The sequence below is a fragment of the Chanodichthys erythropterus genome, chromosome 4 (assembly GCF_024489055.1).
Source record: "Chanodichthys erythropterus isolate Z2021 chromosome 4, ASM2448905v1, whole genome shotgun sequence".
Lineage (NCBI taxonomy): Eukaryota > Metazoa > Chordata > Actinopteri > Cypriniformes > Xenocyprididae > Chanodichthys > Chanodichthys erythropterus.
In genome coordinates, this window is record NC_090224.1 from 25490178 (window position 1) to 25634356 (window position 144179).

The window sequence follows — 144179 nt, forward strand, 5'->3', positions numbered from 1 at the left end:
TACTTGACTTGTCAAAAAAAAAAAAAAAAGCCTATGGATAATAACCCAGTGAAAATAAAAGTACACTTCCATTATGTACTTAAAGTGCTCTTTTTTTGCCCACTAATTTTGTACTTAATAAAAATCCTTCCTACATTTTAAGAATATCTAAGTGTTCATTGATGTACTTTGTGTATGTAACAAAGCGGGAGTCATGGTAAGATCCAAATGCAAGCTTTATTAAGAATGTCGTACAGGCAGGGTCAATCAGGAGCAGACGAGAACAGCAAGGGACAGGCAGGATCGTAATCAGGGTGCAGGCAATGGTCAGGACAGGCAGATATCATTCACAGAACAGTATACCAGGCAAGGGTCAGGACAGGCAGCAACGGGTCAAAAACAGGAACAGGCAAGATCAATCACAGGCAGACAGAAAACAAGGAAACGCTCAGAATTGTCACAAGGAATCAAGACTTCGCAAACTGGTGGTGTGAGTGTGAGTCCTTTATAGTCCTGTTAATGTACTGCAGCTGGGTGTGGTGATTAGTGAGGAGTGTGTGCATGGCTGTATGTGGCGACAGGTGATTGGTGTGGAGTGAACATGTGACTGGCAGGGAGGATTGTGGGTAATGTAGTCCAGGAACTGACAGAAACAGACGGTGATCGTGACAGTGTACCTTGAGGCACCATGAATGTGAACTATAATGAACTTTTAACACGATCTCTGTATTTTAAAAAAAAATATTTAGTTACCACTTATAGCTTATAGCCACTTATAGCACACTTGAACCCATACTGTAAGTATACTGTGGTAACTAAATACATTTTTTTTTAAAGTACAAAAGTATTCCCTGAAAATAGATCACTTTAAGTATATTATGGAAGACACCCCTAGTGAAAAAAAGTATACTTTATTGTATTTTAAATATATTCCCTTTTTCTATAGTACATTGCAAATATACAAAAAATGTACTCTCTTTAAATATATAAAAAGTATATTAGTATCATATTTTCACAGTACAACTTTTAACACACTTTAAAATAATTGTACTTTAGTATATTTTCTAAAAAAATATGAAGTGAAGTGTAAGTTCAGTTTATTTTTTAAAAGTGTATTTATTTGCACTTTATAAAAATATATTTGAGGTATATTTTAACTGTGTGCTGAAAATGATCATTATAACAATGCACTGAAAGTATATTTAAAAAATACATTATTTAATATCCTGAAGTTGTATTGTATCTAAAGTTAAATTTGTGTATTTTTTAAGTTTACTTATTCATCCTTGGAATTCATTTTATTACTTGTGCTTATTTATTTCAGTATGACTAATGCATTACAAGTCCATTTAAAGGTGCTATAAGCGATGTCACGCATTTTTAGGCCAAAACATTTTTTCTCACATACAGCAAACATCTCCTCACTATCCTCTAGCTGCCTGTCCCCTGAACACACTTTAAAAAACGCGGTCTCTATAGTCGCCACAAGCTCCAAAAACGGCAATAAAAACAAACTGGTGCAGCCTGGACCATGAATCATAATAAACATGCTCCAGCCAATAACCGACAAGAATGATTTTAAAAGCACGTTCATGACTGTTTCAGGAAGCACGTAGGGGAGGGTGAGGAGGAGGAGGAGGAGGAGGAGGAGGAGGAGGAGGGAGGGTCTAACTAGCCTCTGTTTTGTTTGACAACACTTCGAACGTCAACAGGAAGTTACTCCACCCAGGATGTCTTGGAGCACCTTTAACAGATGCGGTTCTTCATGAGTTTCTGCGGTCACTGCCTCTGTGTAAGCGGCCATCAAACACAATAATGAGAAGCTCATCAGAACATGGAATATAATGTGTCATTTGTATTTGTGTATAGAGCAGTGGTCTCAAACTCAATTCCTGGAGGGCCACAGCTCTGCACAGTTTTGATCCAACCCTAATCAAACACACCTGATCCAGCTAATCAAGGTCTTCAGGATTACTAGAAACTTCCAAGCAGGTGTGAGTTGGAGCTAAACGGTGCAGAGCTGTGGCCCTCCAGGAATTGAGTTTGAGACCACTGGTATAGAGGGTCACCATTGGTCCAATAATTTTATTTTCTTTAATGAAAAACATGGTAAGTTTTGCTGAATCTATGTTAAGTTTAAATAAAAACCATGGATTTGTTATTGAAATATATCTCTTTATTAGTGATGTTATTACATTTTATTTATTTTAATGGCCTTGAAAACAAATGCATTTAACTTTGGGAAAATGTGTTAAACTGTATTTAAATAGCACAATTATAATACTGTATTGTGTGAGATTATGTAATTCAAAGTAGTCAACATTTGAAGTGGATCAAAAAAGTTCAGGAAAGTTGTCCTAAGAAGAAGGTTTTAGGACAACTTTGATTAAAGGTTTTGATCCGCTTCACATGTTGACTATATTAAACAAAGTATAAGTAATAAAGTGTATTGTTATTGACTGCAAAGAGTGTAATTTTTATTATTTGGAATAAGCCAAAGGTACTGAGCATACAGTATATACTATTACCTGTAAAATAATATATTCATTGCATATTGCTTGTGTGTTCTGAAGACACTCGTAATTATTTTGTAATGTACTTAAATCACAAATAAAGTGTACTTATAACACAAAGTATACTTATAACACAAATAAAGTATACTTATAACACAAATTAAGTACACTTCAATATCACTAATCAAGCATGTAATAAGTCCCTACACAGGCATATACTAAAAGTGTACTAAGTATACTTGAAGTTGTTCCAATTTCACACAAAAGTACACTAAATATACTTAAAGTGTGCTATTTTGAAACAACTAATTTTGTACTAAGTATATTTTAGTTATAATTAAGTTGTATTAAAATACAACTTTAAGTTAACTAATCATTAACACACTTGACATATACTAATAATTAGTCTTGCTGCAAATATACTTAGCATACTTTTTTTTTCACTAGGGATTTTTTGAATTACCCTTATGAAAAAGAAGTATACTTCAAGTTTATTTGATCAAGTATACTTAAGAAATGTTCAAGTAAAGAAATGTTCAATTGTCCCAATTGAAGTATTGAAGTATGTAAGCGTACTATACTGTAAGTGTAACAGTAGTAAACTTTAAGTACACAACTAGTTCACAACTATGTTTCTCATTTGTACTGCATCTGTACTACAAGTAAACTTATAAGTATACCAGTAGTTTACTACTTTAATACTATTAGTACTTTAATATTTTTAGTACTAAACCACGTGTTTAGTGCAAGTATACTTGTAAGTTTATTTTAAGTGAACATAACATCACACTTATAGTTAACTTTTTTATATTATTTTTGCACAAGTATACTACTATGTTCCTATTTAGGTATTATTTTGTATACTTGAAAAACCTTTTACTGTACTTTAACTTTTTCCATTTTAAAACCATTTTATTCTAGCTTTGTGAAACCTTTTTTATCAACACTTAAATGTGGGTAAGTTTCATTATTTAAAAAAGCAACATTTTAAACAAAAAGCTGAGAAAACCCATGGAATGATGATCAAAACACAGATGGAGTAGATCCATCAACACCTCCAAAGCTCACAGTCCTATAGCTCATCCTGGGTTCAACATTTTATTCAGTAAGGCAGTTTTGATTTATATGCTGTTTAATGTTTGATGATCATTTCATTTAACATTAGACCCTTTTCACAGACTGTGATGATGCGTTTTAACAGTCATCAATATCGTATATCCTGCAAAGTTTTTTAAATGTTCATTTTTTATAAAACATTGGTACATTTATAACACTATACTTATTATTATATTACCTTTGCATCAAATTACAAAAAACTAGTTAACACTGCTGTGAGGGTGTTTCTAATACAGCAGCTATGGGAGTGACAATAAAATGACATCTTTCTCTCTTCCGACTGCCATTATCAATCGCTCTCAATCTTTTTTCTTCTTTTTGATAGTTGTGAAAACACTATTGTGGATTTTTTTTTTTTTTTTTGCTATTTGAGCAAATGCAATCACAAAAAATATATTTAACCCTCTGGAGTGTGAGGCTGATTTGGGGCCTGGAGAAGTTTTGACATGCCCTGACATTTGTGCTTTTTTCAGTTGTTCATAAACATATTAATGGAAAAAGTGTCATTACACTGTATTCAGCACAAACTACGCTACAATAATATGTAAGGAACATGTATGTACATGTTTGTATTTTTGAACGAATAACGTTTATGCGTGGTTATTGAAAAAACAAAAAACTTAAGTCACTGAAATAAAGATAAATAATGAGCTCTTTCAGTCAGATAGGCTGTGAAAAACCCTCTGTTGATCATGTCTCAAGGTCATCATAATGTAAATCAAACATACAGAAAAAACAGCAATACTGTGAAATATTATTACAATTTAAAATAATGGTATTCTATTATTAAAATATAATGCATTTCTATGATACAAACTGTCTGAACAGTTATGTTACCTCTATGGCATTTCATATAGGCTTTTAGCTTAAAAGCATGCACATTTGGAGAAATATTGATGGATTCTCATGTTTATGTCAATTTTCTATACAGAGGAGTATTTATTCATTATTTATTGTCGTCACTGTGAATGCTGGATACTGTCTTTACAATTCATACTTGCAGCCGGAGGGCGCTCTGTACACCTTTAGTCCACAAATGGCAATGCTAAAGAAGAATACGCAATCCAGGAAATAACTGAACTAACAGAGGCCAGAGATCGCTAACTAAGGCTATTCAAAACACTTTTCAAGACAATAAATACACAATTCAGACGATGAATGCATGTATTGACTGAATTTGTGTGTATCGCTGACTCTGTGGGTGTGGCCGCATTAGCGGATAATGAGCTGAATCAAGGACTTCTGACATGGCTCTCTTTTCATACAGATTACATAAACACAGAAGGTTTGTTTTTGATTTGACTTACATGGTTTAAAACCTGACATTTCAACGTTTCTTTAGAACGTCTTTAGAAAGTCTAATTTTTTTGTGATTAGTATTCACTAAGTTACAGTTCATTTTCTGAGAACTATCAGATTGGACTTCGTTCAGAGGGAGACGAGAGATCACGCATCATGTTAGTTTTCTTTATTTTACAAAAAGCACAACATTTTGTTTTTACTCTGAGTGTACACAAATAAAAGAAGATATTCCACAGAATAAAATGGTGTATAGCTCTTAATTGTATGTGCGACATTGACGGAGTATTTTGTGTCTCTTTCACACTGGTTAGGAAAAAAAACGTGATCACGCCGGTGTGACCGTCGACCCGAGGGAGTTAATGTATTCTCTCATTCACCAGAATTTTACCCAACTATGAAGACTTCCGCTTCTGAGAAACACGGTAATGTGAAAAGGGTATTTTGCCCAATAGGGGCTGCAGACTGAGGGGGCGAGTGGAGCTCCACTCAAGGGCGGAAATATGTCACCTCCACTAGTGGAAGTAGATACAGCTATGGCCACTGGGCATGTGCACATCAATATTGCGTCATGTAATTACTGTATTTGCTGTCAGGGGAGCCTGGAAGACCCAGAGGCGAAAGGAGCTTGAAAACAATTTATTAAAGTTCCCACAAAACAAACAGGCGAAGAGAAACAGGTTACGTTGCAGCTGGCGATCAACAGAAACAACAGCTGTGTCCCGAGTCACAAGTCCGCGTCTGTAGTCCCACTGGAGAGAAGCGTGAGCAGTTGGTAAAGTGCTGTACTGACGGATAGCAATGTCCACACCAGACGACCGGCTCTCAGTTCAGCGGAGCGACAGCAGGAATCCAGTCTGGGGTAAGGACTGCGACCGAGACTCAGAAAACAGACTGCTAAGACACACATGAAGAGAGATTTAGCGAGGTTACAAGGAGCAAGTGCTACTCACAAATATCAATTCCCGGACGCAGACAAGGACAAAGAACAGGGAGAAATAAGCAGCACAATTAGCGCGAACACAGAACACGTGCATGCATGAGGGCGCGCGCGTCAGAGGCAAGGGGAAACAGCTGAGACCAATGAAAGATGAAAGAGAGAAGGAAGAGATACCCAAAACAAGAGTAATCAAACCTGACTCATGACAGTACCCCTCCCCCGAGGATCGCCCCCCGGCGCTCCCAAGGAAGAGGACTGGCGAGAGCGAAGGAAATCATCAATGAGCGAGCGGTCCAGGATGTCCCGAGCCGGAATTCTACTCCTCTCCTCAGGAATATAGCCCTCCCAATCAACGAGATACTGATAACCCCGACCCCGGTGGCGCGTGTCCAGCAACCTCCTGACCCTGTAAATAGGAGAACCCTCTATAAGTTCGGGACAGTGGGCAGGGCGGGCGGGAGTGCGAACGACCGGTTTAATACAAGAGACATGGAAGACCGGATGGATGCGCCTCAAGTAAGTGTACTAACGATCTTGGTAACGGAGAACGGTCCAATGAAGCGTGGCGCCAGTTTACGCGACTCGATTCAAAGTGGTAAATCCTTGGTGGATAAAATGGGCTGCTTTAGAAAAGCGATCGACGATTTTAAGGATAAATACAAAGTTCAGTCATGAAACTCGATCTATCGCTGATTGGTTCTTTTAGTACTGCGACACCAACCAATCGAAGGTACTTCCTCATTTACGTGGCTTTATTTATACCGTATCCTAGCTGCGATCAGCATGCCGCACAATATGAGAACTATAATATAATCCCACCTCCTCCCCAGCGTTTTTTGGTCAGCAGCAGAAGCAGCAGCAGCAGCGTAAGCAGATCTCATCCGCCAAAATCAAGCCTATGTACATTCCATGCTCCATGCTAATAAAATGCTGGTTGAATATATTCACTCCGAGAGTTGTCATGATTGAACTGTGTTGCCGTTAGAAGCAGGGAGACCAGTAACGAAATCCATGGCCAGGTGAGACCAAGGGCGAAACGGAATAGGAAGGTGTCTAAGGAGACCGGCGGGCGGGGAATTGTTCGACTTGGTCTGAGCACAAACGGGACGCGCAGAAACAAACCGACGAATGTCATGTGCTCTAGAAGGCCACCAGAATCGTTGGCTTATGAACGCTAGGGTTCCTCTAACCCCTGGATGAATTACCAGTTTAGAGGAATGTCCCCATCCGAGGACGGCAGGCCGCACGGTCGGAGGAACAAACAATCGATTAGGAGGACATTGTTTCAGAATAGAAACACCAGAAAGACTGGACTTGACTTGTCTCTCGATTCCCCAGGAAACACCAGCTACCACGCAATGCTCAGGTAAAATAGGTTCAGTGGAAGAGGCGTCACCAGCAGAAACAAACTGCCGAGAAAGAGCATCAGGTTTAGTATTCTTCAATCCGGGCCGATAGGAAATAGTGAAATCAAAACATCCAAAAAAAGCGCCCAACGAGCCTGACGAGTGTTCAACCGCTTAGCAGACCGGATATACTTGAGATTCCTATGATCCGTCCAGACAATAAACGGAACAGAGGAACCCTCCAACCAGTGACGCCACACGCCCAGAGCCAAACGAATGGCGAGAAGCTCACGGTTTCCGATGTCGTAATTACATTCGGCCGGCAAGAGACGATGCGAGAAGAATGCGCACGGATGAACTTTATTATCAGCAGAAGAGCGCTGGGAAAGAACAGCGCCCACGGCAATATCGGAGACATCGACCTTGACAATAAATTGTTCGGTAGGGACAGGCATGATCAGGACAGGTGCTGAAGTGAACAACTCCTTCAGTTTGTCGAAAGCGCGCCGAGCTTCCTCGGTCCATTCAAATCGTTTCTTAGGCGAAGTGAGAGCCGTTAGTGGCGCGGCAATGAGACTGAAATTAGCAATAAAACTGCGATAAAAAAAAAAAAGCGAACCACAGAAAACGCTGGAGACTAGTGCGAGAATCTGGAGTGGGCCATTCCTTAACCGCGCGTACCTTAGCAGGGTCCATGCTGATGCCGTCAGCAGAGATAATCGAACAAAAAGCTTGTTCTCCAGTAAACGCTGTAAAACACGACAAACGTGCTGAACATGCACCGCCAGAGACGGGGGAAAAATGAGAATGTCATCTAAATAAACAAAAACAAATAAATTTAGCATGTCTCAGGATATCATTAATTAGGGCTTGGAACACAGCCGGTGCGTTGACTAGGCCGAACGGAAGAACCCGATATTGTAACCAAGATAAGTGACCAAGTGGTGTGTTAAACTCCTGACAAATCACCAGGCTCCTCCTGTAACACAGAGACAGAAGCGACGGGAGACAGAGCAGACACAAGACACTGGATATGACAAGACAAAATCCAAGACTGAATGGTTCCGTGAGACCAGTCTATCTGTGGATTATGTTGAACGAGCCAAGGATGACCCAAGACAACAGGGGCGAAGGTAGAACGAAAAATTGAAAAAGAAATTGTCTCTTGATGGTTGCCAGAAATGGTGAGACTCACCGGTGCAGTAACATAACGAATACCAGGCAGCTCACTGCCGTCTAACGCAAACACAGGTGTATGGTCATCGAGTCCCAACAAAAGAATCTTCAGAGTCAATGAAGGCTTTACACGTAGTGGTAGTTCCTGCCCAGCGGAGCACTACGGGCAGAGTGGTCATGGATTTGGCGGGAGGAGAAATGGAAACTATGCTCGACAGTATCCCCCGCTCTACTGGCGAGCGTCCTCTTTTGAATGGCCCACTCCAGATTCTCGCACTAGTCTCCAGCGTTTTCTGTGGTTCGCTTTTTTTTTTTTAATCGCAGTTTTATTGCTAATTTCAGTCTCATTGCCGCGCCACTAACGGCTCTCACTTCGCCTAAGAAACGATTTGAATGGACCGAGGAAGCTCGGCGCGCTTTCGACAAACTGAAGGAGTTGTTCACTTTAGCACCTGTCCTGATCATGCCTGTCCCTACCGAACAATTTATTGTCAAGGTCGATGTCTCCGATATTGCCGTGGGCGCTGTTCTTTCCCAGCGCTCTTCTGCTGATAATAAAGTTCATCCATGCGCATTCTTCTCGCATCGTCTCTTGCCGGCCGAATGTAATTACGACATCGGAAACCGTGAGCTTCTCGCCATTCGTTTGGCTCTGGGCGTGTGGCGTCACTGGTTGGAGGGTTCCTCTGTTCTGTTTATTGTCTGGACGGATCATAGGAATCTCAAGTATATCCGGTCTGCTAAGCGGTTGAACACTCGTCAGGCTCGTTGGGCGCTTTTTTTGGATGTTTTGATTTCACTATTTCCTAGCGCCACCTACAAAATTTCACTTAAGCGCCCTTCGTGCTACGTTTCACGTACAGTTATGAAATTCGGTAGACAGATGTAACAGCCCAATACCTACAAAAAAGCCCCTGGGTGCAAAGTTTGTAAACCCAACAGGAAGTGAGATATTTTGAATTTTCTCTACAAAATTTTGGCAGTTTTTGCCATTTCCACATGTTGTACTTTAACGAACTCCTCCTAGAGCTTTAATCAGATCAACATCATATTTGGTCAGTCTAATCTAAAGGCCTTTGAGACGTTAAATTGCGAAGATCTAGAGTTTTCGATGAAGGGCGTGTTCGTGGCGGCCTGGCAAAGTTCGATGTTTCGCCATGAAACAGGAAGTTGTTGTAACTCGGGCATACAATGTCTGATCTGCCCCAAACTTCACATGTTTTATTAGAGTCCTGACTTGAAGACATCTATATGACAATTTTCAGTTACAGTCATAGCGCCACCTGGGGGCAACAGGAAATTACATGTTTTACACTGTGATTAACTCCTCATAGAGATTAAACCAGATCAACATCATATATGGCCAGTCTAATCTTAAGGCCTTTGAGATGTTAAATTGCAAAGATCTTGAGTTTTCGTTGAAGGGCGTGTCCGTGGTGACCGTCAAAGTCTGATGTTTCGCCATGTAAGGTGAATCACTTTTTTGAGGGCCGAAACATACTCAAAAACTCATGAAACTTTGCAGATGCGTCAGAAGTGGTGAAAATTTACGTCTGATATGGGTTTCAGAATTAAGTGTGGCAAAATGGCTTGATAGCGCCACCTAAATAATTTCAACGAAGTGCCCCTGACACTACGTTTCACATACAGGTATGAAATCTGGTACACACATCTAACAGCCCAATACCTACAAAAAAGTCTCTTGGAGTGAAATCTGAAAACCAACAGGAAGTCAGATATTTTGAATTTTCTTTGCAAAATTTGTGCAGTTTTTGCCATTTCCAGACATTGTACTTTAATGAACTCCTCCTAGAGCTTTAATCAGATAAACATCATATTTTGTCAGTCTAATCTAAAGGCCTTTGAGACGTTAAATTGCGAAGATCTAGAGTTTTCACCAAAGGGCGTGTCCGTGGCGGCCTGGCAAAGTTCGATGTTTAGCCATGAAACAGGAAGTTACAATGTCTGATCTGCCCCAAACTTCACATGTTTTATTCGAGTCCTGGCCTGAAGACATCTTCATGACAATATACAGTTACAGTCATAGCGCCACCTGGGGGCAACAGGAAATTACATGTTTTACACTGTGATTAACTCCTCCTAGAGATTTAATCAGATCAATGTTATTTTTGGTCAGTCTAATCTAAAGGCCTTTGTAATGTTAAATTGCGAAGATCTAGAGTTTTCACCAAAGGGTGTGTCTGTGGCGGCCTGACAAAGTCTGATGTTTCGCCATGAAAAAGGAAGTTGTTGTAACTCAGACAAACAATGTCCGATCTGCCCCAAACTTCACATGTTTTATTAGAGTCCTGGCCTGAGGACATCTTCATAACAATATTCAGTTACAATCATAGCGCCACCTGTAGTCAACAGGAAATTACATGTTTTACACTGTGATTAACTTCTCATAGAGATTTAACCAGATCAACATCAAATGTTATCAGTCATCAAATGTTATCATCTTAATACCTTAGCAATGATAAATATCAAAGATCGTGAGTTTTCGCTGAAGGGCGTTTCCGTGGCGGACTGACAAAGTCTGATGTTTCTCCATGAAAGAGGAAGCTGTTGTAACTCAGGCATACTATGTCTGATCTGCTCCAAACTTCACATGTGTGATAAGAGTCCTGGCCTAAAGACATCTATATGACAATATTCAGTTAGCCATAGCGCCACCTGCTGGCAACAGGAAATGGCATGCTTTACACTGTAATTCACTACCAGATTCACATTTCATTATGCCACGAAGTATGAAACATGCTAGAAACACGTTAAATCATGCATCACTTGGCTGAGTGCTAATTTATGCGATTAACGCCACTAAAGAAACAGGAAGTTGTTGTAACTCAGGCATACAATGTCCAGTCTGCTCCAAACTTCACATGTTCAATAAAAGTCCTGGTTTGAAGACATCAACATAGCAATATTCAGTTACGGTCAAAGCGCCATCTGTTGACAGCAGGAAGTGTGGCATTTCGAAATGACTTTGGCATAATTCTCCTGTACTCACTCGCTTACATGCATGTCGCCCACTGTTCACTGTTTTTCTAAGGCCAACAGGTGGCGGTGAGCCCGGGTTCGAGGGCCCTTTCATCGCTGCTTGCAGCTTTAATTAATCTTTGTTTTTTCTTAGTTTATAAAAATAGTCATTCATTGTTAGTTCACGATAGTGCACAGTGCATTAACCAATGTTAACAAATGAAACCTTATTGTTTGTGATTAGTAAAAATTAAGAGAAAACGGTTATTCATTTTTATGGTAACACTTTACAATAAGTGCAGCCATAATCACACTCTCTCAATATTCAAAGTGCAAATAACACCAAATGTTTATTTGATACAGAGCTAAGAGATGGTTACAACTACACTGCCCAGCCTAAAATAGCTTTCATATTCAGAGATATCTGCATTAATCAGGGAGCCGCTTTCAAATGCGGGGTATTGAAATCGCGTTTGATTGCGCGCTCGTGTTTACTTTTACTTTGGCGATCACGCGTAACTCTGTAAATATGGAGCGGCAGCGACCGTTATCCAAATGAATTAAATGTATTTTATTTAAATACAAAGCAAAATGATAGTGGAGGCGTAATGTAAACGTAGCGGTGGCATATTCTTTCCTAATCATCCTAACACTCTGTCATGGCAACATCACGAGACTACTTTTCTCGTGACACGAGATCTCGTCACACCCCTACCCACAGTACATACAGAGATGGAGAGTGATACGACGCTGACGTTCGGCCGGAGAAATTCGAATACCCACCGTCTGCATGGGTTCAGAAGACTGGGCAGCTTCAAAGGAAACAGGCGCTGGTCCAGGTCGAGGAGGAGATGGGGTTTGCTGGGTACCGCGGGCACGGCGTCGGAGGTCAGAGCGCTTCTCCAAACGAATAGCCAGTTCCAGCAGCTGGTCGAGGGTAAATAAAAAAATAAAAAAAACTTCTCGTGCGTAAATCTCATCCTTAATTTCAGGACACAAACCTTCGAAAAATCGCGCCATCAAGGCCAGCTCATTCCATTCACAAGAAGCTGATAGGGTACGGAATTCAATGGAGAAGTCGGAAACGCTTTCCCTGATGCAGGATAGCTCCCTGACGCAGTATAGCTAACTTTACACTCTGTGGGCTCACTGGCATATCTTGGCGGATTATTCACTCTTGGTTCAGAGGCTTGACCGGGAGGCGGAGAATCAGAGAGCTCATGTCGGAGAAACTGGAACCGATGAGACAAATCCGTCACCTGTCCAGCGAGGTCGACTGCATGTCTGGCCGCGGAGAGCTCCTCCTCATGACGTCCAAGCATTGCTCCCTGCATCTCCACCGCGGAGTGAATCGGAGCCTCCTTTACAGGGTCCATGTGGGTCCGGGAATTCTGTCAGGGGAGCCTGGAAGACCCAGAGGCAAAAGGAGCTTGAAAACAATTTATTAGAGTTCCCACAAAACAAACAGAAACAGTTCTGCCAGGCGAAGAGAAACAGGTACGTTGCAGCTGGCGATCAACAGAAACAACAGCGGTGTCCCGAGTCACAAGTCCGCGTCTGTAGTCCCACTGGAGAGAAGCGCGAGCAGTTGGTAAAGTGCCGTACTGACGGACAGCAATGTCCACGCCAGACGACGGGCTCTCAGTTCAGTGGAGCGACAGCAGGAATCCAGTGTGGGGTAAGGGCTGCGACCGGGACGGGAGCTCAGACTCAGAAAACGTCTCAGGTTACGTATGTAACCATAGTTCCCTGAGAACAGGGAACGAGACTCTGCGTTGCCACGCTTTGGGGGAATGTCACACATGACTCGGTGTCTGAAAATCCAACTATCCAACAACGCCAATGCTCATTGGCCGGCGACAGCCTATGACGTCATAGGGGCGCGACCCGGGTGTATAAAAGCGTGCCCGCGGGAGCAGTCATGATCCATCGTCTTGAAGGGACTGCCCAGCAGGCCGCCTGAAGCATGGCAAAGTAACGCAGAGTCTCGTTCCCTGTTCTCAGGGAACTATGGTTACATACGTAACCTGAGACGTTCCCTTTCGAAGGGAACTCCACTCTGCATTGCCACGCTTTGGGGAACGATATACCAACGCCGCCATGATTAAGGAGAGTGCCTGCCAAAAAATATGGCTGAAACAAAGGTCTCAAAGCAGTTGAACTGCTCAGCAACTCCCCCTCGGGTCACACCAGGCTGTCAGTGACAGCATTCCCTTTGGCCAACAGCCCAAGCTGAACTTCCAAAAGGCTTCTACCTTTCTCTTTAAACAAATAGAGCCTAAAGAAATTGCTAAGGCGTCCGGGACCCACTTTCCCGAAGGAAAAAGTGGTCCCTTTAAGGGAATGTGGCCAAGGAACCAAAGGGAACCTCGGCCAGCCACTCTTGAGGGGAACGGGGTCACCCTCATTGCCACCAGGGAGGCCGACCTGGTCCTCTAAGGGAACAGACTTAGTTCAGGCCAACCCTGTCTGAATACAGAGCCTCTAGAATGCATTCTTGAAGAAGAAAATAGGTAAGAGTGACTGCAGAAAGGCAGAAACCAGCTCAGACCCACGCGTAGAGACGGGCATCCTGGAGAGCAGAACTCAGCTGAATGCTATGAACTCTCATATCGAGGGGAGATAATCCGCTCACCTAGGATCTACCCAGTGCTTAATTAACGCACTGAGGAGGCTGTGCGCTGAAAACCCTGAAAGGGGAGCACAAACCAGCCTGGGGCTGATCCTAAAGATGGGGCCTGATGAAGGCCCAACCACCATAATCAGCTTAGGGAGCTAAGCACTATTACAAACCCAACCCCAAAGGGGAAGCGCAGAGCTCACCTAACAGGTAGACTATGCCAAGAGCACATAATCATGGAGGCCCGGAAGGGACTTACAACATGACAACAGAAGTACACTTCAGAAAACGACCCGTTTTATGGTAAAACGCCCTTCTGAACACCTGTCTAACGTACAGAGACAGATAACTTCCATGGCAGCCAAGGAAAGCTGCACAGTGCTCCTTAATAATCCACCCAACACAATCCGACAAGCAGTGTACTCAGTAAAAAACACTTTTTACTCTTTAAACAAGAGGAGTACAGCATACGCCAACTCGTATTAAGGAAGGCCTGGAAGGCCTACAACCTCAACAAACACGTGGCATCAGCTCGTGTTAGTGTTTAGGTCTCAAGCCAGGTAACCAACCCGCAAAAGAGGGGGTTGAATCTACCACTTGGGCCCCTGGCCAGCGAAAGTGTATATAACTAGTTCTCAGAGAGAAATACACCCAAAACAAACACCAGTGTGTCCAAAAAAGGCGGCCCGCAGGCTTAGCATCCTCCAGGACACATGGCGTAAGTCTCGTGGCCATTTCCAGGAGCCTAAAGATCCAACCTAGGTGCTAGGTGGCTCTTAGCTCAACTAGAATCATCGACTCAGAGAGGCAACAATAGGCTAAACCAAACCTAAGTAAGGTTTCACTACTGTCATCTCATCCTAAGCCGCACAGAAAAACACAACCTGTGCCAACATGTAAACTAAAAAGGAGGCCTGAAGGGGCCTGCCGATTCAATGACACGTGGCTTCAGTTCGTGAATTTCCAGGGAACCAAGCTACAGGGAACCAGCTCTAACCCAATTAACTATGGGAAGCTAACTGCTACCTGTGCTAGGCTACACTTTCCAAACAGGCAAAGTACCCTAAGTTATGTGACTAAAGGGAACCATACACAACCAACATGGCTTAAGGGAGGCTAGTTGAGCCTGCTACCTCAAACAACATGCTGCAGGGCCTGAAGCAGTGTAAATCCAAAACAGTATGTGAGCAGACTGAAATCTATTATACAGCAGTATAAAGTATTGCTAACTAGAAGGAGGCTGAACAGTCTAGCCTACAATCACCGTTATATGCAATATAGCTGATAAACAGATAACTGAAAGGGAGCTGACAGATACTAACTTTTCTCAAAAGTGATCTAGCTACCCTGAGTATGCAATCCAACAGGTGATGCACTCAGTAACCCTGGGGAAAGGATTCACCAACACTTACATAGAGGCCGCTTTTTAAGAAGGCCTACCATAATAAGCGGGTGCCAACCTGTGGCAGCATATCAAGCTCACATACAAAAATGTAGGGTAAACGTCTAGAACTCAAAGGAAACTTTGAAATACATGCTATTTGACAGAGAGAAAAAAATAAATAAAATCATTGCTACAGATTCTCAAATCTGTTCCAAGCCTTAGAGGACAGAGCTAAAATGCTGGCATAGTCAACTCAAACTTGAAAATATCAAGTGGCTCGGAAGAAAATACTTTTTCCTCTCAGCATGAACGTTCTAGATAGTGGGGCCTAGCAATATTAATAGCATAAACTTATCTACGCAAAGATAAGGGCCTACCACCTGAGAAACAGCATCAGGTCTCTAACAAAGCAGTCTAAAACCTAGCTGTTACACTCATAGTTGCACCTACATAAGCAACGGGATAATCTGGGCAAACAAATTCAGCCACTCCCTCAGGAGAAGGCCAAAAACTAAAATACATATAGGAATTATTTATACATACACCATACATACACTTAGTTCTAGCCTGGCCAAACAACATACAGGCCTATTCAAAGAGCTCGAAGACCAGAGATTCCTTCCTCGTTCTTTCAAAGGAGAAGAATGATATCCCCGGTTCCATAAGCCTCACGAACCTTTCACTATCAAGCCAGAAGGCGGGCCTACAGAAAAAGCTTCATCATGGGCCGGCCACCGGCCTGACTGTTCCAAGGTGTTAACCTGAACGTGCACAGATTTTAGATAGGGGATAATGGGCATATGACCTAACAACTCCCTCGGGAGGAGGCCAGAACTAGGAACTATACAATATAATAAGAGATAGTATACATAAGGTTATGTGAATAACACACCTAACCTAGCTCTAGCCTGGCCGCTAAGCTACGGGCCTTCTTACAGGGCCACAAGCCTAGTGAAGCCTGGGCTTCACCTCCAAATCTCATGGATAAGAGAAAGAAAGTGAAGCTCACAAGCAAACAATGTCAGGCGGCCGATTAAGACAGACCAAAACATTTAATATATTAACTGAAGTGACGAGTGCTATCAACTTCAGTCTGCCCATCCCCTAATTTTCTTGACGACATGCTCAGAAACCTATACAGGAAAATTTATTTATTTTAAATGAAAAATATAGACCCTCCTTGCAGCTCAAAAACCAAAAACTCCTAATGCTCCCTTTTTTAACATGAAAGGATGGAATCTAAGGTCCTTTTAAGCCTAAAAGATCCTCTTACTATCAAACAGAAACAGCGGGCTGATAGAAATAATAACTATGGGCCCAGCCATTAGTCTGACCATAAGAAGCATCTGATGATATATGTCCATACATATATACACAAACATGTATATAAGCATACATATATACACACATTATATATATATATATATATATATATATATATATATATATATATATATACATATATATACATATATATATATATATACACAGGAGGTGGACGAAGAAGAGGAGAGGGTAGATATAAATCACCCTATAGCTGGGGAATCGATTACAAACGCAACAGTGTTTACAATTGATCACTATCTCTTCATCCCCCTCCCGCCTGTCTGGGTTCAGATACAAAACTGAATGGCTAGGGGTTTTTCCATGCCTTCCCCATCTCAAACGCGGAGATCAAAAAAGGAATGGAAAGTATGGAAGCTGCCGTATTAATAGACAGAAAGGAATCGCTCGTCGAGCCATCCGCGCGGGGCCCCTTTCCTAACGCGCTCTCCCGGCAGCTGCAGCCCACCGAGAAGCGCGTCCCAAACACACAGCAGCTCGCATACAACCAGCCAGAGGAGCGCTCGCCGCCGGACGCGATGACGTCAAACAGGAACGTCATCGTCCTCCACTCGTTCTCGCCCGCCCCGGGGAAGTTAGAGAGAATAAAACTTTCTCAAAACTTCCCAACGAACTCATCTGTGAGCCTTATGATTGCAGCCACCGTTAAGCCTCAGCACAAACAGGGGCCAGAACCAACAGGCAATGATGCAGACAGCTCTTCCCTCGGGAAGAGTGACAAACGAGAACAGCGTAAACAACAGACAAACACACAGCAGTGCCCTCAAGCACTGTGTATGCGTGCTCCTCTCCAGACAGAAAACGCCCAGAAAAATATGCATATCAAGTGTCAAATTTTTCCCTGGGACACAGATAAACACATTCCATGAACGTTTGCATAGGGTGTGAGGATCTTCCGGGGTCAGAAACCTCGGACAAGGATCTGCACACTTCCTAAAACTTTTGCCCTCAGACATAGTTTTTTCAAAGATTACTCACAGATAAAATGGTGAACAGACAGTGGCAAGACACAGGCAGTCCCTGAAAGACGAAAAGGATCATGACTGCTCCCGCGGGCGCGCTTTTATACATCCGGGTCGCGCCCCTATGACGTCATAGGCTGTCGCCGGCCAATGAGCATTGGCGTTGTTGGATAGTTGGTTTTTCAGACACCGAGTCACGTGTGACGTTCCCCCAAAGTGTGGCAACGCAGAGTGGAGTTCCCTTCGAAAGGGAACAGACTGCTAAGACACACATGAAGAGAGATTTAGCGAGGTTACAAGGAGCAAGTGCTATTCACAAACATCAATTCCCGGACGCCGACAAGGACAAAGAACAGGGAGAAATAAGCAGCGCAATTAGCGTGAAGACACAGAACAGGTGCGTGCACAAGGGCGCGTGCGTCAGAGGCAAGAGGAAACAGCTGAGACCAATGAAAGATGAAAGAGAGAAGGAAAAGACACCCAAAACAAGAGTAATCAAACCTGACTCATGACAGTTGCATTATTGTAAGGGTAGGTTTAGGGTTGGGGTAGGTGTAGACGTTAGTAAAACACAAGTGGAGGTGACATATTTCCTGTTCGAGAATGGAGCTCCACCTCCTGTTGCAAGAGTAATCTCAAAGCCACTGGAAGGCAAGCCTGCAACCTTTAGCCAAAAAAGCGTAACGGCTAATGCTAACGTTCTGCCTCTGGTGGCACGCAGGGAAGGAGACCAGAGGCCGTTTTTTAAATGGATGTCAATCGATGAGAGGCTTCACTATGCTGATTAAACAGCTTTTGTGGGGAAATAGCTTATCATTTAATTAATCGACAGCCTGTTCACTAATCTTCAGCATGTTTTACACAAAACAATACTTTCATTGGGAACTATATATAGATTTTAGCTTGATAAAAGTGTATTTTTTTTTTTTTTTAAGAGAAGGCAGACTAGGGAATATTGCGACAGGCAGGACTCATTTACGGCATTACCAACAGCAAATGTGCCGCATTATTGTTTAACAGATAGAACAGTAGATGTTGTGTAAAAGCCACTGGAAGGCAAGCCTGCAACCTTTAGCCAAAAAAAGCGTAATGGCTAATGCTAAGGCTCCGGCTGTGGAGTTTTGAACGGCAGGCACTGATGTCACTGCCATTATACAATAGGTTGAGAGGTGCTGCACGTGATTAAGTTAGCCGTTACGCTTTCTCCAATGGTAAGAGATACAGACCCTCTCATCTCCCTATAATATACAATCTCTGGTAATCTTCAATGGTTCAGCTTCTTCTTCTCCTGCATTTTGATTCAGAAATTCTACACTCTTTCAGATGATGCATAACAGCGCCCCCTACCGTATAGCCTGAAAATTCAGTCAACGGCAAGGAAAGAGTGAAGAGATCTAGATTTTAAGTAAATTCCTATGTACTACCAGTGGACTAGCCTACACAAAAATTCAGATACTCAGAATTAGGAATATTCTGAAATATCTGTCAGTGTGTCCTTGAACGCCAAGTTCTGAGAGAGCTATTAATTCCATTAATAAATTCTGATTTTGGCCGCCTCTGGAATGGATCAAACCATAGATATTAGCCTACCTGATAACTTCAGGTAAATACGCAGGAAATCTGCGCTCATTCAAGGATGTGCATTTATTTCATGTAGCCTATGGAGAAGGCACGGGCGACTGCAGGATTTCATCTGAAAATCTCCAAAAAGCAACAAAATTGTCAAACATCAATTTAGCGCACTTTCACAGAGGAAAACGGCTACTTGTTCTCTCAATACTGTCTGTTTTACTCAGAAACCGCTTCAGGTGATTCAGTGAGAGAGCAGTCCAAATGAATGCAAGTGAATTCAGACCGTTTTGCAAAGGCGATTTACCAATTCATAATTTAAAACACAATTTAAGCGTCAGAAAATATGAGCAGTTCAGTTGCACAGCTGTTAAACTGAATATACGAAGCGAAGCAAGATTTTTTCTTAAATATCCACAACACAAACAACATATGCTCATCACTACAGCAACAGTACACTCCCCAAGCTGGCATGAGCTAGTGGAAGTGGGGCTAATTTGCATATTCATTGATCCATGTATATTAAATGAGGCAAGGGTGTAGAGTTACATTCAAGCTATTTTAAGGCATAAAGAATTTTTTTCACTTGAATTTTTTTTTTAAATATGTAATTTTGGTGATCAAAGATGACTTTTAAGGGATAAAATAATTGACTACAGGGGGACTTTAAGGCCTAGCCAAGTTTTGAGCTAGGTGTTTGATTTCAGATATCAATACCACTGCTCAAGAAAACATTTGTGTAATATGAGTTTTGACCTAAAGCCTAATTATAAGTCATTTTGTTGGCCATTTAAATAACATTTCACATGTCTTCAGTAGCAAATATTAGAATCAAATGGCTATTCATGTACTGTTATGAAATGAAAGAGCTAATGAACTGGTTTTAAATTTTTAGTTAAATTTATCCTACACCATGCCCTCCAATGAGTTGAGCCTCTATCTGTGTTTGAAAGGATCACCACAGTACTCATTCGTCAAACAACCAGTTAATTGAAAAGAAAAGAAAAAAAAAAAAAAAAGAAGCTGAATGCTGTAATCGGGCATCCGCTCAGAGGGTTTATAGCATGTGTGGCCTGTATCACTTACATCTGTGGTCTCAGTGGGTGGCAGACTGCGCAGGAGTACTGAAGGCGCTCCACAGCCACACAAACAGAGGAAATTTTAGATCCTTGCAGCCCTGAGAGAGTAAACAGCACTGTAGCCATCAAGTACTGGCAGGGTGTCTGGAGAGCCTGCACTTCTGATGTGGATGAACCATTTGTAACTTTGTCATTGTGTTGCACTATGCCAGCATTATTCACAATGGTAATTTGACTTATGATATTGGCAAGCAAAAATACTGGTGGATTTTAAGTGTTTCAAAAATATACATGTACATTATTTTATGTTTTCATCCTGAAATGACAGAAACTTATACAAACAAAAGGTTTGAGTAACATTTTAGAGCATAATGTTGTTGCAGACCTCTGGTCTAATATCTTTTGGTGACACATTTGCAAATTATTGCATAAATCAATGGATTTCTAAGATCTATATAGACAAACAAGATCCTTGAGATTTCTCTGCAATCTTAATCCTATAGATTTTTGTTACCTTGCTCTTTGACCTCCTAGTCCTTGTTATTTAATCCCTGCCTAAGAACATACTGACAGACATGACAACATGCACAAAAAGCCTGGTCTATCTATCTATCTATCTATCTATCTATCTATCTATCTATCTATCTATCTATCTATCTATCTATCTATCTATCTATCTATCTATCTATCTATCTATCTATCTATCTATCTATCTATCTATCTATCTATCTATCTATCTATCTATCTATCTATCTATCTATCAAACAACAATTTGGATCTTTTAACTGAAAACAGATTTCAGAAGAGAAAAAAAGCAGGGGGAGATGAGTTTCCAGTTGCAGGATATGTCTAGTTAAAGCCAAGCACATGGAAAAACACAGTAATCAAAAACAGAGCCCTAATGAGTTTTCTAACTGACCAATGGCTGATGGTTGTTAAGATAAATGTATGACAGGTATTTGCTTGGTAGTGCCAAAAAGTTCTCCACAGAGTGTTAGTGCTTAGCAAGTTAGTCCAGATGTGAAGAACCTGAAGAATCTAAATTACCTAAATTAAAACTGACATATGCATTTTATTCAAAGAAACAAGCAAGAGTTTTTTCAAACTCATCTTTGTATTTTTAATAGAATTTGCAACTTGCAAAATCATTAAGTACACATGAAAATGAACAGCAAACATCGACTTGTTTTAATTGTCATTAAAGAGGTGTTTGAGAACATGATTTCCCTTTTTAGGTCAGTCTGTCTTGGAGGACTCTAGGTAGTGCACCACCTGAATGCATGATCGGTTCAAAGCGTCAGCAAATGTACGATAAAAATACAATAAATACTGTACATCACATGCCAACACAGAAATACTGTTCTTGCCATTAATGCAACAATGACCATATAGGAAGCAATCTCTTCACAACAGCAACACCAGAAACATGGATAACAATGCTTCATCACGCAAATATACATTTCAATAAATGTTAAATAAAGTGCCAGCCGTAGCATGTGCATATTCAGTCTGCATACTCTTATGAATAATATTTCAAAATAGAGGTCTGGAGCAAGTATTAAGTAGTTCCCCTGCAACAGTTTCCAAAAACATCAGCATTAAAAACAGCAAATGCATATTCGCAGAAAAGCTAAACTGCAAAACTTTACATAAGCATATTAAGTATCACATTATAATATTTGCTTTACATTTGCCGGCTCATTCCCTTTCTGAAATATTGACACTATTAAAGAACTAATTGACCATTGATTGTTATGGAAAGATTTCCCCTGAGTTGGCAGTGAAATTTTGCCCATTCACTTTCAAACATCCCCATAAGTCTAGAGCAGAGGTTCTCATTTATAAATACAGTGGGGTACAAAGTTCTGAGACCACACTGAATATATGGGATTTAAAATCTATTAGGATTAAATGTTGATATATAAAAACAAATAATAATATTTTAATAATATGAATTAAGATGAATAATAAGAAAAAAATTATTTTATATACTATTTGTAGGGTAATCAAATAACCAAATTACATTGACCACATGAGCAACTCTTTTGTACAAAGGGTCAGACTGAAGCACATAAGATGCTCTTTGGAACATTCTCAAATCATGCAGGATAACATGATCATCAGGATTTGCACACATGTGGAACTCATGTCAGCTTGAGTTCTGCTGTCATTCAAACAAAAGGGACAAACCAAAATACAAATTAATTCTGAAACTCATGTTAGTTTTTCAATTCAACTTTCATTCAAATTGTTATTCTGATAATATAAGTAGTAATAAAACTGCATTAAATTTGAAAAAAAAAAAAACAAAAAAAAAAACTTTTCACTAGCAGTGTCAGACTTTTGCACCCCACTGTATGTGATTGCAGCAGCAGTAACAACTGTTTGTACAACAAAAATGCTGTATTGATCCTTCCTTAAATTTTCCACAATATTCCAAACAAAATAAAAGCTAGAGGCCTTGTGAACACAGTAAAGGCAATGCGTCCCACAACACAAGACTGACTCTATACTGCATAATTATGCGGCTGGCTGGTGTTTTTTATTTTATTTTATTTTTTAATGGGATTAAGCACCACAGCAGGACGGTGAGTCAGAGGACGGATAGTAATTTGGTGATTTAATATTCTCTGGCCTCCTCCAATTCATTCATGAAAATATCCTGTTGGGGGTTCTCCGTGCAATGCAGGCCATTATTGGGTGGGCGGACTGCATGAAACCTGCTCCAGTCTCCTTTGCACAGTATCCAAGGCACTACATCCACCTTGAAATGCAGCTCTGGAGAGAACTCTGTGCTTATTAGGTTGGGGGTACCTGCCCCCTTGCCCCTTGTAATTAGATGCTTGTTGTCATCATAGCAACAGTGCTGGGCAGCCAGGGTGGTGCCATCTTTTGATAGGCCAGAACGCAAGCAGGAACGTGCCGAGGGCTTGTAGATGTCCAGCCGTTCTTTTGGGCTGCTAGCATCCCTCCATTGGAAGGTTCGGTCATGCTCGGCATCCAGCAGACTTACTATATTGTTGGAGGCATCTGAAGGATAGGTGCACGGGCAGCTGGGTAATTCAGTCAATACCTGCTGCAGGTAACGCTGAAGAAACTCACTTTTACAATTCAACCACTTCTCACAGCTGTCAACATCTGCAGAACAACCAAACCCATTATATATTAGTTAAATCAACTGTAGCATAGTGTCATTTGCTTAATAGTAGATTAAAATGTTATGTGATAGTTTTCTGTATTAGATTATAAAGATTTACATGTTCTGATGTGAGGAACTGTGTGCAAAGTTCATATAGACAATATATTGCAAAAAGTATTAAAGGTGCCCTACAATCTTAACATAACACTGACTGTTACTTAACAGTCGGGATCATTAATATGTACGCCCCCAATATTTGCATATGCCAGCTCATGTTCAAGGCATTAGACAAGGGCATGACGTCTGGATGTGCACTGCTGAATCATCAGACTAGGTAAGCAAGCAAAGACAATAGCGAAAAATGGCAGATGGAGCAATAATAACTGACATGATCCATGATTACATGATATTTTTAGTGATATTTGTAAATTGTCTTTCTAAATGTTTCATTAGCATGTTGCTAATGTACTGTTAAATGTGGTTAAAGTTACCATCGTTTCTTACTGTATTCATGGAGACAAGACTGTCGTTATTTTCATTTTTAAACACTTGCAGTCTGTATAATTCATAAACACAACTTCATTCTTTATAAATCTCTCCAACAGTGTGTAATGTTAGCTTTAGCCACGGAGCACCATCAAACTCATTCAGAATCAAATGTAAGCATCCAAATAAATACCATACTTACGTGATTAGACATGCTGCATGATGAACACTTTGTAAAGATCCATTTTGAGGGTTATATTAGCTGTGATTAGCTGAATTTTGTTTATGCTGTTTAAGGCAGTTGCAAGCTCGGGGGCGGGGAGCACAATAATTTAAAAGGGCCACGGCCTGAATAAGCACATATTTAATTATGCCCCAAAATAGACAGTTAAAAAATGAATAAAAACAATCTATGGGGTATTTTGAGCTGAAACTTCACAGACACATTCAGGGGACATCTTCTTGTGAAAGAACGTTCTAGGGCACCTTTAACTTACAAGAAACTGTCTTATATTGTTTAACACAGTTCACGTATTTATCTAATTTTACATCGCAACTGCTTAATTCAGGTTTGTCTTCATTCTAAAGACAAATATTAAATACACACACAACAATCCAAATACCAAAAAATGGCATAATAGCAATGGTTTCTCAGTTTATTTATAAATCCAATCCAAATGGGACTTATTTCCCATCTTGGTATGCCAGAATTTAATTATCATTCAGTCTGAACTGCAAACATGAAATATCACCTAAAAACAAAATAAACTGTTAATTTGTAACCAACTGGTGTTAAAGGATTAGTTCTCTTTCATATGAAAATTAGCCTAACCTAGCCATCCTAGGTGTATACGACTTTCTTGTTCCTGATGAACATAATCGAAAAAATATTAATAAATATCCTGACAGATCCAGCCTTTATAATGGCAGGGATGGGGTTCAATGAGTATGAGCTAAAGAAAAAGCTTCAATCCACATCCATCCATCATAAATATGTGCTCCACATGGCTCGGGAGTGTTAATAAAGGCCTTCTGAACCGATGCGTTTGTGTAAAAAAAAAAATCCATATTTAAACAAGTTATGAAGTCAAGTACCGAGCTTCCAGACTGCCTTCCGTATTCAACATACGCAGAAAGTGTAAAACTCTTGCAGTTCACAAATCTTATGCTATGTCACGCGCCTTCCCCATTCAACTCAAGGAAAAGGCTTAACTGACACAATGCAAGTTTACACTTTCTTCTTAACCTGTATACGGAAGGCAGTTTGGCAATAGTTCGATATTTAACTTGATAACTTGTTAAATATGGATATTTTTTTACACAAATGCAACGTTTCACTTCAGAAGGCCTTTATTAACACTCCGGACCCATGTGGAGCACATATTTATGATGGGTGCATGTGGATGGAAGCACTTTCTTCAGCTCATACTCATTGAACCCTATCACTGCCATTATAAAGCTCTGATGCGTCAGGATATTTATTAATATTTATGCAATGATGTTCATCAGAAAGAAGAAAGTCATATATATACCTAGGATGGCTTGAGGGTGAGTAAAGCATGGGCTATTTTTCATTTCAAAGTGAACTAATCCTTTAAGGTGATTTATTGGGGATGTGTGGCAGTGTTGCCAAGTCTGGGTCTTTTCCTTGGAATTGGGCTACTTTTACACCATTGGCATGGATTGTTATTGTAGTCCGTAGGTTGAACCGATAACAACCCCCCCTCAGAATTCACTTTTTACCCCCCAGAATGTGATTTTTACCTCCCGGAACAAGGTTTTTACCTACTGGAACTAACCCCCACCCCAGAACACGACTGAGCAAGTTTTGGCCATGATTGGGCAGGTTTTGAATAGCAGTTGGGCTGGTTTTGTTATGCAAACCTGGCGACCTTGACATGTAGAGTCAGTTCCCCCACTCCACAGGTGTACACATTCCATTAACATTTGACAATCAGTGCTATGTTAAAATTTAAAAATAATCAAGTTATTTTTAAAAAATATTTTGCCTGAAAAATGTATTTGTGCAATATTTATTAAAAATAAATGTCAATAGATTGTTATTCATAATTAAACTTACCAGTGCCAAAGGGTTCTGTACCATTCTCCATCTCAAATGGAAAGACATGTGCCACACTGTTCCAATCATCTGAAAAAAATCAGTATTAGCACAACATTACATAAAAACAGTTTGAATTAAAAATTGAAAACAGACAAATTTTTGAGTACTGAAGTAACCTGGGCATGGAACCGGGTCACAGCTTCGGGACTCAGTGGATGTGCAGAAATCTCCACATGAACGTGAGCGGGTCTGGTTGCCATGGCCACAAGTGACACTACAGGGACTCCATGCGCTCCACTCTTCCACTTTTTCTTCTAAGAGGAAAAGACTAATGATTTTAAATATTTATTTGTGGTTTTGGCTAAGAAAAGCACCCCTATTGTTTTTATAGGTTCTGAATGAAACCCCTAACCCCTAACTTAAGTACTTTTCAAAAGATCTTAATGCAGAAAGTAAATGGAGTAAAAGTGACCACTTAGCAGTTGAAATGGCCTAGCAATCACTCCAGCAATGTCTTAACAATAGTCCCAGCAAATGTATAGCAAAACACTAACAGCCACTTGCTACTCAAACATACCTCCCCAAGAACACCATAGCACAGTATCATCCTGGAAACCACCAACAACAACACTCTAACACCATGATGGCAACTTTTCCACAGACAAACACCTGTAAGCTGAGTAAGTAAGCCTAATATAGCCTCCAAAAAAGGAAAACAGACCTCAAATGGTTGATTAGCTTTTAGCTTTGGGGGAGATCTCAAAACACTCTTCAAAACTCTTCACCAAAAACAGACTGCAGATAATGAATTAAAACAAACACAATGACTTCTTCCTTCTTCTGTAATAAAGACTATAGATTAGAGGCTAGCTTGTTTAAACATTTAACTTGAATTTGGGTAGGGTGCCAATGATATTGCACAGTGATGGCACCCTGATTACAGGCAGACTAAGAAATGATGAAAAGGAGGCGTAGGCTCAGCAACTATTCTAGTTGGCTTTGTAGAAGTGCCAAATTGCGAAACCCACAATAGCCACAGGCCTAGCCTTATATCAGAGGTTAATCAAAGCAGGAATTGCCACTAAATCCAGAGAGTCAAGATTTGGATGTTTAGCATTAGCAGTTACCCCTGCTAGAAGATGTCGGAATCGAGAACATTTTTAACGGGCTATTATATTGAGTCTGTTTAGGACCCCAAAGTGATTCCTTTGGCAGAAAGTACTTGGCAGAAGGGTACTCTATTCAGTTATATTAAATATATTTTGTCCAAATGTAGGGCCTCGTGCAGCAGCTGAGCAACTGTCATTGTGATCAATGGGAATTCTAACAGATAGCCTTCTCCAATGACAAGATCGTTTCTTCATAACACTGAATGTTTTATGAAAATCTGGTCTAGATTGAGGCAATCTTAATCGCAATCACAATGTCTTTCCTTGACCCCTCCAATTAAATCCCCATTCCATTTTATCCTTGTATCCAGTGAAACAAGACTGTGCAGCTACAGCGCAAAGTGCGCAATTCTCACCATGAAACAGATATGTCCTAGAGAGAAAAAAACAAACAAAAAAGCAACAGAGGCATAATGTTATGCATGGCCTTGAAAAGCCTAGGATTCTTGAACAAGCTTAAAAGACCCAGCCGCTCTGGGCTGGATGGGGGTGGAGGGGGGATGCAGGGTCTGGGGCCCAACCCGCGGGACATAAAAAGTAAACGGATGACCCCTCTCACTCTGTGTTCCCGATCTGCGCTCTAATTGAACACAAGCATGGGCTTATTTGTTCAAGAGAATGTACTCACGCTGCCATTAGTGAGCGGATCGGGCTCCTCTTCAAACAGCCGTCTTCTCCGCAGAGTGGGACCAGTGTCTACTTCAAAGGTCCGACACTCACAAATACCCCGTTGCTGGCTGAAAGTTTAGCCCTTACCAGCTTGCTCTACTCTTCCTCCCCAATATCTACATCTCTCTTTCTCTTCAACTATGCTCCAAATCACCTTTACGTGACTTCTGGCAATACAGCTTCCTTAAATTCTTCTATTCCTCTGGCCTGACACCATCATCATCTGCTTAAAGTTCTGATTGTGCAAACACTGGTCTTGCTTAAAAACAGCTGCTTTATTCTCCATTCCAGTTTTAGTCAAATACTCTTTTTTAGTTCAAATACTCTTACTTCTAAAGGCTCAAGACCTGTGTATAGAAACAGCTAATACTGTATGTAAGAGATCACTCACCATAATAGCTTTGAGTCCATGGGCTTTCCCAATTGCCATCTGTCTTGTCCAGACCAATAGGGAGGGGCTCCCCACTGTCATATTCCAGTGTGTAGTCATCCTCTTCCTCCACTGCTTGGCCAGTACCATCATCGCCGGAATCTGCATCCGTGTAGCCCCAAAATAAAGGCCAGAAAAGCTTCTTTCCACCCAGCCATTCTACAGTAGAGGAGGGAGAAGATGTGGGCCAGTCATTGCTCCATTCTTTAACCAGGTCCATCTCAACTTCCATAGGAGGGTCATCCAACACCTCGATGGTCACCTACAACCAAGGATGCAAAGTACACAGAGATTAAAAGCATTGAATCAAAATAGGACTGAACATTGGGAGTTATTTTTAGAACTTAAAACACACACCTAATGAAGGCAACAAAGACAAATCCTGTATGAGTAATGTCATGCTTCTAGTCTGGAGAACAATCAGTGGCAGCAGTTTCAGTGGTGAGTCACTGATCGAGTCTCTTGATTTGAGCTCAATATCAAATCAAGCAGAATTACTTCCTCCTCATCTCAAGACCTATATTACACTTAATTACATCCTATAAGGAGTGATGACTCACTATGGATGCTGATGAATCCACTTTGGATTAGACAGGATTAGACATTAGCCTCAGAGAAGAGAAACCCAGTAATGGCTTATTATATCCGGCCTTGCATATTATGACTTGCCCCACTCAATCACCAAAAGTTTTGGAAGAGGAACTCACTAGCATCATATAAAGCATTTCACAGAGATGACTACCATCCCTTGCATGCTCTCACCTGAATGTTTGGGTTTTGGGAGCCAATGTCAGCATTTGCCAGGTCTGGAAAGTTTTTCAGGTCTAGAACAAAGGGTTTTGATTCTTCCTCAGGCTCAGGCTGTGGTAGGACACCTATAGAGCGATGCTGGAGCCACCTGTGTTGGTAGGAATGCGAATCTTCCAAATCACTCTGGACCTGGTTCTGCTGGTGCAGGAGATCATGGTCATTGCTAATGACCCTCAAAGATGTCTGTGGATGTGTCTGATGAAAAATAAACACAACATGCAACAATAAGTGCTAATTGCAACTGCATTGCAGCATTTTGGAACATCTATAGTGACCTTCACTTGAAAAAAACATTTTAGTTACTGTTATATTTCCTCAGAGAAGTCATTCATATGGTGACAGAGTTGACAACGACTTTGCCCCATGATTAGAGGGCAGAGTGAAAATGAACACATGTGATGAAAAGCTTATAATTAGTCAACTTGTACCCAATTTTCACTGTGATGCTGCTGATTCTCTTGGCCAGCCTCGCTGGGGGACCTGTCAATCTTTCTCAGAACCAGTCAGAGTTTCTACTGATTAAACAGCCTATCACAGACTTTTTCTTTTCCTTTAAAATTTTGAGAACATATTCTAACATCCAAATCAGTTTTATTAAAGGATTAGTTCACTTTCAAATAAAAATTTCCTGATAATTTACTCACCCCCATGTCATCCATGATGTTCATGTCTTTCTTTCTTCAGTTGAAAAGAAATTAAGGTTTTTGATGAAAACATTCCAGAATTATTCTCCTTATAGTGGACTTCAATGGCCTCCAAATGGTTGAAGGTGAAAATTACAGTTTCAGGGCAGCTTCAAAGGGCTTTAAACGATACCAGACGAGGAATAAGGGTCTTATCTAGCAAAACGATTGGTCATTTTAGAAAAAAATACAACTGTATATGCTTTATAAACACAAATGATCGCCTTGCACATGCTTCTGCTTTCCGTATTCTTCAAAAAGCTTATACTGTAAGTCCTACACCTTCCCTATTATACTTAGGGAAAAAAACGGAACTGGTGCCACGTTCGTTTCGTTGAATAGTTGAATAGGGAAGGTGTAAGTGTAAGGGTCAGTAAATTATCAATTTTATTTGAAAGTGGACTAATCCTTTAAGATACTTCAGATATGACTTTTGTATGTTAAATAGTTTTTTTTTTTTTTTACAAGAACCAGGTGTCCATTATCTGACCGTCTGTTGTGAAATGCCATCAAACTCATTCTTTGCTCATGGATGGGAGGTAAAGAGGTGCTGATGTTGGTTTTACAGGTTCATACTCTGTGGAAAATATGTAACAGGGGTTTTGGATGCCCATTGGATGCTGTTACTATCACTGTGTGACTGTGTCTTTGGCCTTTGTGGTGCATCTTACGCTATTTGAACACTTGTATGTCACAATTAACATTGTAAAAATCAATTACAATAACATTTAGGTCTACTCCTGTTGAGTCAAAATGTTTTATTTAGGCTACAAAATGTGGTTTAGCATTTTAACCAAATGGTTACATATTAGTTCTGAGCATGAATGCAATGGTGAATCAGAGGTGTCCAACGTCTAATTTCTAGAGACGCAGGGGTATTTGATCTTCTGTGTAAGAATTATTCTCAATGTTACCTAGTCTTTTCTTCCTGGAAGTCTCAACAAGAGGGGCCAGGTGAAAGAGTAGTTGCTGTTATTCAATAAAGACTAACAAGGACTCAGACTCAGACTGAGCGTTTAATTTCCTAAGTGTTCAGAATGGAAACCTAATCTCTCCTTACATCCTTAGTCTGCCTGAGGCCATCTCTTGTCTTTCTCTGTATTGTTAATTCATTGTAAAATTGTCGGTGGAATGTGGCCTGTGCTGCCAGTGGGCTTTCTCACCATCACGAACATATGGCATGAATTCCAGAACCCGAAACAAAGCCTTATGCGCTAGCAAAAGACAACGCATTACACACACAGCCCCTATTGAGCTCTCTGGTGAGACACATGGACACGATCAGCTCACACACTTTATGTTGGGGCATTTGGGAAAGCAGTCGGCAGTACAGCCTAGATTTATGTGACCTCCAATATCAAAGTCCCAGAACTGCGCCATTTCCAAACCAGTGAAGAAAAACAATAAACTAAGACCCCCCATTCCTTTTCCATTTGACGACCCCTGCCCCACATGTAAAAACAAAAGAGACATTTAGTAATACAAAACTGAGTAGCAGGACCTTTCTTGGAGAGGTTAGACATGACCCCCTTGTGCACACTCAAAAGATCAAGGAGACCAGAATGCAGGAAATTCCACATTAACACAGAAGAGGGGCTAAAAAAACAATTTAGGAGCTGAACTATGACCCCGTGAGAGATTGAAACTTGTTTTTTGACAAGTATTATGTAAGGCAGTACTGCTCTACTGTATGGAGCCTCTCTCCATTCTGGTCCCTATTTCATGGTGACATAATGGAAAAAAAGGGGCATTGAATATATTGGTCTATAAGCAGCAAAACAACAAAAAAAGTTGCACTACTCTTACACTCAGTTTTGGCAGACCTTAAGATAAAGGTCTCGTCAGATTGTTCCAAAGCATCTTTACAGAGTCACTATAGATTTGTATTAGCTGAGCAAGATGCAACACTCACCTCTAGGGTGGTTATGAGTCAAGGCCCTTCCTTCAACCAAGATATTCATGATATATGTCACATTTACACAACGACCCCTGGCAAATGAGCATTCAATAATGTAAACGGATCATTCAAAAAGCACATGGAGATAATTTTAAATGGTCAACCATTTTACGATGTTGTAGTAGAGTAACATATACATATATATATATATATATATATATATATATATATATATATATATATATATATATATATATATATATATATATATATATATATATATATATATATTAGGGCAGAAATCGTGTTCATGGATGAGACTATTAATGTTACTGTAGTATGAAGCAGAGCAGGACTGCGTGCTGTGTGTGCAATTGTATTTCTACAAAATAAAACCAAAAAAAACAGAGGGTAACGCGGGTATGTATTGATAAGCGACGCACAGACCCGTCCCGAGTCCTGGTTAAAGTCGCATATTTCTCTAAACATTCTTGGAAGCACTTGGTATAATGTAAGTACACAAGTCAACAAAATATATAACATTGTTCTAGTGGTTTTTGGATATTTTAATCCAAAAATGTTACATATTGTGCCTTTAACTGAAATACTGTTACATAGATTCTGAGAGCATAGTTATATCCCCAGCATACTGTCTATTCAGTTAATTTATCTGGAAATGACTGTGCATTATACATCATTAATGCTTAAAGTCGGCATGTAATGGATGTTGTCTTAGTCTTTTCTTCCCTATTATGATGTATATATGAGTGAAACAGCTTCTCGAACAGGAAAATATTTAGGGCGGGACTTGATTTTGTCCCTTGGGAATTGATTGGATTGGATCATGGTTTGCTATTAGTGGATCTCATTTGAGTGACAGGTTGTCCCATCATCAGAGAAGAGTCATTGCAAGAGGGAGGGGAAGTTAATTTGATGAAAGATTATGATTATATATATAATACCGCAATATTGTATTAAAAAAAAAAAAAAACAGAATTGACAATTTCATTGTGACTTGAAATGAAAATAACTTGCACTGTTTGGTCTGTTTGTGTGTTTGGGTCTTCCAGACTGACTTCTATATTCCATGGTGCATAACAGTTTCTTCAACTATGGGCACTTTTGTCTCTGTGAAACTCTCTTAAAACACACTTTTCACAATAATTTGTTTATTTATCTATTAACAATCTCCAACTGGATGTACATCATAGGACAAATCTGTCATTCTCTTCTGAATTGCCATTTTTCTGAATCAACAAATGTTAGTTCCACTGTGTTCTATTAAGTTTATAAATGAGTAGTTGGAATAAAATGGCTTGACTCATTTGTCACACTATGATTATATTATATCATTTTGTGTATATCCAAATACACACAAATAACATTTTCAAACATTCTAAAACTTAAAGCTGCAGCTTGTTTGGAAATGATGCACAATAACAATATTCTATTCACAAGAAATATTTTCACTTATTTTTTTTTTTTTTATATATTATATCTTTGATAACCAAGGACACATTTCAATCTTTATATATATATATATATATATATATATATATATATATATATATATATATATATATATATATATATATATATATATTATATATATATATGTAATGTAGCCTAATTCATATTTCATATCAGACATTTTATATTTAAGACTGAAATCTAAGTCATGACACAAGAGTAAAACAATAAAATGTAGGCTACACAAAATTAAATGAGAAAGGAATGATTTTAAATTAACCACTGTAACATAAGTCGCTGTTGTTGAAGAACAACCCTAAAATAAGATCAGTGATTTAGATCCACTTGTACTCACCTCTGCAGAGACGCCGTGTCTAGATCTCGTGTGATGTCTCACAGGGAAGCTGATCGCGTGTTCTATCCAGACAGCCAGCAGCACACTTAAAAGCACCCATAAACTTTTACGCGACCTTAGCATTTTTGCACAGTTGCGTATCTGTCCACTAAATACAGCTAAAATATTCTCAGTCTTAAATATGCAATCGTTGCTTAGGAAGCTCTGTGAATTTCCCTCCTGACAAATGTCTTCTTCAATGCGCTGTTCGTCATCTTCATCCAAACTTCATTAAAACCCGCACAGGTATGAACATTTTATATATTCAGACAGATAACCCTCACCTGTTCATTCCTTCAAAAATACATCAAATGTGACTCGAAACGTCTTGTTGCACTGTTGTCCGCCCATATGGACTGATCGTCTCTCAGTTTAAGTAGCAACTGCAGGTCTCACTGAAGCGCTGCGTGCTCTTCAGTCCGCACCAGTGCATCCTTATTACAAAAGTTTGTATTCTCTTATCCTATAAGATGTCAGAGTAAAAATTACTATGTTAAATGGTAGAAACCAAAATAAAAAGATCACAGTTGAGCTGTAAAGTTGTGTGCGCAAGGCAGCAGTGATACAACCGCAGGATGGTCTGATCTCGAAAGGGGTCAACAGGGGAGGAGAATAATTTTCTCCCATGTTGAGTGACAGAGCCAGTGATGATCTGACAGGTGTGTGCGAGTACGAGGATTAATTTCCGCTCAGGTGAAAATGAAAGTGTTTGTGCCCCATTCAGTAAGAATGCCTTTTAAATTCCAATTAATTTCCTAAGTTCGAACTGAATTTAAATGGAGGTAGCAAACAGGATGTAAAATGCATATTTGAATTTAAGAAAGTAGAGTTTGAATTAAATTAAATTTAAAGTTAAAAAAAAAGTAGTTCAGCTCATGATTCAGCATGACTCAGCATAACATTTTATTTCAATGGTCCACTTTAAGCATTCTGCTAACTATAAATAACTTTGCAACTGCCATTGTCAACTAACTCTCATACTATTAGTAGACTTTCTGCTGAATATCTGCTAACACTTTATTTTTAATGTTCCCCAACAGACATATACTGACTATAAGTAACTTATCTAACTTATCTACCCCGAACATTAACACCTAATCTATAACCTTGTAATACTTGTAATGAGAGTTAGTTGACAGTTGCAAAGTTACTTATAGTTAGCAGAATGTCTAAAGTGGACCATATATTTGTATTGTGACATATTTATGGTTTATGTATTATATTTTTTATAAAGCAAAGTTATTCATACATTCGTACAGTAATAAAGTAGGCTATAACTAAATAAAATACTGAGAATCACCCTTGAAAATATTGAGTAAGCCTATTTATTTTTTTTCTGCATCTTTTTTTTTTGTATGTTCTCATAAAATTCAGTGAAATCTTGCTGAAAAGCAACATATTTTTAGAAAACAAGAGTCAATTTCTTTTCAATATTGCTGTCAACATGAAAAAAAGAAAAAAAAAATTATGCGTAAAATTATTAATGAAGTGGGACAGAGGCTTTTAATGTTGATAACTGGATCATCAAAAAGAAAGCTAGTAATAGGAGCCAGGGCAAGCTTTAAGCTTAATTCTTTTTTCAATCAACCCTTTGATGTGGCTATGTTTCACAAAAAAAAAAAAAAAAAAAAAAAAAAACTTGATGCACCTCTTGATGGAAATAGCATCACAACATTTATTTCCATCAAGAGGTGCATCAATTTTTCATTAAGATCTTGTATTGACAATGCAAGAGGTGGGCACTCTGTAAAGTCTACGCCAGCATATCCCAAAGACTTTCAATGAAATTAAGGTCTGGACTCAGAGGTGTCAGTTTATGTGTGAAAATTATTCTTCATGCTTTCTCCTAACCATTCTTTCACAATTTGAGCCTGATGAATCTTGACATTGTCATCCTCAAATATGGCTATGATGTGTCTTCCTACATGCATGGATAAGAAATGAAACACTACATCAATTAGGGTTAATAAAACTATTACCAAACATGTAACATGCTAGTATTTGCCTCTTAAGCATTTGCCTACTTAAATCCAAATATCAATATTTAGTTTAGTTTTTTTGGGCTGGGAAGTGTATATCTATGGTTTATGGTGTATTGTAATTGTTTACTATGCATAATCCAGTCTTATGAACACAGTGCCTTATTTTGTGTCAATACTAATTAGAATTATTACGGTTCTTCACAGTACATGATTGTGATTGGTCAGTTGCAGCATTTTGTGATCAAATATTTCTGCATACTGACTACTAAATTGTACAATTTACCACTGTCCCAGGCAACTAGTTTTCTAGCTGTGCTTTTATCATCTTTCATAACATTCTGCACTCTTTGTTCTCTCATAATGACATAATTTAAATGCAACTAAACTTCACATAACATACTTTATACCTTACAGAACTGTACACAGTCTCAATCTGAACCAGTAAAACATTTATCTTTGTTTTTAATAAAAACCATAAAAGCAAAGATCTTTCTGCTAATTTTAAGATGATAATTACTCTGGATTCTGACAAAAAAAAAAACTTTTTTTTAACTGTTCAAGATATGTTTTTTAATTAGCTTCAGAAACAAATGATCAGTAACTTTCAATGAATGACAGTTTTTTGCATGAACGAGTCTGACAATGATAGCATGTATATTTGATGAAAAATACAACTCAAAATGGATAAGAAACAAACAGAAAAACTTGGAATGCCCTTTGGTTTCACAGTCGCAGTTCGGTGGCATTACTTGCATTTATAGAGGCTGCTTATAGTGCATATGCCAACGTCATACCTGCATCTCTTAACAGTCATCAGTAGCTCTGAGGTCATATAGTCCCACTTACATACATCTGCATTCAGAGACATATTTAGAGCTGCCTTTCCGATTAAGAACAAGACTTCAGAACACAAAAAGGGAATGGAAAAAACACCCATAAATATTAAGGTGAAAAAAAAAAATTAAAAAATGTACATCCGACAGGCGTTCATAAGCCACATCATCATACATACAGACTAGACAAAGCTCTTCATATATCAGTGACCCGTATTTAGAACTCTTGTTAGAAGAACACAAGACAGGTTTAAATAATAGATTATATAAAATAGATTACTTTAACTCTTCATGTTAAAATAGCAACTCAAAATCAACATGAACATCTTTTCACTGCTGTCTGTTAACAACAGACAATGAAATGTTGAATGAACAATGTCAGCCTATTTCTGTTGGCTTAATGAAGATTTCTTTTTGAAATGCCCTGGCTAAGATATCAAGCAGTAATCGCAAGAAATACAAACCGTAACATATTCAAGTAAGACATTAAGGCACTTTCCACAAATAGAGTACAAATAGTGGCCAGAAACTCTTTAAAAAACAAAAACAAAACAAAAAAACACTTTTTTTTTTTTTTTTTTAACAGATGGTCAGTGAAAGGCAGTTTTTAAGCCTATTACCAAAATTTGGAATATGTCTAAATACAGTTTAATATTCAAATTTTTATACATACATACACACTTATATATATATATATATATATATATATATATATATATATATATATATATATATATATATATATATACATAAAAAATCTCTCTAGAAGCTATGAAGCCCCACACAAATTGTGGGGAAAAAATATGTAAATTGTGTCTACAAATTAACAATTTGTTCCCATGTCAGCACATTTTACTATTTCGTTCCCAGTAAATCATGCAAATAATATAATAAATTGTTCTCTGTTTTTACTAAATCGTGGCCATGTTATATGTTAAAAATATGTTCCAAAAATATGTTCTCAATAATTGGTTAAATCAAAACTAGGTAGCAAATTAGGATGATACAGATGAGGGACACGAAACTGTACCCTATTTGTAGAAAGTACCACAACTCAAATTAAGATAAAACATAGTTTTCAATAATAGAAAGCTTTGATAAAAACTAAACAGAAAATGTTAGTATTCCTCTGTATAAGTTCATTAAGACATCGCTAACTCACCTATGCAATGAAATTAGCATTTTGAAAAAGATTATGATTTGGAGACCTAAAAGACCAAAGTTAGTATGATTAATATGATAAATGCAGATACACTGCAATGTATTAATAAATATGTGTCAATATTTTTATAGATATATTTATATGGATATGAATAGTCACATTCTTATCTACTGTTTAGCTATAATAAATTCTCTCCTTCTGAAGTAGATTTCTCATGTTTATATACAATTTTAAAGCTTATTTCTCATTAAATGATGACAGTTGATGTAGAAAAACACCTCATACATAAAAGGTGTCATTTCTGTGTGTGTGTGTGGGTCGCTGTTTTTCTGTACACTGCAAAAATCATTTTCATAATCAGGATTTCTGTCTTGTTTTCTAGCATTATAGTTAAATTTTCCTTTTCTTAAAGTTTAATTTAAAATCAAAACTTTTCAGATAATATACATGTCTCGAATTAAGTTTAAGTTTAAAAATCTTAATTTTTTCTTGACACAGGAAAAAAAAAAAACCCAATATGCCAATGGAGAACACTCAATTGGCATACTGTTTTTTTTTTTTTTTTTTTTTTTTTTTGTGTAAAACAAATTTTGTAAGATTTTTACTTTATATTTATTAACAAAGCATCATTTGCAAATACAGTAAAAAATATATATAAATTATCTAACTTTAATTCTGAGTAAAATCTTTAAATCAAGTAATATCTACTTGTTTTAGATATTTTTAATGGAAAACAAGACAAAAATGCTGATTTTCTTTTTAATAAAATATGAGAAAATGATTTTGTATACTCTGATGAGTTTTTATACTGTGTTGAAGTTTGATCAAAATGCTAATGCACATATATGTTAGTCCCGACACCAAAGCATTCACTTTTTATCCTGGGTCATTTCTGATGCTGAACACAGGGACGTCAAGTTTCATTGCACAATGAAATGAATATTCTTTACTGAACCCAGAGGTAAGACTTGAAATTTGGTCAATTAGTGGGCTTCAATGAGTGTCCACTGAAATTAATCAACATGAAAATGCTGAATAAGTTAGACATGAAACAGACAAACAGGAAAAATATGTGGCTCTGGGGTGGAAGAAAGACACAATCAGACCATCGTGAGAAAGTGCTAGTCCTGGTGGCTCTCCAGATATGAAAAACAGTCAGTTCCTTCACTCCCGGGCCCGTTTTTTCTTGAGTATTTCAGCTGGAGAAGATCTCCAACTTCACTGATGGCATTTAAAGCCTGAGAGAGTAAAGAAGAGACACTGGGGTTATTAACACTTGAATAAATGTTTGGTATGGAAGGTTTGATAAAACATGATGAGTAACTGCTAAAAGGTGACAGAATGTTTATTTTTGGGGTAAATTATTCCTTTAATGTTTATGTACTCTAGTGGACTGTGAGGTGAGTCAGAGTTTCACAGATGAATGATTTGCGATCTTTGCTGCTTCACGTGGTTTGAAAACATTAGCAATGGAGTTGAATAAGTACAGATCTTGGATAAAGTGCCTTCATGTGGAGTGTTTTTGTTGACAAATTATTTTCATCAGTTTTTGTCAACAACATTTTTTTCCTGACGAAAATGAGACGATAACTAAATAAAAACCAGTTTTTGATGACAAAAAAAAAAAAAAAAAAAAAATATATATATATATATATATATTTACCTTTTCGTCAATGAATAAGAACAAAACAGAAATGTTAGGGAGGAACGATTTGGGAAGAGATTCAATCACAATGAATTGGTGTGGTACGGAGGTTAGATGGGCACATTTGAATGAACGTACTGATCTATCCGGTGGCTTAAAGGTGCCCTAGAACTTTTTTTTTAAAAGATGTAATAAGTCAAAGGGCCCCCTGAATGTGTCTGTGAAGTTTCAGCTCAAAATACCCCATAGATTTTTTTAAATTCATTTTTTTAACTGCCTATTTTGGGGCATAGAAATGAGACAATTCAGGGTGTGTGGCCCTTTAAATCTGGTGCTCCATGCCCCAAGAGCTCAAACAACATAACAACAACTTAAACAACATAAAAAAAATTCAAACAGTTAATATAACCCTCAAAATGGATCTTTACGAAGTGTTCGTCATGCAGCACGTCTAATCGCGTAAGTACAGTGTTAATTTTGATGTTTAAATTGATTCTGAATGAGTTTGAGGCTATATGCTCCGTGGCTAATGGCTAATGCTACACTGTTGGAGAGATTTATAAAGAATGAAGTTGTGTTTATGCATTATACAGACTACAAGTGTTTAAAAATGAAAATAGCGACGGCTAAGAAACGATGGTAACTTTAACCACATTTAACAGTACGTTAGCAACATGCTAACAAAACATTTGGAAAGACAATTTACAAATATCACTAAAAACATCATGATATCAATGATTATGTCAGTTATTATTGCTTCATCTGCCATTTTCCGCTATTGTTCTTGCTTGCTTACCTAGTCTGTTGATTCAGCTCTGCACAGATCCAGACGTTAATACTGGCTGCCCTTGTCTAATGCCTTTCATAATGTTGGGAACATGGGCTGGCATATGCAAATATTGGGGGTGTATACCCCGACTGTTATGTAACAGTCGGTGTTATGTTGAGATTCGCCTGTTTTTCGGAGGTCTTTTAAACAAATGAGATTTATATAAGAAGGAGGAAACATTGGAGTTTGAGACTCACTGTATGTCATTTCCATGTACTGAACTCTTGTTATTCAACTATGCTGAGGTAAATTCAATTTTTGAATCTAGGGCACCTTTAACATACACTTGCTGCATGTCTTATAAAACATTTAAAAATGTTGACATCTGTGAGAAAGAGAAAAACAGACATATGGATAAGTTAAGTAATGTGATGTCAAGGAACAAAAAGACCATTTGTAAACCGTGTGGAGTGAAAATCTCTGGGAAAACAAAGAAAGTTGCAATACAATACAGGGCTCAACAATAAAGAACTGCATAATGGCCCTTGGACATTTGAAGAAATTGACAAAAAAGTTTATCATGCATTTTCACGTGTTTTGCAAATTTAAACATTAAAGCGATTCAAGCACAAGACATGAAAGAGAACTGTGCATACACAGAAAGCCGACTCTGACAGCGTACAAGTGCTGAATTGTGTTCTCTTTTGCATCTTATCGCGCTTGAGGACAAATACACACGTTATGGCGAGTATTCATAACAGTCGGTTATGTCTTAAGTGAACGTAAACAGTTGGGAGAAAATCAAATGTGTGTCACTGGAATCCATGCATTAGTTCTTAAAGTGACAGTAGCCTAATAAACCTGCTGCTGTCTGTGCCCTTAATGTTAATTCAAACAAAAGAAATAGAGAAAATCACTAACTGCTCTTGACTGAGTAACTTCAGAAGCTTTAATAAGGGCTTATACGAGAAAGACTGCACTGTTATTTTACATTTGATTACTTTATTCAATTTCTGTAGGAAGTATTTCTTACCTGAATACTACTGTTAGACCTGACAAACTTTAAGCATTTTATTCATATTTAAGTTTATTTCTATTATATTCTAGTTCTATTATATTTATTTATTTGTTCTTATTTTTGTTTATTTACTGACAGTTAGATTTTATTTGACAATCTTTAGCTGACTAAAACTAAAACAATTCAGATGTCTAAAATATGACAACTAAATGGCAAACTAAATCAAAATTTTTCAAAATTAACACCGTTTATGAGAGCCAATACATAAAGTTAAGAACTAGTTTGTAAGTTAAAAAAGAAAGCCAACAAGAAGGGTATTTTCATCTTTTGCATGTTCTCTTCTTTCCATTTGCCTAACACAAACAGACTGATGCATCACATTGATGCAATATAAAGAAACCAATCAAGAACATCTCAGGATATTAACTTATCCCAAAATCAAAATAAAAAACAAAACAAGAAATTATATTAAAGAAAATTAAGACTTTTTTTGTCATTATTTTTGCAATTATTATTTTATTAGTGTTCACGTGATACTCACTGTGTCGAGCATCTCTCTCGTGTGGGCGGCAGAAACACAGAAGCGTGCTCGGGATTCAATGATGGGTGTGGCGGGGAACCCAACCACCACTGTCCCAATGTTCCTCTTCAGCATCTCCCGCCCAAATGCTCTGAAAAGCATACATGCAAAATAAACTAATTAAAACACACACACACACACACACACACAGAGCATAAAATTGCATCCTGTAAAGATGGAATCAAGTAGAAATTATTAAAAAAAAAAAATCATTTAAAAAAACTGTTTCATCTTCTAGCTAGCATCTTATCAAATACAATAGCCATGATTCAGTTGAACAAAGTGACACTGACCCGATTTTAGCTGGCATGTAAAGCATCAAGGGTACAACAGGGGAGTCATTGTTCCCATAGATGATAAAGCCCATCTCATGTAATCTCCTGCGAAAGTAGGTTGTGTTTTCTGACAACTGACAAAGTCTTTCCTGACCTGCATAAAAAAAGAAAATACAAAAAATTATCACTGTTGAAACCCAGCTTCTGACCTTTTCCAAGACATTGTGTCCTTGCTATTTATTCATTAATGATGCTTGGTTGGCTGAGTGCTTACTATTGCTCATACTTCATATCATAAGTAAATTTCAGTGTGTAACTCATCCCACACTTTTTGTAGCATGGACATGAATAATAGCTCAAATTGAGCGGCTTGTTAAGAGAGAGCGAGCTGTGCCCTTACATTTGTAAGTCACCTGGCCAAAAAAAAAAAAAAAAAAAGCAGGGCTTTTGACATTTTTATTGCATCATTCATACATTATTCATATCCAACAGGAACGATGAAAAGCTAAATTGCAAGCATGCTACCTCCACAAGTTCCATACCAGCACATGGCAAATGAAAATGGGGAGGCTGTTTTATCAGAAGCCAAAGGAATTCAAATCCACTTTGAACACTGCAGAATGATCCTCTGGGGAGAGGTAGAGATATACTCTCCAGTATTAGTTTTCACTTGTTTGACATTCCATTCATTGTGAGGGGCTCCTGTAAAAGGAAAGCTCTCTCACAATATTCAGGATTGAGAATATTGGTAGAGGCTTGAAGAGAAAACTGTTCAACTCAACCTACAGCAGCTACAAGGAAATGGGTGAATTTGATTTCAGCAAGTACAACATGTTCCTTGATCAACATCTTTTTTTGATCCTGGAACAACATTCCAATCAACCAATCAGAAATGAGGGACAAGTTTATAGCTTATGTCGAGTTTAGGCTTACAACCAGGGTTAGGTGCTTCTACATCAAAGTTATTAACCAATTATTTCCCTCTGATTTAAGGGATAAGTTATGGGTAGGGTTCGGTTTAAGGCTAGGGATATGATTAGGATTAAATTTGCACACAGGAATGATGTTCCAGGATCAACAAAATATGTTGATCCAGGAACATGTATTACTTGGCAAAATAACAGTGACAGAGTTAGTCTGAAGCTTTTTAAATTCAGAATCTTATGAATTATTTCTGTTGCTCGTAAATTTTAGAAATATATACTTAGTCTTGATCCTAAACCACAATGGAACAACTGTTTCAACAGTATTCAAAAGGTATTTTATTAGTAAATTAAGTTCCATTCTTCCAGTAGAAGCTGACGTGTAAAGTTAAAATCACCATGTAATCAAAATACTTTTCGGTAACACTTTATTTTACAGTGCCGTAGTTACACATTACTACATGTATGGTAATTAGAGTAAATTATGCATAATTACAAGTAACTAACCCTAAACCAAACCCTAACTGTAACTCTATAGTAAGTACATGTAGTTAATTAATAGTACTCAGTACTTATTTAAAGGTGCCCTAGAACCAGTTTTTACAGTTACAAGGTGTACCCTGAATGTCTGTGAAGTTTCAGCTCAAAGTACCCCATAGATTCGTTTTAATTCATTTTTTTACCTGCCTATTTTGGGGCATCATTAACTATGCACCGGTTCAGTGTTTGGCCCCTTTAAATTGCGCGCTCCCTCCCCCACCCCAATTCACAAATATCACTAAAAATATCATGTAATCATGCATCATGTCAGTTATTATCGCTCCATCTGCCATTTTTCGCTATTGTTCTTGCTTGCTTACCTTGTCTGGTGATTCAGCTGTGCATAGATCCAGACATTAATGCTGCCTGCCCTTGTCTAATGCCATGAACATGAGCTGGCATATGCAAATATTGGCGGCGTACATATTAATGATCCCGACTGTTACATAACAGTCGGTGTTATGTTGAGATTCGCCTGTTTTTCGGAGGTCTTTTAAACAAATGAGATTTATATAAGGAGGAGGAAGCAATGGAGTTTGAAACTCAATGTATGTCTTTTCCATGTACTGAACTCTTGTTATTCAACTATGCCAAGGTAAATTCAATTTTTGATTCTAGGGCACCTTTAAGTAATTACAATGTAACTACGGCACTGAATAAAGTGTAACCTATTTTTCTTTTTTTCATGAAATGTTGCAGTATTTATTACAAATCAAATAAAATGTACCCTTGTAATCTTTAATCAAAAAACATGAATGTGCTCTGCAACAACATCTTTTCTTGACACGAGCACTGGGTAATAAAGTTTACATTTACAGTCAATCCACTCCACCAGCCACCCATTTTACTCACCATAAAAGACCATCATAATTTTTGTTTCATGTTGACTTTAAAAGTTGTTCTCTATGGTTGCACGGTGATATGATGAACAGGTTTTACTACAGGGCTGCACAATTAATTGGAAAAATTCTCAATCTTATATCTCAATTACAGCTGCCGTGATTACCTAATCATTAGGGGTGTATTGAGATCTCATGCCACAATATTAAAATGTGACAAGATTTCTTGTCAAGGTGAAAAGCTGTCTCGTGATATTGCCATGACAGAGTGTGAGGGTGAAATTAGGATAGAATATGCCACCGCATATTCACATTATACCATTTACATTATGCCTCCACTGTCATTTTGTTCTTTTTAAAAAAATAAATAAAAATCATTTAATTCAGTTGGATAACGGTCGCTTCAATCCTATTTAGCACGAGCTGCAGAGTCGTACGTAGTGCAGCAGGAATCACTGATCATGTGACTAGAGTAAATGACGAGATGACTGACCTAACCATGGCGGAGGATTTGTTGCACAACAGAACCTAAACGTCTGACAAATTTCTTATCTTGTAGAATGCGTGCTCGGCACTGTCACTCCCTATTCATAGAATGCGCAATGGCGAAAGTGCTAGTAAGACGCGAGCATGCATTGAAACGCGGATCCCTAATGCATGCAAATATCTCCCAATATGAAAGCTACCTTAGCTCTCTATCATGCTTGAAGAAAATTTTGGTCTCTATTTGCACTTTGAATATTTAGAGAGTACTTTGATTGGTTGCAATTATTATTTGTTTTTATTTCTATGATCAAGTTGTGGAAAGGACTTCAGTTAGGAGAAGCTCATAAATCATGTTCTAAAGAATAATATTGTTGTCTTTTACTGCATATGATATTTCATATTTGGAAAGTAGAACTGAAATGACATTCATTACAAGATGATTAGTTAAAACATTTCAAATGCACCTGCAAACTATTTTTATAGTCCCGTATTTCGTCACTGAAGATTTCTTAAAAATACTGTGTAAAAATCTTGTCTCAATTTCGTCTGGTGAGCTAGTCATTTAACTGCATAATTCATTATGCAGTTTCGTAAGCTTCATTGATAACAGGAGTTTTGAAGTGATTGACAGCTTTAGTGATTATGAAGTTAGCACTCTTTCCTAACTTTCTGTTTATAATCAATAAAAGAAAGAAAAATGCACTATCATTTTATTAGTATGTGTGTTCCCTGGGAATTGAACCCATGTCTTTGGTGTTACTATTGCTGTGATCTATAGAAATCAGCTGAAGACGAGTTGTTTCTTCAAGGTTCTCTGCTGAGAACCTCATAAATCTTTCTCTCTACATAAATATATCATAAGTCCTCTCCAATACATTTAAGAACAATACTAAGTCTTCAAGGTCTATTAGCATCCATTATCCCACAGAGAGGAAAGCTCACCTCTCTTTCTCTCACATTAAAGCCTCTCAAGGGCTTGAAGAGTTTCCAGATGCGGTGTGTGTGCATTTTTGGGGTATAAATGTTGTTATCCAAACGAACGCCCTGCTAAATCAATCAGGGGTGAAACTGAGTTTGCTACCTCAAACTGTCAGCAGAGATGAAGTTAGCATGTGTAGCCAAGCGCAGATTCATCGAGTTTACTTTTCCTAAACAAACCCAAAACTCAAAAAGTTTGTGTGACTGCTGATAATTAGCACTTTTCAACAGTGGAAATTTTCATGCAGTTCTAGGAATTCAAGTAAATTGATGCAACTCATTGGGCATTTCAATGTTTTTGCGTTCTCTCAGAAAAGCTCCACATATCGTCCACCCTTGAAACTTTGTGTTCGCTTGCAAAGAGCTTTTGACTGGTTCATCTCTTATGATTGTGCCAATATAATATACAAACAGCTAATATTTACAGCTGTTTGAGGATTATTTTATGACACCAAAGTCTCTTTTTTACTTTACGGTAGGTTACCGAAAGGCTTAATTTGTAGCCTAATGTCTTGTAGCCTTTGTAGCCTAATTTATTACTTTAAAAGTTAAACTAATCAAGAGCAAAACAATTATATCATACACACACACACACACACACACACACACACACATATACATATATATATATATATATATATATATATATATATATGAAGAGTTCAGATGCAAAAGCCTCTAAGGTGTCGTCTGAAATTTTCTTCTAAAATGAGCATTTTTATCAAGCTTGTATGTTTAGGTTCAGTAATTTCACTTTAATGTCAATTAATAGGTCATTTTCATTGCCATTAAAGTGAATTAACTGAACATAAACATACGAGCTTGATAAAAATGCTCATTAAAGTTTTATTTCATTTTAGTTCCTGAAATCCACCCTTCTGATGGGATCAGTATAATCCAAATTTTTTGGATCAAAGGTATCCCAAGCTTACTAAAAAGTTTTAAAAAGCAACACAACTGATGATTTTATCCAGATCAAAATCAAGATTGGATTTTGTGATCTAATCTGATTTCAGAACCCTTTTTTTCTTTTGAACAACCCATTTTCAAGATTTGATCCAATCTGATAGCCGAAATCCGATCAGATTACCTTTACTTACTGGGCCCAGCCAATTCATTTGTTCCACTAGTACTTTTTGTATGCTCTTAACATGTGAATATTTTGTTAACCATTTGTTCACACATGCCTTATATTATAAATAACCACAACTCTTTAAATCCAATATAACAAACACTGTTGCATGATGTACTTTGGCTCACATGCTGTTCACCTGTGTACATTCTTGTGTTTTTCTGTATATTACAAAACAAACCATACTCTGTGAGCCTAAAAAAAGTACCAGAATGATAAAATGGACACAAAAATTATTTTTTATTTTAATTTATTTAATGTTGTAAAAATGTTATAATTACTATCATTTTGTTTTAAATCTTTTTAATATTTTATCTTGAACTTAGATCTGGCATGCAATTAGTTGGATGTGAACCAGTTAAAAGTAGTTTCTAACAATTGCATCCCTTAATGCATGAAAAAATATGAGATGAGAGGAAAAATTAATTTTAATGGTTTTGCGCTCTATTAAGAAACATTGCGTTCACTCTCAAAATGTTTGTGTTCTTTGCAAATGAGCACAAAGTTTCTTGGGGGAAGAGAAAACTTTTGTGAGATAATGCAAAAGCATTAAAATATATAATTTTTCTCCCAATGCATATTTTTCCCCCCCCATCGCCTCCATAGCAGTCTGATTGTTTAAAGGAAATTGAAAAAGAAAGAGGATGTTTGTTTGTTTATGTGGTTTTCTTTCTCTTTAAATAAAAACACTTAAAGTGACCCACATTGATTCTTCTACCTGTTGTACTTTACATAGCTAGTATGAAATGTAATCACATTTGGAGCACTGTTACTACAGATATGGTAATCTGAAAAGGTGTGCATCTGGACAAACCAGCACCAAAAAAAGATGGATTACCAGATTCTGGATAGCAAAACATAGGATTTCCACATCTAGAATATTCTGATCCAGATTAAACTTTTTTAAACAACAGGGCCCTGGTTACATAATTGGACACTGAATTTTTCAACAGTGTTAAGTGAGTTAATGCTGCCATCTTGTGGCTCTTTTTTTTTTTTACATTATAAACTGTTTAAATGTACAATTACACCATTACTATTACTACAATATTAGGTATTACCCTACACATATTATCTTGAAGGAAAGCCACACAAAGATTATTCCAACCAAGTAATATTTATTAGAACTGATCTACAATAAAATTGTAAACTCACCTAATGTGGTGCCATCCTCTCCCATAATGCACTTCATAGAAGTGATAATCTGCTGGGTGACTGGTGGGGACATTGAGGTAGCATAAACTGCACTGTGAGAGTGTAAACGGAGGTAATCGATCAGCTCCTATAAACAAACAAATACAAAAGTGTGAGAATTATTCATTACACCCTTTATAAACTTTGGAATTTGAAATGACAGCTAAATTGGCAACAAACCTTCTTTCCTCCGATGTATCCTCCAGCAGCACCAAAGCTCTTGGTGAAAGTGCCCATCATGATGTCAACGTCAGATGGATCCAGGCCAAAGTAGTCCACCACACCTCTGCCTCTTGGTCCTAGTGCCCCAATACTGTGGGCCTCATCCAGGTAAAGGTAAGCTTTGTACTTTTTCTTTAGGGCAATGACCTCAGGAAGTCGCACAATTGAGCCCTCCATGCTAAAAAGAAGAATGCAGGTCCAATATTAATGTATACTCATTGATAGTTATTGCAATATGTGAAAAAGTCTTTATGATTTTTGTGGTTTTGAGCTATTTGATAGCCAGGAAGTATACAATATTTTGAAGTATACTCTTATTTACATTTCAACTTTATTTTATATTGTCCCAGTAAATATATCATTATTATTATTGCTTGCCTCTAGGAGTTCTTTGATTGTAATGGCCTTCCTCTAAACCAGAAAAAGGTATGCAAACCAGTCTCCCTTTACATATGCTTTGCAAAAACCACATCAGTTTACTGCTAAATTCTGAAAAGACGAGTATACAGAGTGAATGGATGCAAAAGACTTCTGCTGTACCTGTAAATTCCCTCAACAAGGATGAGGATCTTCTTCCAGGGCCGGTGTGTTCGAGGTTGGCCATGCACAATAGCATCCCGGAGCAACTTCTCCAGACTTTGCATATCTGAAATGAATGGTTAAAAATGAGTATTTATGACCATGCATCTCAACCTGCAGATGCTGTTCTTTTAGCAAGCAGTTTACAAAACAAAGTAAGGCATCATTTTATTGCTTTTTTTCCCTCAGAAGTTCACTTATTGCAAAATGCCTATTCACAGGTACATTTATCACCTACAAATAATTTTTTCCGCAACCAAAAGTGTTCAGTAATGAGTAGGGCTGTCAACTTTAGTCGTTTAGTCGACTAATTGGTCAATGCCATTTTGGTCGACTGACATGCTCATTGGTCGACCAGTTTTTTTTTTTTTTTTTTACCAATAAAGAAATTTTCATTGATTTACTCCTTGATATTTATTCCTTTTATTAGGAGTTATATATTACTGTATTCTAAATATAATTAGCCTTTGTTTTATACCAAACTTTAATTTATGCTATTTTATAACGGCGCCGTAGTTAAGCGCATCACGTGAACACTCGGGAACCGCACCTGTGGCTGGCTGCACTGCTGCTTCGCGCTCAGTAAGGAATATAGGTAGTTTTGCTGTATTCATTCAGTTAGAACGCTACTTGTTTTGGGCTTTAGTCGAAAAAATGTCCAAGAAATGTAAATCTTTTGTTTGGCTGCATTTTACAAAAAAAGACGACAAGACTGTGGAGTGCAAGCTATGCAGCCTAAAGCTAACTTACCATAGCTCAACGACCAATATGACCGATCACCTAAAAGCGGTAAGCGAGATATAAATGTGTCAGACAGCTTTGCTATGTCTAATGTCGAAAAGTTTATATATTTTATTGGTTATGTACTAGGCGCATCCACAGGCCATGCCACAGGCGTTTGTGTTTGTTTTAAAACGCCTAGATCGTTTGGACAAAAGTTAACCCATAGCTTTGAAAGTAAAGAAGAATATACAGCCTGTATAATCGAGAGCTTTTGTTAGGATTTTTCATTATTTGGCAGTTTTAGCAGTTATATTTTTTGTAGCGTGTGGTGTGGTCAGGTGCGCGTTTTTCGTTGTTTTATAAATGCTCTATTAAAATTGTTTAATAAATGTTCAATCAAAAAAGACATTGCGTCTGTTTTTTTTTTTTTTTTTTTTTTTAAGTCGACTGATCGTTGCGCAGGACAGGACTTTGGTCGACTAAGCATTTCTTTGGTTGACTACAGCCCTAGTAATGAGAGAGTGCCCACTGTGAATTCACATTGGTCCACAATCCTGTATATTATTAAACATCAAATACTGTCTAATTTGGCTCTAATTTTTTTGGATAGCATTTTTACTTTCAGTGTTGACAAAAAATTAGCAAGAACTTACTGTTGTGTTTGAATACACGGATGGTAGAGCCAGAGAGACGAGCACCCAGAACCAGAGAGGTATGATTGAGCTCATCACTTAAGACCAGACAGCCCTAAAACACACAAACACACACATTCATTTGAATGAAAAGCAAGAATGCACATTAAATAATACTAAAGTAGTTGGCTGAAGTCCACAAAGCTGAGTTGAAGAGATAAAAAGAAACATTTCACATGACCATTTTTCACCCTTTTTTGACTCAAATGATGGTGCACTGGAATTCTTCAGAAGGATATGAAGAATTGCAGGTGCTACACACAACCGTTAGCAGCACAAGGTATGACATACTTAAAGGTACACTATGTAACTTTTTTGTTCAAAATTCACAACATTCAATACATTATCAATCCTTTATCCAAAACATTTTTGTTACCCTGATTCACTATGGTAAGCCCATTATAAGTGTTTATATTTTAGACCAGACAGGATAGATTTTGCGAGAAATTGGAAGAAAGTGGAGATGGTGTTTTGATTACTCAACAGGTTAGTAAGGTATTTTATTGAACAGATAAATTATTATATGTAGCTCTCGGCTAATGGAGCTAATGGAGTTCATTAAGCATTGTCTATTGTCTTGTGAAGCACCATTTGATTATGGTTGTTGTAAAGCTGTGCTGGAATTTATTTTCAAGGAAGTACCGTATCTATTAATGGGTGTAGCTGCAGTAAAGTCAGCTTGAGATCCTTTTCAACTAAACTGGTTATATCTCTTAAGCCTAGTAGTGAATGTTTTATGAGGAGTAGGATAATCTCTCTCTCTCTTTTTTTTTTAGTTTAGAGAAAGATCCATATTCATCCGCACAGCTGAAGCACAACCAAAACAATGTTCTACAACAAAATGCATGCAGTTTTGTTTAACAGTTTTTAACAGGGCCAAAACAAACCAAACCTTTAATCTTATTAGTTCTTCTGGTGTTTAGGAATAATGGTATCTGTACTTCCTCATTACTTTACAATGACAAGACGAGTCAAGTTTCTGAACAAAGAATAAGCGTCACTGACATGTAATCGTGGACAGTCATGTGTTAATATATTCAGGTTTCTAACAAGAAATTGCAAAATTTCAGTGTTACAACAATAAATGGCCCTTTTGGAAGTTTTGCGTTCTGAAAATTACTGAATGTTTTTAAAGTTCTTCAAGCTCTTATGTATATTGCCTTACGTTTAGTCCAAAGGAAATTGCTTATTTGATTAGTGACCCAGAAATAGAGCTGAACCTTCTTTATATTTATATATATATATATATATATATATATATATATATATATATATATATATATATATATATATATATATATATATATATATATATATATATATATATATATATATATATATATATATATATATATATATATATACACACACATATACATACACACACACACACACATCATAATGATACTCTTCAATGATTTTCAAATATAGGATTCAAAATATATTAAAGTAGTTCTTATCATGATTTAACAGGATTTCCAGATGGGGAAAAATGTTGTTTAATGTTGTATTTGGCAGGACAAGTTGGAATGTTAATCAAATGTTTTGTGAATGAAACCAGGAATGTGTGTACACATTCTAAAGCATAAAGGCCTTCAATAACATGTTATATGACAAATTACCAGTGTGTGCCAAAGAAATCTGTCATGGAACAGATATGGTCACTGGGAGTATCTCAATAAAAGAACAAAAACAGAATGGCCGAACCCCATTGTTCCTTCCCACCCTACTTTGTTTGATGTGAAAAGGAGATTTTTAGCATTCCATTTGATTTAATGTTGGAGCTTATAGTAAAACCCTTACTTTTCCTGTGAGTGCAGGAATATTCATGGAGTTTGTAGCAAAGCCCATTCCAAACACCATGGATGACTCCACCCCTAAAAACCTGGCCACCAGCTTCTCCAGCTCATCATGCTTGTCAAGATTTCCTGCAAAAGATTAAAAAAAAAAATAGCTCAATAATGCAACAATTAAAACACAAACCACTAAAACAGCTCTATTATTATAAAGATTCATTATGCAGACATCATAATCCACTGGATTCTAAACTCCCAGTCCACACAAGCCATTTATGATAAATGTAAAAAAAAAATGTTGTTGTTATTTAAACATACATTTGGTCAGAAATTAGTACAGATTAGACTAAGAATAGGCATTTTGAGTAATTTTGTAGTTAAAGGGATAGTTCACACAAAAATTAAAATTCTATTTACTCACCCTCAAGTTGTTCCAAAGAAGATATTTTGAAGAATATTGGTCACCAAACAGTTGATGGGCGCAAATGACTTTCATAGTATTTTTTTTCCTTACTATGGAAGTCAGTGTGGCCCATAAATTGTTTGGTTACCCATCTTCTTCAAAATATCTTCTTTTGTGTTCAGCAGAAGAAAGAAATTCATACAGGTTTGGAACAACATGAGGGTGAGTAGATGACAGAATTTTTGGGTGAACTATCCCTATTTATTTGTTAAATGTAAATATATTTGTTAAATGTTTTTAAGTCAACTTAGCATCATGTTTTTAAAAGAAAAAAAAAAGTGATGAAAATCAGCTTCTTAGCATTCTGTCACCAAAGAAGTTGCAGGGACACGATGATAAAGGTCTGATAAGAAATAAAAGTCTTTCATAGTGCTGCACATTTCTTTTCCACCATTTCACCATAAAAGCATATCCTTATTCCATGGGATGAATGGCTCTAACAAGAACTGAATATATGATTAAGTATTCCAAGGGTCAGTGAGAGGGTAGAAAATTATCATGTCAACGTAAATTAAAGAACAAATTCGTAATCCTATAAGAGGACCAAGTATATGGTCCTTTAAAATTGATCAATCTATTTAAACCTACCCAAAAAGTGTCAGACCATTATTTGTCCCTTATTATACCAGAGAAGTAATGGCTATAAAGATTAAGAGAGATTTATTACCTATCTCCTGCCTGGTGCTGCTCACCCCCACGCCATATTTCACAGTGCACTCCGAAGCAGCATCAGCACATGTGCCGGAATTCTCAGCAAAGCCCAGGTAGTTATACGAGCCCATATTAATAACATCCTTCAGAACCTTCCCTGTGTGTCTGCAGGAAAGAACATGGAATAACCTGAACATCTGAAAAATACAAATTAATTGTAATACTAATAAAAATGACAGACATCACCTTTAATGGTGCAGTAAGCTATTTCTGAGAAACAATGTTGATACCTGAAATCAACCCAAACAAACACACCCCTCCCTTCATTGCCCCCAAATGTGGATGTCACTTTATCATAGCTAAAGCGAACCAAAATAATGCTTCATGAAAAATAAAGTGAAGAAACAGAATTGTTTCCAAACAACACACAGACGATGCAACTCACAGACACAGTGGCGCAGTAATACTGATGTAATGTGATCACAGGTGTATGTTTGTGATTTACAATGGCTTCGAACACAGCTCAACCATAATAATCAAGGACCGGAATGATCCGCTTTATAAAAAGAACATACAGAACACAAGAGTATATACGGTTGTGGTCAAAATTATTGGCACCTTTGGTAAATATGATCAAAGATGACTGTAAAAATAAATCAGCATTATTTATCCTTTTGATCTTTAATTAATACAATTAGCAAAAATCTAACCTTTCATTGAAGGAAAAGAATGTGAAAGAAAGTGGGGAAGAAGAAGAAAAAAAAAAAAGAAAAAAAAAAAATCACATTAGGAAATAAATGTTTTTGACCAAAACACGTTGGCCACAATTATTGGTACCTTTTTATTCAATACTTTTTGCAACCTCCTTTTGCCAAGATAACAGCTCTGAGTCTTCACCTATAATGCCTGATGAGTTTGGAGAACACCTGACAAGAGATCAGAGACCATTCCTTCATGCAGAATCTCTCCAGATCCATCAGATTCCCAGCTCCATGTTGGTGCTTCTTCTCTTCAATTCACTCCACTCATTTTCTTTAGGGTTCAAGTCAGGGGACTGGGATGGCCATGGCAGAAGCTTAATTTTGTACTCAGTGACACATTTTTGTGTTGGTATTGATGTTTGTTTTGGATCATTGTCCTGATGGAAGATTCAACCAAGGTACATTATTGGATTTCTAGCAGAAGTGGTCAGGTTTTGATTTTTTATCTGTTGGTATTTGACAGAATCCATAATACCATGTATCTGAACAAGATGTCCAGGACCTCCAGCAGAAAAATAGGCCCACAACATTAAAGATCCAGCAGTATATTTAACCGTGGGCATGGGCTACTTTTATCCATGTGTGCACCAAACCCATCTGGTGGGTTTGCTGGCAAAAAGCTCCTTTTTTAGTTTCATCTGACCATAGAAGCAGGTCCCGTTTGAAGTTAGTCGTGTCTGACAACTGAATATGCTAGAGATTGTTTCTGGATGAGAGCAGAGGATATTTCTTGAAACCCTCCAGAATAACTTGTGGGGATGTAGGTGCAGTTTGATTATTATTTTTTTTTTTTAGGATTTCTGAGACATAAAGGTACAATATGTAAAACTTTTGCAGTAAAATATCCAAAAACTACTAGGCTAGTGTTATATATTTTGTCCAGCTGATTACAAACAATATCTCTAATGTTTTCAACTACTTGTAAATCATGAGAAAATTCCCATTCTAAACAGTGACACGGGGCAGTGCAGTCACCTGTCAATGACGTCAGTTACCTTTGTTACCGCCTTTACTGACGTAGAAACCACATGACAACAGTGCCGTGGACAAATGCGGAAGTAGTGTCTAGTGTCCAGCAAACCACTAGCTTGCTTCAAGCAGTTTCTTATTTACTTCTTGCACGTTTTATGGTGGATTGTGTTACTTATTTATGGAACATAATTACTGTTTACCATCTGCCGCTGGTTCTGTCGACAAGGACAGCTCCCGTAAAATCATGACCGGAAAAGCGGAAGCGGCACCGGCGACTGTGTCATAATAAAAGTCCCGCTGCTCGTGAGGCGTGTGTTGATCAATCGCTCCAACTCCTCGTTCAGCTCCCGCAACACTCGGCCCTGCTCTGCTTCATACTACAGTAATGTTAATAATCGCATCCACGAACATGAGTTCTTCCAGACACCAATCCCTATTCTTTTGCACCGTCCGTTGAGATGTAGACCACGTCCCAAGTTTCCGCTCTAAAACTTGGCGTCATCAAACTACGCCTTTGTTTTGAATAGGCTTCTAGCGACCTCTAGCGGAAAAAAAATATCACAAATTGTACCTTTAAGACTCAACTAATCTCTGCAATTCTCCAGTTGTGATCCTTGGAGAGTCTTTGGTCACTCAAACTTTCCTCCTCACCGCACATTAGGACAATTTAGACACACGTCCTCTTCCAGGCAGATTTGTAACATCTTTAGTTGACTGGAACTTCTTAATTATTGCCCTGATGTTGGAAATAGGGCTTTCAATGCTATATAATGCTTTAGCTATTTTCTTACACTTTCTATTTTGTGAAGCTCAACAATATTTTTCTGCACATCAGAACTATATTCTTTGGTTTTACTCATTGTAAAAGATGATTAAGGGAATTTGGCCTTTGTGTGTCCTCATATTTATACTTCTGTGGAACAGGAAGTCATGGCTGGACAATTTCATGCTCCTAGTCACCCTGGTGCGCTAAAAAACTTAAATATGAATGGGAATATACTTCAGATATATCTCAGATATGAGGTATTTTACACATAATAATTTCTAGGGGTGGCAATAATTGTCGCCAACGTGCATTGGAGAAAAACATTTATTTCATAATGTGAGTTACCCCCCAAAATTGTTTTACTTCAATGAAAGCTTAGAATTTTGTGAATTTTTTGAGTAAAAGATCAAAAGGATAAACGATGCACATTTATTTTCACAGCTGTCTTTGCTCATATTTACCAAGGGTGCCAATAATTCTGTTTTTATACTCATTTGTATCTTTTTATGTAATTTTCTACACGTTCTGTGTTGCTTTTATAAGTTAAAAGTGAACGGTCTCCATCTTTAATGTCAAGGCACGATGTTGTGAAGCGGTCATTTCCAATGCCTTTGGTTTGGTAAAATAACACTTGTCGAATTTGTAGTGGTCAGATGAAGTCTGACTGAGCACTGAGAAAGACGCAACTAAGATAATTCAATAAACTCTGCTTATAATTACCATCTCTTCATGCTGACTAGTTTGGAAATCAGAGAAAGTTGCTGATTTAGGGTTTCAGACAAAACCCTGTTGATTAGTTTTAGATTTCAGATAAATAGATGTCTTCTGATGGCATCTGGTAGACTGGATCACATCATGGGGTCGGCACAATTTAACACTCACTCAAAGGTCCAGTTGTAGTCAGGTGTGACCCGCTCCATCAGGTCCATCTTGGCTCCAGGGACACTGCATATGGGCCTGTTCCAGTTATCTCGAATCCTCATGTATAGATTCCTGGTGTAGAAGTTCTCAAAATCCTGGTACAGTGGAACAAAATCCTGGGAACACAGCATCAAAAGAAAAAAAAATATAACAAGAGCTGAGGGTGTAAACTTTTGAACATGGTGATTGAGGTAAATTGTTCTTGTTTTGACCATAAGTTCTTATTTCTTTTGTTTAGTAGTGCTCTTTATAAGCTACAAAAGATAGTTACATGTTTCCCAAAAGACCAACGGCAGTTTACACTGTTCAAATGTTTACAGCCCTTGGCCTGCATCGCCTTCTTGAGCATCAATGTTTACAACTTTTGTAATAGCTGTGTATGAGCCCCTCAATTGTCCTCAGTGTGAAAAGATTGATCTCAAAATCATTCAATCGCTGCTGGAAATGGGTCAAACATGCAGGAGATGCTGGAAATCAAACATAGATGCAGGACCTGCAGGTTTTTTTTATGAAGAACAGTGGTCAGTTTAACTGTTTAGGACAAACATGGGACTCATGAACAACTATGACAAAACAAAAAATCAGTCACTGAACATCCAGGTTACAAAAATCATGTGTACATTTTGAACAGGGACATGTGTGTAAATTCAGTTATTATTTTGTCTCGACTTTATTTAAACATCTGTTAAGTAAAATGGCTTATTCAGTGCTAAACTAAATAAATAAAAAATGCAATTTTTATTAAAAAGGCAAGCACCATAAACAAACAAACCAAATCTTAATCTTTCAACTTTACCTTCTGCTGTTCTCTCTCTCTGGCCAGATGACACTTCTCGAACTTCCAGTCCCTCAGGAAATCTCGCAGATAGCCAAAAATGGTAAGGATGCCATAGCCCATGTAAGTGAGGACGGCCACCAGTAGTGGCGTCTCCTCAAACGACTCCACAAATTGCTTGTTGTAAAGCGGTGAAGTGCATGAAGCATGATGGTTCTGTAGGGGAACAAAAAAAACATATCTAAACATATAACAACTGATTGTTTTAAATTATAAGGGCCACTTTGTAATCAAAACACACATCAACAGCATAAAAACATTAATGTACAGCCAATCTGATAAAAATGAGATTACAGTAGACTTATTTTGATGTTCTGTAGTCTAGACCACAGACAAATGATTTCAGTGTAGGTGGAGCACTGAAGGAGTATATAAATATTGGAGACCAAGGGCCATATTCAGAAAACATCTTAAGGCTAAAAGTAGCTCCTAACTTGTCGATTTAGGAGAAACTCTTAAAAATAATGGGCATGTCAGTCCTAATTTTAGGAGATTTTTGCTCTAAGTGTATTTCACAAAGCATTTTAGCGCTTAAACTAGCTCCTAAGTCTGTGAAATGTTAGGAGAATCTACGATGAGATGCCAAAAATAAGTCTTTAACAAATAAATAAATATTGTCTGATTACCTGTGGCAATGATTTTCATGAGATCACACTTACAAATGATTGAATAGAGTAATTGAATTCTGCATTCTCTTGAGATGCAGACATCCAAGAGTCGGTCAATTAACTGTACATACTAGTTTAATTAGTGACACTTAGCCTACATTTTAAAACCTTTATGGCAACAATATGGCAACATTTTATTTTGATTATGGCAACATTTTTATTAAAAAAATATTTGAATAGGGCAACATTTGCATTTTAAAACCTTTATTTTAATATGGAAACATGACACATCATTTCTACAATATTTCTATGATTAAATCGCTGACTCCTCCCCCATCAGCCAATCATTGTGTGCATACTCCATAGCAACCCCCGCCCTTACTCTTAGCTTAAGACTTCAGTCTATTCCTTAGTAAAAGTTTGTCTCAGCAGCTTTATGAATAGGTTTTAAGAGAAAACTCTTAGCCAAGAACTTTTACTGCTATTTAGGAGAACTCTTAGTAGTAAGATAAAAAGTTTTGTGAATACGGCCCCAGAATAATAGTGAAATTTAGGGATGGGCTCTTTTAACTTGGGAGAGTAAGCAACAAAAGCCTTTAAAAAAAAATTGCATAACTGAATAACAGTTGAATCACCCACTCACATTCTCTATGGATAATGTGAAACTAGAGTTGGGACTGAAACTGTTCACAGCATGTGATCAAGTCAAAGTCACGCTACTCTAAAACCTGCCCTTCTGGTAAGGAATGACTTGATCCCTCTATTTCAGATCCTGAATCAGCCTTTTTATGTAAAGCAGAAGTAAGTCAGGGTTAACACAGTTTGTGGCAATGCTGAGCATGAAAGCTTTTGTGGGGAAAACCTACATTGCTAAATACGGGGATGTGTTATATTTGCCCATCAGTTATCAAAACTGAAACAAGGCAGCCAAAACCTTCTTTTAATATGGACTAGAAATGTTACCTCAAACTACTGAAACTTTTTATAGTAGGGCTGGATTATATATGTTCCCTTTATTTATGCATTTTTTTTCTGAAATGGCTTAAAAGACCTATTTCCCCCCCATACATGGGATATGTAATGACTGCAAGCAAAATCAGATTTTCTTGATTATAAGTAACATGGAATATGATCTTTTCAATTCTGATTTGGACCAATTCCATATCTTTGTTATTGTTCGGCATCAGTTAAAGTGTGACCAGTTCAAACTTAAATCTGATATTGGCCAAAAAAAGCGAAACCAGAGAAAAAAAAACAAACAAAAAAAAACGTATATGAGCAAAAATACATACGGAGTTGCATAAACTGCAAAGACTAGTCTTACACGTTAGTCATAACATTTTTTCTTTAAAAGGTGCAGCAAGCGATTTATAAAAAATGCTGTTGGAAGTGGGATCGCACTGAGCACCACAACAAACTTGCAGCCAATCAGTAGTCAGGGGCGAACACACTCATGATGGGGGAGGAGAGAGAGTGAGCAAGAGAGGGAGATTTGAAGAAAGACTGTAGAAAGAGAGATGGCTGAGAGACATTACAAAAGATAAAAGTCAGAAGAATATCACTGGAAAAAGAAGGGTTATGATCAGGCAAGAGCTTTAAGACTCATTTTAATATTAGAAAAGCTTTCCAGCACTGGAAAGCCTCCAAATGTACGCTGAAGACACATTGTTCCTGCTCCATACGTGAGTAACAAATGGTTTTGAGTGTGTGCTGCTGTCGACTAACAACCAAAAACCAACTCTTGCTTATATACTCTTATGCACTGTATGTTATTTGTTCTTTCTTGTCATTTGTTCGCCATCTTAGCTTTTAAAGAGATATCCACTCACTCATTTTGGGGGCGGAGCAATGGGGTTGATTTCAAATATCAACAGTGTTCAACAATGATTCTCAAAAATCGTTTACTGCACATTTAACACATTTTTCATAACAGTTTTAATTCAGTTACATAAATGTAGATTGGTCTAATTTGATATTAAAAAGTAATATCCCCTTGACTAATTGCTGGTTGGTCATAATAATACTTAAGATACAGTCTTAACAATGGCAATGTTTATGCAACCGGCCCCTGATTCACAGACAAGAATCTAACAATCACATTATTTTTGGAAATTAAATGTTAATTCAATTGATTTATTTGTTTAATTTTCAATTTATTATATTAATAATCAATATACTGACCAGACCTACTTATGGTCTGTGTATGTGCATTTGCGTTTAGCTTACTGGAAGCTGTAGTAAAAAAAACAAAAAAACAAACAAACAAAAAAAACCCACAATGGTGTACAGCACACCTGACCCAAAGGTCCATTTTGTATGATTAGGACCCAGCTCGAGAAAAACTAGCTTGACAACACGCTCGTGTTCTTGGAAAAATTGTTGCTCCCATGTGTTCAGGGCAAACATCCTCAGATTGCAAAGAACAAAACGCTGCTATCCAGTTACATGACAGAACACCACACTGTTATTTTCCAAGCTTGTGTCAATACAAACAGAGACAAGCAAAGCAAGTTAGTGAACACTAACCCCAAACAATTCATTCAATCCATCTCATAACCATTCATCTCAATTTAATTGGCTGTGTTGATGCTTTTCAGCATTAGAAGTGGGAGCTATAAAATAACTTCATAGTAAGTCATTAACAAACATTATATGTTTATCATACAGTAGTTCATGTTCATTTAAATGTGAAAATACTTGAAGATATATTAAAGCAAATTTCCAGAACACATCCAACCACTTTAATGCACATTGACTAAATATTTGTTTTATAACATGGGTAGTTCTTGGTGCTAATTGGTCATTATATAGCTCTGATTGTGTTAAAATTGACAACACAGTAGCAGCTATGACATGAAACGTCCTCGGTTACTAACGTAACCTCGGTTCCCTGAGATACGGAACGAGTACTGTGTATGGGGAAAGGTCTCCTTTTTCCCCGTTGCTGAAGCCTTTTTCAATAACGCAGTGTAACTGCATCGTCATTGGTTCCCTCATAGACAAGTTGTTGAACCAATGACAGCGCGGCATAGCTGCGCGGCCTATGGCGACAGAGTGCGCAAATATTCCTGCCGAAATGGGCGGGGTTTAGGGCTATATAAGTGGGCGTTTCGCCATAGGATTTCAGGTCATTCGACTGAAGCGACGACACTGAAGCCGCAGCCTCGTGGCACGGCATGTAACGCAGGACTCGTTCCGTATCTCAGGGAACCGAGGTTACGTTAGTAACCGAGTACGTTCCCTTTCGATACTTCACTCGTACTGCGTATGGGGAACGAATTCAACCGCGCCGTGCCACGGCAGGGAACGACTGGACTTGTCTTGGGCACCGTGAGGGAACCAGAGGACAAGTGAGAAGGCCGGAGCCGTCGAACCCTCGTTACACTAAAAAAAGGGAGTTAACTCCCAGAGTGGCATGAAGCGGAGCTTAATAGAGGCAGCTGGATCATACCGAGAGAACCCGAGCTTGTAAGGTCGGGACGTCCAAATGATAAAATCTGACAAAAGTGGACAGCCGCCTCACAGATGTCTTTAATCGAAACTCCACTAGACCAGGCCCAAGAGGAAGCCATTCTCTAACTCTCTAACATTCTCATTCTCACACTCTAACTCCTATGGGGCAGTCAAGGCCCATAGAGGAGTAACAAAGAGCAATAGCGTCGACTATCCAACGCGAAAGATGTTGCTTTGAGACCGAAGACCCTTTGGTGCGGCCACCAAAGCAGATAAAGAGCTGATCAGATTGCCGAAAAGGCTGTGATCGATCAACGTAGGTCCTTAATGCCCTGACAGGGCAGAGTAGGTCCAGCTCTCGCTCGTCCGACGAGGGAGGAAGCGCGGAGAGGGAAATAACCTGTACTCTGAATGGAGTCGAGAGCACCTTAGGGACGTAGCCATGCCTAGGTTTCAAAACGACTTGAGTCGTTGGGCCCGAACTCAAGGCATGCAGGGCTCACAGAGAGGGCCTGCAAGTCACCAACTCGCTTAACTGGTGCTAGTGCAAGTAGCAGAGCGGTTTTGAGCGTCAGGGGCCTGAGGTCAGCTGAACGCAGTGGCTCAAAGGGAGGCCCTTTAAGAGCTCTGAGGACCAAAGAGGTCCCAGGTGGGAACAGTGAGAGGACAAGGAGGATTTAATCACCTATAACCTCTCAAGAAACGCACCACGAGGTTGTTTCGTCCCATTGACTGGCCAGCGATAGGAGCGTGAAACGCTGCAATGGCTGCTATGTAAACTTTGTGCGTTGAAGGGTTGCGACCCAGATCCAAACGCTCCTGGAGAAAAGACAGTATCGGAGATACGTCACACTCCACTGGGTCTATGCTGCGTGTAGAACACCAGTCAACAAAGACCGGCAAAGATCAGGCATGTCCCCGGGGAGGTCAGCAGGCTCCCGTCGAGGGACCAGAGGTGCAGAGCCCAGAGTTCTGGCTGGGGATGCCAAATCGTCCTGTTCGCCTGAGAGAGGAAGTCCAGTCTCAGGGGGATCGGCCACGAAGCTTTTGTGGAAAGCCTGAACAGCTCTGAGGACCAAACTTGGCTCCTCCAGAGCGGGGCCACCAGGAGGACTTTGTGCTTGTCTTCCCTGATTCGTCTGATGACCTGTGGGATCAGAGCGATCGGGGGAAAAGCATAAAGGATGGTGCTGGGCCAGGGCATCTTCCTCCTTCGAGAAATAAATTGGGCAGTGAGAGTTGCCTTCTGAAGCGAAGAGGTCTACCTCTGCCTTTCCGAAGAACTCCCAGATCATGAGAACCGTCTGGGGGTGGAGTATCCACTCGTCTGAGGGGACATTGCTCAGAGATAGCATGTCTACTCCCAAGTTTGTTCTCCTGGGTATGTGAGTCGCCCTGAGCGACTGAACCCTCGGTGATGCCCATTCCAGAAGGCGCTTCGCCAGAGCGCATAAGCGGCTGGACGAAAGACCGCCCTGGTGATTTATGTATGACACCACTGTCATGCTGTCCGACTGGACTAAGACGTGGCGCCCTGTCAGGTGTGCCTGGAACGCATGAAGGGCTCGAATCACTGCCAACATCTCGAGGCAGTTGATGTGCAGATGGCATTCCTCATGAGACCACGAGCCGAAGGCCGGTCTGCCCTCGCAAAGAGCGCCCCAACCTGTGTTGGACGCATCCGTTGAGAGCACCGTCCTTCTGGACACCGCCTGTAGGGGTACCCCTTGGCTGAACCATAAAGGGTTCATCCAGGGTTTCAGAGCTGCCAAACAGGCCTGATTGACCCTGAGACGCAGGCGGCTGTGCTGCCAGGTGTGAGGAGGGACCCGGAACTTTAACCAGTACTGCAGAGGCCGCATCCGAAGAAAGCCGAGCTGCAAAACCGGGGAGGCGGAAGCCATCAGACCTAGCATTCTCTGGAAAAACTTCAGAGGGAAATAGGCTCTGTTCCTGACCGATGCCGTGAGCTGCTGAATGGCCAGAGCGCTCTCTGGAGAGACTACAGCCGTCATACGGACTGAGTCGAAAACCGCACCCAGGAACGTTATACGCTGGCTGGGGAGCAGTGAGCTCTTGGCAAAGTTGACCCTGAGACCCAGGCACTCCAAGTGGCTGAGTAACACGGATCTGTGATGCTCCAGCTCGGCTCGTGACTGGGCTAGGATGAGCCAGTCGTTGAGGTAATTGAGAACCCGGATTCCCATCTGTCTCAGTGGGGAAAGTGTTTATGCACTTGGTAAAAGTGCGAGGAGCTAGGGACAGTCCGAATGGAAGGACCGTATATTGGTAAGCCACACCCTTGAACGCGAATCTCAAGAATCGCCTGTGATGGGGGCTATCTGGATGTGAAAGTATGCATCTTTCAGGTCCAGCGAGCAGAACCAGTCCCCAGGGCAAACCTGCGCGAGGATCTGCTTCAGCGTTAGCATCTTGAACTTCCGTCTCATGAGGGAGAGGTTCAAGAGCCTGAGATCTAAGATGGGTCTGAGACCGCCATCTTTTTTGGGAACTAGAAAATAACGGCTGTAGAACTCCGAATTGCTCTCTGAGGGGGAGACTATTTCTATAGCTCCTTTCCTCAGAAGAGACGTGACTTCGGCTCGGAGGACATGAACGTCGTCCGTGTTGACTGAAGTCTGAAGCACCCCGCTGAAGCGCGGGGGCTTTCGGGCGAACTGAAGCGAGTAGCCTCGACTTATGGTTCCCAGAACCCAGCTTGACACTCCGGGGATGGCCCACCAGGCCTCGGCCCGTGTGACAAGGGGCTGAATGGTATCGGGTGGCGGGCCGCCAATCTGGGGCCCGTGCACCGGAGAGAGTGGAAAATGAACTTCGCTCTTTCTTAGAGAAGGTAGAATATTCATAGTGCTCGCCATAAGAATGGCGTTTTGCATGGACGCAGCACTGGGCCCAATTAGCACAACACTGAACATATCTCCCACACCCGGAGCTGAACGAGGCAGGGGGGGGGGGTGGAACGAAAGAGCTTTTGGTGTGGTCCGGCCGTGGTGAGACTTTGCCCCATCCTCTTCCTTCCTGAAAAATCAGGAGGGCTTTGGAGCCGTCGGGTCCAGCGTAATCTTAGGCCAGGGTCCCTGACGTTGCCTCGGGAAGGAGGAGTGCTTACGATGGCGCTGTTCCTTGGGTGGTGCTGCCTGAGAGGTAGAGGGGGCAGGTTTGTTCTGCTGAGCTGGCGCAGACTTGGGGCGGCTGGAAGCAGACGTGGAGCTAGAATGTTTAGGCAGGAAGTTTCGCATAGCCTGGGACGACTTTTGTGCTGCAGTAAAACGCTCCTTAAAGCCCTCTACTGCTGGCCCGAAGAGACCAGAAGGAGAGACCGGGGCATCCAAAAAGGCCGTCTTGTCCATCTCCTTAATCTCGGTCAGGTTGAGCCCCAAATGGCACTCAAGCACGACCAGGCTGGCCATGGATCGTCCAATGGCCTGAGCTGTGGCCTTTGTGGCATGCAGGGCTGGCCCGCAGATGTATATCCTCTGCCAGCCAGGGCAGAAGTGGTCCTGCTGGGCTTGGATGGAAGGGCCCTCTTGGTTTTCCAACCCACAGCCGTGGGGGGACAGAGGTGAGCCGCCACTGCTTCGTCCAGGGGCAGAATACCGGGCATGCCACGACTTCGTCAGCTCGTCGTGAACCTCTGGCAAAAACGGTGCGGCGCGTTGACGAGGGGCCTGGCAGGAACCCGGCAGGAACCACTCGTTGAGCCTGCTCCGTGATGGCTCCTCTGGCGGAGCCCATTCAAGGTCCAAAACCCCTTCTGCTTTCGAGAGGATGCGGAAGAGCTCGGCATCCATACCCGGCTTGCAGTCAATGGGCTCCAGCGAGGGAAGGCAGGCGGGGTCAGAATCACCGGCCCAACCTTCGGTTTTAGAGGCCGCGAGAGACATGGAGTCATCAAGCGGCTCGCCCTCAGAACCGCCAAAAGAGATGAGGTTGCTCGCATCTGCCGAGGGACGCAGCTCAGGGTGGGAGAACAGGACAAGGGACTGCTCTCTCGGGGGAGAGGGTGAGGCACGTGGGGAAGCCGGCGTGACGTCATCCAACTCCGTGCGCTGGGCTGCTCTGCCCCGCTCTCTCTTCCTAGCTGGCTCGCGTGAGGAATAAAACGGGAGGGCGCGAGCGGCGAGATCGTCTTCACTGAAGAAGGCGATCCGCGAGCGCAGAGAGGCGAGACTCATGTTCTCACAGTGAGAACTCGTACTGCGCATGGGGAAGTCCGCTGCGGGAGCCTCTTCGACGGCGGCGAGAGCTTCTTTCTAGGCGAGCTTCTTCCAGGCGGCGAATGCTTCAGCCGGAGATCAGCAAGGAGCGATGTGAAGTCGTCACTGAAGGAGAGAGAACTGAAATCCTGTGGCGAAACGCCCGCTTATATAGCCCTAAACCCCGCCCATTTCGGCGGGAATATTCGTGCGCTCTGTCGCCATAGGCTGCACAGCTATGCCGCGCCATCATTGGTTCAACAACTTGTCTATGAGTGAACCAATGACGATGCAGTTACACTGCGTTATTGAAAAAGGCTTCAGTAACGGGGAAAAAGGAGACCTTTCCCCACAAGCAGTACGAGTGAAGTATCGAAAGGGAACAGCAGTTTACCATATGGGCACAAGACCTCAGTTAAGAGGTCAGGGTAGGGACAGTTTATTCTAGCAGAAGAATGGCACTTTAAAAATTTGCATGACAAAAATATTAATATTTTAATATTTTTGTCCAATTCTGTCCATTTTAACACGAAAGTCAAACAATAAATGGCATTTTTGTCAATCTTAAATGTGAAGTGACAGAGAGCGGTAGCGCCTCGGTTCAAGTGGTAGTGTGGAGTGCGAGTCATCTATTCCATATTAATAAGTTGTTATAGCTCAACTATACATGAATGCACATCAGAAGGTTTGTTGAAAGATACAGTACATCTTACTGAAATGTATCATGTCATGTCATGTAATTGCTCAATCTGTGTTTCAACAGTGGAAAGACGTCAATAAAACAGCTTGTGAACAATATGTCACTTACCGTTGCATTTACATCAGGAAAGTTATCCAGTGTTCACAGTTCATTAGTTAGCTTAGCTATAAAAAACACTAGAGAGGAACTTTTTTTTACTGTTAATTATATCTGTATGTTTGAATCAATTTGTCATGAAGACAAGTTATGAAAACTACTTTATGTGTAACTGAGTTGAGTACAAACATTTAATTTTTTATTTGAGTGTAAAGTAATAGTTTGAGTAATTAGTTTTAATGTCTAATATTATAGTAATGTACAGAATGAGTGGGTTCCCTGAAGAGTTTACAGCATTAACTGGGAGAGATTTTTTTTCCCTTAAGAAAATCAAACTATCAATATCGGCAGATACAATTCTGGATAACTGGCTATCAGTATCGGTGGAAAAATGTAGTATCGTGCGTCTCTAAAATGTAGTCATAACTTTTCAAGCATTATGTTCTTTAAATGAGGTGGCCTGGGCTTGTTATCACAAATTAAGGGTAGGCCTATATTTAAATAACTATAATGCTTGAGTCAAAAGTGATCGCAAACAAACACATAGCCATCTTAAATTGGGATGTTTTTGTGAATCATGATTATTGATATAATCATATGATATACATATTTTTATTATATTTTAATAGCTGTTGTTGAGAAACAAACAAACAAAAAAACAATATACAAATAAAAACCCCACTATGTGTGTGTATATATATATATATATATATATATATATATATAGATTCATATATCATCTGTATTTGAAACGTATTAAAAGCTCTTATTTGATTCATAAATTGCTTTCAGCAAATTATAAGCAGATAATGTCCGATCTGGAATTTATTAAAAATTCCTTAACTCCTTAACACAGTTAATAATTTCAGTTAAAATGTGACTTAATGGTTATTGAAATATAATACATAAAATATGAAATATGAATAATAAAAAAATCGAATAATATGATGGTATTTGAAATTTAGTTGAGAAGATTCTATTAAATTTAATTTCGGCTGATTAACTGTTTGAACAGAAGAAAAGTCCTGAAACACACACACACCCAAACACCCCCTCCCTACACACAAAAATAAACCAGATCAACGTTCCGTTCCTTAATCAATATCCGTAACTCAATATAATTCCTATATTAAATATAATTTATTTATGTGATTTATTGTGATTTAACTCATTGTAAACAGAACAGGAGGCTACTGTGTGTACACTGGAGCGTGTTTCCGGGTGTATGTAGCGCAGGAGGCGGCCTCACCTTCTCCGCCGGGCGGCGGTATCTCTTCTGCTGCTGCTGAAACAAGCAATGGTTTTTCACGAACCCATTTCCGACAGCTTTCTTGTCTTGTTTCGTCCGGTGGAAGGTATCTCCATTTAGAAGCTTAGCGGAGTTTAGCGTCATGACAGGCCGGCGATGTGTACGGTGTCTCCTGCTTCACTTGTGTAATCTCACTGGAGTTCCCGAATCCACCAAACCGTCGAATGACAAAGATACGCCCACTCCTAGATTACAGGAAAGACATCGCCCTCCACACAAACTCACAGCCAATGGAGAGATGGGGAACGTTTTGTGGGCGTGGGTTGGTAATGAATATTTATTAACAGACTTACGTCATATGGGCGTGAACCAACCAACCTTCTGTGTTTACGTCACACATTACGCGTTTTTGATTGGATACTAGATAAGCTCCAGAGAGTAATGGAAACACTGACACAGTAGGCTATACGTTAAATATCGAACTGTATGCAAGCATTATTGACAGCTGTTTTGTGAAAAAGACCACGATACTTACTTTTTCATGTCTGTTCTTAAAAAAGAAAAATTAATTAAAAAAAAGAGTGATTTTCAGAATTTCTCTTTTTCAGAGTTTCACTTTTCACAAATAAGGTACAAACAAACAAACAAAATAAATACATAAAACAATTTTCAACAAGGACTTAACTTTTAACCTTAACACAATTTGAGACATTCTGATTATAGTTTATAACCTTGATTTGCTTGACTTCGCTAGATTCTAGCAATAAACCTTAACAAAACAGATCATAATATAATAATTATGAAATATAAAATAAAATATTAATCAAATATAAAATCAATCAATCTCAGTAATCTGGCTAATATAGTAACCATGTCAAAATGGGTAACAGCTAGCAGATTCAAGAGTGCTCTAAGTAATTTACACCATTTTGCTCATTTATTTAATATAATCTACAGTTAGGTGATATTTTACATATTTTACATTTTATTTTAAATGGAGTGGGTTTCCTCAGGGGGGCTGCCATGTTAAGGTCATATGACCAGCAGAATTTTACTCTATCTTGGTATCCCATTATTACTTTTGCTCAGAGAATGTAATCATGGTTGACTGTAAATTTCTACAATGCAATTTCTACAATGGCATCCAGAAAACTATTGCATGATTTTGTATAGTTAGGTATTAATATAAATCCAAGATAGCCAGCACAACATAAACAAAAATTTATATAAAATATAGCATGCTGTAACTCTGTAGAGGGTAGCTCATGGTTAGCATGGCCCTCTACTGGTGGAGGCCATAACTACACTTTCTGTGGACTTTTTTTTTACTTTTTATTTATTTATTATTATTATTATTATTATTATTATTATTATTATTATTATTATTTTGCAAGCAATGACTCGTAGTTGCAAGTGCAGGGCTTGAGACTTTGCACATTCTCATGGTGCCATCAACCAAACATCACTGCTATGACACAATTTCCTGTGTCTTTAGACTGATTAGTCATAATCACTTTTACGCTCAGGTCAGGACATGGCTTATAATCACCTGTGTCCAGAATTGAGTGCCAAATTTTTTATCTTATGCCAACAGTGCTTTGGCATCAAATGTTGGTTTAGTTATTGACAAACAAATGGAAGATAAACAAATCTCTACGTGTTTTAAACTAGATATCTCTTGTGCTTTATTAATTTTGTTAAATAATAGTTTACACAATGGGATTTTTGGTTTAACAGCTTTTTTAAAAATAAATCTGTACCCTATTGACACCCTAAAACTGGAAATACCACAAAATACTCTGAAATACCATAAGTATTTCTGTCGTTTCATTTAATTTTCCTCCTGAATTCCAAGGTTAGGTTTCTGTGGCTATGTCAGAAGGTAAGGCTCAGTGAAATTTACTTCCCATTACATAAACACTCACACACTAAAATTGTGGCTGCATCTGAAATCAGCAGGCGAAAAACAGTATGTGACAAAAGAAGAATGTTCGAATTCACAGTACTTTTTTACCTAAAAAAGTAGGTAAAAAGTGCCTACTACAAGATTCTAAAGTGTGCATACGATGGACACTTTGCTATTCCCTGAGGCAATGACAGTGAAGCGACGCAACTGACCCTGGTAGGTCACATGATAATAACAGCATGGCTAATGTAGGACGTCCAGATTACATTCATACTACACACATTCATACTATATAGAACAAACTTTTTAGCAGTCATGAAGTAATTGCTTATTCAAAATAAGTACCTCCTTAAGAGAGTATGCGATTGTGGAAGCAGCCGTTGTCCAAATTCAGAGGCTGCATGCTTCGAATTCTGAATCAAGCATTGTTAAAGGCACACAGCTTTGGAATGTGCAGCATTATATCCTATATTATATCCTATATTATTAGATCCTATTTATCGCTTTAAAATATAGCATTCTGTGCAGAATTCAAATGGGTTCTACACGTTTTGTGGTCTGCGCCGACTCACACATACAGTGTAAGCCCATTCATTTTGTAGCCATTATAAAACTACATTTTCTAAACCATTTGATGAATTCAAATTCTACACAGATATAGGATAAACTTACCTATTAAGCTCAAGTACCAATTAAGCACACAACCATCTTTGAGCTCAGATTATAAAAAGAAAAAATAATGCATTTGTGGCGAGGGGGGCGTGGTTCAGCAAGGTCTGCAGTGGGAGAGAGAGTCGGGAGACGCACAGTGAGTGAGTGGTTTAAATGCAAATAACGAACACCTGTCTCTTGTTACAGTAATTGGTGTGGAGGGAGTATAAAACGCCAGGAGAAACAGGAGTGGGCGAGAAAGAGGACTGCTGACTGGTGGATACTACTGAGCCCTGAAGTCGCTGCTGGAGTGAAAGTTATTTTGTGACTTTTGTTTAGGTTTTGTGCCTGTCTGCACAACATTCTGATTTGAGAGTGAATTTATTCCAATAAAAAGCCACCGTCAGCAGTCAAACCGACCCAGTCCTCTTCCTTCCCTTCCAAGAACCTCGTTACACTGGTGCCGAAACCGGGAAGGAAGAAGGTGAGCAGCCGCCATGCAAGCATCGTCTTCCACGCCATTTGCGGACGTCATCGCATCCCTCGCAGTCCTGCACCAAGAGCAACATCAGGCCCTGCTGGATTTATGAAACGACCAGGAGAGGCGTTTCCAAGCCATTCTGCAAACCCAGCAGGAGGACCGCGAAAGGTTCCGGAGCTGGATCGACCAGGAGGTTTGTATGGAGACCACTGGGCAGCTGTTTGTGCCAAGCCACCTGCCACTGAATAAAATGGGGCCCCAAGATGATCTGGAGGCATTTATTGATCTCTTCGAGGGACCAATGGCCCATGAGACTGATCCCACTGCTCTCTGGTGAGTCACAGGTGGCGGCACAGCAGCTGCCAGTACAGAACCTCCTGGTCTTCGACGACCTCAAGAGGGCCATCATCCAGCGGGTCGGCTGGAGCCCGGAACAACATCGCCAGTGTTTCCGCTCTCTGGAAATGGGTGAGTCCGGCCGGCCCTTCGTGATGGCCCAACAGCTCTGGGACTCCTGCCGCAAATGGCTACTGGTCAGCCAGTAGCCATCGATCATGTGGTGCTGGAGCAGTTCATCACTCGGCTCCCAAGAAAGACGGCCGAGTGGGTCCAGTGCCACTGCCCCATGTCGCTGGACTCCGCCATCCATCTCGCGGAGGACCACATGGTGGCGTGCCCAGGGGTCAGCGAACCTCTGCCATCTGCTTCTCTCTCTCCCTCTCTCCCACCTCCTTCTCTCTCTCACCCTATCCCTCTACCTAGGTCCTGTCCGCCCGGCCCTCCTCGAGTCCGGGGGCGGGGTGGGAATGACCAGGGTCAGTTTGTGAGTCCGAGAGGGGGGGCGGGACTGACCGCTGCCGGGCCGGACCCCGCTTCTGTTTCTCCGCTCTCTCCACGCCAATCGTTTACCCCACTCTCTGCCACTAGAGCAGCGGGGAGGTCTGGGTCGGCCTGTTGGCATTGCGGGGACCCGGAGCATTTTGTGGGTAGGTGTCCTGTAATGGAGGTGGGGACAATGGTCCGGGTCCCGGATGTCCCACAGGCTGCCCCCGGTCAAGCTAGCTGGTACCAAATACCTGTGAGTATCAAGGGGGGTACCTATCAGGCCTTGGTGGATTCAGGATGTAACCAAACCTCGATCCATCAAAGCCTGATTCAATCTGGGGCATTGGATACAAGCCGCGTGGTTAAAGTGCAGTGTGTGCACGGGGATGTGGTAGAATATCCTTTAGTGCCTGTCATTATCCAATTCCGGGGTCAAAAGCATAGTGTTGAGATGGCAGTTAATCCGCACCTCCGGCATCTGTTAATTTTGGGAATGAATTGGCCAGCGTTTACTGAATTATTGGGTTGTTTATGCACGAATGCCTCTTGGGGGGAAAATGCACCGGAAGGGGACGCACAAGTGCAGGCGGGTGAGACTGATCGAGGACCATTGAGTACTGCTTCGGGGAAACAGAGCGAAATCGAGAGACTTATTCTCTCGGAGCGAGATGACTTTCCCCTGGAGCAGTCTCAGGATGAGACACTGAAATGTGCATTTGAACAGGTCCATACCATCAACGGTCAGCCTCTCCAGCCCTGGACACCCGCTTACCTATCCGTATTTTGCGATCATAAAAAAATCGTTGTATTGAGGGACCCAAGACACTCAGACAAAAGAAGATACAACCCAGTTGTTAGTTCCAAGGAGCCGCAGGGAAATGCTTTTCCAAGCGGCTCATTCTAATCCAATGGCTAGACACTTAGGACAAACGACAACACTAAATCGACTCATGACCCGATTCTTTTGGTCGGGCATTCACGAAAATGTACACAGGTGGTGCACGTCTTGTCATGAATGTCAGTTGGTAAACCCACCGGCCGCTCCCAAAGCACCTTTGCACCCTCATCCATTAATGCAGGTCCCCTTCGATAGAATTGGTATGGACCTCATCGGGCCATTAGAGCACTCAGCAAGAGGGCATCGTTTTGCATTAGTTATTGTGGCTTATGCAACACGATATCCTGAGGCAGTGGCTCTCTGCAACATTTCTGCTAAGAGTGTTGCTGACACACTGTTTAGTCTAATCTTCCGAAAGAAATCCTCACCGATCAAGGCACAGCATTTATGTCACGGACGTTATGCGAACTTTACGAATTATTGGAAGGACGGACCATCTCAATCTAAAAACAAAATTCAGTATGTGCTGGACTTGAGAACAAAACTCCACACTTTGGGGTGGCTATCCATGGAGAATTTGTTACAAGCCCAGGACAGACTGAGCCAGTTGTATAACAGTGGGACTAATTTGCACAAATTTTCACCGGGAGATAAAGCTTGTATTACTCCCAACGTCAAGTTCAAAATTACTTGCAAAGTGGCAAGGACCGTTTGAGGTCACATGGCAAGTTGGAGAGCTCGATTATGAGGTAGTACGGTCTGATAGGAGAGTCAAAGTGTGCATACGATGGACATAGTATGTGTGCATAGTATGTCAAATTTACCACCGCAATCTCCTTTAAAAATGGAATGAGGCAGAATCAGTGATGCTGGCGACGGTGATTAGTGGAGAGGATGATCTCGGGCCAGAGGCAAATATAAAAAAAATCTCTCGCTCTGGCCCCAGTGGGAGATCACCTCTCGCCCTCCCAGCTCACTGATTTAGCTAAGTTACAAGCAGAGTTTGCTGACGTGTTTTCTCCCCTACCTGGCCGTACAAACCTCACTCAATCAGCGCCGAGGTACGGGGCTTGTGGGAAATGTAGTGAATGTCTGAGGATGTGTGTGTGTCAGTATTCCGGTGATGCACTATAAAGATAGGGAACGAATAAGACGTTCCCTTTCCATTGAAGCGAATGAAGTCTGGTTTCACATTAGTCACGCAAACCACCACAGCGTGCCCACAGTCTGATCTGGTCCAGAGACACAATAGCACATAGCGGATAATACACTATATTGCCAAAAGTTTTGGGACGCCTGTCTTTATGTGCACATGAACTTTAATGACATCCCATTCTTAATCTGTAGGGTTTAATATGGAGTTGGCCCACCCTTTGCAGCTATAACGGTCTCAACTCTTCTGGGAAGGCTTTCCACAAGGTTTAGGAGTGGGTTTATGGGAATTTGACCATTCTTCTAGAAGCGCATTTGTGAGGTCAGATACGGATGTTGGACGAGGAGGCCTGGCTCGCAGTCTCTGCTCTAATTCATCCCAAAGGTGTTCTATTGGGATGAGGTCAGGACTCTGTGCAGGCCAGTCAAGTTCCTCCACACCAAACTCGCTCATCCACGTCTTTATGGACCTTACTTTGTGCACTGGTGCGTAGTTATGTTGGAACAGTAAGGGGCCATCCCCAAACAGTTCCCACAAAGTTGAGAGCATGAAATTGTCTCAAGTTTCCTCAGTTTCCTGTAAGTGACACCAAAATTTTGTATTTTTAATGCACTGTGTGGGTATGGGAAGCTTTTCAATTTGGGTAGGCCAAATCCAGGTGGAAATTCCCAAAATGGTCCCCAAATTTATTCTTTCTATATACTTTAGACATGTAGAACAGATTTGCGTTTGTGCATAAATATGCATGTTGTAGTTGCAAATCTTATCAAAGATAAGGCTAATCAATATTGGTAGGCTAATCAATATTGGTCAATCATATCCGACAAATGATCCACTAATGAAATTGTGACCACAAACTCTGAATAAAAGGCAATAATCAGCAATATGCATGCACACAAATAAGTTTATTTGAATGTTTCTATGTGTTGTTAGAAAATAAATGCATAGTGGCATCATAGCATGAAGACGTCAAGAACCTATGAATTTTTGAACCGGTTCATTAAACCGTAATGTCTGAAAAGAACAAGTTAGCGGAAATGAATCATACTTTGCATCACTTACTAGAAATTAGGCAGAAAGTCGAAACCAGAGAAGAGCACAAAAAATGCAGTGTGAAACTTACCATTCAAGACTTCACTTAAAATGAGTGAAAATACAGGGCTTATATAGGTAGATTTTAACAAGATAATGAGACTCAGGTGAAAGTAATTAGAACATGATTAGTCCAGGCAATGGGTTATGGAAAATGTAGTTCATGGTAAGATAAAGGAGACAGAAGGAGTGCCCTCTAGTGGAGATTATGGGCACTTCATCGGTGGTTGTAACATAGGAGGTATTTAAGGTTTTAATAAGTTACTTGTGTGATTGTTTCCTTGTTTTTGGAAGAGTTCCTAATGAGAATATCTGGACAACCCACATCCTACTTTCGAGAAAAGAGCTCAGTGAACATCAATTTCTGTGAAAGCATGTTTTCATCCAGCATTACATTCATCATGACTGAACACCCCACACACAGATACAGCATGACAAATGATGCAATAAGCGAACAATAAAAGCAGGTCTGCCAGCTAATCTTGTTCATATCAGTCCATTTGCAGTCTGAATTCCCTTCTTTATCAATGCAAAGATTAATGGTTCCATCTTTCCCAGTGTTTTTACAAGCCAAAACGAGAAAAAGCTCTGATTTAGAGCTGAGATTGAAAGAAAATATACTGTAATAATTATTTGTGGGACATGAATTTCTACGTGTATTTTGTTAAATCTGAGAGAGAGAGAGTGGCAGTGACAAATGTTACACAGTCCTTCATCCCGAACTTTTCACAATATTGCCAGTAGCCATCAATATATGTATTTTTTTGCAGATTTATGCTGGTATATCCTATAAAATCTAGCAAACAATACTTGTACATTGTATACAAGTGTATTCCGTCTACTTTGAACACTTTTATGTTCCAGGGATTATTAAAAACATATTTTTTTCTTTTTATAATGGTCATATTAAAACTTTATTCATAACTTCATTTATTTTTTGCAATTTTTCATGTTTTTTATGCAGCCCAGGCTCATTGGAAAAACTGTGGCAACAACTTCAGTTTAGGTGCATTCACACCATGTTGAAATTACGTCATTTGTAAAAAGTGCTCATGTCTTCGTAGAGCTCATAATTGCAGTTTGTTAGATGGGAAGGTGCGTTCACGCCATGTCATAACTACCTGATTTCAACTTGAAAAGAGTGTTCATGTTCTCATAGTGCTCGTAATTACAGCATGTAAGATGGGAGTTGTCTGAGAGCTCCTATTTGTACCACATGACTGCTTTACTACCTGACCACTGCAGATTAATTTAGGCGTTGATATGGTGCCATAAAAACATAATTTCCAGTCCGAGGATGTGAACAGCTCCAAACATAATGTCATGTGTTGGCATCTTGAGACTATGGTAATTACAGCAAGGTGTAAATGCAGCACGAGAGCTCCTACCTGTACCACATGACCGCTGTGTACCTGACCGCTGCAGATTCATTTAGGCGTTGAGAATAGGCTTGCTCGACTTCATGCAGCGCTGTGCAGACCGATCGGTGGCTGACTTGAAGCAGTGCATGCCGTTAGAAATTTTGTCCAACTTGAGACAGCGCTGACGCCACATCACTGTGACGTATGGCAACAAGGTACTGCGAGAGCGATTCGAGAACAGTCAGCTGAGTCAGCCAGCACAGCCAGAGATAAGCTTGTTCGAGATGAACTACACTAGCCTGCCACCGGCTGGTGAGTTCTGCCATGCCAACTTTTCAAGCGCAGGTGTCAGCCAATCAGGTCGCCTTATGCAAATACCCTAGAACAGTCGCTAGCCAATTGCGTTCATGCAACACCGGAAAGTAATGTGATTGGCTGTTGTCACTATGACGGTCAAGTCAGCACCAAGCTTCAGACACACCCTCCGTCAAGTGTTGACGCTGACACTCTTGCTGCGTCCGAAATCGCATACTTCCCTACTATATAGTATGCGAAAAACAGTATGCGAGGCGAGTAGTATGTCCGAATTCATAGTATTCAAAAAACAGTAGGCGAGAAGTACCCGGATGACCTACTGCTTCCGCCCGAATTCTGTAGTAGGCATTCGATGGACGCTGCGCTATCCCGTGATGCCACAGGAGAGAGGATTCTTCATAATTCAAAAATGGCGGAAATCGGCGATATGCAGCTCATTCAAGTCCTTCAGTACCTCAGGGAAAAACTGTTTATTGTGGTTAAATTGCACTTGTTTAACATAATGTAAGTAAACGGCTGACTTATTGAAAGTTTAAACAATGTAATGAGAAGATTAAGAGTCGGTTGTAAAAAGATGTTTAATCATTATTACTGACAGCACATCAAGCTAACCAACAGGTCGAGATAACGTTACATCTGCTTGTTAACACTGTTTTATTTAACGGAGACGTTCGTTGTTAAGCAGTTTAATGAGATTAGAAAACTTAACGGACAGCAACATTCAGGCAGCAGTAGTTTATAGGGCTCACAGTTTGTAGTTTTTATTATCATTGTATTTATTTGTATATATTGTATATAATATTTAGGCCATGTTGTGCATTTCTCTCGCCCTCTCTGTCTATCTACACACTATTTATATATAATGTATTCAAGTTTGTTTATTGATTCATGTCTTTTGTTTCTCGTGTATTTTTATATGCATTAATTTTAACAATAAATTGCTTAATTTCGTTGCTTCAAATCAGCCTCTGTCGTGATATTCACAGATGTATTTTTATTCTGAGGTAAAATTTCCTAGCTAAATAGGTGATTATACTTTGACATATTTAAATTTGCGCGCTGTTGTGACGACGCATGACAAGTGACAACATTAACATGGCGGATGTAGTACGTCCGAATTCCATTCATACTACCCATATTCATACTATATAGAACGTACTGTTTTAACGGTCGGGAAGTACGTTCAAATTCAAATGTAGTACCTACTCATGTAGTATGCGATTTCGGACGCAGCTTCTGTGTGAATGCAGTGAGCCCCAGCGTTAGCATTAGCATGCATTTTTGTCTATTGGTTGCAGACTTGACATCCAGTGGCTTTAGCGCAGCTTCTCAAGAGCGGCTGTACGGGCTCTGATGACAACACAGCTGTTCCATGATTGGCCGGATTCACCACATGACAACGATCATGTGTGTTTTGTATTTATTCTGAAACCTTCAGTTCCATTAATGCTCACAAATCTGTATTTTTATAACAGTAAAAGCTATTTTTATGTAGTCGCAATGTTATATTGTGTCATATTTATCAAAATAAAGCTGATAAAAAACGTAGACCCCACTTCATTGGTATTTAAATAGTTTAGGCTTATGTTGAACTTTATTCTTGTACAAACAGACGCTGTATTAAGCAGTACATAAAGTATTGAATTAAAATGTCTCTGAAGCATGTATTTGACACCAAAGGTTCAGCTGCTCCCCGACTGCAGGCTGCTACTCTCGCCGATCAGTTACATCCAAGTGGCAACCTCCCGCGATCTCTCTTGAAGCCAACACGGATGTGACTTAAACTGCAATTCATGACTGGCCGCTAGAGACAGGCTCCAAAAGGGAGTCAAATCTGTATTTCTCCCATGTTAAAATGCCTAACCTTACAGCAGAAAAAAAAATGTTTACAGCCTGGTACAAAAAGTGGTTTTGGTCTATAGCTACAGCTAATTTTGCCCGTTATGACAACTGTGAGGGGGGGTGAATTTATTTAATAACTCATCCGTTTAAATAATATTAAACCTTAAAGTTTTAAACTGTCACGTCACCTCGGGTACAGAGGGGGATCGAAAATTTATTTACAAATTTAATTTACAAAAAAAAATACCTGAATTTATTAAAATAACCCTGTTCAAAAGTTTGGGAACCCTTGGATCTTAATACTGTGTGTGGTTACCTGATGATCCATGACTGTTTTTTTGTTTTTGTTTTTCTGATGGTTGTTCATGAGACTCTTGTTTGTTCTGAGCAGTTAAACTGAACTCCGTTCTTTAGAAAAATCCTCCAGCTCCTGCAGATTCTTCAATTTTCCAGCATCTTTTGCATATTTGAACCCTTTCCAGCAGTGACTGTATGATTTTGAGATCCATCTTTTCACTCTGAGGACAACTGAGGGACTCAAACACAACTATTAAAAAAGGTTCAGACATTCACTGATACTCCAGAAGGAAACACAATGCATTAAGGGCCGGGGGGTGAAAAGTTTTTGAAGTATTTGAAATATTTGAATTATTGGTATTGTACTTAATTTTTCTTCTGGGAAACATGCATGTATCTTCTGTTGCTTCAGATGGGCAGTAGCCTACTATATGAAAAAAATATATAATTCAACAAAATAAGAAAAATGTGGACATCTTCATCCTGTTCAAAAGTTTTCACCCCCCAGATCTTATTGCATTGTGTTTCCTTCTGGAGCATAACTGAACGTTTAGACCTTTTTTAATAGTTTTGTTTGAGTCCCTCAATTGTCTTCAGTGTGAAAAGATGAATCTCAAAATCATTCAGCCCCTGCTGGAAAGGGTTCAAATATACAAAAAATGCTGGAAAATCGAAGAATTTGCAGGACCTGGAGGATTTTTCTGAAGAACAGAGCTCAGTTTAACTGCTCAGGACAAACAAGAGACTCATGAACAACCATCACAAAACATAAAAACAGTCATGGATTATCAGGTAACCACACACAGTATTAAGATCCAAGGGTTCCCAAACTTTTGAACGGGGTTACTTTAATAAATTCAGCTATTTTTTTGTCTTGTGGACTAAGTAAACATCTTTTATGTAAAATATTTTACTCAGGACAGTACTAAACAAAAATAACATGCATTTTGTATGATCTCTCTTGTTTTGTTAAAAATTTTCACATTTTCACAGATTCTGAAAGGGATTCCCAAACTTTCAATCCCCACTGTAATTCCAGTCGCTGAAATTGGCAGGATTTTTTCAGGATTATTTCATACAATTATCAAATAATATGGTTCGCTGTATGGTTAATGGTTGAGACAGATGTACGTCTGTAAACATGTGCATGCGGAAGATGAAAAGAACTCACGTTGTTGGATCATCTTGCAAATTTGGACGCCATAGAGGAGCCACCAGGAGGACTTTGTGGGCACCCTTCCTGATTCGTTTGATAACCTGGGGAGTGATCGGGGGAAAAGCATACAGGATGAGGCTGGGCCAGTTGTGGGCCAGCACATCTCTGGTCTTTGAAAAATAAATTGGGCAATGATAGTTGTCTTCTGAGGCGAAGAGGACGACCTCTGCCCTCCCGAAAGCATCCCAAATTTTCTGAACTACGAGGGGGTGGAGTGGCCATTCCCTCTGAGGGAAGGTTGTTCTGGGACAACATGTCTGCCCCCCTGTTCAATATGCTCTGAATATACGCTGCCCTAAGTGAGAGCAGGTTGAGTTGTGCCCACTCTAGGACAGTTTTCACTAGAGCTAAGAGGGGCTTGGACGAGAGCCCGCCCTGGTAGTTTATGAAGGACATCACTGTCATGTTGTCTGATCTGACCAGGACATGGTGTCCCACCAGGAGCTTGATATACCACCATCATTTCCAGGCAGGTTCATATGAAGCTCACTTTCCTGGCTGCTGCAAGCGCCGAAGGCCGATTGGCCATTGCACAGAAGTCCCCAGCCCATCTTGGAGGTGTCTGTGAAAATGACTTTCCTCTTGCACATAGTCCCTACAGCCATGCCTTGTTGTTTCAACCAGTGGGGGTTCATCCAACGAGCCAGGGTTGCAAAGCATGCCTAGTTCACTTTGAGCAAGCAACGACTGTGCTGTCAGGCTTGGGGCGGTACCTGCGGTTTCAGCCAGAACTGCAGTGGGTTCATAAGGAGCAAACCCAACTACAGGACTGGTGATGCTGAGCTCATGAGACCTAGCATCTTTTGAAATGCTCGGAGCGGCAGAGAGGTCCTGGGCGTAAAAGTTTCCGTGAACTGCTGAATGGCCAGGGATCGCTCTGGCGAGACTACGGCCCTCATGCAGGTTGAGTCAGTAATTATCCCCAGGAACGAGATACATTGGCTGGGAGATAATGAGCTCTTGGGAAAATTGACCCTTAGCCCCAAGCGCTCTAAAGGCAGACGACGCAGTACGAGTGTAGTACAATTCGCATAATTCCCAGTCTGAGGACGTGAACAGCTCTGAATATAACATCACATGTTGTCATCGCCTGTGTTGTTTTTATATATTGGTTTATCTCTTCTGCTAGACTGAAACATTCACAATCTTTAAATACGAAACCATAAAATATTATTTGTATCATTTTTAAATTTTTAATAATTACCTTATCACCTAATAATCTAAATAAAGAGTGAAATTAAAAAAAAAAGTATTTTAATATTTATTGGGAAAATTATATATCAATCTTTACATCAAAGTCCCTCATTTGTGGTTAAATGTCCCTCCATTGACTACATTTGCAACTACCACCATGATGCTTCAAAAAGTTTATAAAAAGATCGGAAAACTAATCCATATGAATTCGATTTAGTCCAAATTTTCTGAAGAGACTGTCGTTTTTATGATAAACAGATTTAATTTAGGCTTTTTACTCACATGTAAACACTGATCAGCGAACATAAGTAGAAGCTCAGCTTAACATGAATGATGCACAATAACAAACCTCTTCTTGAAGCTTGAGTTTGGAAGGACATGAGGGTGAGTAATTAATGACATAATTTTAATTATGGGGTGAACTAACCCTAAGTGCTCAAGTCAATTTTATTTATATAGTGCTTTTCACAATGGACATTGTTTCAAATCAGCTTTAGAGAAAAATAATTTCTCAAATTTTGTAAGGTCCTCATTTAACGGTGCATTTTAATGGCATTCAATTTTTTTTTTCCCACAGGGCCAAAAGTGCACATAGAATCACCAATAAACAGTCAGTAAAGACTTCTTGGTAAATATATGGCTATTTACTGGTTAATTTTAAAGAGGCATCTGTTTGACTGACATAACCATTACTTTCTATTCTGAAGCGCTGTGGAGCTTCAGACATGTAGCTGAATGCTATTTAAATGCTGTTTTAGTCTCTGCTCCAAAAGAACAAAAAGCTTTTTGCTCAATTGACTGAAACAACTAGCCTGGAATATTGTTTGTTCCTCCATGGACAGCAGATAAGAACCTATCAATCTTAGCTTTTGTCTGCTTGCCAAAGTTTCCATTATGACACAAAAACAATGTGCTGGTTGTTTGTTCTTCAAACCATACAAAAGCTTGCAAAAGAACCAATTTCCTTAGGCTGTCATCAATGAGAAACTCATTTTTCTTGCTCCATCCATTTAGAAATGCAAACAACAGAAAAGTAAGACTCATTATCTGCCTGTCCTGAAGAACTAAATACATCTGAACACCTGGACAATGCTGGAATAAAAATGAGAAACAAAATTAGAAAGGACATTTAAAAAGACATATAGATTCTACATTGATGCATAAAGCATGTAGGCCTATTTGTTGTTCACTGGATCCTAATGAGGAATATAAAGAGAATTACCGAAAAAAAAAAAAAACAACTTTTGGGTGAATCTCATGAAAACGTCTTCGTCATATTGCAGTCCTTAAGCTACACCACAAAAAAAAAAAAAAAACACATTTCTGCATTTCCTCACACAAGAAAAATTAAGGAGAGTAAAATATTTTATAATATTCTAAAATAGGATAAATCGAGCTCTTATTGGCAAAAAAAAAAACATCAACTTTGATGATGCTTTATACATTAAGTGTTCATACTCTTGAGAAATGATACCATTTCCAGGCCTTATCATTCTACCCCAAGATCCACAGACATTCAAAATTATATGTAATAAAACTGTAAATCGGCTTCTCATTTTTTAAACCATGGACCTGGTGGTTGCTAAGTGAGACATTAATAGTAATCAAAGATAATAATGGGACTAGCGTTGCTTTAAGCAACACATAAATCCCAAAATAGAGATGCGGAGCAGAGATGTTTCTCTTATTTATTGGCCCTTTAAATTCATTCAGGACATTTAATCATTACGTAAATTGGGTGCATTTTTCAAGAGCTAATTAAAATGTAGGAAAAATATACATCATACAACTCTATCCGTATAAAAGTTCTTGAAATGTTTCAATTAGGAAACCTAAACCACAGTAGAATCTTCTACATTTTGGACCTCTACAATATGGAAATTATCTTCTGAATGACATATTTTGAGTTAACTTGACTATATCAGTTCTTGTAACCCTGGCATTTTATCATCTAGCATTACCTAAGGCAGATACTTACAGCCTAATAAGGAAATATTGCAGTATCATGAATCAAAATTATGCAGTTTCAGTTGTATAGGGGCACTTTATACTAGAGAGTTTGAAAAAACTAAACGGATTAAAACTATAATAAAACTCTTGATCAACCGTCATGTGAATCTTGATATAAAATGCAATAGGATTTCTACATTTCTGAAGAAAAGGTAAGTAAGATACATTTGAGTGTGTTGAAAATGTCATAATGTTACTCTGTGCGTTCGCTTGGTGGCTGCTATAAGACACTAATTGCACACTGGAGTAAGTTAGATTGATATTAGATCATCATTAATAAATGCTGGATGGCTTGTGTTGTTATATGGCATGCAATTAATTTTAAAACATTGTACGAAGGAGAGAATGCTGCAATACATCCAATTATGTTATGTTAGCCACTTGACAAAATAGTGTTGTCTCTGAGGCATGATAAATACATTGTACTCATGGAAAATCAAGAAAACGAGATTCAAACAACAGGCCTAAGACTAAATGTGTTGAGCTATATAATAATGATTAGTTTTCTGTCTATAAATGTATCCAAACAGTTGCTCACCTGTCTAATAAAACATAATATATTAAAGGGTCTTTGGTGTTTCCATGGTTTCTACAAAATAAAAATCGAAATAGAGGGTAAAGCAGGTATGATGTAATTGATAGGCGACCCACAAACATGGTCCATGTCCTGGTTAAAATTGCTTATTTCTCTGGATTTAAACATTCTTGGAAACATCTGGGATAATGTAAGTACACAAGTCAACAAAATATATAACACTGTTCTAGTGGTTTTTGGATATTTTCATCCAAACATCTTACATATTGTACCTTTGAATATCAAGTCCAACTCTCAACAATCCTATGGAAAATACAATTATTTATTAAAAAAATAAATAAACAACATCAAAATCAACCCATTATTAATAGAGGACCAACTTATGGTCCTTCTATTTGCATAAATGTAAGCTATGCATTTTTTATGAAGTTCTCAAACTAACTAAATACTAATCTTCCCCCTTGAACAAACTCAAGGCAAGCACAAGTTTGTCGAGGCTTAATTCGCTCTAGGGTGTGAACAGCAGACTCAGCAGATGAAACAACCGTGCACTGGATTTATAAGACTAATGGAGTCATTTAAAATTCATTTCTCCAACACCAACGTAGTTGGAGCACTAGTCAGAGATTACTTAAGAAATTTCACAAACAATCTTTCACATTCAATGAAATCCTCTACAAGACATTTATTAGGGTGGCTTTGCAGTATGACAGTTTTAAGTTCACACTTTTGATTTAAAGAAAACATGACTGGAGAATACATTTAGATTTAAGGAGGATAAAAAGAAGAAGAAGAAAAAAAAAAAAAAGATGAAACACCATATTACTAATAGTTCATAATTCACTTTACAGCTATAAAAAATAGGGGGAGGGAAGTATTTGACCCTGCAGCTGTGGATAGAGGAAGTGTCTCACTCCTTCCTGCGTTTCTTCTCGTGGTCGTAGTCTTTTGAACGCCCACTAGTGGATGCCCTTTTGGAGCCTCCGTGCTGCTTGGCTTCCTCCAAGAACTTATCCAGACCGAAAGGATCTTCCTCAAACTGCACAGGCCCGTCACGGCGGGGGCCATGGTCAGCACCTGAGAACTCCCGATCAGGAACAAACCTGGAGAGAGAAGGGAAATGGTTCAACTGAATGCACCAGGAGGCTAGTATTAGGGATACACCGAAAGTCAGTCCACTATGGTTTCGGACACCACTACAAATGGATGTCCATCTGACATTTCATACAGTCGACTGATGATGAATATGATGCAGGGCAGCAACTCACGATATGATATAACCTTATAGAATGCAGTTAGAATGTCCATAAAATTCAAGATATGAAAGGTGAAAGGTGATCCATTTGAACCTAGACTTGTGCCGATATTCGGTAATGCGATAAATCGCGATAATGAACATGCACGATATTGTAATCGCCGGCACTTCAGAATACCGTAAATAATTTATTACCAATCATTATTTTTTTATAAGGCAATTAAGAATACTTTACCCATCAATCGTATAAAATGCACAACACCGCTGTATTCTGCGTCAAAAGGACACGCGCTCAGATGTAAACAATCCCAACGTGCACGAGAAGCACATGGCGGAACCAGTGAAGGAGACGAGCTGAATGAAATTGCGCGTTCACTCTCTGACAGCAGAGGGCCCTGATGGAACAGCAGCGTGCAGTGGTTACCACGGAAACCGTGCAAACAAAGTAACTGCGCTAGTGAAGTTTTTAAAATGCTTCAAACAGCCATTAATTTTTTTGTAATCTCAGTGTTCATCACAGCACCAAATACTGAATACTTAAAAAAAAAAAAATCCTTTTAAGTCTTTTTTTCAAACCTAAACATTTTTATATTTTAATCTGGACTACAACATGCCCTAATGATTAGAAATGTTCTGATTATTTGTTATTGTTCAGTAAAACTTTGAAAACATACATCTTCATTAGTTAACATGTTAATTCATTATCACTAAACTGACAATAAAAATACTTATAAAGTATTAATTATTATAAATTAATGTTAATTTCTTAGTTACTATTTAATAACATTACTAAAATCAAAATAACTTATTTAATGGACCTGAGAGAAAACTAACCATGATCAGTTGTGTTTCTAAACTAACATTAACAAAAAAAATTACTTTCTGTAACAAATGTAGCTATTGCTCAATCTTAGTTAATGCATTAAATAGAGTAAAGTGTTATCTGTTGTTCTTTATAGCCTAATTCTTTTGCATTTTAAAAAAAGTTTGAAAATTTCAGTCAGAGTTGTTTTTGTTTTATTACATTGTTTTATTAAACTATAACAAAAATGGTTTTGCAACTTATTTTAATATCGTGATAATACCGTATACTAGTGTTGTCACGGTACCAAAAATCCAGTAGTCGGTACCGATACCATGAAAATTTTACGGTTCTCGGTACCAATTTCGGTACCACAGCAAAATCTATTGGAACTATTTAACTATTTTATATAGCCTATTTTAAAAACATTAAATATGATTTGGAGTGTGTGTGTGTTTGTATATATATATATATATATATATATATATATATATATATATATATATATATATATATATATATATATATATATATATCCTAAACTGGTCCTGGACCAGCATAAACCAGCTCAAACCACCATACCAGCTTCAAAACCTACTTTATCAGCATATGCTCGTTTTTTCAACATGGGTAACAGACGTGTGTGTTCATTTTAGCTCTTTCGTCATTGAAACAACACACTACAGCCTGTAAAACTATGAAATAAATATAGGTAAATGATGGTAACCTAAATAATAAGAAAGCTAAATATTATTTCAAAAAGGATTCGTTTTTTTATTTCCACACAAATATGCGTCATATAGCCAATGTCCCGTTATTATAGTCTTTGATATAGCCACCACTCTGGCCTTTGAGAGGGATGTGGGACACGAGCAGGAAAGAGACCATTTCTCTTTAATAATATCATCATGTTATCTCCTGATGTTACAAGCAACTGACACTTGTTGTAAAAGGTCTGAAGAGCAAGTTTTATCTTCAGACATTCAGGCTATGTTTGATTTTGCGCTGCCAGACAAAGCGAAAGTAAAAAATCACCAGCGTGTGTGAAACGCGCTATACAAATAAACTTGAGGCGCCTTATAAAGTCTAATAAGCGCAAACTGTGTTAAATAGAAATTGACGTGCAAGCAAAAAAGTTTCTACAGGTCCTACAGTGTTTTTCTACTTTACCACAGTAAAGAATGCTAATAGCCTATAATAGGCCTAAATGCGAACGAAAGAAAGAAACGTTTAAATCCCCTGCATAAGTGAAGATTTGGTGAAAAATAGAGTGAAAATAAACAGATTTCATGTTCAGTGGAATAACTAATGGAATATTGTTAAATTCTCTGATAATCGGGTGACCAGATCGCGATTCGCAAAACAATACAAAGCTTAAATGTATGGACTCGCGTACCTTTGTCATTCGGCATGAACCAATATGTTTCCATGGCTGCGATGTCACATTTCATTTCTAACCTATTATTTCTTGTGTAAACAAAGCTTTGTGCTTCACTCGTATCATATTCACGTAAATACTGCCAAAGTCCAATCAGTGGGTACCGAATATACCCGGATTCTCGGTACTACCAGTACTACAGAAATGCTGGTATCGCCACATTTTCAAAATTTCAGTACCGACTTGGAACCGAAGTACCGGTACTTTTGACAACCATACCGTATACCGTGATAAAAGCTTCATCAATTAATTGCAACATGAAAATGTTATACCGCCACATGCCTATTTGAACCGTATATCAGAATGTTCACTGCTAAATTCAAAAGTACTTTTGCACCTTGGCTGGCACTGAGCCAGATATGGATGTGCTCAGTTCTTTTCATCTCACAACTATTCAGTGTTTTCAACCACATAAAGTTTATTTTAAGTTTCAAAATAGAGCACGCATGTAATATCTGAGCCAGTGTAGAGCCATGAGGACACTATATTTGATAGCACGCAAGTTTTGTGGAGAGATTCGTGCTGCACATTACATGGATGCGCTTACGCATTAATGTGTTCTCGCATTTATGTATTACATTGATGCACACTCGACATGCGTTGTTAAAATAGTCATAGTCATAGTAACTTCCTCAAGTGAACTATATTAAAAAAAAAAAAAAAAAAAAAAAAAAAGGTGTGTCTGAAAGCTGCAGTCGTTTTTTTTAATTGGTTAAAATGAATGGAGAATATAATTTTTCCGTGGGTGCTCAGCACATATATAGCCTATAGTTTATAATAGACTATAGTTGACAAGTTGGTGAATAATTTAAATAAAAATACAAAAACTAAATAAAAGTGATACATCTGTCATAGTTACTTAGTAAACTAGCTTTCTTGGTAGCCTTCTGTAAATTAACTTCTCTAATTAATCTGATTAATATAACATCAGTTGACCAGGTTTACTTTCAATTTCATATTTCCATATTGATAAAAGATATAGTTCACCCAAAAATTAAAATTCAGTCATCATTTACTACCCCTTATGGTCCAAAAGTTTATGTAATAAATTCTATGTTGAATCAAATAAAATATTTCTTTCTGAATCTACTTTTAATGTCTGTTTCATGCACGACGATGCACAATGACTTCAAATGATCTTTTGGGAATAATTTCTCAGCCAAATTTGATGTACGATAAATTTGTGTTTAGTTACATTAATTGCCACATCATGTAATTAATTAGATTAAAAATTTTAAATTGCATCCCAGACTAGTTATAACTCGTTTAGACAGCCTAAAATCATGACTTGAGGTAGGCTTAATGCGATAGCCCACTGTGGCACCGCCCTCACTGTCGTTTTAATTTTTTATAGAAGAAAAAAAATATTTCAGTTAGAGAACGGACACTTCAATAAAAACTAAATGTGTCTGCTCAATTCAGCGTGAGCCGAATGAGAGTCGCAGCACAGATCAGCAGCAGTCGGAGATTTCACCTCACTTGGCCCATTTTGCCTCACTCTTGACTGACAAGGCAATGGCGGAAGATTTGTTTTTTGGAAATGTAAAAGCAACCATTTAAGTGAGTTTGTCATTGTACCGTTTTGTTGTGTTTTTCATTAAGAACAATAATGAACCCACTATTCAAGCAATCGGTGCACCTGAATTGGTACACCTGAATTGGTACAGATTTTTACTTTAAAATTAGCATGTTATCATACAGAGCATAAATGGTCTCTCTCCCTCTCTCTCACGTGCTGTAGCCTATACACGTGTACATGCATGCATGTGGGGGAGGGGTGCGATTTTTGAATAAAAAAAAAAAAAAAACAAACAATTCCCAGAGATCATTGAATATTTTTGCTTGAAATGCCAATCCCTAGTATCAGCCTCGTTCTGGAAAAAAGTGGCGTCCCTAATTCTAACCATATTTCTATCATTCAAATGATTCAATGGGGCCTAAGCAAGGTTACAATGATCACCTTAGCATTTTAATTATAGAAGCAGCAATTGCAATTTTCTTGGCCGATTCTGATTTTTTTGTTAGTGTGACCTACCGATACCGATTTTTGCCAATTCCGATTTTCTTTCTAAGAACTATAACAGCATATACAAACAAAAATCTACTTTTCTTCAACACAAAGTTATTTTCATAAAAAATGCAAGTAAAAAGTCAGTAATAAAATAACAAAAACTAATTGCAAACAACTGCATTTTGACAAATTTGTATTTATTTGACTGTTTAAGCGCAGTAAGCCACACATTTTGGTGACAAGATGTTTGAGACCAAAACGGTTTGCACGCTCCACTTATACATATCAAACTTGTGGGAAAGACAAGCACTTACAATTATGTGCAATACAAGCACTATTTACCCGGAGCGAATGAGACAAGTGAGAGAGAGAAGGCGGGTGAGTGTCAATTTGCCATTTGAGAGAAGAGCGCAAGAACGCGCAGCTGACGTTTGTTGCCTTTGATGAAATTGGTGTGTTTTTTTTTTTTGTTTTTTTAATCTGATGTTTTTCTGTAGTTAAAATGCATGCAATTATTCAGTCCAGGTGTATCCATACCTGCTGCTCTGCATGAGGGTGTCCAGGTCGTCCCCATACATGTCCTTATCCGCACTTTTACCAGGCCTATAAATATTCTGTGCCATGTCTCTGCCACTTCTGAAGGGCTGATCATACACATTATACATCTCATCCTCTCCACCGGCAAAACCACTGTCCATCCCCTGAAAAACACAAATAAGTGAGTTTCATACCTCACAGCTATGAAATATGCATCTTACAGTCATTTGTATTGATTTTTTTTAACATGTTATAGTCAATATATATTCAACTAAAAATATATATTTGCACTAGAGATTTTCAATTTCCCACAGTCTGAAAAAAATAAAACAACAAATAAATAGAGACCACACTTTGCTTTTAATTTCCATTTTGACCATTGAGAGCATTGAGAGAATAAATACTTGGTGTGGAATGATGTAGAGCAGGACTTGATTTTATACAATATTAGATTGGATTATGTAAAACAGGCTTTGATATTAACACTGTCCCTGCCAAACAAGGTCTAAGTTTCATCAACAGAAAAAATACAGAGGCAGATAAAGGAGCTAAAGGATTATGGATTTTGTCTTTGTGAATCACAATCATTACAAGTATAGCTTTATTTTAATGTGTTTAATTGCACACGTGTTTAAAAGCACCTTACCATTAAACTGATCTCCTAACTTACCTAAAATCGGTAAGGTGACCAATTTGAGAACAGCAAAGCCCGATAGTTTATTACCTTGCTCTGATTGAAGAGTCTCTGGTCATACTGAGCCTCACTCGAGGTACGGGGGTTTGGCTGACCCAGGGCAATGAGCTCACTGATGTCTCTGTCCTGATCTCTTTGTAGCTTCGACCTGGACAGAACAAAATTACACTAACATCAGCTAAACTCACATTAAAACCTCATAAAAAGAGCCATCAGAGTCATCACGCTACATTACACGTCTCAAACTGGGAATTCTCACACGAACATCTTTTGAGGAAAAAGCATGAATAATTCAAGCTATTACAACTACAGATTAAAAGCATTTTAACAAGTATGACAAGACGGGTCTGAATACGGGATGTGTCAGCTTGTTTCATTAAAAAGGTGCCTGATGTAAAAACAAATACCGGTGGGACTTGTGTGAGATCAGGACAGAAAATAACACAAAAACACGTACATTAAAATGGGATGTGTGCACCAGTTCTACCGGGCCATGAATGATTCAGGGCAAGAGTGTAAAAAATGCATGTACCTCTTATCAGGGGCAGCTCTGGAGATGTTCCTGTCGTGCTGCCTTTCTTTCCTCCTCTCGTGACGGATCTCGTCACGCTCCCTGACTTCTGTGTCCTCACCACCTGAAAGAAATCAAAGACATAGATGTGATCTCGCTAATAGTGACAGCACTCTAATGACAAAAAACCAGGGCCATTTTCAATTTATGAATTAGAAAACTTTTAAAATAAAACATTAAATACATTTTAAACAGACAGACAGCATTTCAAACACTGATTGTTAGACAAATATCTAATATTTCAGGAAAATACCACATATGCCATGTATGATAACATGTATAAGTGTAATTCATAGACATTAAGTGATGGCGTGTACCTTTGTCACCGTGGGCTTTGATACCAGCTCTCCTGTCTCTGGCCATCTTAGCCAACTCTCTCAGCTTCTCCTCTTTCTTTTCTTTCTCTTTCTGGGCCATCTTCTTTTCCACTTGAGCCCTCATCTCCACAGCCTCTCTGGCCTGTACACATCACACAACCAACAACATCAGCAGCATCAAAACACAGTTTAAAAAAATATTGACCATCCCTAGAAAGAACTTCATTTTATTGGGATTTATTTGCATTGTAAAAAGCGAGAATTCACAACCAAAATAAAGCTAGATCTATAAATGCTATCCAAATTTATCAGAGGAATCATGTTATTTATTAATTATTTAATAATAATTTAATAATAATAATAATAATAATAAATGTTCATTTATTTAATTTTTTTTTTTTACAGATGTCATCCTAAGATCATGTTAGCCCCAAATAGTGCTTCAGACATCATTTTGGTCTGAGAAACTATTCTATAATTTTGCTAGAGTTGTGAAGGTATCTTTACTTCTTAAAAGTTCATAAACTTAGCAATGTGGGATTCAGAGTGTTAAGGGATGCAGGAATACGCAGTTTACCTTTCTGTCTGCAATGTACAAAGCCTCAGCCAGCTTGGCAAAGTTCTCATTGATGTGGACGGTCTGCAGGCCTCGTCCGTCAGCAGCCAAACGCTTGTCCAGAGGAATGGTGTAACCCTGAGAAGCAACAATGAGAGGTGTGAGAAAGCAACACGGTTGTATTCATAGTCAATATTTTAAAACAACAATAAACAGCTGAATAATTGATGAAGCCTCAACATTACCTTTGCGTTCTTCCAGTTGGAAATACAGGGTGGAATCTTCCACTCCTGCTGTTCTTTCACTGTCATCTATAAAAAAGGAAGGAAAAACAGGAATGTTTTGAGGTTAGTTGAGATGTTCTTAGAAATGTTTCCTCCAGACATGTTTCTGTGGATTCTGAGTGTAAACAAAGCCAATGAATATCAATGTTGGGATTGATAGTTGGCAGAAACCAGACTCCTACCTTTCTGCTTGGAGAGTGCATGACTGGAGCAGGAGGGGATGGAGGTCCACGAGGAATTTTCTTATTGATTCTGTTAGAAAACACAAACATTGAGTTTCTTGTGTTTTTCCCACACACTACATCTCACTTAAATCTCAGATTAAGTTGACATACTTGAATCGTGGTGGTTCCATTGGATCTTTCTGCATTTCCACCATACGGATGACTCTCTGTTTTGCTCCAGAGTTAAACGCAAGTCCTTGCTGGGAGGGTGTGTACCTTTAAGAAATATAAGAACAATTTATGTAACTTTTGTTAACTCAAATAACTCAACATCATCATCTTGCAGTGCAAACAATTGCAAAAAATTGAAACATTCAAGACTTAAAAGTAATTTTGCAGGTTCAATACAAGCTCTGTCGAGAGTATCTGAGGCACAACATCGATTACCACAGAAAATAATTGACTCCCCCACAAGTGCTGTTAAAGCAAAAATCATTACAGTAACGCAGTTAAAATGGAAATGCAAGGGGGCAACTATTCATACCTCATAAACGGATGATTTAGACAATTTTAAAGCTCAAACAATAAAAAGGATTTTACTGAATCCATGCTTGAGCTAGAACAAAAATTCAAGCTGCACATTACAGGTTTTAAACACTGACATGCTTTACTTGATATTAACCAAGCGACAAGTTTAAATAATTTTCTGTTGTAATCAACGTCATACTGTCGATATACAGGTGCTGGTCATATAATTCGAATATCATGAAAAACTTTTTTTTATTGTAAATTATTTAAAAAAAATGAAACTTTCATTTATACTAGATTCCCTACATGTAAAGTAAATTTTTTTTAATTTGTTGATTAGAGCGTACAGGTAATGAAAGTCCAAAATCTAGATATTAATATCTAAATATTAGAATATTTACATTTGAGTTTCATTAAATTACCACCCCTACAGTATAAATTCCGGGTATCTCTTGTGCTTTGAAACCACACTAATGGGGAAGACTGCTGACTAGGCAATGGTCCAGGAGACAATCATTGACAACCTCCATAAATAGAGTAAGTCACAGAAGGTCATTACTGAACGTGGTGGCTGTTTACAGAGTGATGTATCAAAGCATATTAAACGCAAAGTTGACTAGAAGGAAGAAATTGGGTAGGCAAAGGTGTACAAGCAACAGGGATGACCACAAGCTTGAGAATACTGTCAAGTAAAGCTGATTCAGACACTTGGGAGAGCTTCACAATGAGTCAAATGAAGCCTGAGTCAGCGCATCAAGAGTCACCACACTCAGACATCTTCAGGAAAAGGACTACCAAGCCACTTCTGAAACAGAAACAACATCAGAAGCATCTTACCTGGGCTAAGGAGAAAAAGAACTGGACAGTGACCAGTGGTCGAAAGTCCTCTTTTCAGATAAAAGTAAATTTTGCATTTCATGTTGAAATCATGTTCCCAGAGTCTGAAGGAAGACTAGAGAGGCATAGAATCCAAGCTGCTTGAAGTCTAAAGTGAAGTTTCTGAAGTCAGTAATGATTTGGGGGGCCGTGATGTCTGCTGGTGTTGGTCCATTGTGTTTTATTAAGTGCAAAGTCAATGCAGCCATCTTCCAGGAGATTTGGGAGCACTTTATGCTTCCATCTGCTGACAAGCTTTATGGAGATGCTGATTTCCTTTTCCAGCAGGACTTTAGCACCTGCCCACATTGCAAAAACCACTTCTAAGTGGTTTGCTGACCATGATATTACTGTGCTTTATTGGCCAGCCAATATGCCTGACCCCTGAATCTATGGGATATTTTCAAGAGAAAGATGAGAAACAGTCGATCCAACAATATACAGATGATCTGAAGGCTCAATAGTGCCTCAGCAGTGCCACAGGCTGATCACTTCCATGCCACACTTCACTGATGCTGTGATTTGTGCTAGGAGCAAGTCATTTGCTGTAATATGTGTGACCAAGTATTGAGTGTACAAATGAACATACTTTAAAGAACTTGAACTTTTCTGTTTTGAAAATCCATTTTTTGATTGATCTTAGGAAATATTCTAATATTTTGAGATACTGGATTTTGGACTTTCATGAGCTGTACGCTCTAATCATCAAAAAAAAAAAATTTACAATAAAAAAAAAAAAGAACTTTTTCACGATATTCTAATTATAATGACCAGCACCTGTAGCTCATCTTGTAGCAAACCCAGAACATTTATTCAAACTCTAAATTTAAGAGCATTTTTTAGTGGAACTGGTCTTACCGAATATACTGTGCTGGGGCCTGTTTGTCTGCAGCACGTACAGGCATGGCCGCTGCAATTTTCTGCGATACCTGTTTCTCCAGAGCTGATCTGGTTTTTTCTGTAATCTACAGCAGGAGGAAACAGGAACATTAATTCATGCTGGCTTGGCTTCATAATTATTGAAAGTCACAAGGATTATGGTTTGATTAAAAATAACAAAAGCACATTACTGTGAAAATTAGGCCTAATAAACCTGCTTCTTCTTACTTCAATAACTACTAGTACTAAGAAAAACCTTTTCTGCAATACTGTTTACCTTATTAACAGTTATATCCTTTAATTTGTATTAATATTTTATAGTATTCAATATATTACAAGGAATGCACATAGCAATCATTACAACTATTTTGTACTGGGATAACAAAACTGATATTAATGATTAAGAAATTCCACTGGTATTGGTATTGACTAATGCCATTATTGTTAAAACCCTATTTTAGCTTAGGGCTTGAGATTACAAATTACAATTTCGAACATTTTGTTGAACTTAAATTCCTACATTCGAATACAAAAACTGAGCATTTTAATTATAGGTCAGCATCAGGCAGCTTTAACAGTGGTGCATGAGATGCAATGATAATGTAAAAGTCATTGTTGCATTTTAATGTTTTGCTAGCCTACCCAGTTATTCCCACAAGATGCGGAGCTGCTGCGTAAGTCATTCAAAACATTGCAGAAATAGAGCAGCTCAATGCGGAGAAGATCTTGGTTACATCCAACCCGTAATCAAGCCGTTCACACAGAACACATTTTCTGCGCTTATTTGCCATTGTGTGCTAGACAGACATCTTTGACTGTTGAACTTGTGTCAACAAAGTAAAAAAAAACCTTTTAAAAACCACGTCTCTAAACATTGTAAGGTTTTTTCACCCATTCCACTGCATCTCATGTTTTTAAACGCTAAAGTACTCTGTGATCAGCGCTTCGGCTCTATGTATTAAACTACGCATAAATAGATTAAGCTGTTATGTTAATACATGATAATTGTTAATGCAGTTTACGAAATGTGATTTAAATGCTATGCAATTTTATTTTAGTCTTTCCATTTCATTGCTTTGAATAATGTAATGCAGGGCATTAAAAAAAAAAGTTTTCTAAAAGCTTTTTCTCCAAATTGAAATGCCTTTTTAAATTCAAACATAATTTGAATACTAGTAAAATTTAAGTAAAAGATTCAAATTTAGTTTTTCAGCCATTTCGACAGCCCTGTTTCAGCCTGTAGTAAATATCTACATTTTAAACTGTTCTCAGTCAAACGAGGCTGTGTTATATCAAAGTCCCTTTTAAAAAAAAAAAAAGAAAAGTTCACTCGGCGGCTATATTTGTAACGCCTCTGGGTAACTATTTCAGGTATCCAAGACCAAGTCCTATCTATTTCAATAGAAGAATCCTGAAATCTCAAAAACTTGGCGAACTCACAATTAAATAACATTTCAAATCGGCAACAAAATCTGACATGAACTGTCCCATAAATGTTGTTTCCTATGCTCAAATAGCATTAAAAAAAACCCAAATAACTTATTTTTCAGGCTAGACTAGCCAATGCGCATGTGCAGTCCTAAGCGCGAGTCTCAGGTTTCTATGGGAACCGGAGCTACTAACGACAGCTGCAGTGACAACAACTTTATCAATTAGCGATTGGCTCTTTTAATTAGAAGGCTGGATGTATTCCTGCACATTGATCGTAGCAGTTTCTCCTATTCACGTGAACAGTCTTTCTATATCTATAGTCTTTGGTTATATCTCACCTCTTTCACTGCCTCTTCATCGGGTTTCTGCAGCTCAGGAGCATCTTCATTTAGTACTTCCTTAGGAAGCATGTCTGTGTATTTACTAAATATGACCTGAAACAAACAAACAAACAAACAAACGAAAGAATCAAAAGACATCCTCTCCACGTGTGATCCACTGAATATATGAACAATTCAACAACAGAAGAAGATGACGCACCTTGTCTTTGTTTTGACCTTGCCTAGCAATGGCGTCATATTTGATCTTGCCCTCTGCATCCACCTGCACTGCCAGAGCATTGGAGGTCCTTTTCTTCCTACCCATTTCCAGAGGATACTGGGCCACATGGATCTCTGGAAAAGCTCCACCATCTCCAAAATCCTTCAAAATAATGTAAGATTACCAAAGCAATTTACAGTATGATTTATTCAGAGTAGGAAACTAACATCTGCCACCAGGCAAAACCATTTTTTTTTTGGCGGATATTTTTTCGTGATCTACCTACCACTGTGGAGGGTGACCTGCCCCAGATTGGCCTGATGTGAAATGCTGTTGTGCATGAGGAACACAAAAGCACCCCAGGTTCACATTTTGACATTTATGAAGTTCAATTACTTCAATGCCTTTAACGCAATTACAACATTGCTTAAAGGGTTAGTTCACCCAAAAATGAAAATTCTGTTATACTCTCCCTCATGCCGTTCCACACCGCAAGACCTTCGTTAATCTTCGGAACGCAAATTAAGATTTTTTTTAAATCCGATGGCTCCGTAAGGCCTGCATAGGGAGCAATGACATTTGCCTTACCGAGCCATTGGATTTCAACAAATATATTTTAATTTGTGTTCCGAAGTTGAACGAAGGTCTTATGGGTGTGGAAAGGCATGAGGGTGAGTAATAAATTACATTATTTTCATTTTTGGGTGAACTAACCCTTTAACTGTCATCGGTAAATTAAAACATTAATTGCATCAGCTTGCAAGTGTGTCCCATCAGGTAATCAAAAGTTCCACATACACTTGTGGTCTTCACACCGACTTTAGCTATATACAGGAAATACAGTATGCGTGGGTATTGGGACAATGCAGCTCTTCAGTTGACAAAAAGTTTTCTGTCTTAGTGTACTCTGTGTGCACATTAATTTAGAATAAGGATTAAACTGACTGGAACTGATCAGGATCAGAATAGAGTATTGGACAGATGTTTATGGTAAGGGGACAACTCTAGTGTATGCATATGTGTATATGTATTTATATTCGCATGCAAAAATAATATTTAATCAAATCATAAATAATATTCTATTGCAGTACCTCTAGTGCCCGGGGCACCCATGATTTTCTGAAGCCGTAAGGAGGAGGTTCTCTGCGGGTGGAGACCAAAGCAGTGGATTGCGACCTCTGAACACGACACCTCTCCTCTGCCTCCAGTTGGTCCTGGGACAGTTGGGTGGGTGCAGGGAGAAAACTACAAGATGAAGAAAAAAAAAAAGAAAAGAAAAAAGTGAGGTCAACCGAAACTATTATACAGTCAGGTGATCCCTATTAATTGGATGTAAACTTACATACATACACAACAGTATGTGGGTGTATGATGTAGGAACTGCAAACAAAGGTAAAGTTGGTTTTATATTCGCACATTCGGACATCCGTATTCAATAGCCTTGTTAATCACACTACATTGGGCATTCACAAGTAAATATGCCATTAAAACAATACTTGCCTATTTTGATCGACTGTGAAAAATGTAAGTTGACAATCGTTGGTTGTCAATATCATGTCGCTACTTAAAATTGCTCAAAATAAAACATTAATTTATTGCACATTTTTTGGAAAGTCTGAATTTATCATAAGTCCGAATGTGATAAATTAAAACCAACTTTACCCAAGTCTGCAAACACTGTGCATGTCAAACAGAGAGAATCTGTATTTAAAAAAAGCGACAAATTTTTCCTTAACATAGGCAAATTTTAATTGTCACAAAGTACAAGAGGTAACGTTACCCATTTGCTTTAAGGAATAGAAATGTAACAAATGCATTTTAAGCCTTTTATAAAGAATTGTATGAGCGTGGATTATAAATGGCGAATATTGGTTTGATATTCATGTATGTATCAGAAATATTCTGTTTTTTTGTTTTTCCTGTGGTCGTAGCATTAGCCTCTTAGCACTCACAGTGATACAAACACCGCAGGCCTCAGCGCATCACATAACATAATTCAGGTAATAAAGAACGCAAATTATAAACAAACTTCACATGTGGACACATAAAAACACGTAAACCTCTTTATATTGATATTTAATGTAAAAGTGGAAACAAAAACCTTTAAAAACAGCTTCAGTGCTACTTACCTCGCCAGCGACATCTTGTCGTTTCTGTGCGCACGTTCTGACGTCAGGCCACTGAGATAACGTCTCGCGATGTTTGAAGAAGAGAAGGGTAGGTTGCTACTTTAATGAAAAGGTGCATTTAAAGAGTAGTTGGTCTATATTGATACGAATATACTTAACGACATTGTAACATATTTAGATATATGTTTAGCATATATACTAGCCATCTTAAGAGGCCAAGAAGCCCCCTGGTAAACATTTACAGAATAAATGACTGTTATCATAGGCCTATCATTCTTATAAGTATCATTACTAAGCTATACAAAAATAAATAATAAGTTATAAGTTAATAATTGAATACGATGACAGGTGAGGCAAAATCCCAGGGAAAGCGATTAATCTGAAAGGAACATTTACTCATTTATTTCATTGCTCATATTTTAATAGAAGATAAATTAAAATTGAATGATTTCATTAAATTAGCTTTTTAATTAAAAGCAAAGACATTGAACTCATAAAATTATTGAATATTAATACAGTGATTTACAAAAATATTAGATCAATTAACCTCAAAACGGTTTAATCTGACTAAATCTCACAAATATGATATCAGAATCAGAAAGAGCTTTATTGCCAAGTATGTTTGCACACATGAAGCTTCCAGTACACAGAGACAATGACACACAGATAGTAAATAATAATAATTATATATATATATATATATATATATATATATATATATATATATATATATATATATATATATATATATATGTGTGTGTGTGTGTGTGCGTGTGTGTGTGTGTGTAGGTGTGTGTGCGTGTGTGTTTGTGTGCGTGTGTGTGTGTGTGTGTGTGTGTGTGTGTGTGAATAAGACATATGTGTAAATATAAATAAACAAAACAGAAAAATTTGCAAAATCATCTATGACCCTATCTACTGTCAACTTTGTAGTTCAGCAAACATCTAGTTTGGTCTTTGATATTGTTGGTGCTTTACAAAGACAGACAATGTCATTCTTACAAAGGATTGGCCAAAGTGAGACTCCTGAAGGTCAACAGCTGAATCAGCAATTTGCAAATGCAGCCAAACCATTTCAGTGCTTGGATACTGAACACAAGCAGATGAAATACTTTGTTCAAGCTGGGTACCTAGTTCAGCCAGTGGAGGAGCCTCTCCCTGGTGTCTCATACACCCAGCAGAGGGACTCGCAGACAGGGATTGTAAAACAGGTGGCAGTGCAGGATACTTTTCAAAGGATTCCTTTACGTTCACTACTGAAACTCATTCTTGAGAGTCCAGGACAATGGAGAAGATAATGGAGTGGAAAAGAAAGCTAAGTGACTCAAACAATCTGGATGACACCACTGTGTTCAAAACAAGTCCTGTTTTCCTCACTGAGCCCTCTGTTCCTCTTCTGTTGTATAATGATGACTGTGAAATGGTTAATCCACTAGGCTCTAAGACTTCAATCCACAAATTGGGACTCATCTATTTCACTCTTAAATGTCTTCCCTCAGAGTAGCTTTCAAGTCTTGATTCTCACTTTCTTTTGGCAGTGTATAAGGCAGATGATGCCAAAACGTATGGTATAGATGCTATGCTGAAGTCAGTTGTTGATGATATCAATGATTTGGAAACAAATTTTGCATTTTGCACAACTTGAAATACTTCCATGTGACAGAAAATGTAGCACCAGATATTATGCATGATATCCTTGAAGGAGTAGGTGCATATGAAGTTAAATTGGTATTAGGCTCTCTCATCTCTCAGAAGGTAATAACCTTAGACCAGGTTAATTACCGAATTACAAGCTACGATTATGGCTTCTGTGATTCTTCCAACAAGCCATCCACAATCCGACCTCAAGAAATAAAAATACCAGACAGTTCAATGAAGCAGACAGCAGCACAAATGTGGTGCTTGTTAAGGCTTCTTCCTTTGATGATAGGAGATCTAATTCCAGAGGGAAACAAATACTGGGAGCTCTTGCTGCTTTTGTTGACCTGTATGGAATATATTTTTTCTCCATCCTTAACAGAAGATGCAGTATTATTTCTCAGACATCTTCTTCATGAGCATCACAGCCTTTTCCTGGAACTCTTCCCTGATAGACATCTACAACCAAAACATCATTTCATGCTGCATTATCCAGGTGCCATAAGGAGACTGGGCCCTCTGATGCACTACTGGTCCATGCGCTTGAAGGGCAAGCATGTTTTTTTTGTGTTTTTTTTAAAGGCTTGCCCATGTCACATGTAACTTCAGAAACATTTGCAAAACAATGGCCTTCAGGCATCAAATGTTTTTATGTTACATTCTTTTGTCTGATCACCTATTTACACATCACAAAGAACTTGGTCCTGGTTGCACTACTCCACTTGCTTCCATTGAGGGATTTGATCAATTCTGCCACAGATTTGAACATACTCCATCGTTGACTGAAGTGTACATACCCTCTTGGGTGAAGTGGAAAGGGACAGAATATCATCCAGGAATGACCCTCCTTGTGTCTCATTCTCCAGATGGTGAACCTCAGTTTGGAACAATTCAGAAGATTGTGGTTTTTGAGTCTGTCATCAAGTTCATTGTTAGGAAATGGGACACAGTAGGATTTGAAAGACACTATTTTGCATGCTGCGTAATTCCCACTACTGTCATTGACTCTATTGATGTTGACTCCATTTGTTCTGGCCTTGCCATTTCTTTGAGGTCAAGTGACCTCTTATGGCTATATGGAGTATAGCTGGAAGATTGCAGAGTGTGACCTCATTAATGAGGGACAGTGATGTCATTATAATCAGACTAAATCATCCTGTGAGTTAGAGACACTTGGGCTGCGTTCCACTCCAGTTTTAGACACGCACTCGCGAACTTCCCTACACACTTCCCCTCGGGGGAATCCCTGCCGCCATTTTGAAGTGCGTTCCACTTCGTGAAGTGGACGAGGGAAGTTTACATGGACAGACCCTCGCTCCCTCGATTTTAACCGAGGGAGCGAGTCTACTTCACATGTACACTTCAGGAAGCTCCATAACCCACAATGCAACATGATTATGACATCACCGCATATCGCATTTAATTTACCCTACCACAAACAATTCTATGATATATTAATAATTTTTTTAAACATTTAAAACTCACATATATACATATAGAATGCTGTATTAAACAAATTTGTAAGGGGAAAAAATAAATAATAAATCAGCTCCATTGCGGATTCCAAGTGATCAAGGGCTTAGGATATTCCAGTTCAGCCCATACAAAGGTTCCGCCAGAAGTGGGCACTCGTGCAACGAAAGCAATGACGTACATCCGAGTCAACGAGACCGAGGGAAGTTAGCGAGGGAAGGGCATTTAAAAACCGAACTGGAACGCAACCTAAGAGGTTGCATATGTTGTGGACATCTTAATCTAAGGACATCTTTTGTTTGGAGTTGTTGATGGGGCATTCTCTGTAAGTTTTTCTGGTTTTGTTATTTCTTGTATTTTGTATATTGAAAATTGAAGTTTGATGTTGATTAGAACAGTATGTTCCGGCAAGTCTTCATGTGACATTGTTTAACATTTTTTGATGACTTTTTGCTTGTCAATTGTGTTCACATGTAATCTGATGCCAATTTATTGGTTTATGTATTTGTATTTCCAGTTTCACACCATTCATTCAGTAAACAATCTCAACATCACTTCGTGGTTCCGGGAGTTATTGTGTGATGGGGTTTAACTTGCTGGATAATTGAATATGGACTCAATGAGGCCAGTACAGTGAAAAGAGAGCTACAATCAAGAATCTTGATGTCCTGATTGACTTGTGCCCATCTGAACATGGCAACAGGAGTAAAGTGTTTTGTTTGAAGATGTTTCATACATGTCACATCTACCAGAGATTCCAAAGTTAGAGTTTCCAGAGTCTTCTGATGGATATGGAGCACTCCGATCTAGAAGTACGATCTGTAGCCTCTTGCTCAGCTAAGTCATCTCATTCGACCAAGTCAACTAAGTCCTCCTGTTCAACTAAGTCATCAGTGACTTCAAATGCCAGCATGGTTGCTGCCAAGGCACGTGCAAAGGCTGAGGCAGCCTTGGCTCGTGCTTCGTTTTCAAAGAAAGAAATTGAAATAAAAACAGAAAAAGCCCGTTTAGAAGCTACTTTGGATGCGCTGGAGAGAGAGCGGGAAGCAGAAGCTGCTCTAGCTAAAGCTGCTGTAATGGAGGCTGTGGCTGTGAAATTAGAGTCAGAGAGTCAAGGCTTTACTCAACTTCTACCTGAGCAGAGCAAACAACAACGCACTCAAGAGTATGTGAGTAGATTAAGTGGCAATGCTCAAAGCATGAATGTACCAAGAAATGCATCTTCGCATAACATCGGTAATCCACACATAGATGCTTCTAACTTACCTGCAGACCAGGGATTGGATAATAGACCAGCCTCACAGGGTCATCCAATGCAGAGCATTCCTGCAGATAATGCCCATCCCAATCATCATAATTCTATTAATGGTCATTCACATCATGCTGTGGATACTCCAGCTAGTATTCTCTATCCTGGTCAACCTGGCCGTTATCGAGTCAGTCCTGCTCGTCAATATGGTGACACTCCTTCAACAGATTTTGTAAAATATCTAGCAAGAAGCCAATTTGTGTCATCTGGTCTTACAAGATTTGACGATAGACCTGAGAATTATCTATCATGGAAATCATCATTCATTAGTACCATTGAGGCCTTGGATCTCACAGCAGGAGAGGAGATGGATCTTCTGATTAAATGGCTGGGTACAGACTCGGTACAACATGCTCGACGTATTAAGTCTGTAAACATAAGGAATCCATCTGCAGGATTGAACAAGATATGGCAAAGGTTGGAAGATACGTATGGGTCACCAGAAGCAATAGAAGGTGCTCTGTTTATCAAATTGGAGAAATTTCCTAAAGTAGCACCAAAAGAATATCAAAAGCTTATGGAGTTAAGTGATTTGCTTTCTGAATTTGAATTTGCAAAGCAAGAAGGATATCTGCCAGGGCTGTCATATCTTGATACGGCCAGAGGAGTAAACCCCATAGTTGAAAAGCTTCCGTATGGACTCCAAGAGAAATGGATGATGGAAGGTTCTCACTACAAGCAGGAACATGGAGTTGCTTTTCCGCCCTTCTCATTCTTTGCAGAGTTTCTGCGCAGGCAAGCTAAAGCTCACAATGACCCTAGCTTTCATCTCAACTCCTCCTTTATGATCTCAAATAAAAGAGAAAGGTTTGTTGAGAGTCACATGAATGCTCGTAAGACAGTTTCGGTGCATAAAATTGATGTCATGCCTTCCAAGTTTACTTCCATTGCTGAAAGTCCAGATAAGCAATGCCCTGTCCATCACAAACCGCACCCACTTCAAAAGTGTAGAGGCTTTAGAGAAATGACGTTGGAGGAACGTAGAAGAATACTGAGAGCACACAATATCTGTTTCAAATGTTGTGCATCAAACACACATGTAGCGCGAAATTGTGAGGTAAATGTACATTGTCTTGAATGTCAAAGTGATAAACATCCATCAGCCCTTCATCCAGGACAAGCTCCATGGTTTTGTAAGCCTCCTCTTCCCTCTGCACAGCATGGCGGGGAGAAGGAAGAAATATTGGATGTTGATATTTCATCTAAATGCACAGAGGTATGTGGCGAAGGCTTTAAAGGGAAATCCTGCTCAAAAATATGCTTGGTTAATGTATACCCAGACGGTGATCCGAGCAAAGGCAGGATGTACGCAATGCTTGATGACCAGAGCAATAGGTCGCTTGCACGGTCAGAGTTTTTTGATATGTTCAACATTCATGGCCCTACAGTGCTGAAACGGCTGGTCGACGAGCTGTTGGCTATATAATAGAGCCTGTTGATGGTAGGCTGAGTATTCCACTACCCACTCTTCTGGAATGTAACATGATTCCTGACAATAGAGATGAAATCCCCACTCCGGCAGCAGCTGCCAGTCACCGTCACCTTAAGACCATAGTTCATGAGATACTATATCTTGATGAAAAGGCTGAAATCCTGTTGTTGATCGGCAGAGACTTACTAAGAGTTCACAAGGTCCGTAGACAAATTGATGGGCCCCATGATGCGGCATTTGCACAAAAGCTGGATTTGGGCTGGGTAATAATCGGTGATGTTTGTCTAGGTAATGCACATCGTCCATCACAGGTTGTTTCTATGAAAACGTATGTTTTTGAGAGTGGCAGGACAAGTATTTCTCTCCATGTGAAAGTCACTTGTCGGTTGAGGAAAAGTTCATGTCTCCTTTGCAGTACTCTTCCTTCAGTAGAAGTCTTTGTGAAAATCACTTGAAAGGGGCTAATACGGATACAGGATCAGCTAGGATGCAAGGAGACATTGGTCATTCAGTGTTTTGTCAAACTAATAATGACAATAAGCTTGCACTGTCAACTGAAGACCTCAGGTTTCTCAGGACAATGGAGAATGGATTTTTCCAAGATTCTACAAATACTTGGGTAGCCCCCCTTCCATTTCGAAAGCAACGAAGTGTTTGCCTAACAACCGCTCATATGCCATGAGTCGATTCAAGTCTGTGAGTCGTACACTTGAGAAACGTCCAGAAATTAAAGCTCACTTCATGGAGTTTATGCAGAAGATATTAGATAGCCATCATGCAGAGCTTGCTCCTCCAGTACAAAGAGGTAAAGAGTACTGGTATCTGCCCTTCTTTGGAGTATACCACCCTCAGAAACCGAATCAGATACGTGTAGTTTTCGACTCAAGTGCCAAGTTTAATGGCATTTCTCTTAATGATGTGCTACTTTCTGGACCAGACATGAACAACAGTCTGTTAGGTGTTCTTTTGAGATTTAGGTAAAACCCAGTAGCGATTACAGCTGATATTCAGCAGATGTTCTACTGTTTCCTTGTCCATGAGGACTGTAGAGATGTTCTGCGTTTCTTGTGGTATCAAGACAACGATCCAACAAAAGAGGTTGTTGACTATAGGATGAGGGTGCATGTGTGTTTGGGAACAGCCCCTCACCTGCAGTGGCGATCTATGGATTGCATAAAGTGGCTCGAGAGGGAGAAGATGAGTACGGCACAGATGTGCGCCACTTTGTTGAAAGAGACTTTTATATGGACGATGCTTTGAAGTCAGTCTCGACTGTGGAGGAAGCTATTGACATCCTTTCAAGAACACAGAGAATGTTAGCTGCTTCAAACTTGAAGCTTCACAAAGTGGCTTCGAATAAACCTGAGGTACTGGAGGCATTTCCAGTTGAAGATCGAGTCAAAGACCTCCAGAATCTTGATTTGTTTGTGGATGATCTGCCTGACCAAAGAAGTCTTGGAGTAAGATGGAGTATAATGACAGATGTCTTGACATTTCATATTACAAGAATGGAAAGACCCTTTACACGAAGAGGAGTTCTTTCTATGGTTAAGTCTTTTCGATCCACTGGGTTTCTTGGCCCCGGTAACCATACGAGGACGTATGTTGCTTAGAGAGATGACATCACAAGTCTGTGATTGGGATTCTAGTTTGCCTGAGAGTTTGAAAGGAAACTGGATGGAATGGCAAAACTCTCTATATGGTCTCACTGACATTGGTGTGCCTCGCACATACTCAACAATTCCTCTTTCCAGAGCTCAAGGTGTTGAAATTTTTGTCTTTTCAGACGCTTCTGTCAGGGCCATTTCTGCAGTTGCGTATCTCGGAGTCACAGACGAAGATGGGCATAGAGAAGTGGGGTTTGTACTTGGAAAGTCGAGACTTGCCCCTCAGCCTGATCTCATCATTCCCAGGCTGGAGCTGTGTGCAGCAGTGATGGCTGCTGAGATGGCAGAAGTCATTAGGGAAGAAATGGATGTAAAATTCAATTCAATCCGTTTCTACACAGACAGCAAAGTTGTCTTGGGTTATATTAATAACCAGTCTCGACGCTTTTATGTTTACTTAAATAATAGAGTACAAAGAATCAGGCAAACTACTAACCCTGATCAGTGGCATTACGTGCCATCAGAAATAAATCCTGCTGATCACGGATCACGCTCTGTTTCTGCTCCCAAGCTCCTTACTACCACATGGTTTACAGGACCTCCTTTCCTTCATGACAGTTTAACTCTGGCATCAAAAGAGCAAATCCGATTTGAAGTGATTGATCCAGATAATGACAAAGAAATTCGTCCTGAAGTGAAAACTCTATCTACACATGTGTCTGAGAATTGCCTGAGTTCAAAACGATGGGAGCGGTTTTCCAGATGGAAATCTGTAGTCAAAGCTGTAGCTCACCTTAGGCATATTGCTCACTGTTTCGCTCATTCAACAGGAGTTGGAGATTGTGCTCATTGGCACATCTGTAAGAAGGGGATCTCTGTAGACTCTTTGGAAAGAGCAGAGAAGGAAATTATCAGAAATGTGCAGCAGGAGGTTTATTCAGATGAATTCAAGTGCATCCAAGTAAACTGTAACCTTTCCAAACAGAGCTCGCTTGTTAAGCTGAATCCCACCATTGATGGTGATGGTCTACTCCGAGTTGGAGGACGGATTCGCCATGTAGGTCTTGAGCTGGAGGAGTCCAACCCTGTCATTATTCCTGGAAAGAATCCTATAGGAACTCTTCTTGTAAGACATTACCATGAAAAAGTTCAACATCAGGGAAGGCATTTTACAGAGGGAGCCATGAGATCAAGTGGTTTGTGGTTAGTTGGAGGAAAAAAGCTCATCAGTAAGGTGCTCAACCAATGCGTTACTTGTAGGAAACTCAGAGGAAAAGTAAAGGTGCAGCAAATGTGTGATCTGCCAGCAGAACGTCTCCAAGTAGATCCTCCTTTCTCTTATGTTGGAATGGACATGTTTGGCCCATGGGAAGTGTTAACAAGACGTACACGAGGAGGTCATGTAAACAATAAGAGATGGGCAGTGCTGTTTACTTGCATGTGTACAAGGGCAGTTCACATAGAAGTGGTGGAGGAAATTAGTTCTTCGAGCTTCATTAATGCATTGAGACGTTTCTTTTCCTTGCGTGGTCCAGCCAAACAACTACTCTCAGATTGTGGCACCAATTTTATTGGCGCATGTAAAGAAATGGGGATAAGCTCTTCTGAGGAGGATGGTGTAAAAGAATTCTTACAAGACCAGAGATGTACTTGGGTCTTTAATCCTCCCCACTCCTCTCATATGGGAGGAGTGTGGGAGCGTATGATTGGAGTAGCATGTCGCATTTTGGATGGGATGTTGTTGCAGACCAGTAGAGTACGGCTTACTCATGAAGTGTTAACTACGCTCTTAGCCGAGGTTACTGCCATAATGAACGCACGTCCTTTGATCCCCATCTCATCAGATTCTGAGAATCCTCACATTCTAACACCTTCTATGCTGTTAACCCAGAAAAGTGTCACACATTCCTCTCTTGACATTGACATCAGTGAAGGAGATATGCTGAAGTACCAGTGGAAATGTGTTCAGTTGTTGGCTGACGAATTCTGGTATCGATGGCGTAAAGAGTATCTGTGTACGCTGCAAAATCGTCAGAAATGGACACGTAAAGAACCCAACATTAAAGAGGGGGATGTTGTCCTTCTTAAAGATAACCAAATCAGAAGGAATGAATGGCCTATGGGTGTAATAGTCAAAGCTGTTCCCAGTAAAGATGGGATAAGGAAAGCTGAAGTGAAAGTCGTTAAACAAGGTCTAACAAAGATTTACTACAGACCTATTTCAGAATTGATCTTTTTAATGTCCCCAATCTAAACTCTATTATAGTATGGTATCCTAAAGATTCCAGACGGGGAGTGTTCTAGCCTTGCCAGTTCTTTGAGGTCAAGTGACCTCTTATGGCTATATGGAGTATAGCTGGAAGATTGCAGAGTGTGACCTCATTAATGAGGGACAGTGATGTCATTATAATCAGACTAAATCATCCTGTGAGTTAGAGACACTATGGCTGCGTTCCAGTTCGGTTTTAGACACGCACTCGCGAACTTCCCTAAACACTTCCCCTCGGGGGAATCCCTGCCGCCATTTTGAAGTGCGTTCCACTTCGTGAAGTGGACGAGGGAAGTTTATATGGACAGACCCTCGCTCCCTCGATTTTGAACGAGGGAGCGAGTCTACTTCATATGTACACTTCAGGCAGCTCCATAACCCACAATGCAACACGATTGATCGAGGGAGCGAGTCTACTTCATATGTACACTTCAGGCAGCTCCATAACCCACAATGCAACACGATTGTGACGTCACCGCATATCGCGTTAAATTTACCCCACCACAAACAACTCTATGATATATTAATTATTTTTTAAACATTTAAAACACACATATATACATATAGAATGCTGTATTAAACAATTTTGTAAGGGGAAAAAAAGAATAATAAAACAGCTCCATTGCGGATTCCAAGTGATCAAGGGCTTAGGACGTTCCAGTTCAGCCCATACAAAGGTTCCGCCAGAAGTGGGCACTCGTGCAACGTAAGCAATGACGTACATCCGAGTCAACAAGACCGAGTGAAGTTAGCGAGGGAAGGGCATTTAAAAACCGAACTGGAACGCAGCCTAAGAGAGGTTGCACATGTTGTGGACATCTTAATCTAAGGACATCTTTTGTTTGGAGTTGTTGATGGGGCATTCTCTGTAAGTTTTTCTGGTTTTGTTATTTCTTGTATTTTGTATATTGAAAATTGATGTTTGATGTTGATTAGAACAGTATGTTCCGGCATTTGATGACTTTTTGCTTGTCAATTGTGTTCACATGTAATCTGATGCCAATTTATTGGTTTATGTATTTGTATTTCCAGTTTCACACCATTCATTCAGTAAACAATCTCAACATCACTTCGTGGTTCCGGGAGTTATTGTGTGATGGGGTTTAACTTGCTGGATAATTGAATATGGACTCAATGAGGCCAGTACACCATTGATGATTACCATCCTCTCCATGTAGTGAGGTCATACAAGGAAGGAGACAGCAACCACTATGTGTCCATGCGCTACCGGCTGTTCTAAATGTCCCCCTTTTCAACTTGAAATTCCAAGGACAATTTTTTTTTTTTTTTTTTTTTTGGACCGTTTACACACCTGTACAGACTTTTTGGAGATGCAAGCTTTTTTTTTCCTGAGAAGGCTATCTTTAATTCACCGTATTTGTGTTTTACAATGTTTTGCGTATATGTAGAATATATTATAACACTACACTATATTAGCTATCTTAAGCTAGCATCCAAGCACTGTTGTGTGTAGAATAAACGTCAATATGAAAAATGCATGTCATTTGTTACAAGAAATGAAACCATGTCCATGTAGGTAACCCTTTTTCCATGTACTTTTATAGGAGCCACAACCAGAACAGACCCAAAGTGGATCAGCCTCCAAACCTCCTGTGGACCAACAATGTGAAGCAGAAATTCAGATGTCAGTGGAGGAAGTGCCAACATTTGTATGTATTGTTGTCTTTCTGTACTTCAAATTAATTTACATAAAATCATACACATTCAGGTGCAACACAGTTTTGTCACATTTACTAAAATTAACAGTGGCTTTACTAATTTATTCACTTATTTTATTTGTGTGTAGTAAGTTCATGAGTAAAAACAAATCAACTGTCAAATGTGAAACTTTGTAAAAGAGATTTGCACTAGTGTTAAAGGGATATTTCAGCAACATTTAGTCATTTTAGGATCTGCAGCTTTAATAGTTTGCTGTTTTGTCTTTTACAACAGAATATTTCTGAGGTCCTAATGAGCAGTGTCGAAGGCAATGACATATTGGCCAGTCTTGAGAAGAACACTTTATCTTTAAAGGTACAATATGTAAAATTTTTGCAGTAAAATATCCAAAAACCACTAGGCTAGTGTTATATATTTTGTCCAGCTGATTACTAACAATATCTCGAATGTTTTCAACTACTTGTACATCATGAGAAAATTCCCATTCTAAACAGTGACACGGGGCAGTGCAGGCACCTGTCAATGACGTCAGTTACCTTTGTTACCGCCTTTACTGACGTAGAAACCACATGACAGCAGTGCTGTGGACAAATGCAGAAGTAATGTCTAGCGTCCAGCAAACCACTAGCTTGCTTCAAGCAGTTCCTTATTTACTTCTTGCACGTTTTATGGTGAATTGTGTTACTTATTTATGGAACATAATTACTGTTTACCATTTGCCGCTGGTTCTGTCGACAAGGACAGCTCCCGTAAACTCATGACTGGAAAAGAGGAAGCGGCGCCGGCGACTGTGTCATAATAAAAGTCCAGCTGCTCGTGAGGCGTGCAATCGTCAATCGTTCCAGCTCCTCGTTCAGCTCCCGCAACACTCGATCCTGCTCTGCTTCATACTACAGTAACGTTAATAATCGCATCCACGAACGATGAGTTCTTCCAGACTCCAATCCCTATTCTTTTGCACCGTCTGTTGAGATGGAGACTACATGTCCCAAGTTTCCGCTCTAAAACTTGGCGTCATCAAACTACGCCTTTTGTTTTGAATAGGCTTCTAGCGACCTCTAGCGGAAAACAATATCACAAATTGTACCTTTAAATCAGCGAAGATGCATGGTCAGGATACTAGTTTCACACCTGATGAATCGCTTTGGAGAAAAGTATGTATGCATTTGTCCATGATAAAAAGTATATTTTATAGTATATACATTTTTGTAAAAGGAAGTGAATTTAGGCCAAATGGTGCATCCAAGTTTGGCCAGTTGCATGAGCTCCCATAGTGGATTAGGGCCAAGTACACACTGTGAAGTTGCAGGAGTGACAATTACATTTAAAATTAGAATTTCTGTAAATGCGGTTGTCGCTTCCTGCTATTTTCTGGAGTCAGTCCTGTTGTAGAATGCGGTTGTTGCTCCTGTAAATTACTGAACTGTGTCTGTACATAACAGAACAAAGCACTTGAAGGTAAATTACAACTAAATGTAAACATTGTGTATGAGTCCTAAGTCTGTCTAATGCTGGAAATTCTTTCATGTCCGTATTGTATTGATGTGTGACTTTCTCCTGAATTCTTTTTATTATTATTATTATTATTATTATTATTATTTCTAGCCCATCCTCTGAGCAAAAGATGTGTTTGGCTGTTTCTCTGGTTGAGCAATATCCCTGTCTGAAGGACTCCCAGGGTAAAGGCTATGTGAGTACAACTTTCTTATTGCCTCATTTCTAAAGCTTTTCATTTTAAAAGGAACAAATTGGTCTATGGTCTTGATACATTCACAGGATACTATGGATTTGCTTGAAGCTGAAAACCTTATTTGGAAAGTGAAGAAAATGAGTAGCGCATTCTATGGAGCATTTAAAAGGACATGGTGATTGAAAAAATTAGATGAGAACAGAATATATTTTAATGCTTTTGCATTCATTTATAAAACATTTGTGAGCAAATGCAAAAAAATGAAAAAAATATTTATCCTCCTATCTCATTTTTTTCCATCACCATGTCCCTTTAGGGACTCCATAGAATGTGTTTTTCATTATATGTGTCTTTCCAAATACAGGGTTCCCGTGGGGTCTTAAAAAGTCTAAAATTCTGAACTTTAAATTTAAGGCCTTAAAAAGTATTAAAAACGGCCAGATTTTCATCCGAGGTCTTAAATTTCATTTGGTCAGGGCTAATTTTTTTTTTACCCATTTCCATAAACGTTACCTGCTGAAAGTTATTACAAAGTAGCAAAAAAGTAGCGAGTCGTAGTTCTTTCTGGGGTATATTGGTGTTGGTATACGCAGTGATAAAACTACAAATCCCGTGATAAATGCAATACTTGCGCGCGAAATACGTCTGCGTCTCCTCAGAGTTACTTTCAACTAGACATGGCTAGATCACAGCGATTTCTGCTGTTGGTTACAAGCGGTACCCAGCTCCATGCACGAGGCTCACTGCAAACTTTGCAAAAAAAAAAAAAAAAAAAAATCAATTAGGGACTCTGGGTGTGAAGGCGCCGGAGTCACACGCCAGAGCGGAGAAACCTATGGGAGAAACACAAGCTAGCCAATCCACGCACGTCTCTCACAATGGCAGTGATTGACAAGCCAGAGGGCCAATCCACGCACGTCTCTCACAATGGCAGTGATTGACAAGCCAGAGGGCCAATCGTTTTCACGATTGGCTGATGTTTTTAAGGCCCTACCTCGTGCACAGATGATGTAGATTAATATTATTCCTTTCAGTGTACCTAATAAATAGTCTTTTATCAATTAGTAAAGACAGTTTCAAGTAATATTGCAAAAATGTATAAAACTAAACATCCTCTTTAGCACCTTTTAATATGGTGTTTTGTAATGTAAATAAATATGAAATGAAATCTATTCTATTTGAGGGCAAGTTTGTTTTAGCCTATTTTCATTTTGGGCCTATGGTTTTGGGCATTTGGCATGTTGTTGGGTGTGGAAGGTTACTAATGTGATTGCTTTATCTGTATATTAAATTAATGCTTTTTCAATGACTGTATTCATTGAAATAATACAGATATTTATAAATCATTTTTTCAGAATTTCTTTGATTTGAATATTTTTTTGGTAATGCGTCGTGTAGGTCTTAAATTTCAATCTTTATGGTCTTAAAATGTTTTAAAAAGGTCTTAAATTTGACTTACTGAAACCTGCATGAACCCTGAAATAAAGTATTTAGTTTGTCACATTACTACAGGATACAAACTAGGGTTGTGATGGTGAGGAAATTTTTCCACCGGTTAATCGACGCTTAACAACAGCGGTAATACTGATATCACCGTGGTGGGGGGTCGTATGAATCTTAGTTTGAGTTTTTCCTCTTTCCCTCACTTTCCTCTGCTTAAATGGCTTGTAAAAGCACCGTGCACATTTTTCTTTCACTTTTAGCAGCTATTCGGCATCAACTGCTTTAATTCAATTCAAGCAACAACAAAATACAATGTAGAACATAGAACTTTTATTAACAAAACTAATAATAAATATACACCACGCTATATGCCTAATATAAAAGAACAAATAACTTTTATAGTAACTCCAATAACACAAAGTTTAAATAGGTATAGGTACAAAACTAAAAATCAGTAATGAATGAAGAACAAATAATTATGAAAAGCAGAATGTTTATCAACGTTATCAAAACAAATAAGAATGTTTGGAGGCATGAACGGCATAAACCATCATGTAAAATAATAAAGAAGAAAAAAACAGTTTAAATAAAATAAAAATCAGCAATAACTGTGGAACCAAATAAATGAGAACAAAAACTATATTGTGTTTTTAGGAAGCATGGTTCAGCCCTGGACGAAGCCATCGTCCAGCTACTGGATTCCTGGAGGAACGCTTGCGAAATGTCAGGAAGAGAACCCGTCGTGAAAACTGCACAAGCCGTGAGAAAGAGGATTCTCAAGCCATAAGCAGCACCTTGGTTATACCAGGTAAAAGTTTTTTTTACTAAAAGCAAGTGTTTATTATTTTGGCAAATATCCTTAATTTTGTTGTTTTTAAAATGATATTTACTTGCAGAGCCAATTATTTCACCTGACAGAGCAGTACAACTTGCAGAATGGCTTAAAAATAATATGTGGCCAGCTAACCAAGTTGCAGATTACATGAAAGAAACAGCCCTCCACAGGGCTCAGTGGATAAGAGCATGTGTCTTGTAGGAATATATTTTTAAATAGGGAAATTAGTTTGCCTGTACTGCTCTGGAACTCTGGAAGGCTGAAGACAGAGCATTGCCTTTTAATTTTTTTAAAAATATGTTAATGCACTGTTGATTTCTCATTTTCAGATTTCACAAGACTTCTCTGTATTATTCCCCGACCACGCAGAGAGACTTTTCCAAACTTGGAAAATGAGTTTCAAAGACAAAATCCTTTGCTTTACCAGCCAGGAGAAAAAGGCGCAGGAGCTTCTCCACAATTTAGACAATTTGTCTCCAGGTATATTTGTGAATGCAAGAACTTATAGTTATTCTTTAGAATAAAGATGACAAAATAATTGATACAAAATATTAATCTGCACAGAAGTCCAAAGTGACGTTGCACTCAGGCTGCTTCCTGTAATACTGCCCACCCCTGTCTACAAAAAAGGGATGAAAATGTTCAAACCAAGCTTGGAAGAAAATATCAAGTCTTTCATTGAATTCAAGCATGTAAGTAATTTTGTATTGCACACATCACATGCAAACCATACTAAGAGCAAATTAAAAGGGCTAAACATATCAAGTGTTTATAAAGTCACTGTCATCTCAGTATTAAATTATTTATTTGTCATTGTTTAGAATCAGAAAAGAACTTCAAAAGCTATATACAGTGGCAAGTGGCAAATATTTGAACTAGAGGTCGACCGATAATGGATTTTGCCGATACCGATGGCTAGGTTGGACCACACTGGATGATACCGATAAATTAACAGATTGTTTTTAAAATGGAAAAAACTAAAATAGTGCTTTATTTACAAACCCCCCCCCCAAAAAACAGTAAACAATGCTAATAGTAGTAGTAGTAATAGTAGTAGTAATACAAGTAATAATAACAATAAAAGTAATAGTAAATGTTGAAATTACCACACTCTAATAGGGCCCTATAAAAAAAAATTGTAAGCCAAAAAGCGTCTATGCTAACATTAGCCAAATCATATTTTAGCTATAACTTTTGAACGGAATGAGATATCTTCACCAATTATAAGCTCAATCTTTGGTAAAATAAAAAAATGCGCATCTCTGCCACTTGGAGGCGCTATAAGATAGAAGAAAACACATAAATGGCTATAACTAGGCAACCGTTGGTCCGATCGACTTGAAAATTGTTTGCAAATGTTTGAAAGCATGTGTTTATTCAAATTTCATTAATCAAAAACAAGAAAATTTTACCATTGATTATTTATTAGTTTAATAACTTATATTTATCATTAATAATTCATACAAATTCATACATTCTGGTTTGACTTAATTTTTCTGGATTCTGTACTTTTATGATTTAATAATGTGGTAATGAAAATGCATACAAATTTAACAATTTAATTGATGTTTTAAAACCTTTATTCTTTTATGTTTTCGCAAAGGGCTGGCTGCACAACTAAATAGATTTACTAAATTAAACTGAGGTAAAAAAAAATAAATATAGTAGGCTACATTATAGTACAATCGAAATTTCTGTAAATTTCTTCGAGTTAAAAAGCAGAATTTATTTGGACGGGTTGTATTGAAGAGCTTTGAGTGCAGTGGCGGAGCCAGGATTTTTTCATAGGGGTGGCCAGGCAGGGGCCAGCAACCAGTCCGGGGTGGCACCGAAATATTCATAATTTCAACATAAAAATGAGTCTGACTATAATGTAGGTACTGGACTGTGATTACAACACAACTGAATACAGTTAATTTGTACTTAATTGTAATTAAGATAGTGAATTAGATCATGGAATGCTGAGTGAATTTGACCTTTTTTGTTGTTTTGTTGTAATCATTCCTCACTTGCAGGCATATTAATAAAGGGGCTCACACTATAGCTTCAACTTGTTCAGTCAGTTCTGGTTCTCAAAACCCCCAATAGCTTGTTCTCCATTGTTGCATCTCCATGGATGAGACATGCAGATAACTACATACTGTAGTTCAAAGATTATTCAACCTTCATTGAATTTATGTATAATCAATGAACTTCAACAATTCTGAGTTTGTCTGTTTCAAAAAGTAGGCTAACCAAAAAAGTAAACACTAAATGTTTAACTTTCTATATTGTCAAAATAAATAATTGCAACAGTTCTATCATAAATTAAACTCAGTACAAAGGGAAAAAAAAAAGTGTTCTCTTTTGAATTCCCATTTGCTGACAAGGAAGCAGAAATCAACAGCACATAAATGCCAGAATGTAAAATTATGCATTTAAATGTGAGCGCGCCATATTTGTGCGTGATTGAAAAGTGCACCGTCTTGCAACCCCACGAGTTGAGAAACATTTACGTTTACAATAACATTTATTATGATGTTATTGTTCGCTGTTGTTGTGCGCTTCTGCCCAGCCCCCCTAAAAAAAATATTTGATTAATAAATTTTTGATCGCTTCAGTCCCCTTTAAAAAAACTCATTTGAAACGGCGGCAAGCTGCGTCAAGTTTCTGCTCCTCCCCTTATCTGAGTCTGCTTGGATTTAGCGCATTTTTCAATCTGCAGGGGCGCCGAGCAGAGCGAACATCAGAAAGCACAAGGTGTGTGTCGTGTGTGCGTGCATTTATTGATAGATTGCTAATGCTATGATATTACATCTGCATCGGTGCAGTTCTTTGTCATAAATGCATTGCAGTTTACATAATGTATAATGTTACTGGAGCATTGGGAGCACACGGGACGGCTCGGTTTCTCATCCAATACAAATACGTTTCACTGCGTTCACCTTCAGCCCTTGTGTGATAGTTGTTTTTTATTCCTACAAAATTAAGTGATTAACACCCATGAAAACATACTTTAGATTCAGAAAACGATCATGATTTATTTTAATTTACTTTTTACAATTACAGACATATTATAATGTATTTTGACATTACATTATGCAGCCATGCACAGAAATGACACACATCATTGTCTGAAAGCACTAGATGGCCCAGAGAGAGAATGTGGAGTTATTTTGTTTTGTATTAAGTAATAATGAATCAGGAGGAGTGTCATGATACATAAATTAGAGTAAGCGTAGAGTAAAGGGATTTTTGATTTTCTTGATTTATACTATTTATACTAGATTTGTACTTGATTTATAGAAGTGGCAAATTTCATGTTATTTTTAATAAATAGAAATAAATATAGAACAGATTAATCATATTGCCAATAGACAATTACATTAATACATGGTTTGTCTATATTCTTAATGAATATTAGCTAGTTTGTTAAAATACTTAAAATGACATCAATTTTCATGGGGTGACTTTATGAATATCCAACCGTATTGTTGATTATAAAGGCTAAAAAGCTAAAAAACTAAAATAATTTATATTTCATTGTAGATGGATATACAACATTTTTTCTTGTCATGCGGGAGTAGGTCTGCAAATGAGCAACAGTCAGTCAAATATTTTTTTAATCATAGCCTACCCTTATTGGGGGCTGAGCCCCCCTAAAATCTAAATCCTAGAATCGCCCCTGCTCACAGATCAGTATACAAAGCACAGGTCAGGGGTAGGCAGCAGAGGATTGTAAACAGGTAACAGGCAGGATCAGTAACAGACAGGCAGACAGGATATAAATGCTGTGTGTGTGAGTCTTTTATAGTCAAGGTGATGAGCTACAGCTGTATGTGGCAATTGGTGATTGGTGTGGAATGTGTGCATGTGACTGGCAAGGAGGATTATGGGAATTAGAGTCCAGGAACTGACGGTGATTGTGACAGAAGCATAGTATGCTAATTGCAGAATAGCCCTATTTAAGCTAAAATTGTCTTGCTGGCCAGATTGTGAGAGTTTTGCAGTTAAAGGATTATTTCACTTTCAAATTAAAATTTCCTGATAATTTACTCACCCCCATGTCATCCAAGATGTCCATGTCCTTCTTTCTTCAAATTAAGGTTTTCGATGAAAACATTCCAGGATTTTTCTCCATATAGTAGACTTCAAAGGGCCCCAAACAGTTGAAGGTCAAAATTATATTTTCAGTGCAGCTTCAAACAATTCTACATGATCCCAGACGAGGAATAAGAGTCTTATAGAGAAACCATCACTCATTTTCTACAAAAAAAAAAAAATTATTTACGTTTTAACCATAAATGCTCATCTTGAATTAGCTCTCTTCTTCTTCTTCTTCTTCTTCTTCTGTATTAGAATTCCGGCAGTGTAGATGCTGCTAAGTGTATTACTGCCCTCCACAGGTCAAAGTTTGAACTAATTGTTATATACTTGCACTAGCATATTGTATATGACAATTTAGTTCAAACTTTGACCTGTGGAGGGCAGTAATACACTAAGCAGCGTCTACACTGCCAGAATTCAAATAGAGAAGAAGAAGAGAGCTAGTTCAAGATGAGCATTTATGGTTAAAACATATAAAATTTGTCTTTCTTTTTTTTTTTTTGAAAATAAGCGATGGTTTCTCTATAAGACCCTTATTTCTCGTCTGGGATCGCATAGAATGCTTTGAAGCTGCACTGAAACTGTAATGGGGTCCATTGAAGTCCACTATATGGAGAAAAATCCTAGAATGTTTTCATCAAAAACCTTAATTTCTTTTCGACTAAAGAAAGAAAGACATGAACATCTTGGATGACATGGGGGTGAGTAAATTATCAGGAAATTTTAATTTGAAAGTGAACTAATCCTTTAAACTTCTGACGATTGCTAGAGAATTAGGTGTTTAGCGTCATTGGTAGTGCATTCACCTTGCATGCCAGCAGCAATTGGGCCGGGGTTCAAGACTGACTCGGAACAGGGTAGTTAGGATTGGAAAATAAGTTTTGGAGGTGGAGCAATGGAGAGAGGGGTGGGTTTGTTTGGGTTGATTTCAAATATCAACAGTGTTCAACAACGAATTTGAGAAATTGCATACAGCACCTTTAATGGGTCATCTGTGTCTGACCTGTAAACTTTGCATTAACAGCCCAGAGCCTTAAAATCTATGCTGCCTACCACCACCCCACAGTGTCTATTATACTAAAATCTGGTCTTGGCAACTGCATGGAAGCATGCTATTGGTAAATGCATTTATGCTTCATGAAAGGTGGTATTTTGTTTCACCCATAGAAAAAGCTATGGCTATAAAGCAGTTTAGAGACATAAGCAGTGTTGTGTTAATACATTACTTCCTCAGCTAATATCTCTTTCCCATCCATCTGCATTAGCCTTTCCAGATATTTCACTGGTTGCAGATGACAGATTGAGTGTTAATTCACAGGGCTGCCGAGCTGTGTAAAGCCTCAGAATACTGATGTGCTGGACTCCTACACCCTGTGTTAGCACTGAGCAATGAGGCCGTTTAACCAAAGAAGACAGTTACCATTATCTCAGCAAAATGGCCACAAGGGACTCCTCCAGCCATGCCAAATGTCAGTTTCCATTTAAAACTACCGACATATTCTACCCTCAGTACAAGGCCCTGTTCTTCAGTTAGACAGATAGCTTCCTTCTTCCAACACTTTGGCTCAATTGAAAATATTGCCTTTATTTCACACCATAGACAGTGTATTGAAACAGACTGTAACTGTACTTAACAGAATATATAAAGCTAAATATTATAAATTAATTCCCTCTGATTCAGCATGGTCTCTTTATCATGGATATAAAGATCCAACAGCAAAGCCTGACAGGTAGGCAGACAAAATTATACTATCTTCAACCTGATAAGTTTTTGTCAATCAGAGAGAGAAAAGACAGTTGTTACTTTTTTAATGTACTTATTGCTAATGCTTCTCATTCTGTCCCTTCTTTCAGAACCCACTAAACTTACGCTGCATTACTATGTCTTTGGTTCCTGATAAATGTCTGCTTCTTCATTCCCCTGCCACATTAATGTTCCCCTATTATGCTTTTTTGGATATTACCTTTCATGTGTGTTATATACTGCTGTTTGCGAATGTAAAAGGTCACAAAGTGCATGATAAATGTATTTATTGTCTCCTAAAAGAAAGAACCGATTCAGAACTGCCTGAAATGCAGTCTTACTTCATGCGCAAACCTGTAAGTTAATAAATTTGCATAATGCCAGCCTATGGTCTTCACTGGTTGCCAGGAAACAACGTCTACTTTGACCCTCCCTTTAACACTGTAATTGTAGCTGAGGCCTGGAAGATTTTGGTTTGTGTCGTTCGACATGTTGAAAAGACACTGTTTTCTGCGTTGTGAAAGCAAATCCACTTTGCATGCACTTCCAAAGGATGAGGATGCCATTGTTACTGTTTGTATCACTGTGTATAAAAGTGGATATACACTGTAATATACACTGTGTATATTAAGAGGAAAAATCTAAAGCTGAAATTCAGATATGGCCGTTTTGTTTCTCGACATGCGCTCAGACTGGATCATCTGAACAATCAGAGCAGAATAAGTTTAGAGAGATCTAAAAAAGAGGTGATGCAGCTGCAGTGTATATTATGAGAAAATAAAAAGTGTTTTTTGACCTTGGATGCATGTAAACCTATTGTAAAAGATCTCGAGGGACCTGCATCCTGGCACTGGTCCTGTTAGGAGTTATTGTGCATGTCCAGCACTGGCTTTTGATTATCCGCATAGAGTCTGGTCCAGTTTGCAGTGTATTCTGGCCAAGAACCAGCCACTGAGACAAAAACTTCTGACTAAATAAAGGCCCATTCACACCAAGAATGATAAATATAAAGATAAATATAATCTTCTTCTTTCGGCTTCTTCTGGTTAGGGGTCACCACAGCGGATCATAACTAAAATGATAACTATATTATCATCCACACCAGCAGACAATATCATTGTGTTTATTATAAGCACACTGCAGTTATGTCGTCTGCCACTTTAAATGCTTCAGCTCTTTAAAGCAGTATGGATTCTGACTGGCTGTCATTATCGATCATCATCGTTAAAGGGATGGGTTTATCCAAAATTCAGGTGGAGCATTTTTGCCTTTCTTCACTCAAAGGTGCTTATTGTATCCATCTTGTTCTTTGTAAACATAACTGTTTCTAGGTGAATTGGTAGAAGGCGGCATCAAAAAGGTCCTCTAGGTGAGAAGAAAGACTTTCCTGATGCTTCTTGCCACAGAGACATCTCCCCTCTCAGTATTTCAAGATCAGAGATGGGAATCTTGTGACAACAGGCATGATGAAAAGTAAAAGCTGCTGCCGATTTCCTGTCTGATCACAGGCATTTATTTGTGTAGGAGGTAACACTGGGATCTCTTTGCATTTACACTGGAATCCCTTCTAAACATTGATCATTGATAAGGCAGGATGAGACAAAGATCTACCTGCTCAAAGCCCAGAACACCATGTTCACTCTGCTATGTCTTCCTGGTAGGGGCAGTTCACTGATAAAAATGTGGGATCCATATTTCCCTTCCTGAGGAGGGATTAAGCCAATCCTGCAATCCTGTAGACTTAGTGTACACAAAGTGACAACTATTGCATTTTTAGATGGGTTATGTGTGGTTTCAAATTAGCTGTATATTAAATCTAATATGCCCCTTTTCACAAGATGTAATATAAGTTTCTGGTGTCCCCAGAATGTGTCTGTGAAGTTTCATCTAAAAACAACCCACAGATCATTTATTATATCTTGTCAAGTTCGCCCCTGTTTGGGTATGAGCAAAAACATGCCTTTTTGTGTTTGTCCCTTTAAATGCAAATGAGCTACTGTTCCCTGACCGCTTTCCAAAAGAGGGTGGAGCTATAACAGCTCACGCTTCAGTTGCTCAACAACAACAAAGCTGAAGAATCTCACACACAGCCAAAATGACGATTGTCAGTAAGGTAAGTCAACTTGCAGGCTATCCAATTAGCTAAAGACTCTAAATAGTGTTCTGTGCTCATCTGTGCAGCCAACGACAGCAGAGTTAGCATGCTTTGCTCAAACTTTTGCCATGGCCTTAGAACTGCGAAAACAAAATGATGGTTCTGTGGGTGGAAACGTGAAGGGGCGGTAATATTATAATAAGATCCCCTTCCTACGTCACAAGGGGAGCGAAATCTGAGCGGCTAGTGTTTTCACATGCTTGCAGAGAAAGGCTTGCCAAAACAAAGTTACTGGGTTGTCCTTTTTTTACGTTTTCTGGGTTGGTAGATGCACCGGGGACCTGATTATAGCACTTAAACATGGAAAAAGTCTTCATGCAGTAAATTAGCTCAAAATAAATATGTATAATTATTCATAACTAGTTATAATTAATTATAAATATTTGGATCAGTTAATAAAATTAACTTAATGTGATAAAATTTAAAAAACCTGTTTAGCCAGCGAACACTCAGTATTGATTGTCTATCAACTTTTCAAGACAAAAAAATAAAGTTCCCTTTCGTGGGAACATCGACGCTACATCCAATGACGCAATGGGAACCCTCTGCATTTTGTGTTCGTGAAGCACCTCTGTATCCATCCAATGGCATTAGAGGCGGGTGACATCACGGACCAGGAAACTATAAAGCATGCCCGGAACAAAGAACGCTAGCTTCTGTTGTCTTCAGCAAGCGCTATCTGTATCTTGTCTGTCTTTTTTATTGTTGTCTGTCCTCTTCGTTTGAGGACAAGAGTTTTGCAAGCACAAACACAAGACATATATGTATATATATATATATAATTGCGGAAAAAAAGCAGCAATTTACTAAGTGTGTTCATCCCTGTCCTCGCTTCATCACGAACATGAGATGTGTGTCAGATGCCTGGGAGTTGAGCACGCACAGGCAGCTCTCGAGGGAGTCTGTGTTCACTGCGAGAGGCTCACTCTCAGAGTGCTGCATTCACGCCAGGCGTTCTTCGAGGTGGGCGCCGCGGTGAGTGTTCCCCGCGGTTCCGGTCCCACCGCTGCTGAGGCTCGGCGCAGTCTGCACTCGTGGGGTTCACAAATGGATCTGGCAGAGGGGGGAGAGACGGGCCCAGCCCTATCGCTTCCCTTTCCTGCTGGACCCAGTGTCTCTCCTTTGGCGGTGGAAGCACGCGCTGCGGTTTCTTCCCCCCGGAGGGAGACACAGACACTCAATATATCTTCCTCCGAGGAGGTTGATGTGGAGGGTGTCGAAGGGGATGAGGAACCGCCATCCTCATCTCCAGCTTATGAGGAGGTAGTGACCAGGGCAGTTGAAAAGCTAAACATTGACTGGCCCGCGGAAAAATATGACAATAAACCAAAAAGAAATTTGGATGAAAGATTCCTCCCCGCACGGTCACTATCCTAGCGTGGGGGTCTGCTGTTCTTTCCCGACCTCCACACCGAGGTGTCGAGGTCGTGGAGAAGACCTGTGCAATATCGTTTCTTCAGCCCCCAAACATCATTATATAGCAACATCATAGGGCTGAAGCACCACGGCTATGGGGCGATGCCTCGGGTAGAAGAGACGCTTGCAAGCTATCTCTCGCCCGAGTCTGCGTCGTCCCTCAGGACCCCGACATTGCCCACCAAGCCTTTAAAAATAACGTCTAGTTTGGTGGGCAAGGCTTACTCGGCGACGGGTCAGGCGGCGGCATGCCTGCATACAATGTCAATCTTGCAGGCATAGCAAGCTGATCTGCTGGGGGATATAGATGAGAGTGGGGAAGCAACATTTGATGCCATCCAAGAGATATGAAAAGCAACAGATTTAGCTCTCCGGGCCACCAAGGAGATGGCCAAATCAATAGGCGGCTCTATGGCAGCCCTGGTGGCCACGGAGAGGCACTTATGGTTGAATTGATCTGACATTAAAGATAAAGACAAGAATGTGTTGATGGATGCGCAGCTGTCTCCTGCTGGCCTGTTCGACGACGCAGTTACAACTGTCGTCGATAGGTTTCCGGAGACACGTAAACAATCAGCGGCCTTCCAGAAAATTCTTCCCCGCCGCTCTCATCCCCCCAAGGCTGCCGCGTGGGAGCAGCCTCGGCCGACAGCCAGCTCCTCAGTGCATAGAGCGCAACAGAAGGCCAGTGTCACCTCCTGTGCTACCCCACAAAGATCATGGGGACTGGGTCGGGCGGCACAGGCTTCAAAGAAGAGGTCCTGACATCAGTAGTGCAGGATCTCTCGAGGGCAGCCCCCTCCGGAAGGATTCGGATATCGGGTCCTCCTCGGTGCCCTCAGGGGACCGTCCTGTCAACCCTGCCACCCAGTGTGCGTCAGGGCGCAGCGGTCTCCACCGATCCTCCGAGGAGGGTCGGTTGGCGCTTGATTCGTCTGTCTGCCGGTGCGCCGCGTCAGATGGACGAGCCAAGTGCTCAAAAAACACCAGAGACCAGTCTCGAGAGACTTGTTCCCTTAGTAGAATATGTGGAAGAATGGAAACGTCTCCCGAACATTTCGAAGTGGGTGCTGCTCAAGATAGAACAGGGTTACAGAATTCAGTTCGGTTCTACACCGCCCAAGTTCAACAGGGTGCTTCCCACAGTGGTAACCCCAGAGCAGTCTCTGGTGATGGAACAAGAGGTTACGACGCTTTTGCAAAAAGAAGCTATAGAAAGGGTTCCTCCTCCCAGCAAAATGTCAGGCTTTTACAACCACTACTTCATTGTTCCAAAGAAGGATGGAGGGTTGCGTCCGATCATAGATTTATGTGTGCTAAATCGATCTGTAAAGAAGTTGAAGTTCAAAATGCTTACACTCAAACAGATCATTCCCCAGATCAGGTCCGAGGACTGGTTTGTGGCGATAGATCTGAAAGATGCATACTTTCATGTATCCATCCATCCTTCTCACAGGAAGTTCCTCAGGTTTGCTTTCGGGGGCGAAGCTTACCAATACAGGGTTCTTCCTTTCAGCCTATCCCTCTCACCCCACACGTTCACGAAGTGCGTGGATGCAGCTCTGGCTCCGCTGAGACTCCAGGGCATCTGCATGCTGTACTATATCGACGACTGGTTGATACTAGCTCAAACAGAACAATTGGCAGTTCAACATCGAGATGTTGTTCTGTCGCACATGAAAAGGCTTGGGCTGAGGCTCAACACCAAAAAGAGTGTGCTGGTCCCGAGTCAGGTTGCAAACTATTTAGGAGTAATCTGGGATTCCACCACGATGCAGGCGCAGGTGTCCCCTGCTCGAGTGAATTCCATTCTCGGGGCCGTGAATGGGGTGAAGTTAGGCCAGTCACTCACTGAGACTTTTGGGTCTGATGGCAGCTGCATCCAACATTATTACTTTTGGCCTCCTGCACATGAGACCCTTACAGTGGTGGCTCAGGACCAAGGGGTTTTCTCTGAGGGGAAATCCTTTTCGCATTATCAAAGTCACGCGGCGATTCCGCCGCTTCTCTCACGGGCTGGGGGGGCGATCATGAGTGGTCGCTCAGCTCAGGGTCTTTGAGAGGACCATCAGCTCTCCTGGCACATAAATCGGCTGGAGATGATGGTGGTGTTTCTTGCTCTGAGACACTTCCTCCCAGACCTGAGGGATCACCATGTGTTAGTCCGCACGGACAACACTACGGTGGTCTCATACATCAACCATCAGGGGGCTATGCGGTCTTGCCTATTATCAAAGTTGGCCAGCCGCATCCTCCTCTGGTCCCAGGGAAAGCTCCTCTCTCTGAGAGCAGCTTACATTCCCGGGCGGTTGAATGTGGGGGCGGACGCTCTGTCGAGGCAGAGCGCGAGACCAGGGGAATAGAGACTCCACACCGAGGTGGTGGAGCAAATATGGAAAATGTTCGGTCGAGCTCAAGTCGATCTATTTGCCACAGAGGAGTCATCTCAGTGCCCTCTGTGGTATTCCCTGCAGCACCCAGCACCTCTAGGGCTGGATGTTATGCTACAGACGTGGCCGAGGCTGCGCCTGTATGCATTTCCCCCAATCTCACTGCTCCCGGGACTTCTGGAGAAGGTTCGCCAGGAGAGGGTCGACCTAATATTGTTGGCCCCTTACTGGCCGACCAGAATATGGTTCTCGGACATAATGTCTCTACTTCACGGCTCTCCTGTCGCAAGCGGGCAGCACGATTCTCCATCCCCACCCAGAAATATGGAAACTGTGGGCCTGGCCTCTGAGGGGGCAAGGCTCATAGAATTTGGTCTCTCAACCAAGGTTGTGGAGACCATCCTTCACTCCAGAGCTCCCTCCACGAGGAAGCTGTATTCATATAAATGGAAACTGTTCGCTACATGGTGTGGCCAACATAATTTGGACCCTGTCCAGTCTCCAATCAGCTATGTGCTGCAGTTCCTTCAAGAGAAGTTTTCGGAAGGTTTAACCCCTTCAACACTAAAGGTGTATATCGCAGCCATTTCGGCTTATCATAGTCCTGTAGGGGGCTCCTCGGTGGGTCGAGACCCCCTAGTTATATGCTTTCTTCTTGGCGCTCTCAGGTTGAGACCTGCGGTGCGCACAAAAACCCCGACCTGGGATCTGACTATTGTGCTCCAGGGGCTAGCTGAGGCTCCCTTTGAGCCAATACAAGAAGTATCAGATAAATTCCTGACACTAAAAACTATCCTTCTGTTGGCAATTTCATCCCTAAAAAGGATTGGTGATTTACAAGAGCTGTCAGTCACTCCATCATGCTTAGAATTTGCGCCTGGTATGATTAAGGCTTTCTTACACACCAGACCGGGTTATGTCCCAAAGGTCCCAACGAGGGTCCCAGGTCCCATCATACTTGAGGCGTTCTGCCCGCCTCCATTTACAAACGTGGATCAGGAAAAGATGAATCTGCTTTGCCCTGTGAGGGCATTGGATGCTTATGTCCACATAGCTGCCCTGTGGAGAAAAACAGATCAATTATTTGTATGTTATGGGTCCCCTAAGAGAGGGGGCCCAGCATCTAAGCAGAGAATGAGCAAGTGGGTGGTTGAGGCCATCTCACTTGCATACGAAGCAGTGTTTCCCCAAGGCCACATGGGGAAAATGTAGTTATTCCTCTTGGATTGGCCAGATATTATAGATGCTGTATATCTAAGTTCCCTTCTATAGCCTGCCCTATTTCAGACCTGACCCAGAAAGGACAGGTAGGAAAGACATAGGAACCTAATGCAAGAGAAAGCTATCATGGCATCTCTTCAAGTTTGTTCTTCCTGTTTGGTGTGAGTTTCCTCTGGGTGCTTCAGTTTCCCCCAGAACCCAAATACATGCAGTGCAGTTGAACTGGATACTGTAGCCTATAGATTGAGAGTTTGAATGTGTGAGTGTGTGGTATACCTGTGATGCACTGGCGACTCATCCATGGTGTTTCCCTGCCTATGGACCAAGGCACAGGAATAGGCTCCAGCATCCCTCCATAGGACAAATGGTTTGGAAAATGGATGGATTGAGTTATCAGGAGTGGGCCATTGAAAACTATTACAAATCTGATCAAGAAATCTAATTTACATGAGGAAAAAGACAAAAACTGGACATATCCATTCTCAGGGTGTCCTATAGCAGGCAAGTCAGCAGAACACCACCCTTAGGGAGCATTATAAATGAGCCTAAACCAATCAACAGGAGTCAGAACACAACCATTTAAAGTTACCTGGTGCAGTTTAGCCAACAACATAAATAAAATATGAATACTTACTGCTCAGTGTACAAGTTCAGTGTGCAATAGATCAGACACCATAGTGTTTCTGTAGAATGAAGAAGGAAAATTGCATGCTCTACTGTGTTTAACTACACTTGGGCTCTTGATTTGTGATGAGCGAGCGCTCTAACCTTGAGCATCCTGCAGCGTGTTCTCCCAGGACTGAGCAGTCTGTCATTCTCATGAGAGACACCAAGTTATTAATGTGACAGTGGGTAAAAGGACGTGTCAGCTGAGATCAATCACACAGCCTCGGCAGGGATAAGCACACTTTTAATAGACCCAATCATCTCCTGACCACATCCTCAGCAGCAAGGCCACGCTCACAGAGTTGCTACTCAATAGGAATGGTTTTTCAGAGTTTACAAGACTACCTGGTACTTATTGGTTTTTAGGTAATTGTATCTTTATGGAATGTATGACACATCATGATCAAAACAAAATGCAAAGGTCTAAAGATGAACCTGGGCTGGTGGGTAGTAAATGTGATCCAACATGCTGCAGAGTAGCAATGTGGATGATTCAAGTTTGGAACTGGAAATTAAAGGAACATTGTGTACTGAAAATGTCTTGGTTAAATCTGACCGCACCGTTACATTAATTCATTCAATTTGTTTAAACAATAAATGCTTCTCTTTATAAATGGCGCATTGAAACATTGGTTCACCCGATTGATTTGCTCAAAACATGGATTCATTTCAAAATTAAACAGCGCTGTGTGTTTCTATTATTCCATAACTTATTAATTAAATTAACGCATAAAATTGACAGCCTTAATTTATGTGTAAAGTGTGGCTCTAGAAAAAACCTTACATAGGCTACAACATACTATTAAGATTGATCATAATCAATCATTAGCTATTATTAATGAAACATACATTATTAACATATTTGATTGATTGTTGATTAAATTATATTGGTTGATTTATTGTAGGCTATTTAATCAGTGGGATTATTTAAATATGTTCATTGCAATCACATGCATTTCCTAATTCTACCTAATTTGACATAATAAAAATATCATCTGTTCTTTTTCCATTTCTGGTGCCATATTTAACTCATTTAGATTCCATCCCTTTACCCAAGCCTAAACTAAATTGTATATAAATAAATAAACGAGCATTCTGTTATTATTTAATCATTATTTGTCACCATCACCAGCTGGAGTGTTCTGCATCTCCCAGCCCTTGTTCCCTGTTTCCTGTGTCTTGGTTTTTGATCTTGGTTATTTGTAGACTACTCCCAGCTAACAGAATTTTGTTATAAGAACTCTAAATATTCAGTGTTGGTTCTGGGAACATAAAAAAAGGAAAGTTTTTATAAGGTATAATGTTCCTCAAACGTTCTTTCAACTTAAAGGGTTAGTTCACCCAAAAATGAAAATTCTGTCATTTATTACTTACCCTCATGCCGTTCCACACCCGTAAGATCTTGGTTAATCTTCAGAACACAAATTAAGATATTTTAGTTAAAATTCGATAGCTCCGTGAGGCCTCCATAGGGAGCAATGGTCACTTCCTCTCTCAAGATCCATAAAGGTACTAAAAACATATTTAAATCGGTTCATGTGAGACAGTGGTTCAATATTAATATTATAAAGCGACGAGAATATTTTTGGTGACTTATTTAGTGATGGCTGACTTCAAAACAATGCTTCAGGAAGCATCAAAGCACAGATGAGTCATTGTGACGAATCTGCTGTTTGGAGCGCCAAAGTCAAGTGATTTCAGCCGTTGGCAGTTTGATATGTGATCTGAATCATGATTCGACGTGCTGATTCATTATGCTCCGATGCTTCATGAAGTAGTGTTTTGAAATCGGCCATCACTAAATAAGTCATTTAGTTTTTTTTGGCGCACCAAAAATATTCTCGTTGCTTTATAATATTAATATTGAACCACTGTCTCACATGAACTGATTTAAATATGTTTTTAGTACCTTTATGGATCTTGAGAGAGGAAGTGTCCATTGCTCCCTATGGAGGCCTCACGGAGCTATCGGATTTCAACTAAAATATCTTAATTTGTGTTCTGAAGATAAACAAAGGTCTTACGGGTGTGGAACTGTTACAGTTCCCTCGTCTCCAAGACTCCATTTCCCATGATCCTCGTGTTTCTGTAACCCGTTTATAAAATCCAAATCAAAGAAAAGGAAGAAAAATATCTACTTGGGTCTGAGCTCACCAAATACAATTAATTCCTATTTATGCTAGTATTTGGAGTCCTGGGTTCGGGGTCTCACACCATGCACTGAATCAAAATGATAACTACAACTTTGTTTTAAATATGTGTGTCTGCACTTGTATAACTTAAGTCATGTACAATACTAACAGAATGAATAAAAAAAAATTAATAGTAAAATGAATTATAATTGAATGAAACACATTAATTAGCTTCAATGAACTGTAACTGTATTCTCTGAATTCTCTTTTTTTTTCGATTCTTTTTCAGTATGCACTTAAACACTGCACACATCACATGAAAACATTCTTTTCCCTTCACAAATCACCAATTGAATACAAAGTATATTGTTCATCAACAACAAAGAAAATAAAAAAAAATAAAAAAATCAGTATGTGTACTTGAGTGTATACTTAAGTCCAAGAGGAATATAAATGACTCAGTTCCATTTATGTGAATATGTCTCAGTTCAGTTTGTGTGAATGCGTCTCAGTTCAATTTGTGTGTGTGTGTGTGTAAATGCCTACAGTCTTTGCAGGAAGAAACGATGAAGATACGATGAAGATACGATGAAGATACGATGAAGAAACGATGAAGATACGATGAAGATACGATGAAGAAACGATGAAGAAACGATGAAGAAAACAAGCGGAGTCCTCCGATGACGCAATTATTCTGTAGTGCAAATCCAGCGTGGATCTCCCTCACTGCGCGACTCCAACACGACCGCCGAACGTTGAGACAGTCCAATCTCCTCAAACTTTGTGGTGCAACATCCAATCGCTAATGCAATAAAACAGTTCAGACATCAATTTAGAAAAATAATGATGAAGATGGGCAAGATTAATAATAGCCGCACATGTGGCTCACATCTCTCTCTTCAATGAGCTGGCGCGCATGTGACGTCAGCATCCATCACCGAAATGCATATAACGTTTACAACTTTTAAACTTTAACAACATTATTTCATAACATAAATGTGCAAATAGCTTTAACAAGTATATAAATTCAGCATAAACACTTTACAAGTATGGTATTGCACACTTTGTACCAGTTTAAGGAACAGCATTAACCATCCGCATTTCATTATATGAACAAACAAATGCTTAAACAATATTTATGAAAATAAAGAATGATGGTGACTTACCTAATGCAATAAAACAGTTCAGACATCAATTTAGAAAAATAATGATGAAGATGGGCAAGATTAATAATAGCCGCACATGTGGCTCACATCTCTCTCTTCAACGAGCTGGCGCGCATGTGACGTCAGCACCCATCGACGCGTTTCTTTTAATTATTTTCGTCCGTCACGAAAACAAATTAATAATTATAAAAATAATTTTAAAAAGTAAAATAAAAAAAAAATGTCTGAACATTTTATGCATTAGGAAAGAGAAAAACAATACATAAAAAAAAAATACATAGGAACAACCTCAATTAATTGGGTGGGTTACATCCTCCCCTGCTGAAACTCTGATGTCCTCATCAGATACTTAATTTGGTACATTACCCACAAGGCTAAACAACAATTCACTTTGAGTTTGTTGCACTTTCATTTGTTGTTGCATCATCTCAATTACTTGACTGAAATAGTTGGGTTTGGATTCTACATTTGCACACTGCATCCCACATTGTGCTTTCCAAGCAAAATCTTTCAATTTACTTGGGGGTCTCTTTTCTCTTTGGGACCTCCTTAATGCAATAGGAGAATCAATTCTCTTTTCAGCACACAACTCATCAGGATGTACTGTCATCTCTTTAACTTCATCCACTAAGGGTGTGACATCTTTCTGAATTACAGCCTCACAGCTCTCTTCCACCTTGTTCTCAACAGATTCTGCGCTTTGCCAATCACCTTGGCGCATTTCAACTTCTTGCTCATTCAACAAACTGTGAGACACAGAAGATTCAGAGACTTCTCCTTGATCATTCAACAAACTGTGAGACAAAGAATCAGAGATTTCTGCCTGATCATTCAACAAACTGTGAGACAAAGAATCAGAGACCTCCCGCAACGCCATCCCCAACTGAAACTCTGGGGCATAAGGGTTCAGAGACACCATGGGACCTTCGGCTTCCACATTCTTTTCACAACATTCAACTTCCAAGCTCCCTTCCAACTCATGTCTATGCATCCTGCGTGTAACTGCTCTTTCAACAACTGGAGCCTCCTCAATCTCATCAGGACTGGTTGGAAGAAACCCACATGGGAGTAAAAGATCTCTGTGCAGAACACGCTCAGAGCCTTCACCGTTCTCAGGCCGAACAACATATACAGGGATCTCTGCATTAGGCTGCTTTATCACCACATATACGGTGGATTCCCAACGATCTGCTATCTTATGTTTTCTGCGGATGTTAACGTTCTTAACAAGAACGCGATCGCCAACTTCTACTGCAGCAGCTGTCACTTTCTTATCCCATCTAGCTTTGTTCATCAATTGTCTCTTTTCAGAATTTTGAATGGCCAATTGATAAGCGTATCTCAGCCTTCGCTTCAACTCACAGACATAATGAGTATGAGTTTTAGAATTATGCCCTTTTGGGTTAATTCCAAAACAAAGATCGATTGGCAGACGAGGTTGGCGTCCGAACATTAGAAAGAAAGGAGACTCACCGGTCGCATCATTCCTAGTGCAATTATATGCGTGCACTAGGGGACGGACATATTTTCTCCAATGTTCTTTCTTTTTATCACTCAGGGTTCCCAGTAAATCCAGAAGGGTTCGATTAAATCTTTCTACTGGGTTTCCCCGTGGGTGATAGGGTGTTGTGCGCGACTTAACTCCAGCTAGCGTGCACAACTCCTTCACAAGCTCAGACTCAAAATTGGCCCCCTGATCACTATGTATTCTCTTAGGAAAACCAAAACTGCAGATCAAATTTTCCCACAACACTGAAGCCACAGTTTTGGCTGTTTGGTCTTTAGTGGGAAATGCCCAAGAAAACTTAGTGAAGAAGTCAGTAATGACTAAGATGTTACGGGTATCATTTGAATCTGGCTCTAATGAAAGATAGTCAATACAGACTAACTCCAAAGGAGAATAAGCTTTGATGTTTACGAGTTCTGCAGCCCTTTGTACACGAGCCTTTCTCTTGACGCACCTCTCACAAGTCCTGCACTTTCTCTCAACATATTCTGCCATTTTCGGCCAATAAAATCTACCTCTTGCCAGCTCCAAAGTTCTTTCATACCCCATGTGCCCTGTTTCGTCATGAACTCCTTCAAGAGCTCTGTCTCTAAAACTCGGGGGAACCACTAGCTGCTTGTATTTTTGCCCATACTGATCGGACACCATACGATATAGTACACCATCTACCAAGCTTAGTCGGGGCCTTTCCCTCAGCATTAGACTCACTTCTTTCAATTCTTTGAGTCTATCTGCCTGAGTTAAAGTTTCCCCAGACACCACAAGGTCAATTACTCTTCCAATGGCTACATCTTCTCTTTGCAACTTGTACCAATCTGTGGAAGTCATACTGGGTAATGTGGTTTGTCCAGGCCAGGGCTCAGGTTCTAAGAAATCATCAGGGACAACAGCGTCATTGCAAAGAAGCATCTCGACAGCGGGACTTGGAATAACTCTGCCTTCCAGCAGGTCTCCCTCCTCACACGACTGTACAACATGCGTCTCGCAACACACTGAATGTCGCATACACACAGTTTTAATTGCTTCGTGCTCAATGTTTTCAAACTCAGTTGCTGCACATTTTGCTCTGCTTATCAAGTTTGCTACACGTTCATCTATCTGTCTTGAGGACGACGTGAAAGCCCATCCGCGTCGACATTAGTTTTGCCCGCTCGGTACTTAATATCAAAATCATACATAGACAGAGCTGCGAGCCACCTATGGCCAGCCGCATCCAATTTAGCCGTTGTGAGGACGTACACTAATGGGTTGTTGTCAGTTAACACGGTAAATTTTGTGCCATACAAGAAATCGTGAAATTTTTCACACACAGCCCATTTGAGCGCTAAGTACTCTAGCTTGTGCACTGGGTAGTTTTTCTCACTCTTAGATAGACCGCGGCTGGCGTAGGCGATAACTCTAGTCTTTCCATCTTGAACTTGATATAAAGCAGCGCCTATGCCAGTGACGCTGGCGTCGGTGTGTAAAATGTACGGCAACTTCCAGTCCGCAAAACCTAGAACTGGCGCAGTTGTAAGCTTCTGAATGATAGTGTCGAAAGCAACTTGACACTCATCATTCCATTTCCCAGCTAAGGATTGCGCTTTACTCCTAACCCGGTACGATGATGTTGACCGTCCTCTAGTAGAAAATTCACCCTGTAACAGCGCATTTAGAGGCTTGACTATCTGAGAGTAGCCCTCAACGAATCGCCGGTAATACCCAGCAAAGCCTAGGAATGCCCTCAGATCTCTGACAGTCTTTGGAAGAGGCCATTCTGTTAGAGCAGAAATCTTTTCTGGATCAGGCTGTATACCTTGAGCAGAAATAACATGTCCTAGGTATTTAACAGAAGATTGAAAGAACTTGCACTTGGAAGGCGCTAACTTAAGCCCAAATGCAGAAATCCGTTGGAGAACCCTCATGAGCCTATCCTCATGCTGTTCAAGTGTATCTGAAAAAATGATTAAGTCATCAAAAAAAGCTATGACTTCCTGCAAATTCAAACCAGCCATGACTTTCTCCATGGTTCTTTGAAATGTGGCAGGAGAGTTTGTCAGCCCTTGCGGTAACCGCCGAAATTGCCAATTTCCAAATGGTGTAGTGAATGCTGTTTTGGGACGGTCACTTTCTTCGACTTCTAATTGATAGTATCCGCTTTTTAAATCTAAGACCGAAAACCACTTGGAGCCTGACAACAAAGTAAAAGTCTCCTTGATCCTCGGGAGAGGATATGCATCTCTTTTTGTTAGTTTATTGAGTTTGCGGTAATCAACCACCATTCTCAAATCTCCATTTTTCTTCCTCACCAGTACCACTGGGGAAGCATAAGGACTGTTAGATTCCTCAATGATCTCGCTAGCAAGCAAATCTAACAGGTGTTTTCTCAAATCCTCAAAATCAGCTGGAGAGACTCGACGCGTGCGCTCTTTAAAGGGAACATGTTCAATTAGCTCTATTCGATGTGCCACGCCTGACACTCGTCCCACATCTAGATCATGCTTTGCAAATGTACCAGACGCTTCACGGTTTATCCTCTCAATGATATGAGCTTTGAGCTCCTCAGAAATGGGAGAATCATTAAAATTGAGAGTCACAGGGTCTTCCGCCTTTACCAAAAGACTTGCCATCAGGGAAGTGGTATCTTGTGAAGTGCTAGTTTTATCAAAAATAGGGACAGACTTAATCCAGTCCACCACTGAACATTCAGCGAGCACGCCCTTTGGCTGCAAGGTTACACTGTGGTCTGAAATGTTTCGAACGACTACTTTGACTTTATTTCGAGGTCTTGCTTCAGCTTGAATCAATTTGCATTCCACGACCAAACCACCTGGAATGTGATGCATCAGTGGTTCATCAATAATCAGCATCTTGCTCTGACCACAATCTTTAACTCGATAAACACCGATCACTTCGCACTTTTCCCCTTTACCAATCGTTACAGATTTCTTGCCTGACAGTCTAACTGGGGTGATATGCTGTGCCCCTTTACAGGGTGTCAAATTAGCATCACAATTACGATAAGCAATCATCCAGTTGATGCTAATGGGCATTTGCTGTATGTATTCTTTTCCCTTTAAAATCTTGGACAAGCTGGCGAAGTACATTTGTACCCACTAGCAAGGGCACCCGAGCATTGTAGACCTGATCAGGGCAGATCAACGCTAACACAGCAACGACTACATCTGTTCCGCAGGCAGACTTGGGAAACTGTACATCTATCTCAATGTACCCCATATAAGGAACTATTTGTCCCGCAGCTCCCTCAACCCGGAGTAAGTCTCCCATAGAAGCAATACCCCTATGTTGTAAGTACTGCTTGTAGAAGGATTCTGCTACACATGTCACCTGGGATCCAGTGTCTATTAAACAGCGACACTCAATTCCATCCACCCAAGCTTTACTCTCCCAAGGTTCCCCAACTAAACCACTAGGGACCTGGTTACTCTTTTCTATGGAACTTTTCACAACTCCAGCTTCTGTTCGTTCCTCAACAGAAGCTACTCCAAGTTTAAATGTACAGTGGGTGTCGGCACTTTGGTGGGAGAACTCCTTTGCTCATGTCTCTGAACTAACTTTTGCTGCACCAATGCTGCATTCATGGGATTAGTACACTGTTGCAAATAATGAGAGTCTTCACCGCAGCGGTAGCAAAACCCACCCATAGGCAGTGACTTAGAGTGAGTCTGAGGCACAGGGTGTGATGTTTTCCCTTCTTTGCCTCTTCTCTTCTTGGGCCAACTGACCTGGAGTTGGTCATATGACGATTTATTTACTGAGGCTGGCTTCTGCGATTTAGCTTTAGCCACCTCAGCTTCAAGCTCTTTTATTCGTTTCGTCAATGCCAGACTGTCTTGAACCTCCTCAGTGTTAGCTGCAAATCCATGATCAACAGTAACATGGACTTGGTTTTGCGCTCTAACAGGTGGTGTATACAGATGTAGACTCCTACGTTTCTCCTTAAGCTGTTTCTCATGCTCATAAGACCTCAGTTTGTACAGCAAGCTGGAATAGCTCAAATCAGATTGTGACGAGCCTGTTAATAATTCCTTAAGATGCAACTGTGTTATCAGGACTTCATCCCAGCACCCTCTGATGAACTGTTTGAGAAGTAAAGTATCAGAATGTTCGCCAACCACTCCTTTCTTTTCAACCACCTCCTGCATCAGAGAATAGAGTCGCCTCAAATAATCAGAGGACTTCTCACCCCTGTTTTGGTGCGTCTCTATAAACTGGATGTACAGCTCGTCTCCACCAGTGACACTACCATAAGCTTTTTCTAGCTTCCATGCGTACACTTCTGGTGGTGCATTTGTGCCTACTCCTAGAGCGACATTAAGAGCAGGGGGTAGGAGGCTATCCAAAATGTGCCGTCTCTTATGTCTCTCCATCAGAGAAGGGTCTGAGAGTAACTGCCTAACATACAATTGCCACGTGTTGAAATCAACTTCCCCATTAGGCTTGGGGCAAAGCCCAGAAAACATTCTCAGTTTAGGGGGTGAGGTGACATGTCCCTGGTAATCGGGGTCATGCTTCACCACATGTTCAACCACTACACGCTGTACCTCCTGTGGTATAGTAAACGTGACAGGAGTCTCATGTTTTACATTTCTCTCCACAGGAGGTGAATCAGCTTGAATCGCAAAAGACACTTTTGATGCTGAATTGGTAACTACAGACTGCATCGCTGCTGGCATTACATTACAAGATTTTCTTGGAGCAGGGGTTGAAGTTGAAGGGCCCCTGTCTGCACCATCAGCTTTGTGTGCAAGCTTTGTCACTACCTGCTGGCTTAGCTCATCAACATCTACGCAGTGTAGTTTCGCTAAACTCTCTATTTGTGCCAACAGCTGATCAGCCATATTATCCAAGGTTTTATCTGAATATTCACTGTATAGTGATGTTGGGGCGTTAGAGTGATGTTGCACATCTTTGTTCTGTCTCCCATCTAGTGGCACGATTCCCCATACATTTTGGTCATCTGCATTCAAATATTCTTCTTCGGCTATTAATGGGGTAGTAACCTCCTGAAATTCACAAAGAAGCTCTCCTGGGAATTTGTCACCTAACCACTCAATTTTCCTCACTTCATCAAGATGGTCAAAGAATCTCCTCACTTCCACAAGAGTAGTCTTTGGGTCTACTTTTGTAAGCAATACAGATCTTTCAGGATCAAAATTATGTAGCTTACACAGATCCATTGTGAAGAGAAAGGGGAAAGAAAAAAAATTAAAGGAAGAAGAAAGAAAAAAATAAAATTAAGAAAATATTCAGAATAGTTTGGACCAAAACCTAATTGTGTCACACAAGCGCAGCCCCACGTTGGGCGCCAAATTTTTCTCTCTCTTATCTGTAACCCGTTTATAAAATCCAGATCAAAGAAAAGGAAGAAAAATATCTACTTGGGTCTGAGCTCACCAAATACAATTAATTCCTATTTATGCTAGTATTTGGAGTCCTGGGTTCGGGGTCTCACACCATGCACTGAATCAAAATGATAACTACAACTTTGTTTTAAATATGTGTGTCTGCACTTGTATAACTTAAGTCATGTACAATACTAACAGAATGAATAAAAAAAATTAATAGTAAAATGAATTATAATTGAATGAAACACATTAATTAGCTTCAATGAACTGTAACTGTATTCTCTGAATTCTCTTTTTTTTTTCGATTCTTTTTCAGTATGCACTTAAACACTGCACACATCACATGAAAACATTCTTTTCCCTTCACAAATCACCAATTGAATACAAAGTATATTGTTCATCAACAACAAAGAAAATAAAAAAAAATAAAAAAATCAGTATGTGTACTTGAGTGTATACTTAAGTCCAAGAGGAATATAAATGACTCAGTTCCATTTATGTGAATATGTCTCAGTTCAGTTTGTGTGAATGCGTCTCAGTTCAATTTGTGTGTGTGTGTGTGTAAATGCCTACAGTCTTTGCAGGAATAAACGATGAAGATACGATGAAGATACGATGAAGATACGATGAAGATACGATGAAGAAACGATGAAGATACGATGAAGAAACGATGAAGAAACGATGAAGAAAACAAGCGGAGTCCTCCGATGACGCAATTATTCTGTAGTGCAAATCCAGCGCGGATCTCCCTCACTGCGCGACTCCAACACGACCGCCGAACGTTGAGACAGTCCAATCTCCTCAAACTTTGTGGTGCAACATCCAATCGCTAATGCAATAAAACAGTTCAGACATCAATTTAGAAAAATAATGATGAAGATGGGCAAGATTAATAATAGCCGCACATGTGGCTCACATCTCTCTCTTCAACGAGCTGGCGCGCATGTGACGTCAGCATCCATCACCGAAATGCATATAACGTTTACAACTTTTAAACTTTAACAACATTATTTCATAACATAAATGTGCAAATAGCTTTAACAAGTATATAAATTCAGCATAAACACTTTACAAGTATGGTATTGCACACTTTGTACCAGTTTAAGGAACAGCATTAACCATCCGCATTTCATTATATGAACAAACAAATGCTTAAACAATATTTATGAAAATAAAGAATGATGGTGACTTACCTAATGCAATAAAACAGTTCAGACATCAATTTAAAAAAAAATGATGAAGATGGGCAAGATTAATAATAGCCGCACATGTGGCTCACATCTCTCTCTTCAACGAGCTGGCGCGCATGTGACGTCAGCACCCATCGACGCGTTTCTTTTAATTATTTTCGTCCGTCACGAAAACAAATTAATAATTATAAAAATAATTTTAAAAAGTAAAATAAAAAAAAATGTCTGAACATTTTATGCATTAGGAAAGAGAAAAAAAATACATACATGTTCTTAAATGTTATATTGTAGTGTTTGGTTGTTTGTTATGCTCCTGCTTTCATTAAATACCCATTAATTGTGGATGTCCGTATACGACTCGTCTATTGCAACCAGCACCCGTAACAGAAGAACAGACCTAAACCGTTGGACCTCCACCTCATATAATGGGTATTTTTCTGACTCCTGTGCTTCCTGTAGCCCTCAAGGCGGACGAAAGACTTTGCCATCTGCGGCAGAGTGGCAGGCCGTTGGAGAGGTATGTGGAGGAGTTTTTGGAGGTTTCACATCTGGTGAGCTGGCCTGATGCCTGTCTTAATGCTGTGTTTTTGATGGGACTGGACAAGGACGTTATTCGTTATAACGAACCAGCCTGTCATTTCTCCTTAGTCGATTCCCTGAATGTGATTCTCCTGTTAAATGGTTCTAAGTTTGAAGTAGATAAAGCTCCTGAGAACCAGAGTCCTTGTCCAGCCCCATCAGCAGCTTATCGGGCATCACCAGCTCACCTCACACCAAAACCCTGCACATACCGCTTCAACGGTCCTGCCCACTCCTGGCCGCCGCCGAGCAACCCGCTCCAGTCGCCGCCGCCGAGCCCTCAGCTCCAGCCGCCGCCGCCGAGCCCTCAGCTCCAGCCGCCGCCACCGAGCCCTCAGCTCCAGCTGCCGCCGCCGAGCCCTCCGCTCCAGCCGCCGCCGCCGAGCAATCCGCTCCAGCCGCCGAGCCCTCAGCTCCAGCCGCCGCCGCCGAGCAATCTTCGCCAGTCTCCACAGAGCCGACCCCAGTGCCTGTGGGGATTCTGATCGAATTTGAGGGGATGGACGGGACCCCTTTTCCAGCCCCCTTCGAGCCCTCCGCTCCAGTCTCAGCCGCAAGCACCCGTGGGTGGGGGACATGTGGGGAATACACATGGGGGTGGGCTCCGAACACCGCCGTGGCTGCCCACGTCTCCTGTCCCGCCGTGGCTGCCCGCTGCACCTGACCCGCCATGGCAGCCCGCTTTACCTGACCCGCCATGGCTGCCCGCGGTACCTGACCCGCCATGGCTGCCCGCGGTACCTGACCCGCCATGGCTGCCCGCGGTACCTGACCCGCCATGGCTGCCCGCGGTACCTGACCCGCCATGGCTGCCCGCTGTACCTGACCCGCCATGGCTCATGGACCCGCCCTGGAGACCTCCACTCCTACCCATGCCTCTCCCTGCACCGGCATGAGGTCTCCAGGGCGCCCACCCCCACTCCCCGGTGTTCCATCTACGGCGCGTGGTCGCGCCTACCGGGAGGGGGAGGTACTGTTACAGTTCCCTCGTCTCCAAGACTCCATTTCCCATGATCCTCGTGTTTCCACACCTGCACTCACTTCCCTCGTCTTCTCCTCCTCATCACGGATTGCCTGCACCTGTTCCTGATTGTCAGCACACCCTTTATATTGGACTCACTCCCTTCACTCCTTGTCTGTTCTTAAATGTTATATTGTAGTGTTTGGTTGTTTGTTATGCTCCTGCTTTCATTAAATACCCATTAATTGTGGATGTCCGTATACGACTCGTCTATTGCAACCAGCACCCGTAACAGGAACGGCATGAGGGTAAGTAATAAATGACAGAATTTTAATTTTTTGGGTGAACTAACCCTTTAATTTTGATTTAAAATTCAACATTCTAGGAACGTTGATTTGCAACATTCCAAGACCATAAGAATGTCCAGTTTTCTTAATGTTAGTAGAATGTTATTTAAAGGTTAGTATAATGTTCCTGAAACATTCTTTCAACTTAATTTTGATTTAAAATTCAACATTCTAGGAACGTTGATTTGTAACATTCCAAGAACATGAAAATGTTCAGTTTCACAAACTACAACTTTCTTCAGCCACAGCTGAACTTCCCCTCACAGATGAACTGAAGATAAAAGACATTAAATCTCTGAAGATCTGATTAAACAACTCCACAAACAGCATTACCAGCTTCACTTATTACTAACCAGACTGACTTTATTTCTGTCACACGTCTACAGAAGTTCTTATTGAAAATTAACAGAGGTTTAGATGTTGATGTCTTATTGAAAATGTTCCGTTTGAGGTCACCATCATGTACCCTACATCAATGCCCATAGTTGAATAACAAGAGTTCAGTACATGGGAAAGACATACATTGAGTTTCAAACTCCATTGCTTCCTCCTTCTTATGTAAATCTCATTTGTTTAAAAGACCTCCGGAAAATAGGCGAATCTCAACATGTAACAGTGTTATGTAACAGTCGGAGACTGTCCTCCTCAAAAAAAACGACACCATAGGTCGTTTGTGCAAGCAGCATATTACGACCTACATTTACGTTTTAAAATTAAGCGCCCTCTAGTGGTCCTATAAATAATGACAGCCTCGTTTGTTGGGTGTGTCGTCATCAAATGGTCTTTTCCAATAAAAATCTGTGATAAAAATGCGATCGATGAGAGGAAGGAGTGACCCAACATTGCATTGAACATCCTAGTCCAGGTGAGTGTATTTTTTTATAAGTTATCGTTCTGATTGTATGCATGCAAGTCATGTGGAGTGCAGTTTGACGTTTTACTGTGGTATTTGTAGTTAAAACACAGTAACCGCAACACTTTTACCACAGTAACTGCAGTTTTAATGTGGTATTTATAGGTGAAACGCAGTAACCACAACACTTACCATGGTTTTACCACAGTAACTGCAGTTTTAATGTGGTATTTGTAGTTAAAACGCAGTAACCGCAACACTTACCATGGTTTTACCTCATTAACTGCAGTTTTAAAATGGTATTTGTAGTTAAAATGCAGTAACCGCAACTCTTACCATGGTTTTACCACAGTAACTGCGGTTTTAATGTGGTATTTGTAGTTAAAACGCAGTAACCGCAACACTTACATTTACCACAGTAACTACAGTTTTAATGTGGTATTTGTAGTTAAAACACAGCAACCGCAACTCTTACCAAGGTTTTACCACAGTAATTGCGGTTTTAATGTGGTATTTGTAGTTAAAACACAGTAACCGCAACACTTACCATGGTTTTACCACATTAACTGCAGTTTTAAGGTTGTATTCGTAGTTAAAACGCAGTAACCGCAACACTTACTTTTACCACAGTAACTGCAGTTTTAATGTGGTATTTGTAGTCAAAACACGGTAACTGCAACACTTACCATGGTTTTACCACAGTAACTGCGGTTTTAATGTGGTATTTGTAGTTAAAACACAGTAAACATAACACTTAGCATGGTTTTACCACAGTAACTGCGGTTTTAATGTGGTATTTGTAGTTAAAACACAGTAACTGCAACACTTACCATGGTTTTACCACAGTAGCTGCAGTTTTAATGTGGTATTTGTAGTTAAAACACAGTAAACACAACACTTAGCATGGTTTTACCACAGTAACTGCAGTTTTAATGTGGTATTTGTAGTTAAAACACAGTAACCACAACTCTTGCCATGCTTACAATATCTTTTTGTATTGTAGTTGTAATTCAGTATTTTTTTTCTGTTTTGCAGTTACTTCAGATGACATACTCCATCTCCCACAACCTTTAATTCAACAGCTCTTTTAAGAAGCCATCTCTCAAAAGCCTACTTACTGTCCGTTTATCTCTCTCTCTAATTCAACTTCAAATTAGCTTAATTGGCATGACTTGTACAGTATTGCCTTTAAATGAGCAATAAACAAAATTATGATTATATAATACAATAAAAATATAATAATACAATAAATAAATACATTATTTTTTAATACACCAGAAGTAACAATAATATTAAGACAATGTATAAAAAAAAAACCTGTACATGCATTCAGACAGGTTAAGAATATTCTCACTTCTCTCAGCTTTTCCTTGCCTATTTTTCTGACCTGTAATCTGTAATTCATTTACACATATTTTTGCTCTCTTTCTTTCTTCTTCATCATGGCATATTTTTAAAACTCAGAATTAAATTTTGACCATTTGTCAGGAAGCTGCTTGCATTAACAGGGAACTTGCACTCAAATCTCCCAATGCTGATCTTGATGAAGCTGCCAGGGAGGCTGAACAAGTCCTTCAAAGGTTCAACACTTCACAGGTATTGAACACAGTAATTTCTTGTGTTGCTAACTAATTTCCTTAACATCCTTCCTCTCAGATATTTCGGTCACAGATCATTTTTAACACACTGTCTCAACATGTATGTATTTCTCTTTGTTTCAGCTGAAAATGAAGACCAAAGGAAGGAGAGGGATGGATTTGGCCATCTTGTGTGTTTACGGAGAAGACAAAAAAAGCTGCAAAGGAAAACATTTCCAATGGTATGTCTGTGTTGGTCTTCTACAGTTATATTTCACACAGCATTTGATGTTTCTTAAACTTTGTTTTACATACCACAAGGCCCTATCAGCTAGTAATAATTCTTACAATTTACCAAGTCAGCAAATTCATATGATATTGTAAGTGTCATACTGACATGTACTTGATACTGGTAAGTATCAAGTATTCTTTATTAACCTTTACAAATTGGCGCCATCTCTTCTCATTCAAACAGTATAATGGTTACTTCCTCAATAACTATAATAACTATTTTAGCTTCCACACAAACAGACGAAAAAGTTCTGTTTATTATTATTATATACGCTGTAGTTATGTTGTCTCACTTTGAATGCTTAAGCTCTTTTAAAGTCTTGTAGATTCTGATTGTCTGTCAATGTTTTTATTGTTCATCTTGTGATTTTAATTCATTTCTCTTTCTTGCTGTCTTGCAGGATTTCTCAAGATTCCTTCTTCATCAGCTTGTGAATGAAGAGCCAATCCTTCCATATCTCTCTCCCTCTCATGTGGCACATCTGCTCTCAGCCCTTCTACTTACTTCCAACTTCCACTCTTAAATACAAGCATGTCTACTTGTATTAATTTCTCCTCTACAGTGAACACATCTCTACTGTCAGCCGTCCTGTCACTGCCACCATCCCTCCCACTGTATTCCACATGCCAACACAGAGGAAGACGGTAAATAATAAAAATGGTAATGTAAAAACAATCATATTTTTCTCTTTTTTATATTATTTCCTTAATTATGTCAACTTATTGTTATTGAATTGCATATTACGTGAGAGTGTGTGTGTGTGTGTGTGTATATATATATATTAGTTTATTGTTCAGTTTTTACTATTCATCTGGTATGCCAATCAATCAAAATTACATATCGCATTCATAAATACCACAAAATGCTTAA

General features: G+C 39.4%; 3 protein-coding genes and 2 long non-coding RNA genes across 6 annotated transcripts; 2 read left to right on the plus strand and 3 right to left on the minus strand.

Annotated features, from left to right (window-relative positions):
- Positions 1 to 22926: 22926 nt before the first annotated feature.
- ism2b (isthmin 2b) lies at positions 22927 to 33599 on the minus strand. The gene is made up of 6 exons (XM_067383391.1): positions 33477 to 33599; positions 29024 to 29206; positions 28223 to 28523; positions 26170 to 26307; positions 26012 to 26080; positions 22927 to 23444 (listed from the first exon to the last, which is right to left on the minus strand). The coding sequence occupies exons 1-6, from the start codon at positions 33597 to 33599 to the stop codon at positions 22927 to 22929; spliced, it is 1332 nt and encodes a 443-aa protein (XP_067239492.1).
- A 2412-nt stretch (positions 33600 to 36011) lies between these two features.
- Positions 36012 to 67780, minus strand: sptlc2b (serine palmitoyltransferase, long chain base subunit 2b). Of its 2 annotated transcripts, XR_010894989.1 has the most exons (13): positions 67576 to 67780; positions 57214 to 57408; positions 56379 to 56533; positions 53014 to 53162; positions 51891 to 52015; positions 50049 to 50142; positions 48634 to 48739; positions 48052 to 48271; positions 47833 to 47959; positions 41798 to 41933; positions 41466 to 41595; positions 39934 to 40291; positions 36012 to 38730 (listed from the first exon to the last, which is right to left on the minus strand). XR_010894989.1 is itself a non-coding variant. In XM_067384645.1 (12 exons), the coding sequence occupies exons 1-12, from the start codon at positions 67717 to 67719 to the stop codon at positions 38614 to 38616; spliced, it is 1698 nt and encodes a 565-aa protein (XP_067240746.1). In that variant the 5' UTR covers positions 67720 to 67780; the 3' UTR covers positions 36017 to 38613. The 2 variants fall into 2 exon arrangements, 1 of the variants encoding a protein (XP_067240746.1); XM_067384645.1 differs by lacking the exon at positions 39934 to 40291 and having other exon boundaries at positions 36017 to 38730.
- A 15836-nt stretch (positions 67781 to 83616) lies between these two features.
- On the minus strand, positions 83617 to 98358 carry snw1 (SNW domain containing 1). The gene is made up of 14 exons (XM_067383392.1): positions 98304 to 98358; positions 97266 to 97419; positions 96175 to 96336; positions 95973 to 96068; positions 94183 to 94289; positions 92092 to 92196; positions 91939 to 92008; positions 91718 to 91783; positions 91494 to 91610; positions 90917 to 91058; positions 90561 to 90663; positions 90059 to 90176; positions 89335 to 89498; positions 83617 to 84394 (listed from the first exon to the last, which is right to left on the minus strand). Exons 1-14 carry the CDS (start codon positions 98315 to 98317, stop codon positions 84202 to 84204), a joined length of 1611 nt encoding a protein of 536 aa, XP_067239493.1. The 5' UTR covers positions 98318 to 98358; the 3' UTR covers positions 83617 to 84201.
- An 11242-nt stretch (positions 98359 to 109600) lies between these two features.
- Positions 109601 to 113636, plus strand: LOC137018769 (uncharacterized). Its single transcript, XR_010894939.1, has 4 exons — positions 109601 to 109701; positions 109985 to 110065; positions 111317 to 111401; positions 113499 to 113636. It is a non-coding gene; the product is annotated as an uncharacterized lncRNA (long non-coding RNA).
- Positions 113637 to 142812: 29176 nt separating this feature from the next.
- On the plus strand, positions 142813 to 143986 carry LOC137018688 (uncharacterized). Its single transcript, XR_010894927.1, has 3 exons — positions 142813 to 143036; positions 143162 to 143259; positions 143710 to 143986. It is a non-coding gene; the product is annotated as an uncharacterized lncRNA (long non-coding RNA).
- The last annotated feature ends 193 nt before the right edge of the window (positions 143987 to 144179 follow it).

Bases quoted from the DNA above. Each gene is read 5' to 3' on its own strand.
- ism2b (XM_067383391.1), bottom strand. From the start codon at position 33,599: ATGCTAAGGTCGCGTAAAAGTTTATGGGTGCTTTTAAGTGTGCTGCTG. The intron at 29,207-33,476 runs GTGAGTACAAGT...CTGCACCAGCAG, and splicing joins GACACGGCGTCTCTGCAGAG to AACCAGGTCCAGAGTGATTT. The intron at 28,524-29,023 runs GTGAGAGCATGC...CCTTGGTTGTAG, and splicing joins CCCAAAACCCAAACATTCAG to GTGACCATCGAGGTGTTGGA.
- sptlc2b (XM_067384645.1), bottom strand. From the start codon at position 67,719: ATGACGCTAAACTCCGCTAAGCTTCTAAATGGAGATACCTTCCACCGG. The intron at 41,596-41,797 runs GTCAGTGTCACT...TATGCTTTTCAG, and splicing joins TACATGCCAGCTAAAATCGG to AGCATTTGGGCGGGAGATGC. The intron at 38,731-41,465 runs GTGAGTATCACG...TTACTCTCTCAG, and splicing joins CGAGAGAGATGCTCGACACA to GCTTTAAATGCCATCAGTGA.
- snw1 (XM_067383392.1), bottom strand. The intron at 96,337-97,265 runs GTACTGCAATAG...ATTATTTTGAAG, and splicing joins GGGTGCCCCGGGCACTAGAG to GATTTTGGAGATGGTGGAGC. The intron at 91,784-91,938 runs GTAGGAGTCTGG...CCTTTTTTATAG, and splicing joins TGCACTCTCCAAGCAGAAAG to ATGACAGTGAAAGAACAGCA.